This window comes from Canis lupus, chromosome 38 (genome assembly GCF_011100685.1).
Source record: "Canis lupus familiaris isolate Mischka breed German Shepherd chromosome 38, alternate assembly UU_Cfam_GSD_1.0, whole genome shotgun sequence".
NCBI classification, from domain to species: Eukaryota; Metazoa; Chordata; class Mammalia; order Carnivora; family Canidae; genus Canis; species Canis lupus.
In genome coordinates this window covers 2,778,429-2,901,099 of record NC_049259.1, presented here as the reverse complement: position 1 = coordinate 2,901,099, position 122,671 = coordinate 2,778,429, and the positions used below count along the sequence as shown (strand labels likewise).

Below are 122,671 nucleotides of genomic sequence, written 5' to 3'. Positions count from 1 at the left end.
TTTCACAGAAAGAAAAAAAGAATACACAAGGAAAGAGTATTCTCTGTATGATGGAACTTTAAGAAGCATGGTGTTGGGGGAGCATGAAATTGGAGGGGGAATTGCAGGGAGTCCCCGGGGCCTGGAGAAGCAGTAAGTCTGACTCAGCCCCCTGGCAGTGGCTGGAGTGCTCGTTAATTGGGCCAGTCCTTTCCCTGGGATGCCCCAGGGCAGCCCGGGGGGATGTCCATCAGCTTGAGCTGATGTATTCCAGGGAGCAAGCAGACCCTACGGTGAGACTGGGACCAGGCCAAGAGGAGGTTGCAGGCTCCTAACTGGGGTGTTTCTCTTGAGCCCTGTCTCTGGTCTATCACCTCACTCCCCAGCCTGAACCTGGGCTAGACCAGTGAAGGGCAAAATGCCTGAAGCTCTTTGAAGGTCGTTTATAAAAAAAAAAAAAAATTTTTTTTGATCTTATTGACCTTTCAAAGGAATTTTCTACAGATATCACTTTTTTTTTTAACACCCTCAGTATTAGTGGGAGCTTCCCTCTATTTGTCCTTTGCCAGAGAAGGAGGAAGCAACTTGCAAGCTATGATTCAGGTGAATCAATCAAACACACACACATTTACGGTTTCTCCATCCCTTCACCAGGGACTGTAGCAAGTAGTTGTGATTTGAGGGACCTCAACAATGTCCCAATCTAGAAGGACTTCTTCACTGGTGTTCGGAATTTTATTTTAGGGCTAGGCATTTCTCACCCTCTTCCTACAGAATTTTTTCTTCCCCCTCCCCCCACCCGCCCTAACTACAAATGCCCTGGAAAGGAAAGGTTAGGAGGGGTTAGATCTCCATAACTTAATGCAAGTTTGTTGGTGCATATTTTCCTCTGTGGGGATCACGGACCAAGATGGTATTATCCCCAGGTATTACCTGTTCCCCTGCTGAAAGAGCTCCAAGAGGGCAGGAGGCCACCTGGGGACAGGGGGTGGTGGGGAGGGGCCCAGTCCCCTTAACACCCCCTCCAACAACCAACTCCTGAAAAAAGGACCCACTTGGGCTTCCCTTCAGGTCTAACAGGATGGACTTAGAGTGATTTTCTAGGTCCTGTGGACTCCGGACCCATTTCCCATCTCCCACCAACAAGGAAGTATGTGCCTCTCAGCCCAGGGTGTGCTGCGGGGCGAGAGGAGTCAGAGGACCCCCAGCCAAGGGAAATCTTGGTACAACCCTGGAGCCTGCTTCTACTCAGAGATTTGGCAGGGTTTTGGGGGTGGGTGCTCTCCTACTATGAATAAACCTGAACGTAGTATATAGTGGGATGGCTCACTCACATGCACTTTTGAGGAAATACACCATTCTTCAATGACACTTTTGAAACTATTACCATCTAGTCTATTCACTTCCCAAATTTTTGGTTTTTGGGGTTTTCTGGCAGCTGCCTTTGGGTCTTTCAGAAACATGTCATTCCACCCCTCCTCCCAGTTTCTGCCAGCACAGTTTCTGCTCAAACTTTTATATCATCAAAGTTTTAAGCCTTCAGTGCTCTATCTCTGGGTTGATCCTAATCATGACTAAAAATTTATGATATCTTTTTCAAGGAACATGGCACTGCTGGAACCCCCTGAGCACTGCTGGGTTAGGCCTTCGGGCCCCTGTGGGGACATGGTCAGGGCTCCCTGTCCTAGGGAGCCTCCGTGGAAGTCGGAGAGGCACAGGGTTGGGAAGCCTATCGGGGCCCCGTTGGGAGATAAAAGTGGGAACAAGTCAATACCCAGTGGAAGCAATGGTTAGGTGGAAGGCGGCCCAGTTACAGTGTAACCGGCTATCAGTTATCAAGTGTAAATGACCGGTTATCAGATCCTTCTGGTTGGGGGAGAAGACAGGGGGAAAGGGCGAAGAAGGCAGAGGGTAAGTGCACTGAGTGGGAAGAAGATAGGAAACGGGGCCAGGGGTGCCTGAAAGGGCAGTTCACAACAGAGAGGAGGGGGTGCTAAGAAACCTCGAACACCCCACAGATCTCCCTGGGGCCTGAGCCCTGTTTACCTTTAGCTAGTCAAGGACAAACAGAAAGGGTGTGCTGAGGTGTTGACCATGCCCTTGTAAACACAGCTTCCCTGCATTTAATAAAGATTAGATCTGGGGACATGGCTTTTGATGGTTAAAAAAAAAAATTCCTGACTTTGTATAAAGTAGACTCTTTCCCAAAAAATGTGGACTTATTATGCTGAGGGAGAGAAACCTTCCCAAGTGTACTTATTGTATAATTTCAATTATACAAATGAACTTAGAGAACAGACAAAACGAATCTGGGCAGAAATATATCAGGACAGTTGTTGGACAGGGGTGGGGTGAGGATTATAGGGAAGGGGCATGAGGAAACTTTCTGGAGTCATCACCAAGTTCTGTGTCTTGATAGGGGTTTGAACTTTATGGCTGTAGGTGTTTGTCAGAACTCATACATGTTGCTCTTGAGATCCATGTATGGTCACCTGTAAAACTTAAATAACTGCAAAGAATATCGAACTCCTATTAATGCTATGATGCTGAAGCATTGGCCGAATGGGTTCTAATGTCGGCACCTTACTTTAAAATGCATCCCCAGGGGCGTCTGGGTGGCTCAGAGGTTGAGCATCTGCCTTTGGCCCAGGGTGTGATCCTGGGGTCCCGGGATCTAGTGCCACATCAGGCTCCCTGCACAGAGCCTGCTTCTCCCTCTGCCTGTGTCTCTGCCTCTCTCTCTCTCTCTCTCTCTCTCTGTGAGACTATCATAAATAAATAAAAATTAAAAAAATTAAAAAAATAAATATAAAAAGAATCCAGTCATGAGGGAATCATCCTAGTTCCCAAGGACCTTCTCAGCCCCTCTGCCAAGGCCTAGTTCACTCCACTTTGTGGATTCCAGCTGAGTGGAGAGGCGAGTCACCCTCCTTGACACTCTTCACCAAGTTCCCTCATGCTCTAGTGCCTGAGTTCACATTGGGGGGCAGACCCGATGACCTGATGACCAGCCCAGATGTTGCTGGCCCACTGGACACAGGGAAATGCTGCATCTCACAGACTCCTTACCATCTACCTGTTCTAAGAACTGAAGAATCCTCCTTCCTTGATAACTTTTTGGCCAGTGGGCAAGTAGCCCCTCACTGCTGTACCCCAAGCCCAGAATCCCTCTTTCTCTGCCATGCCCAGGCACAGAAAAAAGTAAGGGATGTAATTCCTCTGCATCTCTGACTTTGCTCTTTTACTGCTTTTCATTCTGCCTGGGCTTGAAGAGGCTCACTAATGGGGACTGCAGTGCCTTATTTAGCCAGCTGCCTCTGGGCAAGTCCAGTTTAAGCGTCTTCCCCAACCCCACCCTCACCACCATGACCAGAGGGACAAGCATTTCGTCCACATTTATAAAGACTACTATACTTTTTTTGGAAGATTCCCCACTGTTCAGTCTCTGATCTAATATTCTCACCCCCAAAATTTCTCTTCTGTGTCTAACTTAAATCCTGCATGCTGCTTTCCTATAGAAGCTCAAGGGTCGTGGTGCCAAGGGTCTGTGGCTCTCAGCATATGGGTGTTCTCATGTCGGGTGCACAGGGCTGTGTTTGTATAATTGGTGGAGCAGCAAAATCAGGGGCACAGAGGTTAAACCAACCTTTCTTCCCCACTGGCTCTTTATCCTGCACTCCACCCAAGCACCAGGTCTGGTTGAGCCACTCAAGGTGAAAGAGCAAGTCTCCTTCCCCCTCTCCCTCCCCCCAAGTCTCCCTAGACTGAGGACTTCTTTCAAATGTTGCTTCTCAGGGGCAGCCTAGTCTGTCCTAGGCGGGCCCATCTGGGGACAGCAGCCCTAGGATGCCTCTTCTTCCCTTAACCCCAACTTCCTCGGACAAGACTGGGCCCACAGACCAATCCACTTTGCAGTCCTGGAGTCAGGGCAGGAATCAGATGAGGAAAGGCATGTGGGAAGAACAACAAACCCTCTGCTTGGTCTGGGAATGACAGGGACCTCCCTCCCATTTGCAGAAGAAGAAACTAAGGCCTGGGTTGGTGAAGGGGCTCACCCAAGTCTACACAATGCCTTCTTTCCAACATCACCTTCAGTGGCCAACGCTTCCTGAGCATAAGTCAAAACACACTGGTTTTTGGCCTGGCAGGGTCTAGAAGGGAGAACATGAGGCTAGAAAGCAGGAACCTTGAGGTCTAGTGCCAGACTGGGCATTTCCTAGCTGTGAATGGGAATGTGAGACCCTCAGTTTCCCCAAGTGTAAGATACGAATGAGTAGCGTCCACATCACAGGATGTGGCCAGCAATTAGAAAACCCATGTGAAAGTATCCCATAAACTATAAGTATTCTGCAAATGCAAGGAGCCATTAAAGCACTATGTTTTCTTCACCTCTGTTAGTAGCACAACTTTCTGCATCACCTGCTTGCTCTTCCCAGGAAGACTATCAAGGACAGCCTAGCAGTTATCATCCCACAGGGTGCTTTCCTGACCCTAAAGCCCCCTAAGCCTTGCCTCGTCTTCTCGAGCAGAAGGGCTGAGCCCTCACCCAGGGAGGCTCACCTTCAATGGGGCATCCATCCCGAAGATTCTGCTGTGAGAGGCACACAGAGCTGGGCACCCAGCTGATGCAGAATGAGGATCGAGTCTGGATGTGTCTGATGAACCAGTGAGTAAGAGGCCCTCCAGACCTCAATTTAAAGGAGAGGAAGAAGCCCTGTGGTCAAGTCTTTGGGACAGAGAAGGAGAACCCAAGAAATGGGTCTCTATTGCCCCTTTGCAAAGCTAAGTCCTAGGAATGGGTCCAGCCCTTAGAGTGCTAGGTGCAGGACTACAAACAGAGGCTGGAGGGGCTGTGTTCTCATCACACTCAGGCCCATGTTGTGTTAAAGATGAAACTCCAACACAGGGCAGACCACCCCAATACCACGGGTAGCAGAGTATAGGACTCTTTCTCTCACGGCAGTCTCAAGGTGAGTTGTCCAGACTGGGGGAGCCCTCAGTTTTCTGAGGTCATTCATGGGCTCCGATCCCTTCCACCTATTGCTTTCCGTCTGCCAGGCCATTGTCATCATGCACAGTGGAAGCTGGGTCGCCAGCTTGGCTAGAGGAAGAAAGAGCATGGCAGAGACAAGGCCAACACTTTAAGGCCGGGTCTGGAAGTGGCTCGCCTCATTCTGCATTCCACCAGTGAGCGCTTGGGCATATGGCCACACCTCATGGTGAGGAGAGCTGGGAAACAGAGTCCAGCTTGCCTCCATGCGCCTCACGGTAATACTGTCCCCGATGGTAGAGAGCTGGCCACCTACCACAGCCCCCCTGGGCTGGGCCAACACAGTGTGACACAGATTGGAGAGAAGCCACCCCTCACACTTCTGTGTGACACATGATGAGGATGCCGGCGACAGTATGCCCAGAGACACTGGGCTCTCAAGGATTGGAGCCTCAAGAGGGAGCCATGTGGAATTCTCCAAGAGGGACCCTCTCTCCGTGGCTGCTGGACAATGGGTAGGAAGAATGTGTTCGGAGCAGAAAAACCTTCCCAGTGACCCCCGGAGCTTCCCAAGCCCAACGGGGGAAAGTACAGCCAAGGGGAATGCTCAGGCTGTGAGTCAGAGGGAGGGGGCACACGCCAGCAGGTTGCAGGTAAATCATAAGAAGAGCTCAGCAGCTGATGGGCTGGCCCCCCCTGAAGCCCTCTTTGGAACCCTTGGACCTCCCCAGAGCATGGCTGAAACCACAATAAATGACGGCTCTTCTAATTGGGACGGGACCCAGGGAGGGTGCATTCAGTCGTGGCAGGCACCTGTTAGTATGCAGAGTACATTTTGGTCTAAGAAGGACACAACAGAAGCAAAACACCCAAATCCTCTGCTGCAGGAAGGAAGCTTTTTATAAACCGTTACAGCCAAATCCCTAACAGCACACGGTCGAGCGCCTAGCTTGGTACCACCTGAGAGTACTGCAGGGGTGTAGGTACAATCAGAGCAAACAAGGTGGGCTTCATGGAGGAGGTGTGGCTTGAACTGAAGGACTGGGACAGCTGAGAAAGGAAAGAACATTTCAAGCTGGATGGGGAGAGGGCAGAGGAGGAAGGACAGTGTTGGGGGGACTCTGGAACGTGTGGGTGCTTTTCACATTTTACCTTGTTGGGTCTGTCCTGTGTCACTCTGAGGTGGGTGCTGTTATTATCCACGTTTTGCAGATGAGGAGAGTGAGAGCTCAGAAAAGTTCAGAAACTTGCCCATGAACCCACAGCTGGTCCCTGGGGAGTCTGAGCCAACCCCCTGTCGCTCTGGGGGATGAGTCTGCTCTGAGCCCCCTGGCCCGGGACCAGCAGCGGCGTCACAAGTCCCAGGCCAGCTTGCCGTGGCCCTTGGCCAAGGGCCCTGATGGTCACACCCCAGACCGGTGAGCCCCTGCTGCTCCTGAGCTCCCTGCTCAGTGGAACAGTCTGAGTCCTGCCCACAGGCCTGGCGCCCTGCCCGCCCCCTGAAGATGTCTTCAGTGGGAATCACAGCCAACGAATGTACCAGCAGGACGAGACAAGCTAAATGCTCAAGAGGCTCCTGGGGAACAATGCAGCTCTGTGAGCAGCCCGGGCTGGAGCACAGCCCTGGAGGGCTGACAGGAACTGGCCCCAGCCAACCCAAGGCGTCCCCAGGACTCCCAGAACCTACTCACACTGTGGCCTGTTCCCTGCACTCTGGGAGAGGGGGCGCAGTTAGGAAACACACTTCTCGGACCTCGGCCCCCAGAGCCACCCGGCCAGCCCCTTGGCCTGCTGTGCTGGGAAACCCAGAAAAGTGGCCCCAGCTGAAGTCCCAGCAGGCCACCCCCCAACTCCCTCCTGGACCCTCACACTGGGGCCACCTGCTCAGGGAATTCCACGCACATCCTATATGCCCTGACCCCTAGGCGGACAGTCGGGCTCAGCCTAAGGAACTCTGAGCGTGTCCCAGACTGCAGCCCTGGCTCCATCCCAGTCCCCACCAGAGTGGACAAGCCCCTGCTGGGGGCTGAAAATCTATCCCTGACCGTGTTCCCACCTCTGCCTTAGAGGGGAAGGAAGGAGAGGGAGGAAGCAGGGTGCTAAGGGCCCTGGCCTTGGAAGGTTAAAAAACAACAAAAAAACAGCAATAGGAGGTTTATTTGGGGGAGGAGACTGGAGCTCCAAAACCTGGGCAGAGGTGACGCTCTGATGGTTTTGCTCTACCGTGGCAGATTGGGAGAAGAGCCTTCCCGAATCCATTCTGCCATTGGGCTGCATCCTCAGAGGCTGAGGGCAAGACCTGGGAGCAGAGCTCAATACTCCTGGTTCCCTGGTTCCCCGAGACGAGGGTGCAAAGGGGCATTCACTGTGCAGAGTGACGAAGTGTGTCCACTGGCTGGGGTGTGGCTGAAGCCGTGAGGTATCAGAGCTGATGGAGAGAAACACGGGTCGTGCAAGTACACAGTCGTGGGGGGGCGGTGCTCAATGAAATGGACCTTGCCTCGTGAAAGCACTTCATTTCTGCAGGATGACCCCTTCTACAGATGGACAAACTGAGCCTCCGAGTGGTTCATACGTGGCCCAAGGTCACATGAGTAGCAAACCCAGCATCAGGATTTCACCGTGACGTCTTCGTCCTTCTCAATGTGTCTCGATGCCTCCCAAGGGCATGCGATATAGTCCCTGACACAGAGCTATGAGGGACACCCGCCCAGCAAGACCTAGAACACCCCCTCTTCTGCCAGCAGCGGGGTTCAGAGAGCACAGCTGTGACCCTCGGGGAAGAGAAGCCAGTGTGCTCAGGGTTATTTGGGAGGAAGAGTGGAATGCACTGGGCTGGGTGGTGGGGGACAGGTCCCTTCCCTTCTTAACTCTTCCCTGGAGAATGTCAACTAGGAAAGGGGACATGGGAAGGCTTCGTGTTCTTACGACTCTCCCAAGGTCACAAAGCAACACCTTCGGACCCAGTTCTCTCGCTGCCCAAGCGAGGCCCCAGAGGTAGACGCTTAGCAATGCCATGCTGCTCCAGCTCCCTCAGTGCTCCCTGAACTGGGGGGCCTTGGCCCTCTGCGCCCACCCTTAGAGGCAGCCCCTACCCGCAGGCTAATGTGTGCCTGGCTGAAGGCACCAAAGCAGAATTACAGCCAGGAGCTGTGAGTCACCGTGGACAGCTGGAACTCACCCCCTCCCCACCTTCAGCCCTCTTCTCCCTACGCTCAGGGCTCAGGGCGGCGCGAACTGCCTCCAACACCCTCGCGCAGCTGCCACTTTCTGGTTCTGAGCAGAACCTTTCCCTCTGTCTGGAAGCTGCAGGACTGGCCCACCCAGGAACCGCATCCCCTGGGCTCTCTGGCCCCAACACACAGCCCTGCTTCCCCCAAGCCCCTCCTGTAACACCTGCGCCTCCCAAACTCCAACCTTAACCAAACTGACCGGCACTCAGTGAGCAGGATAAGAACCTCAGAAGAATAGCACGTCCCTGGGTAACAAGTGAGTGACCCTGAGCACGGGGACTGGGAGGGGGTCCCCAAGTAATCCCCACTCCCTCCGCGGGCAGAGAGCCTGGTTTGTGCCTCAGGGCCAGGCCGGGGTCCTGGGGTGAGCACTGACCTCAGCTCTGCCACTGCCTCTCTGGGTGACCTTGGGCAGGTCCCTCCCCCATCTGGGGCCTCGAGCTTCTCATCTGTGACACAGGGAGATGACTCAGATGAACCCTAAGGCCTGTTCTCTCCTCCCCATTCTATGGGTCTATGATATTGCCTTTCTTCTGACCTCAGATGCCTGGGGGTCTTGGCAACTGCAATCACACTCTCCCCAGAGAGCCCATACCCTCCACACTCCAGAGCCCCCAGCTAGGTTCCTCCGGACATACTGTCCCCCAGCTGCCACTAGATGTACCCTGAGAAGCCCTCTGTCTGCTCCCTTCAGACTCTTGACCTCCCAAGGCCTGGCTCTCCTGGGTCCCATGTCCCCAGCCCCCAGCACAGGACTAGGCACGGGGGCAGGAGCTCAGGTTCCCTGGGCTGAGAGACCAGACACAGACTGGCTTCACCCCACTCACCCTACTTCGCCATCTCCTAACCAGCCTGAGATGCTCACAGCTGGGGTCCTAAGCCCCTGGCTTCCCTGGGGGGAGACGTGAGAAGTAGCTTTCTGTTGGGGTTTCTCCGCAGCCTGACCAGTTCCCATGCACTCATGAAACTGGCCAAGTCAGACCTCGCCACTGCAGGGCAGGGTGGTAAAGACTTTTCTATCCCCGGCCTTGAGGTGTTTGCTTAAGTCACTGCCCAAAACACGATCCTGCCCACATCTTTGGCACGGGTCCTGCACAGAGCACACATGCATGAAGCCAGCAGGTGCAGCTAAGGCCAGAGGCCCAGGGATGGACAGAGGTAGCAGAATTAGCCTCTTTCTTGAGGGTTAGCCTCAGTGTGCTCATCGGAAAACTTAACTAGACCAGCTCAAAAGCGAGGTGTGCCAAGAGGGTAATTTGTGAATACTTTGGCTTTATCTGTATAACTCAGCAAATCTCCAAAACCTGTTTGGTGTGAGTGTGTGCGTGCATGCATGTGTTGAGAGGTGTTGAACAATAGGGGGTTGGAGGGGGATGACCAAGTTCTGGGTCAGAAGGAAACACAGGCATGGGCCTATAGCAGAGAACCTTTTTTTTTAAGATTTGATTTATTTATGAGAGATGGGGGGGGGCGGGTAGAGACATAAGCAGAGAGAGAAGCAGGCTCCCTGAGGGGAGCCTGATGTGGCATTCGATCCCAGGACCCCGGGATCACGACCTAAGCCAAAGGCAGACGCTCAACCATTGAGCCACCCTATAGCAGAGACCTTGAATGGGCTCAGAAGTCAGAGGGCTTGGAGACAAGCTGGAAACCTCTTCTAAAAGCAGTGCTTCCGGGGGCAGCCCCCATCCTACCTCCTCATGGAAGTAGCCACCCTGGGTTTAGAGCTCAGGTGTCCAGGCTCCAGCCACCGCAGGCCCTCTGTGCCCCCTCCCACCTCCTCCAGCAAAAGACGTCCGCCCCAACCTCTTTTCCTCCTCCCTTCAAGGGCTGAGCCTGGTGCCTCTGCCCTGCTCTCCCATAGCACTCCATGTTCTCCTCGTCTCCTTGTCTTCCCCCCAACAGTGAGACATTTTCAGGGAAGAGATTGTGTCTTCCTTATCTCAGTATTCCCAGAACAGGATCTGGGCACTGGATAAGGGTCATAAGTGAATGAATGAATGAATGAATGAATGAATGAATGAATGAATATATGAACTAGCACAGCTTTCAATCCTAGAGGTGGAGGTAAAGGAGCTTGCTAGCCAAGGACAATTTATTCTGCTCCAGAGAAAAGTATAGGGTAGATGCTCACCTACTTTTACTGTGAAAACGATGATTCAACAAACCTCAAGACTGAGCTGCTTTGGGAGCAAAATGGTAGGTGTTTTTTTGCTCCTCTCTCTGTTTCTGAGTCTGTCTCTTTGTCTCTGTACCTGTGCTGCTGCCATCTGCCTGTCTCTGCATGCCTTTGATCTCTCCCCACCAGCCCTAACTCTGTCCCATGGTTCAACTCTACCCAAGATACCCCTACCATGCCCTTCTGAGCCATCGGAGCTGCTCCCCCTCCTGCCCTCTGGTCTTCTGACCTCTAGTCTGGCTTCTGCCTTCCTGGATCTCCACCCACGACCAGTCCCCAGATTCTGAGGCCTCTAGCCAGCTCTCTTGGTGACTTTGTAGAAACCTTTGGGTTCATCTATCCTTCCTGTCCTAATTATGCAAGATCTCCCTACCCTAAATCATGCTAAAACAGCAGGAGAAGTGTTGGAGAGGAAAGCCAACAAGTTCTCAGCCCCAGAACCTGGCCCCAGAGGCACCAGCCATCTTTATCCACGTTACATTCAGAGATGGACCTGAAAGGGAGACTGAATGTGTCTAAAAGGTGAGGTCTTACATAAGGTTATTCCTAGCTTTGCAGGTTCAAACATAAAAGTGATATAGTGGACTCAGTATAAGATTTGAAACTATAATATCCAGGTTTGATTCCTTCTCTTCCTTCTAGATCTTTGTGACCTAATGGCAAGTTATTTCACTTGAGTCATTATTTCACTTAGATTCCTCATTTGAAAAATGAGAGCAACATGCCTACATTACATGAGAATTAAACCAGATCACCTGTGTGAAAGCCGAGTGTTACAATGGAAAGTCAATCAGACTCAGGGGAGACTGACTCACATTAACAAAACTCACACTAGACCAGCTGATAGACCAGAACGAGCAGGGATCATTTAAAAGAAACAAATGTACCTGCAGGCTGCCCCAGAAGCTCCAGTCAGTTGGGCAATGCATGCTCTGCTCTGAAGGAACCAAATTATAACCAGGAGTTGCCCTGTCGGGCATGGTATCCCAGGAAGGGGACTTAGTTGTTTAATCTTGATAGCCACTGTCACTCACCCTGGCTATAGGAAGAGCCTGATGACTCACTGTTTTCTAGGAATTGCCTGCCCAAAATTTAGAACACGTCAAGCTACTCATGCCACTGGACAATGCTGGAGGTGCACGGACAAATCCCTGCCCTCTGGCTCCATGACCAAGTCTTTCACTTATTCTGTAAATCTACTCTGACCTCTTAGTGCAGGCACTGGGCGAGGGGGTAGGGATACCAAAGTGAACAAAACAGGCACTGCCTCGCCCTTCTTATAGAGTTCCAAATCTTTGGAGAAACACTGATGGTTGAGTGCATAATTACCATCCGTTGTGATCAGTGTATTGCTACCACGGTGAAGCAAAGGGAATCACGGGAACCCAGCAGTCACCAATGGGGGGCCCAGGAAAGGCTTCTGGAGGAAGCGTCCACACACACATCCTGCCTTCTGCCGGTGGTGGGGCATGTGCCCTGCCGGGTACTAGGGTGGCTTGCGTTCTAGCTCCCTGCAGCCCTGTTCAGGCCCCCGGCGACACCCTGACAACTCCCTGCAGCCTCTGGTGTCTCTCTAGTCCCCACAGGCAATGCATCTATAAAGCCTCTTTTGGGTTGGGCTTGCACACGATTCATGCTTTGCTTCATTCAACAAATACTCATCGGTCCCTATTATGTGCTGAAACGAGCTCATTTTGCCTTTCCAGGGGCTGACTTTCACCCTGACTTCCAGGGAGGCCTTACTGAAGCTGCTGTACTGGTTCCAGCCCACCTGAGACCTCTTGTTTTCTTCTGGGGGGATGAGAGGACAATCCAGGACCAGAGCTGCCCCGGCTGTCCCAAGGAAAGGAGCTCTTGGCCTCAGGTGGGGACTCTCCCTCCCAGGAGATACGGGAAGAAATCCCCCCAACCCTCCTATCTACCCTCTCTGAGGCTCTCCCACAGTGCTCGTGGGCAGGGGATGGGCAGGCAGCTCTAGTCCAGAAGGCAGGCGGCAGCCTGAGCGGAGCCATGACCAGGCAGACATTAATTCCTGGAAGGGACAGAGGCCCGTGATATGGACACACACCAGCCTCCCAGTCACCTTACGTGTAATTGTGGTCAATCTTGTTTCTTGAGCTCCTTTACCTGATCCCAAACCCCGATGTTCCCCTGCACTCCCCCTGGGAAGTTAGGAGGGTGAGGAATACTTGCCGCCGTGGCATGGGCGGATGCAGAGCAAGGTGCAGAGCTTACGGGTAGCTTCAGGTTGGAGACAGAACTGGGAACCAGGTCTCCTCTGCAGCCCCAAACGTCCCAAGGGCCCTCAGGGCCTCCCAGCCAGGGCTGGATCCCTCACTCAGGGGTGCTCCGAGGTCCGCTGTCCCCCCCAACACACGCCCAGCTCTCCATTCTTCAAAGCAAGCGGCCCCAGGACCCCACCCTTCGGGTGGCCTCAATGGGTTCCATTGTCCAAGAGGCTCTTTGGCTTGACCCCAGCCCTACAAGCAGCAGGACAGCAAGCTCTGAGAGGGGTCTCCCTTGTCCCCTCCTCAGCTCGGCTGGCTGCCTTGGGGGAGCCTGTGGGGCAGGGGCCCGCTCAATGTGACCTATTGTCTTCAGGGTGGATTTAGGAAGTGCCAAGCTCCCATCAAACAGTTCTGCTCCTCAGGTAAAACAAAAAAAGGGCTGTTCATTTAGGAACTTTTTCCCCTTATCTCCTTTTCCTATCTCCCCAGGCTTAGCTATGGTGTAGTGTTCAGAACCACTTCCCCTCAGAGCCAATCAGAAGCCGGGGCTCACCCCGTGGCCCTGAGGTAAAGTTATTTATAAACGCCTCCCTGGATTATTTGAGCAGAGCCCTTTTGCACACCTCGGAACACCTTTCGGCTACCTGCTCCCCAGACACACCTGCAGCCCTGCCCAGCCGGCTCCGCTCACCCACTGGTAAGCCCCACCCGGCCCACCCCACCGGGCTGGGGGTCACCCCTTGAAGAGGGTGGGCGCTGGGGACACTCAGAGGAGGGGTGACAGGGGCCAACCGGTCACGGGGGTGGGCAGCTTACCAACCTGAGCCCAAGTGGGAAAGGTGCCGTGGCCCTAAGGCTGAGGGCAGCCCCCACCCTCCACCTCTGAGGAGTCCACTGGGTCCTTGCTTTCATGGAAGGATCTGGACTCCAAGGCGAGAGGCTGGGCGCAGCTTGTGGGATGGAAGCTCCAGTGGAGGAGGTCTCCCAGACCCCCAGACACAGTGAGGGGCAACAGCTAGCTCCTTTGCAAGGGCTGCTTTCCTTGGAAAGGAAAGGACAGAAAAACTGGACGTTCCTCGGGCACCAGCCTTTGAAGCTGCTGGCTGCACCTCTGCCCCCTGTTCAAGTCTTGGAAGCAAAAGGCTTTTCATGCTTTCTCATGCTGGATCACCAGCCTGCTCTGTGTGGCTGTCTCCCCCTCCTTGAGCCCCCCAGATACTCTCTTTCACCTGTTCACCTCCCCACCAGCCCAGGGCACCCGCTTGGAATCCCATTTGTCCACATTAACCCTGAGAGGTTGACGGAAGTAGAAGGAAGCGAGGGCACAGCTCCATCAGTCTGGGGTACAGGACCCGGGGGACCTGGTCCCCCAGGCGAATGCTTCAACAAAGAGGGTTGGGTCAGGACAGTGGTTTGGGCCGGCTCCACCAGCCCCAGCTTCCTAACTTCTCATCCTGAGGCTGAGGGGTCCCAAGTCACCCTGAGACAGTACCCCCATTCCTCAAAATCAGCCGGTGAGGTCCCCAGCCTAGGTCAAACAAATCTTTTCCCTTTCTTTTTTTAAAAATAATTTTATTTATTTATTTGACAGAAAGAGAGAGAGAGAGCAGGAGCAGGGGGACAGGCAGAGGGAGAGGGAGAAGAAGTCTCCCTGCTCAGCAGGGACTTGACCCCAGGACCCTGGGATCATAACCTGAGTGGAAGACAGATGCTTAGCCAACTAAGCCACCCAGGTGCCCCATCTTTTCTCTTTCTAGCATAAACTCCATGCTTATACTTGGCCCCATTGGATCTGAGCCACCAGGAGAAAAAGCCACCTTAAGAGTGAGCCCCTTTGTGGTGGCAGAGTGCCCCAGGCAGGGCCCACTAGGAGAGGGCCAACCCCCCGTGCCCCAGATGGCTCCACTCACTTAGACAACTGTCTCCGGAGCCTCACAGCCTCCTACCCCCTCCACACACACACACACACACACACACACACACACACACACCCCTCCAGAGGCCCACAGTCCTCCTCGGGCAGCATGGAGACCAACACACACTCCTTCTCCGTCACCACGATGGCCTTCCCGGGCCCTTCCCAGGCCTGGACGACGGTCCTAAATGCTCATCTGTGTAAACCCCTGGGGGCAGAAATAGACTCTTTTTATCTTTTAATGTCCAGAGTCTTCCCAGAGATCGGTACACAGCAGGCGCTTAGAGAGTGTGTATTGAACTGAACCAAACAACCAGCGTCTGATGCCCGCGGGCCCCCGTGGGAAGGAGGCCAGTCGAGCGCCGACCAATCTCTGGATTCCTTGAGCCGGACCAGCAGGGTCCTTCACTAGTCTCCTGGTCCACTTGCCCGCTTCCAAGGAACACTAACCCCAGTCTCCTTGCAGACGTCGCAGAGTCTATTTTAAGTGACTGTTTCAGGGATCCCGTGACCTTGGTCAGGTCTCCCTGCTGGAAAGTGCTTTTCAAAGCCTGACTTCAATCCTTTTTGCTGGAGCTTATTTCCTCTGCCCTGTCCCCATCCCCGTCCCCAGCAGGGAGAGCAGAGAAGGAGGGGAGAGAAGAGGAGGGGGGTTTAGGGGTGGCGGCAGCAAATCTCTCCCCTGCAAGGGCAGCAGTCCTGGACTAGCCAGAGAGCAGGAGGGCAACTCAGAGATACCCCATTGTCCCCGTCACGTGGCTGATGAGGACCTAAATGCCGGGGTGTCAGGGAGGTGAGAAATGTGCCCAAGAAACATGGGGCCATGGGAATGAAGGGGTATTAGTAAAACGCCTTGGAGACCTCTAGCCTGCGTACCCTCACTCCTCGGCCAGGGCCGCGTCCCAGCTGAGAGCCAACCCTTCCAGCCCCTCCCCAGCCCCCACCCCAGCCCCTTTCAGGGGCTCCCACCCTGGCTGAGGCGGGAAGGAGCCAGCAGCCTGAGCAGAGGGGAACCCTCCAAGTGACCTTTCCTTCTCCCAGAACACAGCGACCGCCCAGGTGGGGACAAGTGATAAGAACGCCAGGGTGAGCTGGCCACGCGGGGCTGCTCCCGTGCCTGGCACATGTGCCCGTCAGAGAACCACCGCCACTCCCTCCCCCACCACACGCGCACACGCACACGCACACGCACACGCACACAGCCTGGCTCCCTGTGACAGGATGGCCTCCCTGCTCCCTAGATGTTCTCCCCTCATCTAAAGAGATGCTCTGCTCTTCTTCTCGCCAGTTCTGGGAGTTTCTGGAGGGACCAGGGCATGAAGAGGGGAAGGGTGCACTGGGTGGGCGTGCAGGGCCAGGAGGGGGAGAAAGGGCAAGAGAGGCAGTGCCGTGCCCCAGGCTGCAGGGAAAGGAAGGGAATCCTCCAGAGTAATCAAAGTAATAAGAATAATAACACGGTCAGAATCTGCTGCACGCTCCCCACGGCCAGGCATCGTTCCAAGCCTTTCTATGCATTAAGTCGGGCACCATGCCCAAGCCCATCTCTGCCCACAGTTTTCTGCTGATGTAGACAGACCTAGCCAGAAATTCGCCAGGGAGGAGATACCTGTGGGCTTTCTTTTGTATGAATTCACCGCCGGGGTGGGGGTGGGAATTAGGATCTTGATGAGGGCCCCCCCCCCCCGGAGGAACCAGGGGGAGGTCTGTTCAGCCCATACCCCCCCAGACAGAGTCTCTTTCCCCTTTGTTCCCCACCAGCTCCTTAGCTCCTGAATCCCCCTTGCCCCAGATGTGACCCCATTTCCCTGCCAAGCCTTGGAAATTGTCCACACACCCACCTCTCCTACCCTCTGCACGCTCTTTCCTTCTGGCCCTCTATTTCCCTTAAGCCCCACAGCCACACACACCCTCACCAGGTCTCTCCAGTAAATCGGGACCGCCCCTCCTTCCCTCCACAGAGGGGAGGTGGCAGGGCACCCTTTTGTTCCTCAATATTGTCACATGGCACCTGCTATTTATCCCTGATCCGGTGGGGGATGGGAGGCGGAGGGGGCTGACACTGTTTGATGAGAGGCAGGGCTCCTTGATACACACCTTTGGCAATAGAGCACTCGACTTTTTTTCAGCGATGCTGACATCACTCAGCAGGGCTGTGTGTGTTTAACTAGGGATCAAATCTTCACGTCCCCTACACCTCTCCCTTTCTTGCTCCCTCTTTCACCTTCCCACCCAGAACCTAGCATTGTAAGAGCCCTCTCCGGGGGTCCCTGGGAGCCCTTAATCCTCTGAGAACCCCAGAGTCTTCTAGAAGAGGTGATGCCTCCTGCCACCTGGCCTCTCCCATCCCCCTCTCCTCCTCAGCCTACGCAACTGGCCCAGGATGAAGTAACCCCCCTCCTAAGCCCCACCCCACCTCAACCCTATTCTTGGAATTAGGAAGTGTGACCAGGGCACCTCCTCACCAGAAGCTGGGGCAGCTCCCATGGCTGCAGATTTGCCGCTCTGTCTGTCATTGATTCCTGGGAAAGCCAAGGCCAGAAGAGGAGTCAGAGCCACTGCAGAGATCTAGAGAGGAGATGCAGCACCCAGAAGTCCTGTCTCATCAGTTGGGGCAGAAGGTCACCAGGGTGATCCAAAAGATCACCAGAGAGCAAGAGCAAGATGATCCCTAGAAGGTCTGGGACCCAACAGGAGCATTTAAAGTGGAGTCAAAGGCCCCGTTCGAATCCCCATACCACCTCTCTCTAAGACTCAGTTTCCTTATCCACAAAATGAGAGGATTAGACCCGCCCAGTATGTGAGTTCCCTCCTACACAAAACTTCCTGAGTCTAGCTGGCTGCTGGATTCACCTTCTTTTGTGTAGTCCAAGTGCAGGATTGGGAAAGTTCTTAGAGTCTTCTCTCCTTCAACACCCTATTTCTAGAATGAAACGGGCAGGGCATATGGGATTGGATAGATTTTGCATTCCAGGAAAGCAAGGGAGCCTTTTCTCCTCAGTTAGTCTGTGTAAGCAGGAACTTCCCTAGCACCTGGTCCCCATCTGTAGGAAGCCTGCCACCAGGCAGAAAGAGTCCTGAGTCATCCCCCCTCCCAGAAGGATTTCCACCACCACCACCCCCTTGCCTCCCTCCCTTCCCTGGAAGTGACATCCGGGAATAACCAAAGCCACCACTGGTGTGCAGGCTGGAGAGGCCCAAATAAAGGGAGGTCAGAGGAGAAAAAGAGATCCTAGGTCAGGGTGGTCAGGAAAGTCTTCATAGTAGAGGGAGAGGAGGAGGAGGAGGAGGAGGAGGAGGAGGAGGATGGGAAGGAGGAGGAAGAGGGCAAGACAAAGAGGAAGGGAGAGGAGGGAAGGAGGAGGAACTTAAGCCGGTCTTATGGATGGGCAGGTCTAGGAAGGCAGAATGAGTCAGGGCATCGCAGGTAAGGGAGGAAAGTGGAGAGAGCCCAGGGGTAACACTGCGCCCAGCCTGTCTGGCGGTGCTGGATGGTGCCAGGGGCCCCAGCCAATGATTTTCCCAAGTTTACCCAAACAGGGCCCGATGGTGAAAGGACACACATGCCGAAATAAGGGGTTGGGGTTCGATCCTCCTGGAAATGAGGAGGCTGAAGGTTTCTGGTCAGGGGGTGTAGGCTGGAGACAGCATATCAACCAGAAGACTAATGCAATAGTCCAGGTGTGAGATAAGAGCTGAGGGGGTGAGGGACAGGAGGGACACTGGAAAGAAATAGCAATGAGACTTGATGAACAGCTGAAGGTGGAGGCCAGGGTGGGGAGAGAAAGGGCAGGGACAAATGTGGGGGTGGGTGGCCTGGGTGATGGAGAGGAAGATCCCACTGAGGAAATGGGGAGATGAGGGGGAGTCAGGTTAGCAGGCTTCTGTGGAACCAGACATTTACCCCGTCCCCACAGACACACAATTAGAAACTTAGAGTCTTTGAAAGCAGCCTGGGAACAGGATTTCAGGGGCCATCTGCCACCTGCCAGGGCACAGAAGCAAGATTTCCATCGCCCCATCTTCCAAGGGGCTCTTCCAAGGGGCTCCCTTTTCAGGCTCAGCTTCCCTGGAACATCTTGGCTATTCCTTTGCAGGTATTCTGTTCGGTAGCCAGGGACAGATCCCTTCCTCCAAACCACAAATCTTTCTCTGAAGCTAGGCCAGAGCTCTGGTCCCTCTGGATTGTCATGCTCCCCACTTGTTGCTCCCAAAGGGCCATCCAGGGAAGCCACCTGGAAAGCTAGACCCTTGTAGCCCCTGGAGAGGGTGGGGAGGAGAAGAAAACGCAAGGGCACCCACCTCACAAGAGGATGAAGGGCTACAAGCCTCTGAATAGCCTCTCCTAAGAGGAAGGAAGCACCCACCCATCTTAATAATAGTAATCATCACCGTTACCATTTACTGGGTGCCTGGGGAGCCCAGCCACTTCACACATACACATAGTCTAGTTTCATCCTCATGGCAACCATCCAGGACTGTCACTATCCCCATTCACAGATGAAGAAACTGAAATCTTTTTTTTTTTTTTTTTAAGATTTTATTCATTTATTCATGGGAGACACACAGAGAGGCAGAGACACAGGCAGAGGGAGAAGCAGGCTCCCTGTGGGGAGCCCGATGCAGGACTCGATCCCAGGATCCCGGGATCACACCCTGAGCCAAAGGCAGATGCTTAACCACTGAGCCACCTCGGCGCCCCCCAAGAAACTGAAATCTTTGAACCCAGGTCACTCTGGGTCTAAAGCGTGTGCTGGTTTTCCTTACGCCGCTCTGTCTCTCACTTCTCCCACTGAAATGGCTCCCATGCCATTGCTCTTACTCACTTCTGCCCGTGTCTTCTCTGAAACACCATTTATCGATTCATTCCGCAAGCGCTTGTTGAGTATGTACTAAGCACCAGGCAAGGGGCTGGGCGCAGGCACTGAGGGCAGGTTCATCCCCCCACTCAGTTGGATATCACACTGGGGGTTAGCTAGGCATCCAGCCGTTGCTTATAGGTTCTTCTTCTTCTTCTTCTTTTTTTTGTAAGATCTTATTTATTCATTTATTTATTTATTTATTTATTTATTTATTTAAGAAAGAGAGAGAGGGTGCGGGCACAAGCAAGGAGGAAGGGCAGAGGGAGAAGGAGAAGCAGGCTCCCCGAGAGCTGGGAGCTCCACATGGGGCTTCATCTCAGGACCCCAGGATCCTGACCTGAGCTGAAGGCAGATGCTTAACCAAGTGAGCCCCCCAGTTGTCCCTGCTTACAGGTTCTGAGGGACCTTGGGTTCCCGCGACCAAATGAATGGAATGCACCAGCCCAACCTTCATCAGCTTGGGTACCATCTTACTGATAATAGCAACTCACACTTGCCTCACTTTTTGTACATTTTCAATGTCCCTTTCTTGCTCATAACTCCTCTGATGCTCACAACAACCCTGTGAGATAGATACGTTATTCCCATTTTACTGACAAGGAATCTGAGACTCAGACAGGTGATGCTGTCGTTCCGTCTCACCAGTCAAGCCAGGACTGGCAGCCAGGCTTCTGGTCCCTTAGTTAATGTACTTTCCATCTCCCTGCCATGTTCTCTTCCACAAAAGGCATCGACCAGCCTGCTTCCCCCTGATCACCCCTAACACCCAAGTTCTCCCACAGGAAGCCAAGGGACATCCCTAGCCCCCTGAGTGGTTTCTCACTTCCTACCCCATCTCAAATCTCTTGCCAGACTGGCCATAGCCGCCCCACACTCCTCATCTGCGTCCTTCAAACTCACTCCACCTCTTCCCTCTCCTAGCGTTCCCCAAGGTCCTCCTTGGGGGTCCTCCCAGCTGCCAGGGGCAGGGGATAGGGGGAGGGGCTGGTAGCTTAGGAGGGAGGGGGAATGGTTCTCCCAGGGAGCTCCTCTGGGCCTCAGGGGACCTGGCGCTCACTCAGCTCTGCCCTGCTCAGCTCCTGGAACATCAGCGAGGTTGCGCAAAGAGCAAGGAGGAGAGAAACGCCAGTACACAAGGGTGGGGGAAAGGTTAGGCACAGGAAGCCGTGGGAGAGCCAGCCGGTGCAGACCATCCTCATTTCCCCAAATGCACCATTATCCCCCTGGGAAAACCTGTTGGTGAAGTCCTAGGTGGCTCTTTCAACAGGGGTCCTCCTGAGGTCACCTCAGCCATCCCCCTGCCTCCGGGCAGACAGTTTTCTCTATTCCTTCCAAGCTGGCTGGCTGAATGGTATGAGCCTTCCTGCCAGGGAAACCGAGGTCTGGGGAGGGCGAGCGGCTTGTGGGGGCAACAGGGGCCAGGGCAGAGGGGCAGGGGACAGAACCAACGTGCTGATCCCCAGCTGTGACTCCAGCCCTTGCACTCCCACCTCCTTTTTGCCTGGTGTTCGGCGGGGGTGACAGTGATGTCACAGGTATGGCGTGTCAGCCACGTGCTGGGCGCCAAGCAAAACAGCCAGGGCAAGTGTGTGCATCATCAGACCCTGGGAAGGAAGGCCACCAGAAGAAGTGAGTCTGGTGGAAAGACCTGCAAGCGGGAAGGGAGGCACCTTGCTGGGTGGGGGCGGGGAAGACCAGAATAAAACCCTGCTGTGGCCAGAGCTAGAGAGAGAAGGCCCGAGCTGGCGCTGGCGAGAGATGCCCCTCATCTTCCCCTCCTCTGCCTCTCCCAAAGCTTGTCAATGCCCCAGACATGAGCCAGCCCAGGCCCCGCTACGTGGTAGACAGAGCTGCATACTCTCTCACCCTCTTTGATGATGAGTTTGAGAAGAAGGAGCGGACGTACCCACTGGGAGAGAAACTTCGCAATGCCTTCAGGTAACATGGCCCAGAGCCCAGACATCTCTTTCCTCTGCTTCCCACCAAAATCCTTTCTGCACCAGGGTATGGTTCCTGTACTAGTACCACTAAGGCAGGGCTGGGGGAAGCCCTGGGGAGGGGAGGCTCAGAACCCCCTGACTTTAAGATCCTACAACCTCTCCTGCACTGACAAGTACCCCATGGAGTGTGGGGAGAGGCAGCAGGGACCAGCCACAGCTTCACAAGAGTTGTAGGGCATCCCCAATCCCCTGCAGGAGGTCTTGCCATAGTCTCGGTCCACTCAAGTCTCTCTTAGGTTCTTAAGCGAACGCTAGATGGGCATGCCACCACATGGGCAGGTGGGAACGTCAGAGCTCCTACTGTAATGCCCTGTTCCCTCTTGATCAAGAAAAATCTGAAGCCACCACCGCTCCATGTACTTTGTCCTCTTTCCCTCCTAGATGTTCCTTTCTTCTCCTGATCCAGAGACTGATCAAAGGCAGCCCCTAAATTCCTGGGCTCTCCTAAAGGGTACCTACCAAGATATGGTCCTGTCAGGCCCCCGGGATCTTTCCACTCTCAGATCTCTGGGACTGTGCTGGTGGCTAGTGAAGCCTCAGCTCCAACGAGGGGGCTTCATGAGGTGATCTGTATCCATACTCCAGAAACCTGAGGCTATGAGCTTCCCCTTGCCCCTTCCTACACTTCTGGCAGACCTTGCTCAGTCCTGGCTGTGGGCTGGCCTGCTCTTCCTCACTCCCCTGGGGAAACAGCTGATTCAGTTACCTGGATTGAGGTCACTGGCAATGGTTGAAGTGGAGCTGCAGGTGGAACTGGTTTAGGCTGGGGGAATCACCCACTTGAGTCTTCACCAAAAGCCCTGGTCCAACCCTACTCCTCCTGGGAGGCTCCATTTCTGCCAGGTTACAGCAAAGCCTTGGGTACTTGGTGTCCAGATGCTGTACCCACAGCTGTGCTCCTTGGACCGTGAGCCCTGCCAGCCTTAGTTTCCAAGCAGTTTAAGTTTGGATTGTTTCTGTACTGGAGGGATGAGGGTATCTGCTATCATCCTAAAAGATTACATATTAAAACTGTAAAGAGATGGAGGGACCTAACAATTCCCATGAGGCTGGCATTGAGCCTTAAACGGTGCCTGACACACAGAAGGTGCCTCAATAAATATTTGTTCAACAAATGAATGAATGGCTAGAAAGCTAATCCCTCTGTCCACTTCCCTCTTGGGTTCTGGAGCCTCTGTATAGGTGTTTGGCATCTGTTTCCAGCTCTTCTCTCAGGCTTCAGATTGCCTTGCCCAACACAGGGCAGGCTTGCAGGTAAGGCTGGTATGAGCCCTCGGGAGGATTGTTAGTCTTCCCCTAGTCAGCTCTCTGTTCTCGAGCCCCTGACACAGACAAACCTGAGCAAGTTCCTGCAGGGCTGGCTCTCCCTTAGGACAAAGCTTTTGAGATGCTTTAAGCTTTTTCTCACCAGTCCAATGCCCTGTCCACCATCCCAAGGATGGGAGAGGCACCCCTCCACCCCCAAGAATGGTGATGATAATACCCTTCCCCAGAGTGGTGGTTAGGACAGAAAAATCTGTCCAGGCTCTACAGGGTACAAAGCATTGTCTGTGTTAGTTTTACTCTTGGGTGACATCCAGGGGACCCAGTATCAGGGAAACTATTGTTGAACAACAGCAAAGAGCAGGAATTGGTGCCGGCAAGGAAAGGAGGCCTAATCAGAACAGGCCAGTGAGTCACCAAATGGGCCCCAGAGTATTTGAATTCCCTCAACTGGGAGAAGAAAAGCAAATGCCCCCCACCCCCTCCCAGTCATTAATCCATGAGCTGTCACCCTAGAGTTTGTAGGCCCTTGTTCCTACCACTCCTGAGTTTCTATGAAAAGACCTCCAGGTGTTCAACAATCAGAGAAGGAACCAACTTTCCCCACCCTACATTGACAAACAAACAGCTCCCCCATTCTTTCCATCCTGATGAATTAACAGTAGGAAGAACTCCAGCATTGGAGTCATCACACATGAAGGCCAGTGGGTCATCAGAGGCAGGGACAATCGAGCCTTCTTTGGGGGTAAGTGCTAAGAAAGATGGCAGCAGCCTCTACTCTGACTGGGTTTCAATACCAGCCCACTCTTGCACTCATTCATTCATTCGTTTATTCAGCAAATATTTACTAAGCACCCCAGTGCAATGTACAAGGTATACAAGATGAACAGGAGAGCCAGACTTTTGGCCATGGTGGGGTTTGCTGTGCAGTGAGAGCAATAAAGAGCAACTAATTGCAACCCAGTGTGTACACCAAGCTGCAGGAGCCCAGACCTGGGTTCCCAGGCCTGCTTGCCATCAGACGGGAGGAAGGTCATCTGAGATGGGGGATGGACCTGGCAGCTTGGAAGGCTAAGCCACCACAAAATCCATGCCTTTATGCCAGGTCCTGTGGACATCCCAGATGAGCAACCAACTCCAGAAGACCCCAGTTAAAGCCCAGAGCATGAGGAAGGCTCTCTAAAGAAAGCCCTTGCCTTTTCTTCTGTGTCCCCCACATACTGCACCATGTGGGAGCTCACTGAATTCTGAATGAATGAGTGAGTGAGTGAATGAATAAGTGAATGAATGAATGACCAAGAACAAGATATTATAATTCCTCCCCAACTCGGAGTCTCCAAGTCATGTAGTGCCAGCTGGAAGCCTGTCCTCTTCCCCTCCAGATGTTCTTCAGCCAAGATCAAAGCTGCAGTGTTTGGGCTGCTTCCCGTGCTCTCCTGGCTCCCCAAGTATAAGATCAAAAACTACATTATCCCCGATCTGCTGGGTGGACTCAGTGGTGGATCCATCCAGGTCCCACAAGGTGAGGGGGTCAGTGTCCTCGGTCGGCTTGGCCTTCTGCTCTCCCCCCTTCCTCTCCTGGTCCCCTATGACCTCCGTAACCCAGCCAGGCCCCTGAGCCTACAATCCCTTTGTCATCTGCAGGCATGGCATTTGCTCTGCTGGCCAACCTTCCTGCCGTCAACGGTCTCTACTCCTCTTTCTTCCCCCTCCTCACCTACTTCTTCCTGGGGGGTATCCACCAGATGGTGCCAGGTAAGGCCTCTCCCTTCTCAGCAGGCAAGGTGACCTGCACCACAGGGACAGGTGGTGTGGCAAGAGGGGATTCGGGTGTTTTCCATCTACATTCTCCTGGAGTTGGTGCCAGTTGGTCCCAGAGGGACTGTCACCATGAGTATCTGCCCCAGGTCCTCTGCGGCCTTAGAGAAACCACTTAGCAGCCGTGAGCCGGGTTAGCCTTTCCCGATCTGCCTCCCTCCTTGGAATGTGGGGAGGATCCTGTGGAATGGAATGTGCTATGTGCCAGAAAGTGCTGAACAGATGTGAGGAATTACCGAGTCACTCTCAGGCTGGTCCCTGCAGGGACACTTGGAGCTCTCTGGTGCTAAGTGATGTGGAGAGAAGGGGCCTGGTCACAAGGCCTGTTTCTGGGCCTGGCACTGCTTGCATTTCCAAGCTCATTTCCTGATGCGTCCAATGAAATAATATTAACAGCTGATATGAAAACACCTCGAGAGGCCAGGTCATAGTTACACATGAGTGGTTGTTGTTTTGCAGAAGAAGAACGTTGGGGGTGTAGGGACCCATCCCTCTGGGGGCAGGGAGGCTCTCCTGGGCCCCTCTCTGTTGTCCATAGGTGTGGTCCAAACTTCTGACTCTTGCTGACTGGGTGGGCACCACAGGTACCTTTGCCGTTATCAGCATCCTGGTGGGTAACATCTGTCTGCAGCTGGCCCCAGAGTCCAAATTCTCGATCTTCAACAATGCCACCAACGAGAGCTACGTGGACACAGCGGCCATGGAGGCCGAAAGGCTGCATGTGTCAGCAACACTGGCCTGCCTGACCGCCATCATCCAGGTGAGGGAGGGCTGCGTCCCTGTCAAGGGCCCCGCCTCGGGAGAGCATCTTTCCATCCTGCCCCCACGTCAAAACCCCAGTTCTGACATAAAAGCTGATGGAAACCTCTACCTCCTCCCACTTCCCCACTTTCGGGGCCACAAAAGACCTGATTTTTCAAAATCAGCATCTCTCCTCACCTACTTCCAGCAGGGTCATTAGACCTGGTAAACTGTCCTGAGTTCAAGACTGTCTGGAAGGCTCACGGTGTCTGTCTACCACCCTCTCCAATGCCCATCCCTCTGTCGGCACAGTCCTCCTATTTCTCCAACATCCCTTTTCCCCTCCAGCCTCCTCTGCTCCAAGCCACAGCATTGCATCACTTGCACAAATTGCAAAGGACTCTGCTGGCGTTTTTTTTGGGGGGGTTGATTTTTGTTTTAAGATTTTATTTATTTGAGAAAGAGAGAGAGCACGAGCAGAAGGTAGGAGCAGAGGGAGAGGGAAGAGCAGACTCCGCGCTGAGCAGAGACCCTGATGCAGAACTTGATCCCAGGACCCTGGGATCATGACCCGAGCTGAAGGCAGACGCTCAACCATTGAGCCACCCAGGTCCTCCTCCACTAGGTTGATGAAGGAAAACACTGCATAGGGGAACACAAGAGAGGGATTTCTTTTTTTAAGATTTTATTTATTTATTCATGAGAGACATGGGGGGAGCGGGGGGAAGAGATAGAGGCACAGGCAGAGGGAGAGGCAGGCTCCACGCAGGGAGCCCAATGTGGGGGACTCGATCCTGGGACTCCAGGATCTCTCCCCAGGCCGCCTGGGGCGGAAGGCAGGCGCTAAACTGCTGAGCCACCCAGGGATCCCCCAGAGGACACCTTTAATTCGTTCATTCATTCAGTTAATGTTTTTCATTGCTTCACTATGCCAGGAACTGGGGTAGGCCTTAGGGGAAAGATAAGTAGAGAAGAGGCCTAGTTCCCGGGAGCTCCCAGCCCAGCAGAGGAAGTAACCATGTCAACAGATAAACTTGTAGGCTCTGAGATAAGCAGCATAATAGAGCTATGTTCACCTGGCTGTGGGAACACCGGAGAGTCAGGGAAGGCCTCGCCTCACAGAGGAGGTGACATTTGACCTGAGTCTTAAAGGATGAGTAGAGGTTGGCCAGGAACCAAACAAATGAGGCACAGAAGGACAGTCCAGGTGAAGGGGATGAGCCCCCAAAGCACTGAGGCCCAAGAGTGGGACTTCACCAGGGAATGATAAGACAAGAAGTTTGGTGTGGCTGGATAGCAGGAGGCTTTGGGGGGAATGAGCCACAGAAGGGGCTGGAAAGGCAGGCAGAGGCTAGACAATGAAGTCTCAGGTCTGTCCCATATACAGCAGCTTTGGGTGTGATTGGAAGTTTATAAGGACCACTCAGTCCAGAGAGAAGAGAGGTGGGAGGCAGATTGGAATCAAAGCAGGGGGTCTGTCAGGAGACTATGCAGAGGCCCAGGCAAGACTCACGAGGGCCGCCACCAGGGTGGTGCACCGAGATGGGGTAGACTGACGGAACATTGGTCAGGAGCTCAAAGCGTTGGTGGTAGACTGGATGTATGGGTGAGGGAGGGTGACTCCCAAGTTTTTGGTTAGGCAGTTGGGTGGACGGTGGTGTCATCTGCTGAGAGAGGAAAGACTGGGGGAGAGGACCAGGTTTATTTTTCAGATAAGAAAACTGAAGCCAAGAGAGGAAGTGACAAAGAGGCCCATGCCCCAAAGTCAGCCCAGTAGAGGGCCAGACAAGGTCACACAGGGCTCCCCTCCCCAGGGAGCCAAACTGCATGAAGCTCCAGCCCATTGTAGGTCAGGCAGATGGGGAAGCCGCTGACCCTTCTTGGTCCCCCTCCCACCTCTCTCCTTTCAGATGGGCCTGGGCTTCATGCAGTTTGGCTTTGTGGCCATCTACCTCTCGGAGTCCTTCATCCGGGGCTTCATGACAGCAGCCGGCCTGCAGATCCTGATCTCAGTGCTCAAGTACATCTTTGGTCTGACCATCCCTTCCTACGCAGGCCCGGGGTCCATCGTCTTTGTGAGTCTAGGAACACACCCCTGCAAATGGGGAGGGGCTCAGGCAGACAGCCAGTGGGGTTACTGTAGTAAGAAGTCATGAGCTCCTCCTTCCAAGATGCTCATAAACAAGGGCTGCTTGACCTTTTGTTCAGAGAGGATTCCCAGGAGCTCCCCACTCTGGGAGGGAGGGTGAAACACATGGCCCTGAGGCCTCACTGAGGTTCTCTACGCTTAATCCCTGCAGGAAAGGAGATGTACAGTCTCCATCAGTTTCCTGATGTAGCGCCTCAACCCCTCCCTGCCTGGGAAGTCCTTTCTTATGTCCAATCTCCCTCCCTCCTCCTGGAACTTAAATTCTTTCTAGAGCAAGAGAAAGAGAATCAGCATTTCTATCCGGGCACGAGCTCTCAGCATGCCCTTTGGGAGAGGGAGGTGGAAGAAGGGGTGCTGTTCGTGACCAGGGCCTGAATTCTGCTTTGGTGTCCCTCCATTCCCATTGATGACATCCTTCCACTGTGTTAGACAACCAAGGGTGGGGAGAGTATGGGAAGAAGAGGTGGGAGCCACAAGCATGATGCTCTCTCCCCCAGACCTTCATTGACATTTGCAAAAACCTTCCCCAAACCAACATCGCCTCGCTCATCTTTGCCATCATCAGTGGCATCTTACTGGTGCTGGTGAAGGAACTCAACGCTCGCTACATGCACAAGATCCGCTTTCCCATCCCTACAGAGATGATTGTGGTAAGGACCCTGCCCGGGGCTGGGGTGTTGGGGGCCAGGATGGAGAGATCATGAGAAATAGAATTCGGCTCCAGCCAAAGCCAAGGGAACCCCTACCTACCTTCACCTCCCCCTCCACTGGCAGCCAGTAGAACAAGAAGTTGGGTGAATCCATTCCATCTCCCTGTACATGGCTCCTAGTCTTCTTGCTCCTTGGGTTGCTCCCCTTCAAGGAGGCAGGGGAGTGGGATTTGGGATCCCCAGAGAAAAGGGAGTCTTGGGAGAGACTGCTGCCCTGCTGATCCACATTCTCCATTTGGGGATTTGCAGGTGGTGGTGGCAACAGCTATCTCTGGGGGCTGTAAGATGCCTCAAAAGTATCACATGCAGATCGTGGGAGAGATCCAACATGGGTGAGTCCAGGTGGTCAAGAAACCTGCCGCCCCTACTACCATCCCCCCATGAAGGCCTGGGCTCAGAGACCCAGATAAGCCAACCTCTATGAAAGAGCATTGTAGACTCTGTGACACTGACTGAATGTGAATGATTCCTATTACTCATTATGGAAGAGAGCCATGCAATCAGCCAATGCTAGCTGTGTCAGGAACAGTGAGTCTGAAGTGCCACACGCGCCCCCCAAAGTCTCATTTACTGGATGCTGCTAAAGCAAACCCTCTCTGACCAGCCTCTTTCCAGCTCTTTCCCTTGCTCTGATGTGTTGGCTCTTTTCATCCCTGTGGAAAGGAAGCTATTAGCATCCACAACATGTATGGAGCATCCACTCTGTACCAGGCACCACACTGGGCCCTGGGAGGGGTTGGGCGGTGCAGGGTTGGAGTGGAGTGGCGGGGGGGAGGTCAGGGAGCGGTGGTGGCTGTGGATCTGTAGTGACCACAGAGTCCAGAACCTGAACCTGAACAAACGAGGCCCTACCACTTACCCTGTGACCCCGGACAGTGAGATTCTATATCTTGGCTTCTGCTTTGTCAATGGGAGTGACAGCAGCTGCCCCACAGTGCTGTACCAAGGGCTCAGATGATGAGGGGTAGTTCCTGTAGACCCTGGCACACAGTGGGGCCTTGTTGGTCCCTGCGCATTGAGGAAGGACTTGCCCTGCCTCTTCTCACACTTTTGGGCCCTGCCTCCTCCCTGGCTCCCTGGCAGGTTCCCCACTCCGGTGTCGCCTGTGGTTTCACAGTGGAAGGACATGATAGGCACTGCCTTCTCACTGGCCATCGTGGGCTATGTCATCAACCTGGCTGTAGGCCGGACCCTGGCCAGCAAGCACGGCTATGATGTGGATTCTAACCAGGTAGGTCCAGCCACGGCTGGTAGGGCCAAGCAGAATGGGCCAGGTCCCACAGAGGCCTGGCAAGAACTATCGTGGGGCACTTCAGGCTGTGGTGAGGAAGGTGCCTGCCAGTGAAGAGGAGGGGCTCTGACCACAGAAGGGTGAATTCTGCTGGGTTGGGAGTGTTTGGCTTGCTAGCAAACACTAGGGTCATTCTCAAGTCCTAGGCCCAATCAAGATCCAGTTTGCATGGAGGACGAGGTTTGATCTATACCTGCTGCCCTTCCCCCAGTGCTCCAGCCTCCCATCCCACCCCTGTCCCCACAGGAGATGATTGCCCTGGGCTGCAGCAACTTCTTTGGCTCCTTCTTTAAAATCCACGTCATTTGCTGTGCTCTCTCTGTCACTCTGGCTGTAGATGGAGCTGGAGGCAAGTCCCAGGTAAGTGCTATACCAGGGGGATGGGGGAGGAGGGCAGAGGGTGCCCAGCGAAGCCCGGGCACCTGCAAGCCAGGCCAGCTGCTTCTCCAACCTTCCTCTCCCCTCATCAGTCTCCATTCCACCAAAGGCATCTATTGGAAACCAATCAAGAGCGAGAATTTCTTACCTGTGCCCTGTTCCCAATTCTTTCTCTGAATAGGTGGCAAGCCTGTGTGTGTCGCTGGTAGTGATGATCACCATGCTGGTCCTGGGGTCCTATCTGTACCCTCTCCCCAAGGTAAGATTGCAGTGGCAGACTCCAGTAAGAAAAGTCCCTAAGGGATGCCTGGTAGCTCAGTGGTCCAGCATCTGCCTTTGGCTCCGGTTGTGATCCTGGGGTCCTGCAGGGAACCTGCTTCTTGAGTCCTGCGGGGAACCTGCTTCTCCCTCTACCTATGTCTGTGCCTCTCTCTGTGTGTCTCATGAATAAATGATTGAAATCATAAAAAAAAAAAAGACAAGAAAATCCCTCACTGCTGTGTAACCCTCTACAGATAACAAAGCACTGACATTGTCGCACTTTGTCCTAATCACAACCTGTGAAGTAGACAACACAGGTTTTACTTTCCTCAGTTTACAGGTGAGGGAAACTGAGGCTGAGAACGTCTGAGTGATCTGTGGCAATACAGCTCATCAGTGCAGGGCTGGTCACAGACTCCAGCCTTCTGACCTCAGGGTCAATCCCCCCATCATCAGCATTGACAAGTGCTTGTGAGGGCCTGACTTGGAAGGCTCTGGGCACCGTGGTTTGAGGGAAGAGGGGAGGGCCAGAGAAGGGCCAGGAGGGGCATCATGGCCTCGTGCCTGCACTCTCCAGCCCTAAGATGGAGTGCTGAGATCTGGGGACTCTGCCAGCAGAGATGTTCTGGAACTGCAGCTCTGTCCTGCTGGACACCAGGGTCAGGGGTGTGTAGGAAGGGGAGGGAGAAAGAGACACTGCAGGTGAGAAAGAACAATGTTCTGCTTCCCCAGTCTGTGCTAGGAGCCCTGATAGCCGTCAACCTCAAGAACTCTCTCAAGCAACTCGCTGACCCCTACTACCTGTGGAAGAAGAGCAAGCTGGACTGTGTAGGTATTGAGTGGCCTCTGGGGACCCCTTCCTGCCCCTGCCCTGTCCTCCAACCCCACAGCCCTGTCAGTTCTTCTGTTGGTGATGCCTCTGCTCTGCGGCTCCCCAATTAGCACAAGCAGCTGTTAAGAGCCCAGGTTTTAGAGAGAGACATCCTATGTTCACATCCTAAGCCAACTGCTCACTGGCTGTGTGGCTTGGCCCCCAACTAGCAAGTCCCTTAACTTCTCTGGGTCTCGGCTTTCTCCGCTGAGAGCTAGGTCTCTTATACTCCTTACCCCCCTAGGGTTGTTTATGAGGAAGACATGGGATAGATAATACAAGGAAGGAGCGTGTTGTCTGAATTGTATCCTAGGTTCAGTAAAACTTAGTGATGATTGTTTTCATGATTTATAGTTCAAAAAAAAAAGCAAAAAGAAATCACTTTAAAAACAACAACAACAAACCCTTAACACATAAAGCCAGCGTACCAGGATTTTGAGTAAGTTACCAGATTTCTCTGGAGTTCTATTTCCTCCTCTGTAATGGGGATGACAGTCATGGCTTCATCACACACTGGTTCTGAGGATTAAATGAGATCATTTGGGAAAGCACCGTGCAACCATACAACACTCAGCAACATGACTGATTGTTATGATTAGTCACAGTCCCAACACATCTTGCATCGGACAATAGTATTAAGGCTACCAGGCACTGATGACTCTGACAACAATGCCGTGTTGTCAGAGTCCATTTAAGCTCCACCGTGACCTATGAGAGAGGATTTACTGATCTTCTTTCAAGGTGTTGAAACCAAGGAGCTCTGGGCTTGGGAAGAGCAAGCAACTCTTGATCTCTGGGTCGTGAGTTCAAGCCGCACGTTGGGTATAGAGATGACTTGGATAAATAAAACTTAAAAAAAAAAAAAAAAGATAATGAAATCAAGGATCAGAGAGGTTAAGTAACTTGTCAAAGGCCACAAAGGTAGCAAGTGATTAGAGCCGGGATTAGAACCCAAACCCTAGACTGCAAACCTCTGGGTGGTACTGTCTCCTGGGGCTGCCTGCATGGTACACGAGTGAAATCCTTAGAGCCAGAGATCTGGGGTCCCCCCAGTGAGTGATGAGGATAGGGAAAAATAACAATGTTCCAATTCCCACCCCAATGATCTGCTTTTACCACATCCCAATAATCCCCCCACCATGACAATAGTTCCTGATATTTACATCGTGCTTTGGGCTCCCCTCTGATCTTCACAGTTCTCTACGGGAACGTGGGCAGATTTGTTTCCTTTAGAGGAACTGGGGGGGGACTGTAAAGGACAATCAAGGGGGAAACTATGAAAACTGCATCCAGTCCTGCCTCGACCCACACAACCAGACCCTAGGCTGTCAGGCTGGGAAGACCACTGAGCATGCATCTGGAACACACAGCCTCCCATTAGGTGGAGAAGGGAGCTCATGTTTGTTGAGTGACCACTGGATGCCCATCAGTAGGCTAAGTAGGACCTTTAGGTGCCTTAGCTCTTTAATCCTTTCATGAAACAGGTGTCATTCCTCCCCTTTTATGGATCAGGCAACCTGGCTCACTTAACTAGTAAGTGGAAGAATGAAAGTCTGAACCTGGGCATATCCGACCCCTCATGCTCTCAGCGTGCGCCATGCTGTCTCCCTGTGTGGGTTGGGTTGCCTACTAAAAACCAAGCACGATCACTACCCACACTCAATCTAAGGGAAATATGCAAGCATAACCAGAGCATCAATATGTAAGACAGTGCAAAAATGCCACGGAAAGGGGGAGGGGGAGTCTGAGGTTGTGGAAACAGAGAATGGCCTTGGCTATTCCAGGAAGTCCTCCCCAAAGAGGCAGCCTTCTCCCCAGGCCTGCCCTGACATCTCTTTCTCCTCACAGTGTGTCTGGGTGGTGAGCTTCCTCTCCTCGTTCTTCCTGAGCCTGCCATATGGGGTGGCCGTGGGCGTTGCCTTCTCCGCCCTTGGTTGTGGTCTTCCAGACTCAGTTGTAAGTAGCAGTCTCCCACAAGGCACAGCAGTGGGGCCCCTCACCCAGGCTGGGCCGACAGACCGCCATATCCTGAAGTCCCCAGAAGAAGCCCTCATGGGCTCAGAGGGCTGGGGGCCAAAGTAGGAGGAAAAGAGGAGGGTAAGACCCCGAGTCTGTCCAAAGGCATTGCCAGTCCCCAGACCAAGGGGGACCCTCCCAGGGGAATACCAAACCAGAGACAGATGCCACGTCCTTCCTATAAGGTTAAGGAATACAGGCCAGGGGCACCAGAGGAAGAGGGTTCAGCCCAGGGCAGGGAGGATGATCTATGTTAGGGAAGCCCTGTCTTCTCTTCTTGAGAATTCATAACCAGGAAGTGGTGACTTCAGGGCTACCTAAGCTTGCTGCCTTGTGTATCGCACCTCTTCTCTGTGCTGAGGCCCAGGCTGGGAGCTATGTCAAGGGCCTGCCTGTCGTCCTTCTAGTTCGAGCCCAGCCACAGGCCACCAGACATGTGTGTCCAGTGCAGAACGACCAACACAACATGAAGAGACCCCATTCCACTCTGCTTCTGCCCCAGCTCCCACCCTGTCATCCTCCTAGGCCCATTTGCTATTAGCATGCTCTTATTTTTTTTCTTTTCTTTTTTCATCCAGTCGAAATGGCTATGCTTTGGCCCAGGTCATGGACACTGACATTTATGTTAACCCCAAGACCTATAATATGGTAAGTAATCCAAACTTACAATCACTCTCTTTTGCCCTGTTCCCACCCCCAAATAAAAGAAGGTTGAAAAAGGACAAGGCCATTGGGGCACCTGGGTGGCTCAGCGGTTGAGCATCTGCCTTTGGCTCAGGGCATGATCCTGGGGTCCCAGGATCGAGTCCCGCATCAGGTTCCCCGTAGGGAGCCTGCTTCTCCCTCTGCCTGTGTCTCTGTCTCTCTCTGTGTCTCTCATGAATAAATAAATAAATAAATAAGATCTTTTTTAAAAATAAAGACATTGCTGCCACCTGAGTTCTGTCTCCCTGCCACAGGTCCGGGAAATCGAGGGGGTTAAGATTGTCACTTACTGCTCCCCTCTCTACTTTGCCAACTCAGAGATCTTCAGGCAAAAGATCATTGCCAAGGTAGGGTTCAGATCTTTGGTGACCAGAGGGGCTGAGCAGAGAGTCACCAGAAGATGGGAGAAAGGGGGCTGGGAGGCAGGCCACCTCCAAAGAGTATGGAGGTCCGAACTGCTATTGGTTCTCTCCCTACAGACAGGCGTAGACCCTCAGAAAGTACTGCTGGCCAAGCAAAAATACCTCAGGAAGCAGGAGAAGGGGAAGCTGCCCACACAACAGAGGAAGTCTCTGTTTATGAAAACCAAGGTGAAGTGATGCTAGGAACAGCCTACCCTCTCGGTTCCTGCCCCCTGGTGCCCCACTTTCCAGCACCCTTTGAGGCAAAGACATAAAGTCTCTGCAGCCCTTGCCTGGTGGCCACTGGGCGTTCTTCTCCTTGGGTGAGGGGATGCCAGCTGCTGCGGGTAACCAATGAGCCCCCATGGCCCCCTCTCATTTTCTGGCTAATATAGGTTATGGCCCATTTCCACCTGCACATTCCCTGCACCTGCCTCAACTATAGCAAAGTTTGATTCAGCCTGACAATTCCCTGCCACCCCCCTCCAGACTGTCTCCCTCCAGGAGCTCCAGCAGGACTTTGAGAACGCCTCCCCGACTGACCCCAACAACAACCAGACTCCTGCTAATGGCGCCAGCGTGTCCTACATCACCTTCAGCCCTGACAGCTCCCCAGCTGCGCATTGTGAGGCACCAGCCTCTGCGGAGACCCCCAATGAGCCCAGTGAGATGCTGGCCAGCGTCCCACCCTTTGTCACCTTCCACACCATCATCCTTGATATGAGTGGGGTCAGTTTTGTGGACTTGATGGGCATCAAAGCCCTAGGCAAGGTGAGGCCCCAGGCAGAGGGAGTGGTGGCCCGCCCTCCACCCCAACACCCTCACCCCTGCTCTCCCACACTCCCTTTCCTTGGAGCCCTCGTTTTGACAAGATGAGGGAGAAAGCTCACCAAGGAGCATTCCCCAAGATGTGACCAGGATAGGCTACTCTCTGCAAAGCAGGCCCAGACAGCCCAAGATGATGGGTGGCCAGACAGGGATACCAGAGGGATAGTCGCTGTCCCACCCTCCCTTAGTACCCCTCTCTGGCGGAGGCCATCCCAAGTTCCCTCTCAGGCCACCAGGAACCCATCCAGGGTCCTCTGAGTAGAGTCCAGCTTGGCCCTGGTTCGTGCTCCTTCCCACACTCACCCAGACACTCCACCATCAGCCAATACCAGCCAAGTGAGAAGAGAAGAAGAAATAATATCAAGGCAGTCCACTTATACCTTGAATAAAGGTATCCGCCCATCTGAGAACTTTTCAGCACCGCCTCCACTGGTAGGGAGTCAGCAAACTTCAGAGCTGGCTCAGATAGAGGCAGTCCAGGAAAACCGAGAGGTACAGAGAGCATATAGGCTGGGTATCATCCAGGGAGCATCAGCCAGGTACCCGGAGGCCGCATCCCCAGCCCCGGGCTCAGCCTGCTTCCCTGGCCTCGACCCCGAGTCCATGTGGGCCTCTATCCCCCCCTACTGCTTCGGCCTGACGCCACAAAGTCAGGAAGGAGGTGGAATCTGGGAATCTAAGCTACTGAGAGGAAAGATCTGACCCCATAAGAAGGGGCCACAGTGTCTTTAAGTGCCCGTCTCACTGGCATAGCCCCATTTCTGTCCCGCTTTCCAGAAAAGCCAACAGCCAACACTCCAGGGAGAAGTGGTGTGCTTTGCTGCTATTTTTATCTTTGGCTGCCAGGGCTCTTGGGGTTGCTTATTTGTTTGGCTTCCCCTCTGAAGTGCGTTTTGTGAATCACTTTTGAGACCCAGTCAGAACATTCCTTTCCTTTTGTCTCCCTGTCCCAATACCCTTCCCTCCACACTTCCAGCTGAGCTCCACCTACGGGAAGATCGGTGTGAACGTCTTCTTGGTGAACATCCACGGTGAGAGGAGGACCTGTAGGGGACCATGAGACTGGGGCGGGGGGAGGGGAGGAACAGGTTGGCAGAATGGGAAGGTGGAAACGAGGGCACCCATAACTGCCCCTGCCGCTGCCTGCTCATAAGTGCTTCAAGCACAAGTCAGAGGAGACCATGGCCAGATTGTGTAACCGCCCTAGCGGCCTCGGTTACAGGGTGGGGTGAGGGGCTGGCATCTAAAAAGGCCAGTGGGATTCCACTTGCCCCACTACTGATTTGCCTGTATCCTTGGCCAAGTCACTTCATGTATAGGGGTCAAGTTGCACTTCTGTCAAATTAGGAGGTTGACTAGGTGAATTTGGGGATTTCCTCCAAATCCGCAAGCCCCCAAACGAGCATAAAGCACACACGCACTATAACCGTCTGGGGAACACACAGGCACCCAGTTTCATGTACACATGACCCCCACGGGGTGCACATACCCACCGTGCAGGCATGTCCACAGGGCACATCATGGACACATATGCAGAGTCCGGGGACACGGACACACAGACATATGACAGAATGTGAAGGCGTCCATATACCCCACTTCCCTGCAGAAAGACAGGGCCCTCCCAGGGGCCTGCCCAGCTTCAGCGTGAGCCTGAACAGGCCCCGAGCTCTGTAGAATCTGCAGGCAGAGGCGGTGGGCTCCTCCCGCTCCCGGACAGTCCTCAGGAAGTCACCTCTAGCATTTGGTAAAAGTAAGGCTGGAGGCTGAGGGAAAGGTCTAGAGAAACAAGAGGAAGAATGAACCATCGGGGATAGAACTGACAGCAGCCTCCTCGCGGATGGTTTAGCTTCACCCTCTCAATCCCCACAAGCTACCGCCCCGGAGTCGCGCTGCTTCCTTCTGCCCTGGGCTGGGGGTTTAGCATCCTCGAGCTCACGTCGCCCTCTGCTGCCCAGAATGGATATTGCAGGGCCCAAGGCTGGGTCTGCCCTGTGGATGCCCCAAGGGCCCACCCCTCAGGCTCTCCCTCCTTCCCTCCCTTCCCTCTCACCATCCCCTCTCCCCCAGCTCCAGGCCTCAGGGCTGTTGGCTTTCTGAAAGGCTTTTCTCCCTCCAGCCCAGGTGTACAACGACATCAGCCACGGTGGTGTCTTTGAAGAAGGGTGTCTAGAGCGCAATCACGTCTTTCCCAGCATACACGATGCTGTCCTCTTTGCCCAGGCAAATGCCAGAGAAGTGGCCCCAGGACGTGACTTCCAAGGGGTAAGTAAGGTCCCTGCACCTTAGGAATCCTAGGTCCCCGGGGCACTGAAATAGCAGGACCAGAGGCATTAGAAAGAACACTGGGGAAGGTGTAGGTTCTAAGACCAATTCTGTCACTTAATTTTTCTGAAACTGTCATTACAGAGTCCGTCGTCTGTAGAACGAGCACCCTAAGTTAACATCTCCTACTTCACGGCATTTTTCTTTTACTTCTGTTTTCAGAGTGACTGATAATTATGCCTTTTATGTCACTTGAAAGCTCTTTGCATACTGTAAAATCTTTAATCTTAATTTCCAAGTCACACCAGCCCTCAAAGCGTATTAGAGAATGCCCTGTACTCTGGCATGGTTTACCTGCCCTCCTCCTTCACACTTTCTACAAGAGGCTTGGAGCAAGGGAGAGGAGTAGGCCTGCCTGTTTTAATTTAGCAGATCTCAGAGATTTCAGACTGGTAATGGATGAAGAGGGCTGGATCCAAGTTTTGTCTCAGTTTCTTGACATTTAATTTGCTAGCGTTAAGTGTATGCAAATGAGCTACAAATAGAGAAAGCTGGAGAGGCAGAAAATCTACCCCCCACCAGGGTCCCCGCCTAGGCCTCTCCTGATGCCCCCCCTCCACTCCCAGGGCCCCTCTTAGCTCAGCCCCTGCCTTTGGCCTCCTAAGACTTTGTGCCCCAGCCCTCCTCATATATAAAACCTCCCCTGCCCTGGGTCATGAGAGAGGCTTCTCTGGCCCTGGAGCAACCATTTGCTCTTTGCTATAAGAGGCTGATGAAGGTGAAGCCATCTGTTCTAAGTGCTGAAAGACTGCCCAGGAAAACACAGGGCCCTGGCGCCTGCCCTTCACACTTAGAGAGAACAACTGTGCAGAAGCAACAGGCATTCTGGCTTTACAAGCCTTGTCCACAGAGCAAAAAGAAGGAGGTTCTGGAAGAATCCTTGCTATTTGTTATTGCACAAATAATGCCTAGGTATTATGGTTACATATTTAAAGTAATTTGTATACATAGAATATATTTATATTTACATATTACAAAATACATTCCTATATATAAAAGTACACACACACACACACACACACACCCCTTTTCAACAGCATGGTGAGTTAGAAAACCTGCAAAGTGAGTTTGATTATCCTACTTTTACAGATGAGGACACAGATTCCCAGAGAAGGGAAGTGGATTCCCCAAGGTCAGGCAGCCAGTCAATCATCCTTGTTGGCTAGGCCGACCTCCCCTGCCTCTAAGATGCCCGCAAAGGAGGGCAGACCCTAAGGCACCCCTCTGCTGTAAGGGGCAGGCCACCCCATGCTACATTTTGTGAGGTAGACGAGGGAGGGGAGGGAAGAAGCAAGATGGTGAGTCACGCAGCAGAAAACACAGTGCCCACCCAGAGCTGCCAATAGCACCAGACTGAGTCACTCAGTTATGGAGCTCCTTCTGCACCCTTTCCAGGCTCCATCGGACCCCGAGCTGTCCTTATACGATTTGGAGGAGGACAGCCCCAGCTACTGGGACTTAGAGCAGGTGAGTTGAAGGGTGGGGGTACAGGTGGGGGGCCAGGAGCGGGAAGAGACCCTCCCAAACCCAAGGTGCTCCCTGGGCTCTCTCCCCACCAAGCCAGAGTCCTCACCTTGAAGGCAACAACGTTTCTCTCTCATCCCCTTGTAATAGCAGATCCTAATTCTTCTCACTCTCTGAAAGGCATCATGGGGGGACGACACTGGACGAGGTTCTTGAGAACTAACATTTATTCTTAACTCCGAGCCACATCCACACATGGTCTAGAACAGACACAGAACAGAACACATAGGGCCCCAGTCTCTCTCATTGTAAAATAGGGGACGTCTGGGTGATACCTGCCCCATCTACCTCGCAGGAGAGGTGAGGGATTCATTTGTTCCTTCATCAATTCAACAGATAGGTAATGATGGCTTACCTGGCACGGTTCCAGGTTGGGCATACAACATATTCCAGTACTACATATACTGCATATGAATACTACATATGAACACTACATATTCAGGCAGGGTCGGATGAATTCCAAGGGTACAAATATTATCGCACCGAGACAGCTCTTAAGCACTAATGGATGTGCTACTAACCCCATAGGGCCCTGTCGTCCTGAAAGGAAAACTCACACTACCCCAATGCCCTGAATTACAAGAAACCCAGATGACTAAGTGGAGGGGAGTCTGGCTTCGGGCCTAGAAATCACATCTCACTTTGTACCTCGTCTCATTCCTTCTGGGCTTGAGTTCCATGTCCTCTGAGCATGTCTCTGGGAGTGCTGATGGTGTGTGGGAGACATTAGGAAAGAGAGCTGGAGCTACGAAGATTTGGCAGATGGGTTTCTGTGCTCCTGTGGCATCTCCAGCACACTCCAAAAAACTGGAGTAGGCTCAGAATAGCTTATCAGAGCAAGCAAGGCCTTGTCCGATCTCTACCTTCATTTCACCTAACAAAGAGAATGAAGCCAAAAAGGAGGACGGACATGTGCTCACGTGCCTAGCAGAGGTGATTTGGAGTAGATTCCAAGCAACTTCTCTTGTCACCTCGGTACCAGTTCACCTCTTAGGCTGACCCCACCTCTCCCCTGTTCGTGCACACACTCCACTCACACACACTCTTAAAACTCCCTCTGGCCAGGGGCTCACAGGGTCACCTCATGGATACAGCCACCAGCAACTCGACAAGTCTAACTCTCTCCCTTAACCTCCCCTGTCCTCCCATGGCCCTGCAGGAGATGTTCGGGAGTATGTTTCACGCAGAGACCCTGACTGCCCTGTGAGGGCCCAGCCAGCCCCCACGCTGCCTTCAGAGTACATGGCCTCTGGGACTCCCAAGAAGAATGAGCCTGGGGTCATGAGGAGTGGCACGTAGAGGAGACCACATGTCCACCAAGACCTCAGCTCCTCCTTCCCCTCCCTCCCCTACCCTCCTCTCCTTCCTCTGCCTCCCTCCTGGCATCTCTAGAGCCAGCCAATCTCAGCAGCAAGGAAAGCCACCTCTTCACCCTCCTGCTGACCCTCAGGGCCCTGGCCAGAACGAGAAAGCCTACTGCTCACCCCACTGCTCCCACCCAGGCCCTGCCCAAGGCAGCTGATGGGACCCCACAGCCCCGACCACTGACTTGAAGAGCGAGCCAAGAACAAGGGAAAAGTATGCCCCTGCTGACCTAGCATGCCTAGGCCCTTGGGCCTGCACAGCTTGGTGTCAGATGGTGTCAAGCCATCACAGGACACAGGGATGAACTTGCTTAGGACTCTGTGGCTTGCCCCCTCCAGCTGTCCCAACTCTGTCCCTGGCAGCTGTGCACTCCTTGGACCATGTGCTCCTGACAACCCAGGAGTCTCGGTCTTGATGACTGTGACTCCTTCCTCCTCATCTCAAGGCTGCTGGGACCTCCACTGCTATTCGGCACTTGAGACTCTAGCCTAGGGGTGGCCAAGGCCCTCAAGGCCACCAGAGCTACCTCTCAGGGGCAGCCCACCAACGCAGCTGCCCCAGCCTCTGAAACATGATCTCTCCCCCTGCTTCAGGAGCTGCTCCCTCCTACTTGAGACCTGATAGGAATCCAAAAAGGACAGGGTGGGTAGGTACCAGAATCCTCTGGCAACCAAGTAACAGATGCCAGTTATTCTGCATAAAAGCTTTTGGGAATCCTTCCTTGTACTAGAGACTTGGAAGGGGAGGGGGTGCTAGTGCCAACCAAGGGCCAACAGGGGGGATCTGAGCCCTGCCGATCCCCTGACTTCAGAAATGCCTCCCCCACCTAGGAAGACTGCCTTGTGCTTTTTCACTTGGTAAAGAGCCAATGATTTTAACTCTCCCTCATCAGCTTGGGGCCTGAATCCCTCAGCCAGGCAGGGGAAGAAGCCCCCCGAGGGCCAGCCACATCTCCTGACTGGTTGCAGAACGTGGCAGAGGGCTGATTCAGACTGGGGCTTCCTCCATGAGCTTCCTTAACAAACTCAGGACCTGAAGTCATCTTCTCCTAGGACAGATGAGATGAGGGGTATATTCTTCATGTACATGAGGGGGTAATAGAGGAACTCTACTGTTGACTTGAAAATAAATAGGTTGTATGTGCAAGCATTTGGGGAAATTTCCATGGAAGTACACAGAAAACCTTTTGGTCTTCCCCCACTGCTCCTCCCAAGCTCCTTCAATTCAATGACCCTGCCCAACAGGTTGGGCTGGCCCAGCCTGAAGAAAAACCATTCCAAATCCTAACTTCAGCCTGACCTGTGTTGTGTGTCTGTGTGTTGAGTGAGCCCATCAGCTAGCAAGTCTTCTTAGAGTTAAAGGAGAGAGTGCTGGCAAAGAGCCAACAGATTCTTGGCCTACAAGCATTGCTTCTCTGTGATTTCATTATGCCATCTGGCTGCCAATGGAACTCAAAACTTGGAAGGCAGAAGACAATGTTATCTGGGATTCACTGTGCCCAGCACTCAAAGTGCCAAATTCCAGGAGGACAAGAACTTTAGCCAATGACAACTCATCCTCTCCTACTCCACCTCCTCCAAAGTCCAACTCAGGCCCAGGAGGTAGGGCAAGGTCACGGAGCCTCAGACATCCCAAGCAGAAGTGTCCTTTGAACCAAGTGTCCAGACAGTGGAGGTAAAATTGGAAACACACGGGGTAGAGGGAGACATTGAAGAAAACCTCGCTGTTGGAATATGTTGAAAAGAACACAAGCAAATTTAAACAGACCACTCTCTGGACATGACTGAGGCAGGAAAGGAAGGCAAGGTAGTGAAATAATCCAGAATTTCAATGCTTTTGAATGTTCTTAGTGATACTGACCTGTGACGATGGGATCCCCGGGGAAGCCCGGGACTTGAGATATTTGTGTAATTTATTTAATTTAAACAGCATTCTCCTTTTGTTCATTTTGGTAATAAAGTGATTTTGAAATGTGAACAAATGCATGTGTTTGGGTGGGTTTTTTTTTTTTTTTTTTAAGATTTCATTTATTTATTCATGAGAGACACAGAGAGAGAGAGGCAGAGACACAGGCAGAGGGAGAAGCAGGCTCCGTGCAGGGAGCCCGACATGGGACTTGATCCAGGCATTCCAGGATCATGCACTGAGCTGAAGGCAGTTGCCCAACCACTGAGCCACCCAGGCATCCCGTGTTTGGGTGGTTTTACAGCAAGGCAAAGCAAGTCACCTCCAGAGTAAGCTGGCCTTGCTATGCACTGTCCTAGAAGGAAACAACAGGCAGCTAAGACCAATTCACCGACACGGTGGAAGATTTCAGGACACTTCTCTCATGGTGGATAAATCATATGGATTAAAAAAAAATAGTATGGTATGAAAGAGTTAAATAACACAGCAAACAATCCTGATCTGGCAGACGTGTTAAACTGTGCACATGCCATTAAAATTTATACTTCTTGAGTACACATGAAATGTTTACAGAAGTTGATCACCTTATAGGCTCTAAATCATTTACCTCTCAACAAATTTCGGAGAATAGGTATCCTTCCACAGTCTCTGGCCACAATGCATTGAAGCTACAAGTCAATAACAAAAAGATAACTTGCACAAAAAATAATGCCTTTAGAATTTTTTATTTTTTTTTAATTTTTATTTATTTATGATAGTCACACACAGAGAGGCAGAGACATAGGCACACACAGAGAGGCAGAGACATAGGCAGAGGGAGAGGGAGAAGCAGGCTCCATGCACCGGGAGCCCGACGTGGGATTCGATCCCAGGTCTCCAGGATCATGCCCTGGGTCAAAGGCAGGCGATAAACCACTGCGCCACCCAGGGTTCCCGCCTTTAGAATTTTTTAAAAGATATTTCTAAATAACTCAGAGTCAAAAAAGAGATCATATGGAAAATTGAAAACAGACTGAAACAAGAATGAAAATGCTGTGTATTAAAACTGTGCAGGGAGAGGTACCTGGCTGGCTCAGACAGTAGAGCATGCAACTCTTGATCCGCCCCCCCCCCCAATTGGGTGCAGAAATTACTTAAAATATTCAAAAAAAAGAAAAGAAAACAGTTGAAAATTAATAAACCAGATGTTCAATCATGTAGTTAGGAAAAGAAAACAAATAAACTCAAAAAAAGCAAAGGAAAAAAGATAGTAATGATAGTATAGCTATCAATGTTTATTGAATGGTTACTATAAGCTATGCACTCTTCTAAGTGTTTTATGTGTCTTAGCTCTATTAATCTTCCCAACAACGCCAAGAGGTACGTACTATTATTATCCCCATTTTATGGATGGGAAACTGAGACTCAGAAAAGTTTTAATTAAGTTTCACACTCAACATGAACATGAAGGAGCTTAAGATTTCAAGCCAGGGAATCTGGCTACAGAGCTTAAGCTCTTAACTACTACAAAGTTGAAATCTTAAGTGAAATGAATAAATTGCTGATAAAATATAATTTACTAAAATAGAATTAAAAAAAACAGAGGGTGCCTGAGTGGCTCAGTCAGTCAAGCATCTGCCTTCTGCTCAGGTCATGATCCCAGGGTCCTGAAACCCAGTCCCTCAGTGAGGAGTCTGCTTCTCCCTCTCCTTCTGCCCCTTGCCCCTGCTCATGCATATGCACACACACACACACTCTCTCTCTCTCTCAAATAAGTAAATAAAATCTTAAGAAAAAACAAAACAAAACAGTAGAAAGTCTGTTAACTATTAAGTAAGAGAAAACACCAGGCCCAAATTACTTCATTTTTTTAGAATTGTTAAAAAAAAATTAGATTTCTGGTCCAATTGTGTGTGTGTATAACATATATATAATGTACAATATATAATATAATATATATAAGTATATATATAATATATTATATTATATATATATCTGGTTCCCCAAGGACTCAGGCTATTTCCAGCTCAGCTCTCTGCCCTCCCCTGGTACAGAATGCACCATCATGGTCCAACATGGTTGCTAGGGCTCCAGCCATGAAAGTCTGAGCAGGAGGGAGGGATTTAAGAAGAGCATGTCCATAAAACACTGCCTTGAATCAAACACGTGCAACACTTCTTATCCTCCATTCATTAAATGTAGTTATACTGAAAAACCTAGCTGCCAGGGTCTGGGAAATGTGGTCTTGCAGCTAGATAGCCATATGTTGAGCTAAAATTCAGGATTCTTGTTACTTAGAAAGGAGAATGGGTACTGGGGTCAGCTAGAAATTTCTACCATATTGTCTAATGAGATTTCTGAGGCTGCTATACATTTGATACCAAATCCAAAAAGGACATTATTAAAAAGAAGAGCTACAGGCCACAATCAAATTCATAAACAGAATTGCAAAAATCCTAAAAGAAAACCCAGCAGTGGGCTTATCCAAGTAATGGTTTTTCCCAGGGTGGTTTACATTTTTTAAATTTATCAATGTGATTCACTACATTAACAGCCTAAGGGAGAACCGTGTTCTGCCTGACATGGAGGCATTTTTTAAAGGTCTAATAACTTTAAAATAAAAATATAAATAAATAAATAAATAAATAAATAAATAAATAAATAAAGATATAATAATTAAGACAGTCATATTAGCATAGAAATAAACAAAGAAACCAATACAAAAAAGTAGTCCCATAACAGGCCCGTTCACGTCTGAAAACCTAGTAAATGACACAGCTGGCACTGCAGATAGCTCAGGAAAGGACAGAATATTTAAGGAATGGTGTTGGGGAAATCAGTTATCTAACTGGAAAAAAAATAAAATTTGACCCTGACCTTATATCATTTACAAAAAGTCAATTCCAGATGGAGTAAGAACTTTTCTGTAAGAGTTTAAACGTTTTATTTATTTTTTTTAAGATTTTATTTATTTATTCATGAGAGACACAGAGAGAGAGAGAGGCAGGGACACAGGCAGAGGGAGAAGCAGGCTCCACGCAGGGAGCCTGACATGGGACTCAATCCCGGGTCTCCAGGATCACATTTTGGACTGAAGGTGGCACTAAACCGCTGAGCCACCCGGGCTGCCAAGTTTATGTCTTTTAAAAGACAACATATTAAGGGACGCCTGGGTGGCTCAGCGGTGGAGCATGTCTTTGGCTCAAGTCATGATCCCATGGTCCCGGGTTTGAGTCCCACATCGGGCTCCCTGAATGGAGCTGGCTTCTCCCTCTGCCTCTCTCTCTGTGTCTCTCATGAATAAATAAATAAAATCTTTTTCAAAAAATTATACATGGAGTTTTGTGTGTATGAAATTAAAGACTTTATTAACCTTGTAAAAATAAAAAATAAAAATAAAACAGACATACACCTTATATGTGAGTATTGGAGGGCATGAAAAAACCGTGAATAACCCATCAAAATACTATGAGTGAATGTCTCTGGATAGTGATTTTTTTATTTTTCATATAAAAGGCAAAAGTTTAAAACTTTTAAAAGATGACACATCAAAATTTATTTATGACCTTGAAATAGAGAAAGATTTACTAAGCAAGGAAACAAGAAGGACTAACAATGTAAGAAGTATGAGTTGTTTTCTTTATACTTTCTGGTATTCTCCAAATAATTCACAAGGGCCTAAGTGCTATATTAATTGTACAATCATAACAGTTTTTAAAAGTATAAACATTGGGGATGTGGCTGAGTTAGCTGAGAAATCAAGCATCTGATCTTGATTTCTGCTTGGGTTATGATTTCAGGATGGCAGGATCAAGCCCTAAACTTCTCAGGGAATCTGCTTGGGATTCTCTCTCACCCTTTCTCTCTGTCCTTCCACCACTCCTAAAATAAATAAATAAAATTTTTGAACAGTATTGACATCAGCAGAATTTTTAGTACAAAGTGGCTTAATGTCTATCAAACTTTAAAAACTCATTTCAACTCTAATGTTCTATACCTTAGGCTGAGTGGTGAATACAAAAATGTTCGTTATATTATTCTTTACACCTTTCTGTATGTATGAAATGTTTCATAATAGTGTTTTTTGATTGCTATTGAAAAGTAAATATATGATTGTAGTTTTTTGTTTGAGGCAATTATTTTTAGTAGGAGGAGGAGGAGGACTACTGAAAGGGAGCAAAGTACTCCCTCTCTGAGTTTTGGCAAACACCAGGAATATGAATTTGCAGCTTTGGTCATGAGTAGCTATGCAGCCCTACTATTGTTTTTTTTTTCTAGAGAATTCTAAAATATGTGACTGGTGGCCTATTAAACTGCATCAAGGGATCTAAAAGCTATTTTTTTTCCTGGTTCCAATAAACCTCATTTCATTCTCTGCGTCCTAAGGTTTTATTTTTCCAAAATGATCCTTTACTCCGAACAGCTATGAAATTTCAGTTTATGAAATACATCAAAATCATTAAAACAATCTTTCTCAAAATCCTTCAAGTATTTACCCCCTAAAACTCTGGTATCTGCAGAGCGTTGCAAAAAAATGCAGCGTTTACATTAATATCAGAAACACTTCCAGCGAATTCCTAAGGAGGAGCAAGCCCTCCGAACTGATCATTCAAAGTAGCGTCTATAGATAAAGTAATACTGTCTCAATTTCAGGTTCAATAAAGCCAGGGACCCAGAAGGCTCCGCCCCCCACCCCCACCCCCACCCCCACCCCCGGACCTGGGGGACTGGTCATCAAGCCCTGAACTTCAGAAGTGAGAAGCAGATTAAAGACTGATACGCTTTGCTGATTTTATTTAGCCTTTCCCCCCTTTTATGAGACGAGTCCTAGAGCAAGGGATCCTGAGAACCTCAGAGCAGCAGGTGAGGCCCGACGTGCACCCGCAGCGCTCACCTTTGCTCCGCTTCTGCCTGCCCCGCGGGGAGAAACAACAACTCCCAAGAGGCCCTGCGGCCCTGGGCGGGGCCGTCCCCTCATTGGCTGCTCCGCAGCTCCCGGCAAGCGGCGATTGGCCAGGCCTGGGGAGGGGGCGGGACTAAGGCAGGGGCGGGAATTGGAGCGCGGACAGGACCACCGGCGCGGGCTGGCGGGGCAGGTGCAGACCCCGCTGCAGACCGAGACGAGCGTATGGCTCCGCAGTGCGTCTGCGTGCTGGCTCTGGCGGCTGTGCTGCTGCCAGGCGTCTCCACCATGTCCACAGGGAAGGGCCGGGAGCGGCACATCCCTTCTCAGTTCAACCAAGGCGAGCGCTTCGCCATGAAGGAAGCGCTGAAAGGTGAGCCGGGTCCCTTGGCCCAGCGATGCTCGGGTATAGGTCGGTCCCTCTGCCGCCCACTCCCACCGCAGAGGGTCCACTACGGGACCTGCGGCTGCACCGCACTCCCCAGCCCGAGCCCCAGCACCTCGCGCCCGGGCGTGGGGACGCCACTCTTGTCCCAGTGCTGGCTTCTGGGCCCTCCGGTGTTCCCTGCCTCGCCAGGATCCTGCCCGAGCTCCACCATCTCCCCGTTGCCTTGGCCTTCGCCAGCCCAACCCCGGCTTTGCAGTAGCTTTTTTTTTTTTTTTTTTTATGATAGTCACACAGAGAGAAAGAGAGAGAGGCAGAGACACAGGCAGAGGGAGAAGCAGGCTCCATGCACCGGGAGCCCGATGTGGGATTCGATCCCGGGTCTCCAGGATCGCGCCCTGGGCCAAAGGCCCGCGCCAAACCACTGCGCCACCCAGGGATCCCTGCAGTAGCTTTTATTTGTACCCTTAACCGTCCAAAGTGTTGACTTCTGTTAAATCAACGCGATATCTTAAGCCTGAATTATCTTTTTTTTTTTTTAATTTTATTTATTCATGAGAGACACACACACACAGAGAGGGGCAGAGACACAGGCAGAGGGAGAGGCAGAGGGAGAAGCAGGCTCCGTGGGATTCGATCCTGGGACTCCAGGATCACCCCTGGGCCCAAGGCGGCACCCAACCGCTAAGCCACCCAAGCTGCCCGAGACTAAATTATCTTAATCTTACCTACAGTGGAGGGAAATTGAAGCTTAGGTCAATTGAATGACCTTCCCTAGGGACCTCACAAGCAAGGAGTGAGCACTGGGTGATAACATCTATCACCTGTAGGATCCACCCAGCTCCAGGGAACTCCACCAGGAGATGCGTGAGATGTTCCAAATTTCCTCTTCTAATTAAAAGACATCTCTCCCCTAGACCTCAAACCAAGGTTAAAAACTCATTTGCCTTCTCAGTCTGCATTTTCCAGGAGAAAAGAGGAAAGGTTCTGTTGCGTACTAGGTCCTATGGGATAATGAGATCCTCCTCACCATTGGGCTTAGCTCCAGTCTTTTCCCCTTTCATTAAATAATGAATTAAAAGAAACTGCCTACATAAACATGTGCTGCCAGAGGCAGGGATCAAAAGCTAGCCCTCGTGATTGAATATAAATTGTGCATGTGCCTGAGGGATTGATTGGTCTGGAGGCAGAGCAGAGCTTTCCCAAAGCATAGAACAATAGTGAGTTCTCTGAAAGCCAGTAGGCAGCTGCTCACCAGTGTCTTTTCACCCAGGAGAAAGCAAAAGCTTTCTTAATTAAAGAACCCAAAGTAGGGACCTTATAACCATATGGCTATATGGCCTATATATGCTGTACGGCCTATATATATACCTATATAGCCACATGCCTCCTGCTCCAACTGTGAGCAGGAGGCAAAACATTTGAGTTCAGATTTTGAGTTTGTCTCCTATAGATTCATCTTTCTGAACCTTGACTTCCCCATCTATGTGGTGGGCTGTGATGTAGGGTTGATCCTGAGCAAAACTGATTACAGAGCTAAGTTCGTCTTTCAGCAGCCCACCCTTGACAAATGCACTGCCTAGATGCATTTGTTCTTCCTAGTGTGTTTTGGAATATCTAATCAAACATTCTCATAATTTATTGCATTTCCTCTCCCATTGGTGTTTGCATTTAATAATGAATCTCTTTAAAGTGTAAAGCCAGGACTCCTGGGTGGCTCAGTGGTTGAGCATCTGCCTTTGGCTCAGGGCCTGGTCCCGGAGTCCCGGGATCGAGTCCCACATCGGGCTTCCTGTAGGGAGCCTGCTTCTCCCTCTACCTATGTCTCTGCCTCTTTCTCTCTCTGTGTCTCTAATGGAAAAAATAAATAAAATCTTTAAAAAAAAAAAGTGTAAAGCCTTCATGGCTCAAAGGGATAAACCTAATAGCAATTCAGGAACTGAGGCATCTGGGTAAAGTGGAGAAGATTATTGAGGACTGAGGAGTTGGTTTGGGAACTCCTATATCCACCCCTTCCCAGGCATCATGTGCCCAAAAAGCTGGCATTGGCTGAGAAATCAGCGAGACTCTGGATGAGCCAGTCCATGAGGAATAAGCCTACTCTCTGCACATAAAGCCTCATTCATGTAGGGACCCAGAATGGTGGGCTCCTCTGGTTCATTGAAAGGATAATGGTTTCAGAGGCAGAATGAGGCTTAGAAACAATTTATAGCAGCTCCCCACTTAGGGTCAAAGTCCAAAATTTACTCCTGTCCACCTCCCCCCACCCACATCCATCTTGGACTTTAAGACCCATATTAGTCTAACCAAACCTGAAAGACCTGGGTTTATAGATCCCATTTCTGCTGCTTATTTCAGGACAGCCCTGAGCAGCTCCCCTCACCCCTCTAGGCTTGTTTTCCTCCCTTCAAATTAGAGAAAATAGCAGTGCCTACCTCCTAGGATTGTTCTGCCTCCCACAATAAGATCATGAACGCAAGAGAACTCTATGCACAGAGGGCTGTGGTGAAACCAGTGGTTGTTATCAACTGTACTCTCCCATGGCTCTCTGTCTCTGACAGGTGCCATCCAGATTCCAACAGTGTCTTTCAGTCCTGACGACATTAACACTACAGCCCTGGCCGAGTTTGGAGAATTCATTCGTACAGGTCAGCCACAATCTGTGGAAAGGGGTGGGAGCACAGTTCTCTTACAAAGTGATAAAGAAGCTTCTTTTGTTACTGACCAGAGGACAGTAAAAATTTCTGTGGGCGTATTTTGAGTTTATACACAGTGGGGAGGAATACAAGCTCTCTAAGAGTCAGAATGGAGGCAGGGTAGAGACTATAGATTTATTTGGCCCTTGAAACACTAAGGCACACTGTTGGGTTGGAGTTTGAACTCTCCCGATCTTTGCCCTAAATATATAACAGTCAATAAATATATAATCAAAAGTTAGGACTAAGAAAGGAATTAAAAGGCACAGCATAAAGAATAGGGTCAGTGATATTCTAATAGCCATGTATAGGGACAGATGGTAGCTATACTTGTGGTGAACAGCATAGTAGATAAACCTGTCAAATCAGTAAGTTGTGTACCTAAAACTAAGGTAACATTGTGTGTCAACTATACTCAAATTAAAAAAGAAAAAAAAAAAAAAGATAGGACTAGGAATTCCTTCTTCCCGTGCAAGCTTCTGGAACTATACTCCATGCTCCTCCCACCCCTACCTCCATACACACACCTACACACCTATGTACACACTCCACCCATGCAGGCCCTTCCCCTGATTCTTTACAGGCCCGTTTCTGCGTTTCGAGGCAGTCAGCGACTTTGAGCTGTCATATCAGCTCCTCACCCCCATGTGAGTCCAAGAAGGGATGGGTCAAGAAGAAAAAGGAGACTTGCAACTCCCCACTCCCTGCATGGAAAGCTCCTGGAGAGTAGTGAGGCCCTCCTCCTAAATAAAAGAAAAAAACAGCCCCTCCAAAGTTATCTGGGGTTGGAGGAGCTGGCCTGGGCACATCAAGTGGCCCCCTCGCTAACACTGTCTGTAACCTGAGTAATTGACCCTGAGAGAATCCACACCCACACATGTAAGTGTGGCCTTGTGCTAGACAGAACAATCTTCCCTCTGTATGACACACACAGGAGTATTTTTTTAATCTCTCTCTCTCTCTCTCTTTGTAATATAAGGGTCATGTTTGGTTCCAAGTAATTTGGATATTGGGGACTAGTATATTTAAAATTTAACACACACTCGTCATCTGTATAGTCCTGCAGCAGATACTTGTGATGTGCATGTTACAGATCAGACCAAGCCAGATCTTGATCTATTAGCTGTTACCATGATGGAATCTTGATATGCACATTGTCACGTAGTAGTAGCACATTTAAATATGAGGAAGAGGAATTTTAGAGATTGTCCGTGCAAATCAGGAATCAGACTGGCTTTGTTCCAGAAGGCTTCCTATAGGACACTACACCTTTTTAAAAAGGGGTGGGGGGACAGGTGGACATTTTCTATCAAATCGTAAGAAAACCAAAGGAAATTGTTAAATCTGACTTTCTCTCTCCTCTTTCATCCCTTTGTCTCCAGTCTTTCCTACAATTTTCAAAACTAGGTTTATCCAACATGAAGTCATAGGAGAGTACAGCCACCTGTTCACTGTCCAAGGCTCGGACCCCAGCTTGCAGCCCTACATGCTGATGGCTCACAGTGATGTGGTGCCTGCCCCTGATGAAGGCTGGGAGGTGCCTCCGTTCTCTGGGTTGGAGCATGATGGCTTCATCCATGGCCGAGGCACACTGGACAACAAGAACTCTTTGATGGTGTGCAATGCCTTGTTTTCTCTGCTTTGGGGCACTAAGGATTCACCCAGGATGGGGATGTTCTGCTGACCCCTGGGAGGCGGGAGGTTATGGTAGAAAGAACCTTGGCTTCAGGAGATGTTCCAGCTATCACTTGGTTACTATCCTTTTCTGGGTCTCGATTTCTCAACTATGAAATAAGGACTAGAGTACGTGATATCCAGGGACCCTTTCAGCTCTGACACTGATACATTTATGCTTTTCTCCAGGTGGTAAAGGAGCTTATGCTTCCTCACATCCCATCCCCCAGGGGCCACTTGAATTTGTTCTCTTTAAAGAGAGCCTGATGCTAGCTAGCCCCACCAGCCCTGATGCAGGCAGCTGAATGTTACTGATGCCTTGATATTCCCTCTTCCCTTGTGCTTCTACCCCCAGGCAATTCTGCAGGCCCTGGAGCTCCTGCTGATCAGAAACTACATCCCCCGAAGATCTTTCTTTATTGCTCTGGGCCATGATGAGGAGGTACAACCTCTTCACCCCATAAACCATCTCTAAAACCCCTCTTTAGGGTGGGAGTGGAGGGGTGCAGTCTAGTCCAGTTTGCTCCCCAGCTGTAGGGCCTCCAGAATATGGTGTGGTGGTTTGCCAATTCCTATGGGTATCCACACGCCGGAACTATCTAAGGCCCTTGACCAAAATGCAGATTCCCAGACCCGGTGCCACAAATTTGAATTTGTTTTTAAAGGTTTTTTTATTTTTATTTTTTAGAGCAATTTTAGGTTCACAGTGAAACTGAGAAGGTAGAGAGACTTCCCTTATGCCCCTACCATACATGCACAGCCTCCCCATTGTCAGCATCCCCACCAGAGGGGTATTTGTTACAACTGAAGAACCTACATTGATACATCATAACTCCCCACAGCCCTAGTTTACATTAGGGCTTACTCTGGGCATCCATTCTGTGGACTTGGTCAATTGTATAGTGACATGGATCCACCATTATAGTTTCATAAAGAGGAGTTTCACTGCCCTAAACATCCTCTGTGCTCTGCCTATTCATCCCCCTCTCCCTTTCCCAATCCCTGGAAACCACGGATTTTTTTACTATGTCCCTAGTTTTGCCTTTTCCAGAAAGTCATCCAGTATATAGCCTTTTTCAGATTGGCTTCTTTCATTTAGTGATAGGCATAGATCTGAATTTTTAACAAACTCTCTGGTATTATCTGAGGCAGCAGTGACACTCTGAGAAACATGGGTGTGATAGTAAGAGAACCAACAGGGAGCAAGGAATCAATGTTTTATTTCCAGTGATGTCACTTACTTTGACCCTGGGCCTGTCACTTCATCTGTGAAATGAGGGCAGTTTGGCCCTTCCAGCTGTGACTCTCCAGGGTTCTGTGAAGCAAGACTGTCTAGGCCCCTTCCTCTCCCTCCCTCACCCCGCAGGATGGAGACAGGGCAGGGAGATTCTGGAGCTCCTAGCTATGTTCAAGTGGGTCTCCATTAGCTATTGGAGGTCTGTCTGAGAAGGACAATGGCCATGGGTTCAATGTCTGCAGGTGTCAGGACAGAATGGGGCTCAGAAGATCTCAGCCCTGCTACAGGCAAGGGGTGTCAAGCTAGCCTTCATTGTGGACGAGGGTAACTTCATCTTGGATGGTTTCATTCCCTACCTCAAGAAGCCCTTTGCCATGTGAGTACAGTACCCTATCCCCCACCTTAGAAGGTGTTCTCACCACACTTCAGATGACCGCAGCCTGGCATCTGTAAGCCATACTGAGACAACTCTTTATTTTACTCCTCTGGCCCTGAACTCGGACCAGTTTTGGGCTCCCCCTTCCCTTTCTCTTCAAGTGTAGATTTTTTAAAGCATTATGAAGCCAAGCTGCTAGACCAGCAGACCACTGTGCAGGTGGGCTCATGGGCTCATGGGATAATTCAAGGTGGGAGGAAGTCAGGAGGACCCTCTCTGATCTCTGCTGCAGGATCGCAGTCTCAGAGAAGGGTGGGATTAACCTCAGGCTGCAAGTAAACATGACTCCAGGCCACTCCTCAGCTCCCCCCAAGGAGACAAGCATTGGCATCCTCGCAGCTGCTATCAGCCGGTAAGCAACATGGGCCCTGCTCCCTTGCCAGACTCGGGATGGAGGACCTGGCCCTTTCCCACTTTGGGTTTGAAGAGGCTAAGCTTCCTGCCCTGAAGCTGGGCTGAGAAACCACAATGGGGGCTGCAGGAAGGACAGAGCCACCAGTACCCAGGCAGGGGTCAGGGGTCAGAAAAGGATCTACCCATATTGTAAGCAAGAGCTGGCCCATAAAAGCTAGGTCAGGATGTAAGGGCTGCAGGCTGTGGGTGAGCACAGCAAGGTCTGTAACAGCAAAGCTTACCTCCAGCTGGGTTTTCTTAGCAAAGTGGGAAGAAGAACTATATTAATTCAGTTAAATATGGGTATTCTCTACCAATGTTTAAGGCTTTGTGCCCAGTGATGGGCATATAGCAGTAGAAAGAAACAGACAGCCCCTTTCCTCAAGGAACTCACAGTTACAGCAGAGACTGATAATTCTGCTACAGTGTGGTAGGTGACAAGGAGTGGTGCCAACTTGGCCTTGGTAGATAGGGACAGCATCTAGAAGTAATCCTGCTTGTGTTTTGAGATCTCCAAACAGGTGGATCGGTGGTAATAGAAGGTAAATGGCAGACCTCCTGGCCAGACCTGCTGAAAAACCCTGTCTCCCTTCTTCTTCCCTTCAGATTGCTGATCTTTAACTGGGGTTGGGGAAAGTCCTGAGAATTCCCTTTCTCTTCCAGCCTGGAGCAGACACCACTGCCGAACATGTTTGGAAGTGGGCCATTGAAAACGACATTGCAGGAACTGGCAAATGAGGTAGGGAAAGGAGCCTCACTACCCCTGGTCAGCTGTGGAAGAGAAAGAAAGAAGGGCAGAAAAGTAGTTTCCAGAACAGAAGAAGAGCCCACTGCTGACCCGTGCTATGCACATGCTCACCTATTTTCAGCTAGAGGCTGAGCCGAGACATAGGATCTGACTTCTTCCCGGGGGTGTTGGTGCTTCTCTGAGACCCTAAGACCTGACACATCCAGGCACCCTTCGGGAGCCGGTTCTCAATCATCCTTGAGGCTGCCACTGAGGGCCCTCGAGGCAGATCTAAAGCAGGGAAAGACTTGAGCCTCAGGTACAGTGACCCTGTTATGCTGACCCCTCAGAAATCCTGATGACCTGGTTTTTTGCTTTTCAGTTCCCTTTTCCTGCCAATATTGTCTTGAGAAACCTATGGCTGTTTGGGCCCCTTGTAAGCAGGTAAAGTTTTATCTTTTCTTCTCTCTCATCCTCCAAACCAAACCTACTCAGTCCCCTCTCCCTGGCTTAGCTAATCATCCCTTAGCCACCAAATGCTACATCTAATCCATATATAGGATGTCCCTCCTAGTCTTAAAGGTCTTCAAGATTCAGGAAAGTGGGTGATCTTCCAACCCATTCTTTCTCCACATTGGAAAGTTGTTCCTAATGTCTGACCTTAGTCTTTTGGCTTTAGGTTAATGGAGAGGAATTACATAACCAATGCACTGGTCAGGACCACGATGGCACTCACCATGTTCAATGCAGGAGTCAAGGTAACATCTCCTAGATCATCCCCTACACCTTTCCCTCCCTACACCCGCCCCTCCATCCTTTGGCTTTATTTCCTGGCCCCTTCTTCCTTCTCTGATTATAGTTTGAATAATAGGAAGGCCCAGGGCTGAACTGTACAGTGCTATCAGGTGGGTAATCCTCAAGAGCAAGTGTACCAACCGAGGTCTACAAACCCTCTGAAATTGCTGGCCAGATTTTGTACATGTGCCTTTTAGGGAGTGTCCATGGCCCCTCTCAGCTGCCTTGTGTCTGTACTCCTTAAAAAAAAACCATTAAAGAAAATTATACTAGTATGAAGGGGAGTTATTTGGAAGTTAATTTTTGTGAACTATACTCATTCAACTTGTTACATATTTACCTAGCATTTTGGTCATGTAGCCTAAGGTTCTAACTTTCCTACCTATCAAGGATCTTTTGATTACTCTTTATCACACTTTGGAAGATTTATTCATCTAACAAATTTAATGACTGATTAATGTATTTTCCCTTCATGCTTCCCTGAGTCAAAAGAGAGAAACTCACTCACAATTTATAAAATCTACATATACAACATCTAAAGGCAGATATTAGTCATTTCCCAAAGCACACTAAATACTGGGTAGTCTTAACAAACATGAAGTTCACTCGTAGAAATAAATTTTGAGTGAATTATTACTTTGATAGATTTTTCTTTTCCAAGAACTACTTTTTGGCAAATTGGTCTACTTCCAGTTGGATTGGCCACTAAGGGGCATCTCTGTTTAAAGGAACAAACCACAGCCACAGCCACACTGGTTAGCTTGGGCCTACGACTTTCTGAAATCTTGAGAGAAGTGAGACTGTTCCCAATGACTACCAGCACTACTTTAAGGAATGCCACCTTTACCTAGCATACAGGATGGCCTTGTGGAGGTCTGGTCATCTGGAGCCCAGGTTGAGTACAATGAATGGCACCTCAATTCCTGCCATAACTTAACTGGACAGAGTGTCAGCCAGACCTGAGCTGTCTTCACCAGCTGTCTAGAGTGTTCACTGAAATAATAATAATACTGTGTCCTTGCATGTGAATGTCATTTTATCTGTCCATAAAATTTTTATCTGTCCATTGTCACATTTGTTATTCCATTTGATCCTGTTCACAGCCCTCCTGGTACCATCATCCCCATTGCCAGTCGGGAAACAGAGACACAAACAGGTCATAATTATTCAAAATCACATGGCTAATTTGTAATAGCCCAGCTCTCCTGCTCCTGGTCTAGTGCTTTTTTGCACCAAACCAGTTCAAAGAAAGATTCAGAGTTGGAGTCCGTTCTATTATGGCCTCTGAGGAAAAAAATCCACTCAGAGTCTAATTCTCTTCTCTGATTAGTCTTGGGTTCTTCCTGATCAAGCAGAGAACAGAATCAAATTTTGCAATTAGAAGTGGGAAATCACTATCATCATCCCCTTCGGGGTTCAAACACACCGTGACGGGGGCCTGCAGAGGCTCTGGGTGCCCTGGCCTGAGTAAGCAGTAAAGTGCAAGAGGCATATCCAGAGCACACAGTGCCAGTGGTGCTGCATGGGGCCAGAAGAGAGAGGTCTGTGTGGTCTTGGAGAAAACAGTCTTGCTCTGAGAAGTTCTCAGTGAAACCCTACCGGGACCAAGAAGCATGGAGATCTGGCCTAATGCACAGACACACCTCTAGTTCTGAACATAACCACTTGTCAAGGGCCCAGAGGAGACAAGGGCCAACTGAAAATGAAGCCCTGGACCTTTCAATCAAATTGGCTTCCTCTTTCTCTACTGGTGGTAGTTGGCCTTTGGGGGGGCGGGGCGGGGGCAGAGGTTGGAGCTTATGTGGCTCAGGCCAGGGTTTGTGATTCTCTCTCCAGATGAATGTCATCCCCCCGATGGCCCAGGCCATAATCAACCTCCGGATTCACCCTGCACAGACAGTCCAAGAGGTAGGTGACATCTGTTCCCAACCAGTGGTTTGGTATCAGGGATGTGTGTGATCCCCAGGATCTGGGTATAGCTGCATTCCCAGGGCTGGCCAACCACCATTTTTCAACCAACATTGGTTGGTTTATTCAATAACATTTGTTCAACCTTCTTCAGAGGCTTCCAGGAATCTGGCTAGGATAGGAGATCTCTGGTTTGGGGGAACTTGGAGTCTGACAAATGATAACAATAGTAGCAGACATGTCCCACAGGCTTGCTTGGTGTGTGGCACTGTTCTAAGATATATGCATGCTCATTTAAAGCCCACAACCATCCTATTATCATCCTTATTTAACAGGGAAACTGAGGCACAGATCAAAAAAGCAGGTAAGTGACATGCCCAAGATTACGCATGTAACAGTCTAGATCCAGAACCACCACACCAGACCACAATCAAATTGATTAGGGATGAACAAATTGCTAAAGGACCAGTGCAGAGAAAGGGACTGTCACTACCTCTGAGGGTCAAGAAAATCTTTTCTGACCACTAGAAATCTAAGCGGGGATGTAAAGGACAGATAGGACTTTGCTAGAAGCCAGGTATTCAGAGTCAGGCTAAGGTCAAATCAGGCTAAATAAAGAGGACGACAGACCAGGCAGATATGGCAATGGTGAAAATGGAGTAGTAGCGTGGGGTTCAGAGCCTTGTGAACCATGCTGAGGAGTTTGGGCTCTAATCTGTGGACAGAGGGAACTTCAAACGGGGCCATGATGTCCTTAGATGTGTTCTTAGGGAGATGGTGCTGATGGCAATGCAGAGGAAATGCCAGAGTAGGAAGAGACGGTTGTGAAACTGTTAGAGCTTCTCAGGCAGTGGACTGAGTGGTGGTGATGGGGTGAGGAAAGGCACCTGCCACGGTGGGAGACTTGGGTTCAGCAGAATGTAATGTGTCATGGGTAAGGGGAGAGAGAAAGGCAGGATGACTCCAAGGTTTTTAACCTGGGTAGTTGGCCAGGTGCTGATGCCTTTAGCCAAGATGGAGCATTCAGAAAGTAGAGCAAGTTCAGAGAAATATAATGGTTTAGGAGTTTGAGAAGCTTATAAATTATAAATAGGCAATTATAAATACATCAGGTCTGGAGAGAGAATGAACTAGAGATACAGGCTGGGGTGTTAACATAAATGAAACCTCTAGAGTCAATAAAATCCCACAGGAAGAATGTGTAAAATTAGAAAGAAAGAGGATCGAGGACAGAGCCTGGCAGTGGCCTGCTACAAACATCAATTTAAAAATGATTAAAATCAGTGCGTAATTGCAAACTGTGATGAGTGCTATGACGAAGAGGGACCGGGTTCTAGTGGAGAATGTAAGGGGGAACCAGACCTCGGATAGGGTCAGATAAGGCTTCCCCGGGGAAGTGACACGTGAGCTGAAAGGTACAGGATTGAGCAGACACGGTGCAGAATGTTTGGCATCTGCAGGAAAGGCTAGCTACTTAAACAGCAGGTTGAGCTAAATAGGAGTTCAGGAGACAAATGTAATCCTTCAAAAAAATGATCTCAAGAGGCAACCCAACAACTATCGAATGACTAATAACATTCCAGAATTAAGCAGGGTTAAGGGCAGGTGGTATTCCCTGAGTCTCTGATGCAGATCCTCGAGGGTCAGCCACACTTAGACTTCTGTGGTCTTTTCTCCCTAAATTCTTCCCCCTGGAGGGTTTTGTTTGTTCTCACATAGGGTGGGAGGCACACCCCTCACTGCAGGGGGGCCGGCGGGGGATGGATTGATGGCCTGCCCAGCATCACCCAGCATTCTGGGGAAGCTGGGACCGGTGTGAGCCCTGGGCTCCACTGCTTTTCATCGAGTGCCAACCTTTGTCCTCTCCCTAGAGGATCATGGGGCCAGGAAATCACTGAATTCCCCCCATTGAACTTCTTTCTACCAGTTTTTTTCCAGCCTCATTCCAACTCCATGCCCTTTCCAAGGGCTGTTTTCCACCAGCTGGGGCTTTCATCTCCCCAGCTTCTGGCACTCTTCCCTCCTGTCTATTCCCCACCAGAGTGGCCTTCCTTCCCAGTCTATCTCATGAAATCCCTGAAAGCCCCGGGCCCATCCTGCCCACCTGTCCAGCATCCAAAAGCATGCAGCATCCTTTGGTTCTGATCCCTCCCTTGCCTCGTGCCCAGTTCCATCATCAAGTTCCATGGGCTGGAACTGCTGGGCTGGATCCTGTGGGAGCATGAACAGTTCCCAGAACTGTCTTCCTCCAACTCTAAGTGGTCTCTCCCATGTTGTGGGTGTAGAGAGGTCTCCATCACCTATGTGTGAGCAACAGTCTTCAGAAATGTCATAGACTACCCTGTAGAAGGTTCGTCCTGAATGGGCCTCAAGGAGTAAAAATCAGGCCACTAGAAGATGTTTCAGGAAGCCCCCACTAGAAGGAGAGTTGGGGAATATGGCACCTTGGATGGTCATGAGCTTCTCAGAGGGTGGATGACGTCCACCTCTCTATAGAGTATTGTACCAAAGATTCCTTCCTTTCTTCATTCATTGCTTCACCAAGTGTTTACTGAGTGGCTGCTATGGGCTAGGCATTCTTCTAAGTGCTTGGGAAAATGGTGAACAAGACAGACAAGATTCCTATCCTGATGGCACTTATGTTCTAATGGGTAAGGGACAGCAATAAGCAAGTGATCAAATACAGGAACAAGTTGATTTTTTCAAGAGGTAAGTACCATAAAGAAAATCATAGGATGGGGATCCCTGGGTGGCGCAGCGGTTTGGCGCCTGCCTTTGGCCCAGGGCGCAATCCTGGAGACCCGGGATCGAATCCCACGTCGGGCTCCCGGTGCATGGAGCCTGCTTCTCCCTCTGCCTATGTCTCTGCCTCTCTCTCTCTCTCTCTGTGACTATCATAAATAAATAAGAATTAAAAAATAAAATCTTTAAAAAAAAAAAAAAAAAAAAAAAAGAAAATCATAGGATGATGTGTCACAAAGTGATTGTGGGGTAGGCATGGAACAGCGAGTCAGTCCTCTGAGGCGACATTTACCCTGCAACCCGACATAGAACAAAGATCTGGGAATGGCAGTAAGGGCACTGGCCTCTAGTCTCAACAGAGGTGAAATGGTATGTCTCATATATACCATAGCCTGTGGAGGATATAAAAATATATCAAATTAAAAGGGGAGGGGGAGATGCCTGGGTGGCTCAGCGGTTGAGTATCTGCCTTTGGCTCAAGGTGTGATCCCGGAGTCCCAGGATCGAGTACCACATCAGGCTTCCTGCATGGAGCCTGCTTCTCTCTCTCTGCTTGTGTCTCTGCCTCTCTCTGTATCTTTCATGAATAAATAAATAAAATCTTTTTTTAAAAAAAAGGAAGGGGGAGAGGGGTGAGATACTACAGGAAGCCATACATCAGGTCATTATAGACATTCATAGCCAAGTTGCTCAAAAGCAGAATGGATTGTAACTTAGCATGGTGGTGAGCCTTCTGCCATGGAAGTATTCAAGCCCAGGCTGGATGACAGTCTGTCCTGGGCATTAGTGAGAGGCCTTGCCTTACCACAGGATGGAGGCTGGACTTGCTAACTCTAACTCTAAAGACCTTGCCAATTTTTTTGGTATCCCTTATCCTGGCCTTCAACACATTTATCATTCACTTGAGGGAAAAACATATTTACACATAAAACAGAGGAAAAATCGTAACATTATGGTAATGTGCTGTAAGGGCTGTAGAAGCTCAGAGTGATGAGACTGATGTGCTCTAAAGTAACCTTTGAGGTCCCTCTTACCATTCATGAATCCCATCCTTGTGCCCCTGATTATTGCCCAGGGTGGCTCCTCTATTCTAAGCAATAACTAGCATATGTTGAGTGTTTACTATGTGCCAGGAACCAGCCTAAGTACGTGACATATGCTAATTCCAGTAGTGGTCACAACCACCTTCCCAAGCAGGTGCTACTGTTATCCTTATGTTAACATATGAGCATGCTGAGACACAGAGGTTAAGGAGCCTGCTCAAGGTCACACAACTATAAGTGGCTGTCCACGGCACGAAGTGTGCTGTCACTCCTCGATTCTTGTGCCTGCCCGCCCCCCTGATCAGATCTTGCCTCTTCTCCATCTGTTTCATGTCCTTCCTTTGAATTTCTGCTCAAAGTCCACCACCACCAAGGTGATGGAAGGAATCCAAGGAGTCCATCTTAATGAACACCATCCTCTTTCAGGCCCTACTCCACCCCACCTCAACCTGCATGTGCTTTGGTGGTAGTGAAGCATCATCCTTGTGAGAAACCAGGTTCAGGTACTCAGCCCAGCGACATTAACTGTACAATCCTATTATACAGTTACTTCATGAGATAACTCCCACTGTTTTTATTAGTTCATATCTTTTAAATTTCTTGCATCCAACATTCATTGCATGCCTTTTATGTTCCTGGGGCGGAAAACACAGAAGTGAGGTAGCCCTCCTCTTGCATCAGAACCTGGCCTGTGAGTTAGCAGGAAACCTGAGCTCTTGTGGCTTCCAACTGAGGGGGGATCCTATCTGTGTGCCCTCTTCAGTTTCTGAGGGCAGGAGTATTCAAGTAATTTGGGATAACAAAAAAAAAAAAAAAAAATTGGGATAGCAGGCCCAGTCCCAACCCCCACCTTCTATGGTGATGACTAGGAATCTGCCAGTTGTTTGAAGATATAGCAAGACTATGTACTAATTCTTGAATTAGAGGGTTTAGGGCAAACATGCTGGAATGAAAATAAGCTCCGATAAGTGAGTTATGCACCACCACCACCACCCCCAACTAATCCAAAAGCAAGGAATTTGGTTTGGCTCAATGGTGGTTTTTAAGCCAGAAATAGGCCTCGTTTCCTTTCCAGTCTCCACTCCTAGCATGTTTCTAGGTGACACTGCCATAAAAAGAGGTACTCTTGAGTTAATGCCCCCCATAGGAGTGGTCCTCAGCTATGGGACACCCCCCTTTCTAAGGCAGAGGCAGTTCTAAAGCACCTGCTGATCAGATGGGTTGAGACCAGTGCTGGGGCTTTCCCTGGGTGGCAGGGTAGGCTTGGGGGCCACTCTAAGCCAGCCTCCCAGTCCATTTCCACATGTCTCCATGGGACCTGATCCTCAGGGTCTGGTCTACGTCCTGCCTGGGACCAGGACTTGTGCTGGATCCAGCTCTAGTGGTTTCCGACTGAATTTTCTAGGAGCTTCCTCAGGTTCCTTCCTGAGGAAAAGAGGCAAAGAGAAAACTTGAACACCAGTCCCCCCAACTCCTGACTTTTTGCCTGTGTTGAGCTCATCTTCCTGGCTCCAGGGCAGTTGGTTACAAACAGGAAGCAGGGATGCCCAGAGAGGAGAAAGAGGAGTGCGTGACCCTTTCCTCAACTGTCTGAAACTCCCAGGTTGATGTGAGGTCATCACATCGATCAGCCTGCCTCAAGATGTCTGTGTTCCCCGCTTCCTGTGGTGTCTTCTGCATTCCACCTAGCCCATGACTCAGCCCAAGAGGAAGGACACACAATTTCCTGATTTCTCCAATTCCCCACCTGCCTCAAGGCCATAAGGCAAGCCTCCTGAATGTTTAACCTAAACCTACTATGCTGTAGATCCCTTGCCAGAAAGACCCACCTCTTCTCTCTACTACAGCCAGTCAACTGAAGTTGAGGTCCCAGGGCAAAAATGAGCTCCCCTGTAAACCCCCAAGGCTCTGCCTTCCTGGAGAGAAATCAGGACTGTTTCAATTCATATAGTACTTGGACAGCAGATAGTTAAGAACTCAAACTCCCTTTGTTTGCTCCCTCAAGGTCCTAGAACTCGTTAAGAACATTGTGGCTGACGACCGGGTCCAGTTCCACGTGTTGACTGCCTTTGACCCCCTGCCTGTCAGCCCCTCTGATCATCAGGCCTTGGGCTACCAGCTGCTCCGCCAGACCATACAGTCCATCTTCCCGGAAGTCAACACTATTGCCCCAGGTAATGACTTCATCAGCTGTGGCTGGAGGGAGGTGGGGGCTGGAACTGTTTCCTATCTAATGTCTACTGCCCCACCTCCACCCCAGCTGTTCAGCCTGGAAACATCTGGCTGCTTCCCCTCGTGATGAAACTGGAACTGTATTTTCCCCTTGGAGTGGAAGTCAGAAAGCAAACAGGAAAAGAGCAGAAACAATAAATTAGGTCAGTCATGCCTGGGTCCTAGCTTAACCTAGACCAGCCTTTCTGGCATGGAGGACAGGGTCAGCCCAGACCCCCACCCCCAGCTCCTCTGGAGGAGCCACAGAAGGGGCCAAGTTTCTCCTAGGCTGGTTCTGATCCTTCCTGGGACAACAGCTCAGCAACAGAGCTCAGAAATGCCTCCCCCCCTGTACCATTTGCATGAACCCCCTTCGTCTCTCCCAGCCCAAACCAGTTCCAGCAGCAGTGCCTCTGTGCCCCTTCCTTAATCTTCCAGCATGCCTTCCAAACCTATGTTGGGTAGACAGTGATTCTCCAACTTGAAAGTGGAAGAGGATTACCTAAGGAATTCACTAAAGTGCAGATTATCTGAACCTACTCCTAAAGATTCAAGCTAACCAGATCTGGAGAGCACCCTGGAATCTGCCTCTTTAACAAATTCCCCCAGAGGATTCTGAGACTAGTTGATGGCTAACTGCAGTTTGAGGATCTCTGGTCCATGATGTAAGGAGAAAATGCTCTAATGCTAAGCCTTGTGTCCAGGTTTTTTTAAATCTAGATTTAATCATGGATTCCTTCATTTAAGATTTTATTTATGTATTTGAGAGAGTGAGAGCAATAGCAAGTGTGGGGAGGGAGAGGGAGAAGCAGACTCTGCACTGAGCATAGAGCCCGATGTGGGACAATCCCAGGACCCTGAGATCATGACCTGAGCAGAAATCCAGAGTTGAGCATCAGAAACTTAACTGGCTGAGCCAGCCAGGTGCCCTGGATTCCCTCATGTTCTAGGTGCATACTTCAGCCCTGCCTCTGTGCTGGGCATGGGCCTGTAGGAGCGCATACAGTGAAGCTCTGCATCCATAAACTCAGATGTGAAAATGGCAGCCTTGGTTTTTAATCAACTTAAATCTGGCTTTAAGCCCCACTCCTCAGGAAATTCAACCTCCGGAGCTATTGAGGCCTCCAAGCACCACCCCACCACCCTCCTTCTGTATCGGGCCCTCGAGATCTTAGGTGGCAGCATAGCACGGGAGCCCCTCGGCCAGTGGTCATCGGTCCTTGCAGTTACCTCAGACATCCATTGCCTAGCTAGAAGGTCACTTCAAGTTGGAGATTTCCTCTGATTCCCTGGCCTGTTTGGAGAGTGGGATCTTTAACTCTAGACCTAAGACCCACCTCCCTGAACATACCAGGCAGCCATCCCCTCTGAGGCCTGCCACCTCTTCAGACTCCTGCCACAGAGCAGGGCCTGGGTCTCCACCATCCAGGGACCCTGGCCCTCTAGGTCCCTGATTCTTCTTTCTTGGCCCTCAAAAGCTTTCTGCACTACTCTCTCCCTTCTGGGGCACCCACCATAATCTCATTAACAGAGTTAGATCTTTACAGAAAAAAGATAGGCAGATATCAACTAGTAGAAACCCCCAAAGCAAGGGCATAGTTACCCATTGGAAACCAGGAGTGGAAAATGGAACAAAACACAAATTAACATCTCAGATCATCCCACCATTCTTTAATTGGTGCTTGAGGGGGTCTTTTCTCAGAGAACACTCCCAGTGAGGACAAGTCCTAGCCCTAGCTGGTGAGTGGGGTGAGTGGCTACTACCTTCAAGAGAGCATGATACTGGAGAATATCCTGGGACTTCCTTAACCTGAAGCTTGATTTTTAGAAGACAAAGTCAGCCTTCAGAGGATGAAAATAATAGGAAATTGTGTTCTGCTTTAAGAGGACTGCATTTTATAGCAGTAAAGCTCCCTGGAAGGTGTTTATTTCTGATCTAGGGTGATATAAAGAGAACCAAGGCAATAAAAAACTGATATCTAGATTTCTGGAGAGCTAGATTTCTGAAATAGCCCAGCTAAGGGTATAAAATGAAGGTATTGGCCTCCCTGGTCATCATGGAGAGAGGACACTTCAGTCTGGATCATTCAAGGGATAACTCACTAATACACTTGGGAGGAGGTTTCATGCTTCTGGCTGAAATGGTGTTTTATTAAGGTTTTGAGAATGGGTAGCCTGAAGGACAAAAATTCATAGCTGCAGGCTCCCAGGAGGGGCCAGGTGACGTTCTTATGATTTTCCAGTCAACCCACCTCCAATCACTACCTTGGCTTGATGGCTCACATAAAGCCCCATTCCTCTTGATTTTCCCTGTGTAGGTATTTGTATTGGCAACACAGACAGCAGACACTATACGAACCTCACCACTAGCATCTACCGGTTCAACCCCGTCTACCTGCATCCTCAGGACTTCCGTAGGTGAGTGGAACAAGTTTGAACAGGAAGGGTGAAGGAGGAGATACATCTGACCTATCCCCACCCCATTCTCCTACCAGTCCACAGAATGGGGGGAAGCCAGGGTTTGCACAAACAAAAATGAAGACATTATTGAACCCACTGGCCAACTTTCATCATTGCCAGAGTCTTGCCACTCCAGAATGTATGGGAATTGGCCACTGTTTCTCTGGGATGTAAATAATCAGATGATTGGAAAGAACCTGATGCAAGTAGGACCTTTGGGTATGATCCCTCCCTTTGGAAGAATACTTACCCTCTGGACTTCATTTTCTCCCCTAAAAAAGGAGACTCCAGATTTCTCAATTACCACTCAGTGAAATGCAGACCCATATAGGTCAAAGGTGGACACATGCTTTGAATTCTCAGAAAAAAATATACTATAGGAATCTAAGACATGATCACCAATTTTAACTGCTATGTATGAATTACTACTTTGTGGGTTCTTCAGCATATTTGATAGATCTTAATAACAGCTTTTACGGATTTTGCTTGTTTTTTTTTAACTGAGGTAGCAGGTTGCTACTCTTCATTTCTTTTATCTTTGAGGTTACTTACATGTGTGGTGTGTGGAGGCACATTGTGAGCACAAGATCTGATGGGAAGTTTCTAGATGAAGTAGAGGCCCCACAGGGACCCTGAGCAGTCACCTCCCTTTCCTTTTATGTCCCTAGTAATGTAGGGGCCAGGGACTCTGGCCTAAGAGAAATAGAATTAAAAAGATAATTTCCCCTCTGAGGGGAAAGTATCACATAGATTTCAGAGCAGGAAACAAATGTGAACTCCCCAGGATTTTATTATTATATTCCTGCACTTTTTCTTTGCCATGGGCCGGGACCCTGGAGAAATGACCTACATGTCATCTTCTTACAAAAGGCCTCCCCCACTTGCCCACTTCTTACCCCCTAGAGACTCAAAGGCCAGTGGCTTCAGGGGATGTGAGGTAGGGGGTACTCAGTAGTAGCACTTGTTCTACAGCAATTGGCTCTCTCCTCTCTTTCCCAAAATCTCTCACTCAGCATCCATGGAATCAATGAGAAAATCTCAGTCCAAGCCTATGAGACCCAGGTGAAATTCATCTTTGAGTTTATCCAGAATGCTGACACATACCAGGAGCCAATTCCTCACCTGCACGAACTATGAGGTCGAGGAGCCAGCTGGACTAACCGTGCCTACCCGGGGCAAAGCTAATGTCGATGAAACTTTGGGTCAAAACCACATTGTGATCCATCACCCACTTGCCTTACTCACTCCTGAAATCACCAAAGAACAAGGCCAAGGGTAGAGAAGGGCTGGCAGGAACCTCTTTTCTTCCTTCCTCCAAACATCTGCATCCCTTGGCTGACCAACATTTACTGCCTTGTCAGTATCCTAGAAGTTACTGGGCTTGTTTGTCTTATACGGGTTATTTAACTGCTCCTTGTTAAGGCCTGACTTGACAAACAAAGAATTAGAAAATCTCAACTGTTTTTACCTTCTAGAAGTGTTTAATTTAGAGCATGCTTGCCAGGCTGCCCTCTCCATCACTTACAAATTTCTTTTTGCTGTAACTTCCTTTCTCTTCCTCCCCCTTCCCTTGGATTATTTAGCTGGCCCTTCATCTCTCCTCTCCTGCCCCTGCATCCCTCGCCCTGCCCTCCCGTTTATTCTAATCTAGAGCAGAACTTAGTTATATTGTGATACTACTGTAATTACCACAACACCTGGCCAAATAAAGCGGGCTATGTGGCATCAAGTGGTCACTGAGAAGTGAAACTGAGGCAGGGGGCTTTTCACTGAGAAGTGAAACTGAGGCAGCCTCCTGGTTCTGGAGGCTGGAGCCTAGAGAAGAAAACTATCCTTGGGCTTCTCCCAAGGACTCCCTGGTCTTTGCTCCCTCCCCTGTCCTGTTCCTGCCACCTGCTGCTGCTGACCCACCCCTGGAGGCACTAATCTGTGGAAACATTTCCCTGGCATATCCTATGGGCTGAGCTCCCAAGAGAAGGGCACTCATGATCCTGGCTTTCAGTGAAGCCCAGGACCAGCGGGGTTCTGGCCTTCGCCTCAGGTCCTGGTTCTGACCTATCAAAGGGAAGTGGCAGGTATGGTATGGGGGAGCAAGGAGGAGCCTGACTTGAGGGGCTGTGTCCCAGGTGGTGAGCAGAGGAGGGGCAAGCTTTGCCTCCTTAGAGGACAGCAGAGCTCCTGTTCTTTTCCTCTGGAATCCAACCCTGAGCATATTCAAGTCTGCTTAGTAGCTGCCAGGTAGGGGGCATTGGAAGGCAGCCTTTCTTGGCTCAAGGCTGGGAGCTGCGAGCTTTGTGGGTCACAAGGGAGTTGGAATCAGAGAGGGAGACACAGAGGGCGCTGGGACTTGAGAGACTCCCTCTTTTTTGCCTCATCAAAGACTTTTCATGCCTTCCTTGGGATATGTCAGCAATAGGCTCCTTTTCGCACCCCACAACCCCCATGCCCCCAATTCCTTACCTCCCTCCCATGCCCAGGCCCGTGGCTGTGAGCTATTCCTTGGAGCTTATGCTTAATGGAAAGTGGTAGAAACACAGTGTGGGGATTATTTGAGCCTTTTTGCTACTCCCCCTAAGATTCACATTCCTTCCCTCACCCTCCCTTTTTTGGCCAACTCAGAACTTATTCAGCCTTTGTTAGAGAGTGAGCTGAAGAACAAAAATAATCCTTCACATTCATGCAGAGCTGGACAAAGTGCTTTCCTACACCTTATTTCATAAAAGCCCCATGAAGAAAGTACTATTACCCCTTCTTACAGGAGAGAAATTGGTTCTCAGAGAGGTTATACACCTAGCTGGGAGCAGATTCAAACCATGTCACCTGGCCCCAAATGCACCATCATTCCATGGTCCTAAATTAATAATGGAATCTACTTCCCATCCATTATCTTACTTAATCCTCACAATAGCTCCAAGGGGTTATTGCTCCTGTTTTATAGATTAGGCAACTAAAATTCAGAAATTAAGTAATTTGCCCAAGGTCATGCAGGTGTTGGGAGCAAAGTCTCCCTGAGTTCAAAGCCTGTGCTAACAGTACTGAAGAGGAAGGAAACAGACTCAGAGAAGTCATTGGCCCAAGATCACAAAGCTCTCAAGGGGCAGCCCCAAAATGTAAATGTCAGTCAAAAATCCCCAAGTCCAGTGCTTTTTCAGTTGTACCACACTGCCCACCCCAAGAACCTGTGCTGTGTAGCTTATTCATTCCGATCCAAGGAGATCCCAAGGACAAAGGCTGTTGTACCGTTGGCTTTGGTTCTTAGCTCAAGCTCTCTCTGTTCCCCTGGCTGACCTCTCTCTAGTCACACCTCTTCCTCTGTCTGCCAGCATTCCTTATCACACCAACCCCAGCTTCTGGGTTCAGAGTTTGGGGACAGCTGGGTCTCTAATAAACCATGGGATAACTTGGGGAAGAATGAGCAGGGGACCTTGTCCCTATTGGGTCTCACCACTCTCTTGTACTGGCAGACAAGATAGTCTTTCCAGCCTCTGGAGTGGGAAGGAAGGCCCTTGAAAGGGAACTGCTCCAAATCTCAGTTCCAAGAACACAGACCTTTCAATCCTGTGGCCCCTAAATGCTTCTGGAAAGAATGGCCAAAAGTGCTGACCAGACCAGGACAACATGAGCCCTGGGACTCTGGGCAGAAAGGGGCAATAAATCTGGAACTTCCCTCCACCCCCACCTACATCAATCTACCACTCCCCAAATCTACCTTGAAAGAGCTCTGGCAATAATCACAAGTATGCCCTATATCCCCATTGAGGACTTCGCTCAAGCTTCTTACTCACACCTTGCTCCCTGAAGACAAAGTAGTCATAAGCAAAGAGGCTGGGAAAGGAGTAAAGTCTAGCTGGAGTCCCTTGATGCTGAACCCAGGTTGCTAAAAACTTGGCCATTTTAGGTCCAATATCCTTCTCCCCGAGAGGAGATAACATAGAGACCCAAAGGTCCTACTGAAGAGCTGGACTCTTCATTTTTTTTTCTTTGAATATTGAAATCTAAATAATTCTATAAAAATGAAACTATTTGCAGTTTTACTGTTCAGTGTCCATGTAGCTTGTCAATAAAAAGGTATCACACTTCATGTATATTACATTTAGACCTACAAATATAAAAATGTAATATAAAGTGTTTAATACCAAAAAATATCCCTCAGCCACCATGTGCAATGTTGTAAATACTACACTAGCTCATGATTACCTCCAGAACCAGAAATTGGAACTCAAAGAGGAGCGAGAAAATGGACACTCAGCACTACTGAGAAATAACATTTCATGCAGGAATCTATTGCAGTCATGGTATCTGAGAGGAAAGGTTTGACAATTTTCTTTTCTCTTAGCTAAGCACTTTGACAGCTCAGTTCCTCCTTGTACTCCAAAGCCATGTGTGTCTCCAAAGTTTACAGTGACAAAACCTACAAATCTTCAGAGCATCACATTTAATTTTTTTTTTCTTAAGACATAGGATGAGCTATGTAGAGAAGGATTTATCTGCAGCCTGAACTGTGTTAGTCTCAGGAATATGTGTGTAGGGTGACAGATTGCTCTGTGCCAACACTGAATCCTAAATGACAGAAACATCCTTATTGTTATTTTTTTTTAATGTATGTATTTGAGAGAGAGCACGAGTGGGATGGGGTAGACAGAGAGGGAGATAGAATCTCAAGCAGACTCCATGCAGACTGCATGGAGCCCAAAGCAGGGCTCCATCTCACCACCTGAGATCACCACCTGAGCCAAAACTAAGAGTCTCATTCAACCAACTATGCCACCCAGGCACCCCAGGTTGTTTTTTTGTTTTGTTTTGTTTAACTTTATTTTTGAGTAATCTCTACACCCAACATGGGGCTTAAACTCAAAACGCCAAGATCAAGAGTAGCATGCTCTGTCAGCTGAGCCAGTCAGGAGCCCCCGACCCCTAGGTTTTTAATAGATTTCATTATTTTGTTGTTTCCTCAAAAAGTGAAATGTAGAGTCACCATATGACCCAGAAATTCCACTCTTACATACCCAAAAGAACTGAAAAGGAGTACTCAAATAAAAGTTTGTACAAAATAGGTTATAGCATCACTGTTCATAATACTCAAAAGGTAGGAACAACCCAGATGTCCATTAACAAATGAATGGATCGACAAAATATGTTATATCCATACTATGAACTATTTTTCAGCAATAAAAAGGAATAAAATACTGACACATGCTATGACATGGATGAACCTTGTAAACATTATGCTAAATGAAAGGAGCCAGACACAAAAGGTCACCTATGGAGTGGTGAAATGTATTTTATATGAAATGTCCACATATAAATATATAAAATATGAAATATATATATAAAATAAATATATAAATATATATATTTATATATATTTTATATAAATATATATATATTTCATATATAAAAATATATGAAATGTCCACAATAGAGAAATCCATAGAGACAGCAGACTAGTAGAGCTGGGAGAGGGAAGTAAATACTTAATGAGTAAAAGGTTTCCTTTTAGGGTGCTGAAAATGTCTTGGAGCTAAAGAAAGCTGATGGTTGCACAGCACTGTGAGTGTACTAAATAAATGCCAATGGATTGTATGGTTTAAAATGGTTCATTTTTGGGATCCCTGGGTGGCTCAGTGGTTTAGCACCTGCCTTTGGCCCAGGGAGTGATCCTGGAGACCCGGGATCGAGTCTCGCCTTGGGCTCCCTGCATGGAGCCTGCTTCTTCCTTTGCCTATGTCTCTGCCTCTCTCTCTGTCTCTCATGAATAAATAAATAAAAACTTTTTTAAAAATTAAAAAAATAAAAATAAAATGGTTCATTTTTTTAATGTGGATTTTACCTCAATAAAAAAAAATTTTTTTGAAGTATTTAAGAGGTGGAGTCAACGGATGGCACTTGGTGATTGGTGGATACTGGGGAGGTAGGGTACAGGAAAGCATCAAGAATGACTTCCAGGGATCCCTGGGTGGCGCAGCGGTTTAGCGCCTGCCTTTGACCCAGGGCGCGATCCTGGAGACCCGGGATCGAATCCCACGTCGGGCTCCTGGTGCAGGGAGCCTGCTTCTCCCTCTGCCTATGTCTCTGTCTCTCTCTCTCACTGTGTGCCTATCATAAATAAATAATAAAATAAAAAAAAAAAAAAAAAAGAATGACTTCCAGGTGGCTGACATGAGCAAATGGGAGGTGACTTCATTTACTGAGACAGGGGAAACTGAAGAAGGAGCAGATCTCTAGGAGATGACAAGCTCCATTTTGGATATGAGGAGCTGGAAGTGCTGAGACATCCAAGCCTGGAGCTCAGAAGAAAAGTCTAAGACCAGGATATTTAGGATTCATCAACCTGTCACTATAAATTGACACTACGAGAGTGGATGAGATTCACTATCTGAGGGTCTGATTGAGGAAGGAGAACTCAATTTGTAAGTTTAAATTAAAACGTCAAAAGACGGGGTAGCCCTGGTGGCTCAGCGGGTTTAGCGCCACCTTCAGCCCAGGGCCTGATCCTGGAGTCCTGGGACTGAGTCCCAAATCGGGCTCCCACAATCCAGGATCCCACAATCTGGGATCGAGTCCCCACATCGGGCTCCTTGCAAGAGGCCTGCTTCTCCCTCTGCCTGTGTCTCTCATGGATAAATAAATAAATTAAAAATTTTAAAACGTCTTTTAAAAAATTAGAACATGTCTGCAAATAGCACAGAAATTTTAAAATATAAGGCATTAAAAATTAGTCTAAATTTAAAAATATAAAGTATCTATGCTCAAGGACCTTGCTATCTACTTGGAAAAACAAAACCAGCACATCAAACAAAAAGTCCATGTAAAATAAGTGTTAAGCTGTGTAACCGATATCATCAGAAAGTACCACGTTGTCTTTTCCCGCTGTTCTCCCCAACATGCGACCAGCTATGTATTTAAAAACCTGTGACCGGGGGATCCCTGGATGGCTCAGCGGTTGGGCATCTGCCTTTGGCCCAGGGTGTGGTCCTAGAGACCTGGGATCGAGTCCCACATCAGGCTCCCTGCATGAAGCTTGCTTCTCCCTCTGCCTCTGCCTCTGCCTCTCTCTTTCTGTGTCTCTCATGAATAACTAAAGAAAATCTTTAAAAATAAATAAATAAAAAATAAAAACCTGTGACGGGATGCCTGGGTGGCTCGGGGGCGGTTGAGTCTGCCTTCAGCCTGGGTAGTGATCCCGGGATCCTGCCCGCAGGGGGGCTGCTTCTTCCTCTGCCTGTGTTGTGTCTCCGCCTCTCCATGTCTCTCACGAATAAATAAGTAAAATCTTTTTAAAAAATAAAAACCTGCTGTTCCCCCAAAATGCCACATTCTCCCTGGCCTGCCTGCCACTCCGCTGTTTTCCTCCAACTAGAATGCTTTTCTCTGTTCTGGATTCCTTTGGGCATTCACTTAGGAGTGGAATTTCTGGGGATGTGGTAACTCTATGCTTAACTTTTTGATGAAACAACGAACTGTTTCTACAGCGGTTGCACCCTTTTCCATTCTTACCAGCAAATGTGCAAGGGTTTCGATTTCTCCACGTCCTCGCAAACCTAGGCTTATTTTCTGGGGTTTGCCTTTTTTTTTTTTTTTTTTTAATGGCCAACCTAGTGAGTGTGACGTGGTGTTGCATTGTGATTTTCATTTTCATTTCCCTAATGACTAACCTACATAGCTTTTAAATATACCTACCTTTCTCCAATCCACGGACTTGTTTTTCACCTATTGTGTTGCAACAGCCTACTTCATAGGATAATCATTATGATTAAATGAGTTAATAAATCTACACAGGAAGATTCAACGGAAGCATCTTCATGTCTTTGAAGACTTCCAGACCCTTCCCAGACAAAGTTCAGCGTTTCCTCCTATGACAAATGTACATTTTTGTTAAAGCTTCCCAGGAGGTTCTAATATGCAGCTGCAGTTGAAAACCACCCGGCTGGGGCATCGTTCCCCAAACTGGTCAGATCATGGGAATCATCTGGGGCACCAATTAAAAGGGTGGATTTCCTGGCCTGGCACCAGATTCCGGAAACAGAATTTCTAGAAGAGAGGCCTGGAAATCCATATTGTAAAAGAAGTGCCCACAGGTGATTCCTATGACCAGGCCCATTTAGGAAACCCTGGGCTATTGGATAATCAAAGAGCAGTAAACACGAAGGGCAGTTGATTTGCAGATTAGTATCCTCTTGAATCCTGGCTCTGGAAAGATAAAGATTATCCATATCTGGCTGATGACCTACTGTAGGGATGCTGCCCTGAGACTAGCTCCCCACTGGCATCCACGGTGCTGAAGACTGTCCATCTTTAACCCTTCACAATTAGGAGTGCCCTCACAGGCTAAAAAGGCTAGACTTGAGTATGTGTCCCAAAGAGAGCCTGACCTGCCCCTTCCATATGCCTAGTCCTTGATGGTGCCTCTTCCTTTTTGGTGGAATCATAATATTCCTAATGTGCAGGAAGTGTTCCAATTGCTATGTTATCACTAATCCTCACAGCATCTCTGAAAAAGAGAGTAGTGTCTCCATTTTCTAGATATGCCTCAGAGACATAAAGCTTATCCCAGATCACATGCCTAATATGGCTGAACATGAATTCAAACCCATGTGATTACAAAACTGGGGCACATGCCACTCTGCAACACTTCCTCTCAAAGATTACTACTGTATCCCCAGTTACGGTTCACCAGGCGGTTTTGCTTGCCGCTGGGGCTTCCCAGTGATACCCAGTGATTTCAGAACTGAAGCTTTGAAATAGTTGGAATCTTCCTGCCCAGAGGAATCCAGAGAGGTATCCAGGGGACTTTGGAAAAGGGGAGCTCAGTTATAGAGAAGCAAAGGCAGTGGTAAGAGCAGCTAGCCCTGAGCACAGATGGCCACACTTCCCTATCCACAACCCCCCCCCCCCCATCACTACATCCTCCTAGAACTGAATGAAGCCGGAAGGGGATATCACCTCAGCTCTGGGCAGCAGGAAAGAAGTTGACCTCTGGAAGAGAGATAGCAGGGGAGGGGTTATGGTGAGGGGAAAAATGGGAGGGGGCACACCTTCCCCAGCAGAAACAAAAGATAGAAAAGTTTCCAGCCATGTCCGGCTAGTCTTGTGACTCTACCATGCTGGTTAGAGGATCCAGGATGTACAGGGCTCTGGAATTTTATGATGTTTCAGGATAAGTATCCAGGTAGTCCATGGAGAAGCCATTGGTAGACTTCAGCTGTCCCTGAAGGAAGGCCTTAGGAAGACCTGAGGGTCTTGGAACATGGAATACCTAAGGATTGAGGCTAAATGAACCCCATATTAGGAAAATTCCCAAACAAGGCTGAAGCAATCTGCCCCACAGAGATGTTTCCCTCACAGGCTCCTCCACAGTACTCTGTCAGTGAACAACACCTCCTCCTTCCCCCCAGATCCTTCCCCCACCACCAAAAATCTCATACTCTAAGTGAAAATAACTGTGGTTGCTCTACGAACACCATTTCATGACACACCATCTAGCTCCTCTCCAGCCAGTCTTCTAACCCAAAATCATTCTATGTAGAAAATTCTGAGGCCACCACTAGCCTCATTGTCTTCTAGGAACCTAAGAAAGGGGTGCTGCAAGTGTGTTAGGGTGTTCCAAGGGAGAAATCCTCCTCCTATAGGGACTTCTGACCTGACCTGGTGCCTGCTGTGGCTAAGGGAAGAAAGGAGAGGACACTGGGGAGAAACACAGTGACAGAAGTGCTAGAGACAGCAACAGGCCTGGGGGAAAGACTTCCTGGAGAAGGGACTGGCGGTGATGTAATCATCTTCCATCTTCAGGATGGACATTATAAGCCATGAGGAAGTCAAGGCCAGATCTGAAAAAAAGAGTTCCCCTTGGAGAGGTGGGAATGAGACTTGGCAGCCAAAGTCCCAAGGCAGCTCCTTCAGAGAGGGAAAAGTATGTCTAAGTATAGGAGCACCTCTCGGCTAACAAGCTCTAGAAGTGGACATGTCTCGAGGCAGTAAGAGGCCCATGTGAACTTCGGGGGTTCTTGCCTGCTGTGATGCTCACCATCTTCCTGAGTGTCTCTGAGCATGCACCCCCCAACTGAGTCCCTCCTTCTGAAGCATCTGGCTGGCTTGCTACCTGCTGGTAGTTCCTGTCTTTTCATCTATGACCTCTGCTCCCTACATCCGTGGTTCTTTCTTCACAGATTGTAGCTATTTCTGCTCTTTGGGTAGGGAAGGCCTGGGTGTCTTCCCCTTCCCAAGGTCACATCTGGCTGGGATGGAAGGAAATCTGCTCCCTCCAGCCCCTTTCCATGTCTGACCCTAGGGATCAGTACAGTGCAGGGCAAACTACCTGGATGAGTCTTAATTATCTCATCCATTATTCATTCAAATTCTGAGTCCTACTAAGGCCCAGGAACTGAGAATTCACTAGTGAACGAATGGACATAGAGCTCACAGTCTTGTCCCAGCAGCCCTGGGGCTTCAGAAGACCCCAAAACCAAAGCCTTCTGTATTTACATACTCATAGAAATACTTGCAATACCTAAAACCAACAAAGGACTCATATTTGAAATATTTAAAGAACTACAAAGCAGTAAGACAGAAAGCCAAATACAAAATGGACCCCCCCAAAATGGACAAAATACTTGAACAGATATCCAAATGACAAAAGATATGAAAGGGTGCTTAACCTCATTGGTTATCAGGGAAATTAAAATTTGAACCACAATGAGATGCCACTACACATGACCAGAATGGCTAAAATTTTTAAATCTTTTTAGACTGACAACACAAAGCGATGATGAAAATCTGAAGCAACTGGAACTCTAACACACTGCTGGCAGGTATATAACTAACATGAGCACTTCAAAAAAGTATTTAGGAGCATTTGCTACCACTAAACATATGATTACTCTATGGCCTAGTAATTCTGTTCCTAGGTTTATAACCAACAGAAATATGAACATGAGTGTACCAAAGGACACAAACAAAATTGTTATAGCAGCATTATTCTTAATAACCACAAACTGCGAACAACTCAAATGTCCACCAGTGGAATAACAGATGGGCATCTGAGTGGCTCAGTCGGTTGAACATCTGACTACTGATCTCAGCTCAGGTCTTGAACTCAGGGTCATGAGTTCAAGCCCTGCGTTGGGTTCCATGAGCATGGAGCCTACTTAAAAGAACAAAAAAAAAGCACAGAATAACAGATAAACAAATTATAGTATGTTCATTTAATACCATACAGTAATGCAATGAAAATGAGCCGCTACTACCACGTGTGCGTGAATTTCACAAACACAATATTGAGGGAGAAAAACCAGATGCAAAATGATACCTAATGATACCTACACAAGTGGTTTCAAAACCAGGCAAAACTATTCTGTGGTGTTAGAGGTTACCTTTGGTAAGGAGAGTGGGGTAGTGGCTGGGAGGGAAAATGGGGAGGGCTTCTGAGATGCCAGTTAGGACTTAATTCTTGATTTGGGTGTCAGTTATATGGGTATGTTCACTGCGTCATAAATTGTTGACCTGTACACTTAGGCTTTGTGCGTTTTCACACATGTATGGTATACTTTGATTAAAAACAACAACCAAGCCCACAGGAGAGGCGAACTGTTTTCAGGTGGCTAAAAAACGGAAGGTGGAGAGGGAATATGGGGAGGTCAAGATTTCATACACAGCTGGCTGAGCTGTGGCACGATTTAAAGCAGCAGGGAAGACTGTTGCATGGAGCAGGACAGGAATTGTCTCCGGCCGTTGACTGAAAAGTCTCCAGACACACCACCCTTAACTTCCCACCTAATCCTACACCCCCTATTCAATAAAGGATCCTTCTGGATGGAGCCCACTGTTTCCTAGTCTAGCAGCTACCACTGTCTCCAGGCAAAGAGACCCAGTATTTAAAGCCAAATTGGGATTCTAAGACACTGACATTTCCTCTAAGACTGCAGGCCCTTGATGCAAATGTCCCGGCCCCTAAACCAGAATCATCCTAAGTACTAGAGTGGGAAGTTCCGGTGGCCAGGCTGCACGTTTGTCACCCCCTGTCCAAAGGAACTGCCTGCTCAGGTTGCTGTGTGTGTTCGCGTGTGTCGGAAAGCGCAAAGGGCAGCCACACAGCTTCAACCCCAAGGCTGTGTTCTCCACTCTCCGGGGACATCTCTACTCCAAAGCCCCATCCAGGGGTCTGGAGTCACGCTCCAAGCTACAACGGCCCCTGAGCCACTTTCCCAGTGGGAAAGGGCAGGAAGGAACCACTGGTCACAGGTTCCACTGGCAAGAGGGGAAAACTTGGGGGTGGGTGGCAGTTCCTTTCTGGGGCGAGGTCACACCCCCTGCACAAAAACATCCCAGAGAGCGCTGGTCCTGAGTTGGCGTTGGAGGTGGAGATACCCCAGGGAGGAAGTGGCAGAGGGCGAGATGGGAACACCCCTCTGCGATCCCACAAGGTGCGTCAGGGAAAGTTTCGTTTAGCCCGCGATGGGGACCTGTCTCCCCTGTGCTGCCCCCGGGACCAGTGGGGCAGAGGAAGCCGGGTTCCCCCCCGCCCCTCCCTCAGGGGGTGCCTGCGGGACCCTAGGCGCGCGTCTGACCTCGTTTCCCTCCCGCCCGCCCATCCCCACCCCTTCCAAAACTGGGACGTTATTAAGGCCGGTGGCGTCAGGGCTGGGCCATTGGCTTGCAGGAGCGCGGGGTCCGGAGGCAGCGCGAGGGGCCGAGCCCACAGGAGCGGGCTGTGTCCAAGAGCGAGGTGGGCACGCCGTGTCCGGGCGCCGAGCGGGGGCGGGGGCGGGGGCGGGGGCGGGGACGGATGCTCGAGCCCCCGAGCCCCGCGCCCGGGTCTTCCCGAGGGCCAGGCTGGAGGAAACGCTCAAGACGCGCGAGGAGACGCGCCCAGGCGCGCTCGCCTGCAAAGGGCAAGGGGGGGCTCGGGGCGCGGAGCAGGCGGCCCCCCGCGAGCGCCCGGCGGCGGGAACCCGGGGCGGCGGCCGCCCGGGAGGGCCCCGCGAGCCCCCGCCCCCGCCCGCAGCTCCCGTCGCCCCGCGCTCGCCGCGGCCCCCGCGCCCCGCCCCCCGGCCCCGAGCGAGGGAAAGAGGCGGGGCCGAGGCTGAGCCCGCCCCCTCCCCGGCCGCGGATTGGCTGCTGCGCCTGCCCGTCCCGGACCTATTTTGGATGCGGGGGGGCTGCCACCCAGCCTGCCCCAGATCACGTTTGCCACCAGCAGCCAACCAGCCGGGCCCGAGTCCGCGGGCAAGAAGCGATTGGGGCGAGCGAGGGCGGCCCCGCGGCCCCCGCCCGGGTCCCCCCGCCCGGCCGAGGCCGTATATCCTGCCTCCGCGGCCACCTACCCTCGCGGGCGGAGCGGCGGCCTCGCTGTACCGCAGGGGCGAGATGTAGCGAGCGGGGCGCCGCGGCTGGACGCTCGCCTTGGCCGGGGGTGCGGGGGGCGCGCCGGGGCCGAGGAGGATTGCGGAGGAGGAGTGATGAGAAGAGGGGGAGCCCTGCACCCCCCGAGACCACGGGTCCCTGCTGCCACTCGCCAGGCGCCCCCTTTCCTCCCGAGCGAGAGGCAGGTCAGTCCTGCTGGGGCTGGGGCGGTGGGAGGCGGAGGGCGGGAGCCCTGGCGCGCAGCGCATTTGCTGAGTCCGAATGCGGGAGAGGCGGGGGGAGGCCACCCAGCTACTCCCCCCCCAGCTACTCCCCACCCCCCCCCCCCACCGGGTCTGCAGATACTGAAACGGGTCTGTTTTGTTCCCTCCTCAGGGCATCCTGGTTCACTTTTGCTTCTTTCATCCCAGGGCCTTAGGCCCGTCCGAAGTCTCTTTGCTGGAAGGAGTGGGGTGAGGGACTGACCGGCCTCCCTTTCGGGTGAGGTGGCCTGCCAGGAAGACAGGAGGAGGGAGGGAGCGTCAAATTCTAGCAGACGCTGCTGGCATAGGGGCCGTGCACTCTCTCCTGCCCCACCCCCCCATCTCGTTCTGGATCTCGAGGGAGGGTCTTTGAGAGAACCGCAGGACTGTGTTTAAGGAGACTCCAAAAGGGAAAATCTGGATGTATGACCTGAGCCTATAGAAAGAGAAAACAGTTCCCATGGGTCAGTTACTGGAGTTTGAATCACCCTTTCCCAAACTGCAGTTGACTAATTGTGTTTGGAATACCTAAGTACTTGTTCATCCTACCTAAGGAAATTCTCTTTTTAAGAAAACGTATTATTTTTTTTTCTTTTCCTTGTAAGAACTGTTTTGGTGAAATGGGATAGAGTGGGATCAGGGGCCTGGGGATTCCTTAAACAAGAGAAGTGGGGCCATTGCAGCTAGACGCTTGCATTTGGGAGCAAGTGTGTTTTGGCTTATGCTGCTTTGTTTTGGTTTTACTTTTTTTTTTTTTTTTTTTTTAGTTGCTGCTTTTGTTTTTTGTTTTTGTTTTTTAGAATTCCACCATATCCAACTCTCAGTAACCCTGGGGAACGGGGCGAACCTAGGAAACTGAAATGTGTGCATAATAACCAAAAGTTCTACCCTCTTCCCTTTCAAACTGAGATAACTCCCCTGTCCTATCTGACAAATCCACAGGGCCAAGAGCAGGGGGAGAGAAGTAGAGACAGAAGCCTGGATCCCAGTCAGCGCCTGAGCTTTTTGTAACACTGCTGACTCTCAAGGGCAGGAGTGGGTAGGCCTCTGGCTCTTGGCCTTGGTCTGGCAGCCCTGCCCCATTGCCCAGGGAGTCCTCCTAGTTTTGTTGTATTTCCCCCTCCCCCATGGGCTAGGGCATTTGGGGGTCTGGAGTCGTTCACTTAATGATCAGATTCTCCCTGTTTATTTGCCTCGCACAGCTGTCTTGTGACTGTAAACAATCACTATCCACAGTGGAGTATCTTTGCTGTGTGGCAGGGAGCTTGTGACTGAATTCGTAACTGACCCCACTGGGAGACCACACTGAAATCATCCTGGGTTTTTAATGATCATTCAAGAAGGGGTCTCCCCAGGACATCCCTGTCCACACCTGGTCACCAAGAAGACAATGTCAAGGTCTCCCAGGCTGGCCCTGTCTCGCTGCTGTTGACAACAGCGGTGATCCCTGCCAGGCTGTGGGCTGCCAGTTGGGAGGACCACAGGGCTAGTGCCTACTGGGCCTCCAGATGTCACAATGCAGGCATGGGTAGTTTTAGTGAAAAGGAGCAAGAGAAAAACAAACTCCTTATGCCTGTCTTGTGGGAAAGTTGTCTTGGTATGAGCTGTCCTTTGCCATGTCATAGCATTCTTTCTTGTCTCCTTCCTTCCCACATCAGGTGTTACCACACAGATTCTCGTAACTTGAAGGACCAGGGATTTAGGACAGGACAAGGTCTTCCCAGGAAGGAAGGAAATCTCTGGAGGAAAGTGGAAGGACAGCAGACACTGCCCTGGGACCAGCAGAGCCCGAGGAGCTGTGGGAGGCCAAAGGAGCCGCAGCCCTAGGCCGGGGCTTACCTTCCAAAGGATTTGAACTCAAGCTACTTTTCATGAAAGAAGGGCCACCTCAGAGGGCACCCCAGACTTGGCTGGGCTCTTCTACTCTGGATGCCCCCTGCTCTGAGGAGCCTGCTGCTCACTCAGAACCAAAGAAGAGAAGAGGCCAAATAAGCTTCTTCCCCCAGCACAGTGTTGGCCGGCCAGAGTCAGGCATCTGGACCCCCGGTGGCTGGCTGCGGAGTCTGGTGGGGAGTTTCTTGCTTCCCTCCGGCTCGTAGCTTCAGTGCTTGATGGGGCTGCCTGTCGGTGGACCAGTTTTTGCAGCACCTGGTAGGAGCAGAGAGCCGTGGGAAGAGGTCCCGCGGCGCCCAAGCCTGGGCTCACCCCAAGACTAAATTCTTTTCCCGACTTAGAGAGGGAGAGAGAAAGCAAAAAGAAACAAAAAAAGAGAGAGAGAAAGGAAAGCTCCCCCTTCCCCTCCTCCCTTCCCGTCATGTCCTCTAAGCCAGAGCCGAAGGACGCCCACCAGCTCAACGGGACTGGCCCTGCTCCCTCGCCCTGCTCTTCAGATGGCCCCGGGCGAGAGCCCTTGGCCGGGACCTCAGAGTTCCTGGGGCCTGACGGGGCCGGCGTGGAGGTGGTGGTGATCGAGTCCCGGGCCAACGCCAAGGGGGTCCGGGAGGAGGACGCCCTGCTGGAGAACGGGAGCCAGAGCAATGAGAGTGATGACGTCAGCACCGACCATGGCCCCGCGCCGCCCTCTCCACTCAAGGAGACCTCCTTTTCCATCGGGCTGCAAGTGCTGTTCCCCTTCCTCCTGGCAGGCTTTGGGACTGTGGCTGCTGGCATGGTGCTGGACATCGTGCAGGTAGGACCTGGGTAGGGCGGCTCTTGACCTTGAGCCCGGGGCTACCTTTTCCTCCTGGGCAACCGACTCTGGGAGCGTTCTCTCCACCTCCCTGTGAGAAGCAGCTGCCGCTTCCTAGAACCATTTCCCTTTGGATCACGTCCTCAAATTCTGCTTGGTCTAGTTACTTTCTACAGAAGCCTCGAGGAACCCCAGTAGCCCTGAGGAGGCGGTCAGGGCAGCACTGCTGAACAGAAGCAGAATTCCAGAGCTGAGGCTTGGAAGGGGAGAGCTGGAACAAGGTTGTTGCCTGCCATCCGTCCCGGGGCACTCCTCCTGAGCCCGTGTCAGTAGGAGGGACGCTTAGATGGGACTCCTCTTTATGCTTTCTTTTCCCTTCACTTGGGGTTTCAAGGATGCCCACAGTAAAAAGCTCAGTTTCAAGCCTCCCCTGCATCCCCCTGCTGGGCAGGAATTTGTTTGGCTGCCAAGAGGGTCTCAAATTAAGTGGGAAGGTTCTTAAAGGCGTTTTGTGTTGCTTATCTGCCTGTAACCTTGGCACAGTCTCCTTGGGGCCTGGGGGTGGGCACATGCTATCTGATGCATGATTTGGGCAGGAAGTGGCACGGGGTGGGCAACCTGGTAAGACCCAGAAGTGCTAATTGTGTGGAGTAAATGGGGACAAAAGGCAACCAGGCCTGGGCAGAACTCTCTCTCCTCTCTGCTTCTTACCTGTCTTTCATGAACCTGCCCGGGGCAAAGAGGGCTCTTTGTGAGGCTCTTGAGTAGAGTTAAGGATGTGCTCACTTCGGCAGCACATATACTAAAATTGGGTAGAGTTAAGGATGGGAATTGGCAGGATCCGGAAGCTGAGAGTCTGGGGCGTGCTATGTCGCAAGCATACTGTAGGTTTGGACTCAGAACCTTCAGGTCCAAGAGATCATTCAAGTCTTGTTTCCAGGTAAAAGGTTTTGAAGTGCAGTAAGGCACGCTGAGTGTTTTACCCGCAGGCACTGGGTTTATCAAAGTTCATCATTAGCAGGTATCAAATTCCTACTGAGTGCTGAGCTCTGTCCTAGGTACTTGGGGGAAATACAAAGATGGGAAGAGATTGGGCCTTGGCCCTTGGGACCTCCCAGTTGGTCTCTAACCATGATATCTCCCAGAAGGACATGGAACTCAGGATCATGCCAAGCCAACCCTACAAATGATGCATGTGGTGATGCAGAGTCCTGTTGGTGGATGGATGTCTCCATGCCGGTGTCCGGGGAACTGAGTGTGTTGCTTGTAGCTGGTTCTGTCAACGGTGTCCACCTGGACCACTTTGATTTGAGCCCTTAGAAGCCTGTTGATAATGAGGATGGTGTTTACGTCCTGCCAAAGTGCCTCATACTGCATTCCCTTCCCCCGGCCTACTGTCTTCAGGGTTGTTCTTCATGGTAGTTGGGAAGCCAATCTGCAGCTGGGAAGGCAGACTTTGAATTCCTCCCCAGTGGCTGTTTCACTTTCTAGGGCAGTGAGTGGCGGTAGTGGCCGGAAGAGAAATGAGACTGAAGTAGCAGTTTCTCCACCTCTTCCATCCCTTTACTGTGGCTTTGGTTCTCATTCTTAGGAGTGTTTAAGTTCTGGTTTGGTACTTACAAAGGGGTGTAGAACCAGGTTCCAGTTGTTCTGTTTTCTGGATAATAATAATGGGGTTGGGGAGCATTTGTTGAAGCATGGGTCTTCTGTAGACCCATGAGGTAAGAACCATAATCTTCTCCATTTTGTAGATAGGAAACCTACAGCTTAGACGGATTAGGTAAATTGTCCATGGTCATCTGGACTCAGAGCCTTAACCTCTTGGCCTATACCATGCCCGTGGTCGCCAGTTGGTTAAAGACTCAGGGAGGAGTCTGCTCTCCATCTTCCCTCAAAGAAAAGGGTGGATCAGAATCTGGAACAATTGGCGTTATATTCTAAAGTGAACAAGAACAAAGATTCTTAGCAGGCCCCAACCCCCACCCCATTCCCATATACTCAGAGAATTCCAGAGCTGGAAAAGGCTTCTGAGTCTTGCCCCACCCTCATCGCACACCCATGAGCCTGAGACATCGGTAGGTACACTTGGAGCCTGCCCAGCATGCCCACAGAGGGCCAGCAGTTGCCCTCGGTGTGGCACTTAGGCTCACCCCAGAGCTAGGGTCCATTTGATGTGAATGACAATGGTTTGTTTGTCCTGGTCCCCCTCCCCCAGCCTTCCTGCCACAGCTGGGTTGAAGCAGGCCTTGCAGATGGCTACAGTGATATCAGGGCAGGAGGAGGATGCAGAAAGACCAGGACATAGGACCACAGGGAGAGTCTGATTCCACAGCCAGGGAAGGCAAAGGTTGTTGGGTGGGGGTGGCTGACAATCTCAGATTCAGGAAGAACAGGATGATTTCTAGGGATTCACACTTTCATCCCCCTTCATAAGGTGCAATGGCCTTCCATGGGACAGAGCCGGAGTGGCCTAAGACTAGGGCCATCTGGAGCAGATGGCTGTAGAGTGTCCCTAGCATCTCAGAGCAAATGAGCAGAAGTCCGAGTTGGTGCCAATGTCTCTTTGGTCCAGGGCTCCCCATCTTTCCCTACTACTGCAGAAGACTCAGTCTCTTTCTGGAAGGTCATTTTTGTTGCCTCTTATCTGCTCTCCCTCCCTGCTCCACCCCAGTCAACGTGCACAGCCAGCCTCTGCAGTGAGATAAGGGCCTGGTGTACTGACCAAAATTAGAAAAAGGATACATGGACTACCATCAGCTCCAATGTCCCACCATGTCAACGTTCCTATGACTTCTAGGAAGGAAAGCAGGATTGGGCCCCACATTGGGACTGGAAGGGGTTGACTGTGGTTGGGTATGGATTTGCCACAGGTGCTCTGTGCCCTGCATCAGTGGTGTCCAAGTCTGGTCCTAGGCCATTGCAGGGCATCTCACTCCTCTTTGCCGTCAGCCTTTTTTTTTTTTTTAAGTTTTTAAAATTGTATTTATTTATTCATGAGAGACACAGAGAAAGAGGCAGAGACATAGGCAGAGGGAGAAGCAGGCTCCCTGTGAGGAGCCCGATGCAAGACTCGATCCCAGGACCCTGGGATCACGCCCTGAACCGAAGGCAGATACTCAACCACGGAGCCACTCAGGCACCCCTGCTGTCAACTTTTTGAGGGGTAGGGTTGGCAAGAGGTGGTGGAGCAATCTTCCCTGGAATTCCCAGCTGTGTTAAGATAAGCAGGACCCATAGGTCCTTATTTTAACTCACTACTACTTGCTGAGGATCTCGAGGAAAGGAGACCCCTTCCCCCAAATACCTCCTCCTCCTGCTCTCAGCTCTGCTGTGTATATGGAAGAGTCCACCACAATGAAAGTGGAGTGGAGGGCAAAGAAGCATTCCTCCTGGCTGGCCTGCTCCCAGGGCCGCTGGCACTCCTGGGCAGGATGCTCAGATCCCATCTTCCTTGACCACCTCCTTTCTCACACTTTGTGCAGCCCTGGATACCCAGGTACTGCCCTGAGGCCCTTGTCCTTGGACACCTGGGACACCTGCAGAGGGGGAAAGCCTCAGACAGGTGATCTGACTCAGTCCTCACCCTGAAAGATCAACTCCAGCCCAGCTTCCAAGGTCTTCCCACATCCTGGTGCTCAGGGGTTTTTTGTCTTCTTAATGTCTTGACTCCAGCTCTTCCTGGCTGTGCCTCTCCTCCCTGCTTCTACCCCCTGGAAGGGAGGAGAGCTCAGAGCAGAACACTCAGAAGCAGGAAAGAGTGAGTATATGAGGCTGGAGAAGGTAAGGGACAGAAAAGGCAGGATGGAAAGATAAGGAAGAGGTAATGGTTGAGCCACTGAGGTACAAGATTTCGGGTGATCACTCTGAATCAGGATTATTTTGGAGTGTGGAGGGAGCAGTCTCACTTCTAACCCCCAGAGAGCAGGGACCAATGAGCAGCCCCACTCCCTGGGAGGGACAGAGAAAGATAGGGAAGAGGCACTGCATGTCTGAAAAGCAATGCTGTCTGTAGATGCCCTCCCCCTGCCAAGTGGGGCAGCGCTTCCTGGAACATGGCCTTTTCTGTCCCCAGCAGAGCAGGAAGGCGTGGGTGAAGGCTTGGCTGACAGGTTTGACTTCAGGGGCAGGCACTCCCAGCCAGGATGAACAGGATGGGCCTGAACTAGGCCAGAGGAAGAAAAAGAGACACTCACTGCCTGCCCCTGCCACACTCTACCCGTTCAGGGGCTGCCCGGCCCCCCAAGGTGGTTCCACAGCTGTGAGGCCACCCCCCACCCCTGCCCCTGCCTGAGCTGCCTCTTTGAGAAGGTTCTGTGGGTGAAGAAAGTATGTGTGTAGGAATTGGCTACTCTGACCCAAGTGCCAGCTCAGGGCTTTGCTAGGCTGGTGGTCAGGGGGTGTGAGATCCCAGGCTGGATTCTGTGTGGGCTGGGAAGACTTCTGCAGAGGGGCTGTTACCGTGGCTGCTCGGTTCCCTTGCCTGTCTGTCTCTCAGCTCATCACAACTGAAACCCCGTACCTTCTAGGTCCTTCTAACGTGTGTACTGGAAGGCGGAGTGCTTTGGAGTGCCAATAGGGGCAGCCAGAGGGGTTTAGCTGAGCTTCCTACATTTGTTTCTCGAATAATCACAAAGACAAACAATATCCCTTACAAACAATTTAGACTGTATTCCACGCATACACTTGAAGTATTTCTTGCCCGCCTTCCTTACCGCCAGCACATACACGTCACGTACGCCGGGCAGGAGAGCCAAGCTCCGCAGAGAACTGGCAGCTTGGATGCTGGGAGGGGCGGGTGGTTTGGGGGGAGGAGGGGATATGAGGCTGGGCTCCCAGAGAAGCTCCGAGAGCCCCCCAGTCAGCCACCTCATGAGGGGAGGGGAGCAGAGGGGCCTTCTTCCCCTCTCCGGAGATGTTTGTCCAGGTTAGGTGAGAAAGGAGAGGCAGAACCGAGCGTGGCTGGCCCCCGGGGATCTGGAACCCCAGGGGTAGTAGCAGCCATGTCCAAGAGTAGCAGTGCCTGAGTTTGAGTTCCTCCAGGGTGGCTGGGGCTCACTGGGGCTGCCTTCTCTCTGGGGACCCCGCGAGTGAGAAGGGACTCAGGCATCCCTCCGGCATCTGCAAGGGGCTGGCTCTTCCTTTGGGTACCTCAGAGCTCGGCAACTGTTGCTGGGGGAGAAGGAGCAGGGAGACAGGGTTCTTTCCCATCCTTAGTCTTAGAGAGGGGCTCCCCTAAAGAGAGTCCTAGGCCCTCCCCCTGTCTGGGGCCAGACCAGGAGCTAAGGTCACGATGTGCTCTAGGCCTGGAGAGATATGCCCTCCCCTGAGATCCTGGCACTGACTTCTCCACACCACACATGCACACACCCCCACAAAGAGCACTCTGACAAGAAAAGAGAAATCCAGGGGCGCCTCGGTGGCTCAGCTCATGATCCTGGGGTCCTGGGATGGGGCCCCCTGTTGGGCTCCCTGCTGAGTGGGGAGCTTGCTTCTCCATCTTCTCCCACTTGTGCTATCTCAGTTGCTATCTCTGTCTCTCTGAAATAAATAAAATTTTTTAGAAAGAAAAGGAAAAAGAAAAATCCTTATCTTATAGGCCTTCCTGGTGTCCAGTCTCCCCGGGTCTCTGGCCCTAGCCCCAGCCCTCTCTGATACTTCTTGCTCATCTTTATTATTATTTTTTTTATTGTGATTAAAAAAAAAAAACACACATAACAAAGTGTATCAGCTTAACCATTTTTAAACGTGCAGTTCAGTAGTTGTTAAGTATATTCACACTGTTGTGACGCAGATCTCCAGAACTTTTCATCTTGCAAAACTGAAACCCTATAACCATGAAACACTAAATTCCCTTCCAGCTCCTGGCAACTGACCATTCTACTTTTTTTTTTTAATTTTAATTTTATTTTATTTATGATAGGCACACAGTGAGAGAGAGAGAGAGAGGCAGAGACACAGGCAGAGGGAGAAGCAGGCTCCATGCACCGGGAGCCCGACATGGGATTCGATCTCCGGTCTCCAGGATCGCGCCCTGGGCCAAAGGCAGGCGCTAAACCGCTGCACCACCCAGGGATCCCTCTACTTTTTATTTCTATGAGTTTCACTACTTTGGATACCTTATATAAGTGGAATCCTACAGCATTTGTCTTCCTGTGGCTGGCTTGTTTCACTTTAGTGTAATGTCCTTCAGGCTTATGTATGTGGTAGCACAGGTCGGAATGTCCTTCCTTTCGAAGGATAAGTAGTATTCCATGGTACGTTTATACCACTTGTACGTGTCCATTCATCTATCAGTGGACACTCGGTTGCCTATACCTCTTGGCCATTGTGGATCATGCTGCTATGAACATGGGTGAGCAAATATCTCTTCAAGACTCTGCTTTCACTTCTTTGGGATCTCTACCTAGCAGTGAGATTGCTGGATCATATGGCAGTTCTATTTTAATTTCAGGGGGCCCCTCTGTACTGTTGTCCATAGATGTTGCAAGCATTCTCCATCCTCACCAACGGTGCCCAAGGATTTCCGTTTCTCCACACCCTTGTTGACACTTGTTATTTTCTGGGGTTTTCTCATAGTTCGCCATCCCGATGGGTATAAGGTGATCTGTCTCATTGTGGGTTTGATTTGCAGCTGTGGGTGCTATCCTCCTTTGACTGTGGAGTGTCAATGCTGGAACGGCCTTCAGAGACCATCCGACTTGGCTTCTGAATCGTCCATTTTACAGTCAGGAGCTTGATGCCCTCATAGTGTGTCTGAGGTCCCCACGCTGGTCCAGGTGGAGGAACATTGGGGAGGTAGCATGAGGCCCATCCCTGTGGTCTCCCTGTACAGACCTGAGGCTCCCAGGCCAGTGTCCTCACACCTGCAGCACTCTGCCTCCTGACCACGACACCCTCGTCACCCTACACACACCCGCCCGGCCGTCTGCCCCCTCCTCCCTCTATTCCTAAAACAAATGAAGAACAAAGAAAGAAGTCCATGTGGCAGTCAGCACCAGAGAGGGAGATGCAATCCCAAGCTTCTTTGCGAGTCTTCAGTTTCACTTGCAACTAAAGTAGCTTTCAAATAGCCAACCCTGGCTCCTTTGGATTTGCCCCTCAGCACTCACTAGCATGGTGCCCTCTGACACTCCTTTTCCTCATTCACAGAATGGGGAAAAAAATATCCCCCATCTGAGTGGATTGTTGGACAAAATGAGAAACTATGTGTAGAGCACTTAACCTAGCACATGGTTGGCACTTACTAGCTCTTACCTGAAGGAGCTGGTGGGAGAGCCAGGCCTGATGTCCCAGGACTAGAACTCATGTCACCTGACTCCTAATCCAGTGCTCATCCTGCAGGACACTCACCTCTCCTAACCGAGAGCTTGGGGGAGAAATGTGGGGTGAGAGATGGCAGAGGAGGCCTAGAAAGCCTCTTACAGGCCAGCACGCAGAGGTTTGGGGGGCCTGGTGTTAATTCAGAGCCTATTGAGGAGGAGAGTTGCTGTGGCTGAGGCCCAAAGCCCTTGGACACAGAAACCAAACAAACTCTAATCTCCTCAGCCCCAGCCCCAGCCCCATGGAGCCCAGCTCTCAACAGCTGAGACAACACCACCCAAGGTTGAGGCCACAGAGAAACTGGGCTGAAGGCAAAGAGGTTGGAGATTGCTATTTGAGGGGGGATCACAAAGGAGTTCTGGGGTGTAAGCCAGCCCCGGGTGGCTGCTGTGTGGGCCCTCACCTCCTGTCCCCTGGCTGCAGAAAGCAGGCAGAGGGAGTGGGGCCAGGCAGGGGGCTCCCTCCACGTCTCCCCATTTCTGGGTGGCGGAAAGGGGGAGCTTTGCTATTGGAGCACCATGGTCTTGGTTTGGGTCCAGGGTTCTTGGAGAAAAGGCGGCTTGTGTGCTCATGCCCTGCTGATTCCATTTCCTCCTCAAGCCCCTGATCCCAGACTATCTGTTCAATGTGATGCCAGCCGTTTGGGGCACTGAAATTCCTGGGTTCTGTTTTCACCTTGTAGCACTGGGAAGTCTTCCAGAAGGTGACAGAGGTCTTCATCCTGGTGCCTGCACTGCTGGGGCTTAAGGGGAACCTGGAAATGACCCTGGCATCGAGGCTGTCCACTGCAGTGAGTGTCCTGGCAGGGAAGCACGGGGCACACAGAAGCCTCGGGGCAGCACAGAACCAGACTGGGAGATCATTCTGGGCCTTTCCCAAGCGCCCAGGCCTGGAGTGTGGGGCTGGGGTGGGAAGGTGGAGGGAGATCCCAGGCTGGGTGTCCTGCTCCTGGGCAGGGGCTCCCTGCCTAGAGTGGTTCCCAGGCTCGGTTTCTGGATGTCCCAGCCGTTCCTGGACTCTTGCCTCACCCCCTGCTCTGCAACCCGCCTCGTGACTGTTTGTGCAGCTTTGACAGGCGAGCATCACGCTGGTCCCTCCACCTGCACAGATGGGGGCCTCCTCTGATCTCCAGCCCTACTCTGCAGCTGGGCAGGAGCAGAGCCAGGCCTTCCCAGCCCCCCATCCATCCCATTCCCTCATGGCAGCTTGCTCTTCATTAAGGGAATAGACAGAGAGAGGGCTGCTTATCACTCCCCCTTCCCACAGCCACGATGGTCGAGAGACTGAATCAGATACAGGGGCCTGGGGTGGGAAGTGGGAAGCAATAAAACTTGGGAGGCCAGGGGAGCCGGGTGGCAGGGATGTCCCACGTGGCTGCAAGTCTAGAGAAGGCAACAGAGAGAGTGGCAGCCTGTCCAGCCCACCCCAGCTTGCCCTCGCACCACCTCGCTTCTCCCCACACCGTCTTGCAGGCCCGGTCCCGCACCAGCAGCTGACCTTCCCTGACCTAGAATGGCAAGCTGGCTTCCCGGTCAGGGACCAGGTCATTCTGACCCGTGCGGGAACGGGCTTCCCAGATGAGCAGTGCCCAGGGTGGAATCTGCCTCTGCTCGCAGCTGTCCTGAGAGGAGGAGGAGGAGAGAGGGGCCTGCCCTGGGAGCCCTCTCCGCGCCCACCAGCTGGAGGAGCTCGGGCTCCTTAGCTCCTTCCTTCTCCTGGCCTCCCCGATGCCACTTGACTTTCCCTGGTGGTTATGTCCCGGTCCAGACCTCCTGATCCAGGCAGGGTCCTAACAGCCTTCTCCAGCCCGGAGCTTCAGGCCCTTGCTCTCCCTCTCTCAGGCCAACATTGGGCACATGGACACGCCCAAGGAGCTCTGGCGGATGATCACCGGGAACATGGCCCTCATCCAGGTAAGAAAGCGGAGACCCGAGAGGGTGGGCTAAGCTTCCCTCTTCGTCAGGAACCTTAAAGACTGAGTACAGCCCCAGCCGGCTTGCCTTGCAAGCGAGGCGCCAGCGTCCTGCCGAGCTGGCTTCTCCCGCAGCAGCTCTAGGAGGTAACCAAGTTTCCCAGGAAAGCAGCCAAGAAGGGGAGGGCCCCAGAAGGCCCCATGTCAGCTCTCGGCTCGCAGGGGTCCACTGGGCTCGAGTTCCCACAATTCAGACTCAGGAGTGCTGGAGTGTCCTTGTCCGCTGTTGTTCCATCTCCGTGTGAGGTTCCGCAGGTTCCAGACTGGGAGTCTTCCCCCTTGAGGCCCAGGCCTTGTCTCCTGACTGAAGGCTCGGGCTCTGCTGATTTTCACCCCAATCCCCAGAGGAACGCTCGTTCAGCCAGTACCACGTCCTGGGCTCCCGCGGGGTGCGCTGCCCAGTACTAGTGTCTGGTGTGAAACTAAATAAAGACATCATTCCTGAAAGACCACACAGTTCAGCCCAGCCTGCCTCCTGGGACTGCTAAGAGCCAGGAAGAGAGCTGGCCGAGTGCTCGGCAGCCTGCACTAGGGAACCCTCTGCCGCCGAGGCTCTCTGAGTTACCACTCCCACTGCAGGTGCAAGCCACGGTCGTGGGCTTCCTGGCATCCATCGCAGCCGTCGTCTTCGGCTGGATCCCTGACGGCCACTTCAGTATCCCGCACGCCTTCCTGCTCTGTGCCAGCAGCGTGGCCACGGCCTTCATTGCCTCCCTGGTCCTGGGTAAAGAAGGAAGGGAGGGGCAACGGAGTAGGGAGGGCCACCCTAGGGGTGTCAGCTGTGCCTGGCACCTTCAGTCTCTCCTTTTGTTTGTTGATACCCTTTTATCTCTTCTCGCCCTGCCCGGCCCCTCCCCTTCCTCCCCAGGTATGATCATGATTGGAGTCATCATTGGCTCGAGAAAGATTGGAATCAACCCGGACAATGTAGCCACGCCCATTGCTGCCAGCCTGGGTGACCTCATCACCTTGGCACTGCTCTCAGGCATCAGCTGGGGACTCTACCTGGAGCAGGGTGAGACTGAGGCCACCGAGGGTGTGACCAGGGTGGACTCCTGGGTGGGATTAGGAAAGATGGCAGTGAGTTTGCAAATGTGTAAGGATTTCCTCGATGTTCTCAACTATCTGGTTGGAGCAGTTTGGTTCTAACACCCCCCCCTCCATCCCCTCCCCACCCCCACCCCCACCCCTACCCCGAGCTTCAAGACATGAGGCTGAGGGGCAGGCCGCGGGGGCACCGGGGAAAGTATCTGAGAAATACATTCCTGCCTGGTCCTGCAACTCCCACTTGCCTTAGAGGAGTCAAGGTGAAAGGGTGACAGAGAGGAGCTGAAGCCTGGAATCTGCTCGCAACAGGGAGAAGGAGGGGGGGGGAGAAAGTGATTTCTGGGGATCAGAGCAAGGAACGTGGAGGCTGGCCTCTGCCCCTACTAAGCCCGGTGCCTGGGGAGCTCGCAGGTGGGTTTCCTCATCTACACAATGGACAAGGCTGGCCCCACCTCTCTCCCGGGCTTACGGGAGGATCAATGAGGTTATGTATTTACAGGCACCTAGTGTGGCGTTCCTGTGGATCTGCCGGCATGTTGGCGGGCCGAGCCGGGGGAGGCCTGAGCAGGGAGCCGCAGTGCTTACCTCCCTCTGATCTCTGCCTCTCTCAGATGACTGGCAATACATCTATCCCCTGGTGTGTGCCTTCTTCGTGGCCCTGCTGCCTGTCTGGGTGGTGCTGGCCCGACGGAGCCCAGCCACAAGGGAGGTGTTGTACTCGGGCTGGGAGCCTGTCATCATTGCCATGGCCATCAGCAGGTAGGCTCGGGTCCTTGCTACACACCCTCCCTCACGCCCCTCCCTGCCACAGACTCCCCGTGGAGCCCCAGGGAGAGGAAATGTGGTACAGACCCTAGAAATGCCTTCAAGAGTGTTGGCTCCATGTCCTTCTGTTACATGTGACAGAAGCCATCCGAAATGGGTCTCCTTGAAAAGCAGAATGTGCTGGCTTAGATAGTTAAAAAGGCAAAGCTGGATTCAGGGACACAGATGATCCATCCCATCAGGGCTCTGGCATTCTGTATGTCTCGGCTCTGCTTTTCCCCATGATGGCCCGCGGCTCCAGGTGCATACTTATTTCCCTTACTCTTACTGACTGTGGTGAGAAGAAGTCTCTCCGCAATTCCACAAAGTCCCACTCCAGAGTTTCACTGGCTCTTAGCCAGTCACAAGGCTGTGCCTGCATCACTGCGGCCTCGGGGAGGCAATGCTGTGATTGGATGGGGCTGAGGCCTAGCCATCACCGGGGCATTGTCGTCCGAACCATAGTGACTGAATTTGAGATAGGCAGTTCCTGAGGAGGAGCCGGTGCCGTTACCACAAGGGGAAGTCAATGGACTGCCTCATGGGGTGCTCACCCTGTGCTCCTCATACCAGCCTGCAGGGGCAGGTACAGGAGGCAGGGGCCTGACTCTGTGCCAGCATCTTGCTCTGGGGACACCGTGCCAAGTCTGAATGTTATAAGCAACAGCTGGTCTGGAATAGGAGGCCAGGACAAGGAGTCAAGGGGCCCTCCCCTCCCCACCCTAGGAACACTTTGCTTCCCTTCTTCCCCACGGCCAGATGGGCCCGTCATCCCTGGAACCGAGTCACAACCCTTTATTGATCTTTGTGTCACTTTGTTTTTGTCTGTGTAGTGTGGGAGGCCTCATCCTGGACAAGACGGTCTCAGACCCCAACTTTGCAGGGATGGCTGTCTTCACACCTGTGATTAATGGTGAGGTCTTGGCATCAGCTGCCGGGGAAGGGGAAGAGGACAGGAGAAGAGGTTATAGGGGCCTTTGTATCAGTCAGGATTCCGGCAGCAAGAGTATCCAGCTCAGGTAGTTCAAGACTTTACCCAGGGGGCTGCTCACGGAGCGGGCAATAGAGGAAGGATCCAGAAATTAGCAACAACCGGAAGCCACTGTCCTCAAAGGTCAGGGGGCGAGAAAGTAACGTTATAGGAGCCTAGAGAGAACACTCCTCTGCCCCCAACAGGGGTAAGATAAAAAATACCTGAGCGCCCTCTCCTTCCACCCTCTCTGACTGTGTACTAGCACCTCCTGATGAACAAACCCGATTAAAAGCAGCCAGCAAGGGAGCCTGGGTGATGCAGTCTGTAAGTCAGCCTCTCTGAGCTCAAAGAAAGGCTGAGAAGAGCAGGGAATAGGTCAGGGAGGGAGTGCGGAGAGGGCAAACAACTACAAGCACGGTTCCTAGAAGTACCAGAGTCCAGAGCCCAACCTGATACTTGAACTTGCTTCCTGGAACCAGCACAGGAGCAGGGGGTGCCCAGGTCTGCTCAGAGCTGCGGAGAGGGGCTGGGCAAGGCCAGGTCTTGTTGCCTCGGCTGTGTGGGATGGCAGGTGGCCTGAGTCGGTGCTGCTTCCTGCATCCTCAGCACCCTAGGGGCACGTGGGACTGCCACGTCTCAGTACAGGGGAGGATGGAAGCAACCTGGAAGACTCTGGAAGTGGGGGGGTGTTTGTGTTCCTTCTTAGAGTCTCGCTCTTCTCTTGGGGACTGGCAAACGTGTCATGCCCTCCCCACTCCTCACTCCCTTCACGTCTGAATGCTTATGTCTCTCTACAGGTGTTGGGGGCAATCTGGTGGCAGTGCAGGCCAGCCGCATCTCCACCTTCCTGCACATGAATGGGATGCCAGGCGAGAACTCTGAGCAAGTCCCTCGCCGCTGCCCCAGTCCTTGTACTACCTTCTTCAGTCCCGGTAATGGCAGAGTCCCAGCCTCCTAGTCCATTCCAGGCCTGGAGGGAGGGGGCCGACCATTAGTGAACTTCCCTTAAAAAACAGCTGGGACCCAGATAGGCAGCATCGCCCTCTCTGCTGGGTACCAGCAGTCTGGAGAGCAGATCCCAGGCAGGAAGACTATCCTTCCTGGGGACGCCATGGGAGCTGGGGATCTTGGGGTGCCGAGGTACAGACTGTCCGCTGCCTGCTGTTCTGAAGTGCAGGGTGGCACCTCCTGCCCGAAAGGCCTTCTGGGGCCAGGGCTCCTCCTCCTCACTCCTCATCCCCTCTCTCTCCTGGTACCAGATGTGAATTCTCGCTCGGCCCGAGTCCTCTTCCTTCTTGTGGTTCCAGGACACCTGGTGTTCCTCTACACCATCAGCTGTATGCAGGGCGGGCACACCACTCTCACGCTCATCTTCATCATCTTCTACATGACAGCCGCACTGCTCCAGGTACAGAGTGGCAGGAGTGTGGGGAGGGCCTGCCACCCACTCCACCACCGCTTCCTCTGTTGAGTAGGTGGCCAGTAAACACCGGACAGGGGCTCAGGAGAACACAGGCCGTAGTTCAGCAAAGTCACTGACACGCCGTGTGACTTTGCCCCAGTTGCTCTATTTCGCTGAGCCTCAGTGACACATTTACAAATTGAGAGGAAAGGACCCAAGTTGTTGGTTTTTAGGCAGGAGGTGTAGGGTGCTGAGCAGGTGGGCCTGGGGTGCCACCCCCACTGGCCTTGCCACAGAACTCCACTTGGCTGTTTTGCATGCTGGGCTTCCTTAGAAGATGTCTTTTATTTTTATTTTTTTTTCACCCCTCCCCTAGAAAATGTCTTTTAAATGAAGGGTTTCACAGCTTGAAAAAGTGTCAAAACCACCCCACTAGATAATCTGTAGGATCCTGTCCAGCCTTGCCATTCTGTAATATGATACACTCTCTCCCTTGTACCATTATCCCATTTTTTCCCACTTCTTATTTTGAAATAATGATATATTCACAAGAAGTTGCAAAAAATATATACAAAGAGATGCCATGTACTCTTCACCCAGTTTCTCCCAGTGGTAACATCTCACATAAGTCAGTACGGTAACAAAACCAGGAAATCACCATTAGAACAATCCACAGGGCTTGCCCTGATTGCACACACACCCGTGTGTTTGCATGTATGTTTCGTTCTCTGCAGTTGTCACATGTGTAGATCCGTCTGTCCACCACCACAGTCAAGATATGGAACTGTTCTACCATCATGAAAACCCCCACTTATGCTCTCCCCTTGGAGCCACACTTACCCTATGATACATTTTCAATTTCTCTAGACTTGACTTTTGAGTGGTAAGAACAGTCCCATAGCTCAAAACTTTTTAAAGGTTGACAAAGTGAAAGCTCCTCTTTCCTGCCTTCTTTCTGCCACCCAGCCGCCTCCTCTTGGCCATCCATGTGGTCCGCTTCTTGTATATCCTTCAAGCTTATTCTATATTTATACAAGGAAACATATAATTTTTCTTACTTTCCTCCCTTTTTTTTTTTTTAAAGATTTTATTTATTCATGAGACACAGAGAGAAAGGCAGAGACACAGGCAGAGGGAGAAGCAGGCTCCCCACAGGGAGCCCGATGCAGGACTCGAGCCCAGGACCCTGGATCACACTGAGCTAAATGCAGAGGCTCAACCACTGAGCCACCCAGGCGTCCCTCTTTTTTCTTACACGCATGAAGTGTACTCTACACACTGTCCACACCCTGTTTTTTCACCTAAGAGTTTATCTTAGAGATCACTCCACATCAATACATAAAGAGAAGAGCACCCTGATTTTCTTATGGCTGCATTCTTCTATCCTGTAGATATATATAATTTCATTTAACCAGTCCCCTACTGGTAACCACTTGTCCCCCAAGCCCCTCCCCCCAAACCTTAAAGGTTGTGTGTTGGGACATCTTAGCCAAGGCCAGACTAAGAATCAGCCAGCCATATGCTCTTTGCCCTGCAGCCACACTCCCCTTTCAAGTTGGAGTGAAGTGCACTTGGTGGGAAAGCAGGGCGGGGATGCCAAGGGTCTGTGGCTGGGGCATAGCCCTTGCCCTCTGCTGAGGAGGAGAAACTTTGGCTTCACTACCCATTACAGACACGCTGGATGTACTCTTGCCTCTGCAGTCTTCTCTAGGCCTGGGGAGGGCCAGAGCAGGGCACTTGGTCCCCTGGGTAGATCCTTCCTCATCCCTTTGCCCCCTCCTCTCAGCCATGTGTCCCTGGAATGAGGCTGGAATGAGGGCACAGCTGCTGTCAGGCCCTTCCTGAAGCATGTCCTGAAATCCTGCTGGCCACGCTCTTTATTCAGGACTCTTCTGCAGCTGCTGGGAAGGGCGCAGCGTTATGGGGGCTGGCCCTCACCCAGGGCCAGGGGCAGGCCACGGGAGCATGAGACAGCTGTGTGCAAAGCAGGGGCAGCATGAAGGATGCTAGAACCATAACCTCTGGCTGCCTTGAAGACAGGAGAATAAACAAGTTCGCTTAAAATTAGGTCTCAGTTCTGGCTTCAGGATCCCCCATGCGTGTGCTTTTCCTGCATCTGAGCCCCTCAGAGCGGAATTTACATACCACAGTTTTTGCAAAGTACAGTTAAGAGTAAAACCTCCCTCCCAAATGACTGTGTTGGAGATTTACCGGTAGAAAGGGTTTCATTCTCATGCAGATACAGTCATTTAGGGAGCCCAGATGTCAGGAATGGTGCTGAGGGTAGAGAAGATGCAAGCCTGCCTACCCCACTGTCCCCTGGTATTCCAGATCAGGTGCTTTGCCAACTTCAAAGTGTATGTGAATCTTGTGAAAATGCAGATTCTGTTTGAGATCAAGAGCCAGACCCGAGATCCTGCATTTCTAACCGGCTTCCAGCTGCTGTTGATATACTACTGGTCCTGGGCCCACTAGCAAAGGTCTAATCGAGATCATTCTCCATCTGTAGAAATAGAAGGGAAGCAAGGGCACAGATAAATCAAAGCAGCAGATAAATCCAAAATGTCTTTTGAATTGAGATGCACTCTCTGCTTTATATTTAGCTGGCTTACCCGTAGTTCTATCTGGCTAGAGCTGTTAAACTAGACTTGCATTGTTTGAGCCCACAACAGGAGAATAGAAAGGGTCAGGAGGAAGCTAGCTTGGGATAATCGACTGTTACTTGGACAGCTGTGGGGACAGCAGCCTCACACTCTGTCCTTGTTCCGCTCTGCTCCGAGGAGAAATCCCTATGTGAAAAGCAAGCTCCAGTCCCCAGCCCCCTGCCAGGCTCCTGGGGAGGCCCACATAGCAGGTGCTAGGGTGACCCAAGAATAGGATGACCCAGAATCAGAGGCAAGAGGGCTGAGTTTCTGCAATAAGTAGGATTTAGATTAGGAAGTCCCTCTTTGGTCAATTTGGGAGCAGAATGTAATGTTGATGGCGGAGGTCCTGGGGAGTGATGCAGATCGTCTGCTCCAGGCATGTGATTGCGCAGCAGAGGAGCATAAAGGGGATGCTGGGGTGGGAAGATGAACTGTCCCAGCGTATGGACTGTGGCTAGCTGAGCCACGTGATGCAATGAATGTCTTCTATCGTGTGGCCTCTGGCTCCCCCTGGAGAGGGGATGGTTACAGGCCGGGCCCTTGTGTCTTCCCCAGGTGCTAATTCTCCTGTACATCGCAGACTGGATGGTGCACTGGATGTGGGGCCGGGGCCTGGACCCGGACAACTTCTCCATCCCGTACTTGACAGCTCTGGGGGACCTGCTTGGCACTGGGCTCCTAGCACTCAGCTTCCACGTCCTCTGGCTCATTGGGGACCGAGACACGGATGTTGGGGACTAGCCTGGTCACTCAACCTTTCCCACCCCCCCGCCCCGCCCCCTGCACTTTCTGTTTGAATTGTTTCTTTTGTTCCCCTTCCCCCACCCCACTCCACACCCCCACCTCTTTCTAGGACTTCACTTTGATACCGAATTCTCATTATTTTCAATGGGAATTTTTTTATACATTGAGCCAAGTTTGTACAGCAAAAATTCAGACAGGACAGATGGACTGAGATAAGCCGTGCAAGTAGATTTTTGAGACAATCACCAAGTGCAATTTCATGGTGGGTGCCTCCAGGTGAGGTGGATGGGGGCAGGGGTTTCCATCTGGGATCTGGGGACGTTTGGTTTAGCTTTAGCAAACTCGGTCATGGCCCTAATGAGAAACTTTTTGTGAATGGGCTCTGGTGTTTGGGGTTTGTTTTTATTTCTTCTCTTTTTCTTTTCTTTTTGATTGAACAGAGAGATAAATATCATTTCCCCCCCCCCCACCCCGCAAAATACACATTTTTCTAGAAATGGACCAACTTCAAAGCACTGGTAAGGAGATAGCTGCTCCTGGCCCCATGTAATCCTAGCCCTATCCTCAGCCCTCCATCCCAAAAAGAGTGAGGTGGACTAATTGTTCAAATTGTATACACACTCCTTACCCAGCTGCCTGATAAACACCACCAACCCCTCCCTTTGATCTTTTTCTAATTGATTGTCACATCTGAGAAGAAATGAGCAGTAGCCTGGTCTCTCTGTTGACCCATGTCCACCAATAGATTTACCAAGATCTATATCCTCTTTGGGACCAGAGGACAAACTGTTTATCTCTGTTTAGTCTTCATGTCTAATTGTCTCTCAATACTGTCTTTCCCAGAGCTTGCCAGGTTGGGTTCTGAGGTTAGGGACAGAGAGTGAGCACTTGGAGGATCGTTGGGAGGTGGAGGGCAATCAGGTGTGTTTCATTGCTAACGAGGACCTTTCATGTGGTCACTTTAGACTCTGGCACTTCCTGAAATCACTCCTGCTGTCATGCTGTGGAGGTCAGTTTTCCTCTCTCTTGGCTTCTGCCCTCATCCATCATTGACTTGTTCACCCATTCAGCAAATACACAGCCTCCCCAAGAGGAGCTCTTGTGCAGGCATGGTCTGAAGCATTCACTGAGCAGTAGTGATTGGGTGCCTACCGTGTGTTAGGTACAAAGCCAGTGGTCGGGGAAGCAGCTTTAAGCTCACCTCATTCCCCACATACAAAGGCCTTGTGCCCCTTCCAATCTGACAGAGAAGGTTTCCTTGCTAGAAGTGTTTGCATCCGTGTCCTCAAGCCAGGCTCTGCCTCTCAGTCTCCCCTCTGTGCAGTGCCGATCCCAGCAAGAGCCCCCAGCCCCATCGCTCAACCAGCAGCTCATTTCCTGGAACTACCCATCCTCACCTTTTCTTCCCTCCACCTCTCCTCCCCAGACACTCGAGAGAGGATTCAGACCCAGCAGGCTGGACAGCACCAGCTGCTGCTACTCGTCTCTGCCTAGTACAAGATTCAGGGAACACTGGAGCCTCTGCATCTGCCCCACCCACTGCTCTGACCAGATCAGAAGTCTGTCCACACTTGCATGTGTGCAAATCTGAGCATTTGGATGCGGGTTTTTTCCAGCCTCTCCAGCCACAGTCTCCCCGTAAACCCTCCTCTTTGTAGCCGCAGGCTAGGCAGTGACCTGAAACCATGCCTCATCCCAAGAACTTGGCCTGTATGTAGCTCCAGAGGCTATCTTTGCTTTCCCTCCATTTCCACCCACACCACCTTCTGGAATCTTCAAATTGGAAGGAATCGTAGAGGTTATCTGGTTGGGCTGCGTCTGGCAGAGCTCGTTAACACCAGCCCCGGCTTGTTTCTGCTCTTCCCTTGGGCCCTCTTTCAGCTTGCCTGCCACCTCCAGACACATTTGCACACACATTCTTCTTGTACAGGCACCAAAACCAAGGCCTCTGCCCTGGAGGCTGTGCCCCTGTGTTCTGTTGCCCCTGCCCCAGTCACCTCTTCCTCACCCCTGGAGTTCAGCCAGGCCACCCTGGAGACTCTGGAGCCTCCTTTGCTGAAAAAGCAGGAAAAGGTGGGCGTGCCCCAAGCCCTGAGTATGTGAGCAGAGGGAGGACCACGGGGTGGAGAGGAAAAGAAAATGAAGTGGACTTTCGTGGAAGATTCATTTCTTTTCCCCTGATTGCACAAACTGCATGTACTTTTGGCCTGGCTGCAAGGAGCAACATTGGTTTACTCTTGTATCCTTAAAAAGTTACAGAACTGTGTCTTAAGAGAATTATTTATAGTTACTATAACTGAATTGACAAATGTCAACGTAACTGATAAATTATATTTGGTAAAATAAAGAGGACGTTTATTTAGGTGGTTGCTAGTTCCTGTGTGTCTCACCCGAAAGAAAGCAGTTTGGTGGTTCTGTTTCCCCTCCTTACTCAGATGTGCAAAGGGGCCAGAGCATGACCAGAAATGAAACAGCTCTTAGATACAGAGATGTGTGATTAAACACCATACACCACACACACACGCACACGCATCAGTCATTTATCAAGAAACAGTGAGTGGTGCTCTGGGACACATTTCAGAAGCCACTGCGGTGTCCTTCCACACAGAGCCGGCCTCAGGGTACCGTGCTAAGGGGCACAAGCATCTGTGGTTCCCTGCAGAGGCTGACAATCTGGTTGGGTGAAAATTATAACCGCTCTGATTTGTCAGGTACTTACCACACGCCTCCACTGTGCTCAACCCTGTAAGCCCTTAGAAATTCATAATAGACTACAAAAGGTTTGGAGTCAGACCAGCCTGGGTCCAGATCCCAGGACTTCCGTTTGCCCCTTGTGTGATGTGAGGGAATCCGGTACCCTCTCTGAGCCTCTTCCCTTATCTGTACCGATACCTCTTCCCTACGATTGCTAGGAGACTTCAGTGACATAATGCACATAAAGCACCGCGCAATGTGCCTAGCACCCACTAAACCACCAAACACCAGTCAATATTTAAAGGGTGGGGGATCGGTCAATGACCAGGGAATATCAATATGGTGACCCTAAGGGTACATGGAGGGTAGCTATGGGAGCTGGCAGGTGGAAAAGATACCTAACCCAGTCTCGACAGTCAGGAAGTCTGGGAGGAAGCCAAAGGGAATAGGATTTAGCAGAAAGTGGGAAGAGAAAGAGCCATCCTGCAGAAGGAACAATATGCTAAGGCAGGGAAGCGAGCCTGGAGCTTAGGAGAACCACAGATAGTTCCAAGTGGCTGGAGTCTGGAAGGCAGAGGGTGCTAACGTGGCCTTCTGAGACACACACAGACACACGTTCATGACAAAGCAGTGTTTCTGAGGTGGCAGATAGGGGAGAGCAGAGCCCTCATGTCTGACTCCAAAGCCTCTGCTGGGAACCCCTACCCACCCGGGGTCCCTTTTCCCCACAGGATGCATGATGGCCTTATAGAGCATATACTAAGTGCTGAGCATTAGTCATCTCAGTTGCTTTTTTTTCCTCAGGTTTATGGAGGTATAATTGACAAACTTGTAAAATATTTAAAATAGAACATGATGATTTGATGTATGTATATGTTGTGAAAGGATCCCCCCATGAGCATATCTATCACTTCACATATTTACCCCTTTTTTTTTTTGAAAGAACATTTACAAAATCAGTGTTTTATAACAGGCCTGGGCTCTCAGACTAACTCTTCAAAGACCAATATGTTAATAAGGTTATTAAGGATTAACAGAAAGAGGATAATCACTTGTTAATTATTATTTGTATAATGTTTTAATGCACAGTATCTTATACTATACAGTACACTTTTAAATAATGGCCTCATTTGTAACTTAAATATCATTTCTAATAACTCTGCAAAATCGATGTTATCACCATTTTACAAGAGAGAAACTGAGTCTCAGAGGAGTTAGGTGTCTGGCCCAAGGTCACATATTCACACCCAGGTTTCTCTCAGCCCAGTGCCTTTCCTCTAGGCCTGGAGCCAGGTGAAACATCTGGCCAAGGTGCCCTATATAGAGAACACAAAAGCATTGCTGAAATGATCAGAAATATGGTGCCCGTTATCTCAATTTTGCCCATGAGACACTTTACATTACTGTACAATGTTAATTGTCTACTGAAATAGATAATATCTTCCAGTGGACATTTAAAAACATGCCTCCCAGGCGCCAGTCTAGCCCTGATGGTATCTTTGCAACATAATTACAGGCAACATCACCAACCCTGAGATCTGGCAGCACCAGCAGACAGTCTCTTGAAATCAGCTCTCCTTCAGCTAAAATCCAGAAACTGAATAATGGACAGTATACTGCTGTTTACTGCACTATACTGTATTTTATTACATTATCTAGCTACAGAATCTTTTAATGTGGCTCCTGAGAAAATGAATACCTCAGGAAATTAAAAATGAACATACAAATTGAAAGAAAACAGAAATTGCAGAAAAGTGAGAACAGTTTGGCCAGCCAGAAAAGACTTTTTAAACATAGTTTAAAAGACTTTATGGCAATATTCATGTTTAGTTAAGTGTGGGTGACAAATGCTGCCTGGCTATTGGTGATTGTTTTTAAAGTTAAAATAATTCCAAATAAGTTTAAATGTTATGTCATATTTGGTGCATGGCAAAAATTTCATATTTTGAATATTATAGAAATGATTTTCTCTTAGCCCCTATCAAAGGAATGTTGAACAAGTAGATAGAGAACATGGCTTTAAGGGAGCTCCAGACTGTGGTCAGCCTGGAACAACCACATGTTTTTCTGTCCTTGACTCTGCCATGGACTGTCACATGTGTGAGTTTCAAGTACGTTACCTAAGTTGTTGACTATCTCAAAAATTATTCAGAAGTGAAGTGTTTGGTTTTTAGGAGTTAGAAATCTGGAAAGAAGCAAAATAAGTCCGTCAGAGAAAGACAAGTATCACATGATTTCACTTATATGTGGAATTTAAGAAACAAAACAGAGAAACTTAGGGGAAGGGAAGGAAAAATAAAATAAGATAAAAACAGAGAGGGAGGGATGCCTGGGTGGCTCAGCGGTTTAGTGCCTGCCTTCGGCCCAGGGCAGGATCCCGGAGTCCCAGGATCAAGTCGCACATTAGGCTCCCTGCATGGAGCCTGCTTCTCCCTCTGCCTGTCTCTGCCTCTCTCTCTCTCTCTCTCTCTCTCTCTGACTCTCATGAATAAATAAATAAAATCTTAAAAAAAAAAAAAAGAAACAGAGAGGGAGGCAAACCGTAAGAGACTTTTAACGATAGAGAACAAACTGAGGGTGGCTGTTGGGGAGGTGAGCGGGTAGAAATTGGCTAAATGGGTGATGGGCATTAAGGAGGGCACTTGTTGGGATGAGCAGGAGGTACTGCATGTAAGTGATGAATCACTAAATTCTACTCCTGAAACCAATGCTACACTATATGTTATCTCAAATTTAAATCTTAAAAACATTATAAAATGAAAGAAAGAGAAAGAGAAAGAAAGAAAGAAAGAAAGAAAGAAAGAAAGAAAGAAAGAAAGAAAGAAAGAAAGAGAGAGAGAGAGAGGAAGGAAGGAAGGAAGGAAGGAAGGAAGGAAGGAAGGAAGGAAGGAAGGGAGAAGAAAGAAAGAAAAAGAAAGAAAGAAAGAAAGAAAGAAAGAAAGAAAGAAAGAAAGAAAGAAAGAAAGAAAGAAGAAAGAAATCTGTGAAAGAGAAACTAAACCTTCAAGGGAATGAATGACATGGGGTACCCAGGTGGCTCAGTCAGTTAAGCGTCTGTCTTTGGTTCAGGTCATGATCCTGGAGTCCTGGGATCCAGCCCTGCATCCAGCTCCTGGCTCCCTCTGTTGCTCCCCCCTCATTGCTCACTCGCTCTATCTTTCAAATAAATAAATAAATAAATAAATAAATAAATAAATAAATAAATAAATAAACAAATAAAATCTTTTTTAAAAAGAATAAATGACCTGTCAAATATGAAATATTTACTAAGATCTCTTGATTGCCAAGCTAAAGTCAGAGATGTCCTTCTGTCTAGGTTCAAGAAGGCTTGGGTGGAGGAATGTCCCCAGTGCCTGCGGTACTCTTGGGGGAACCCCTCCCAAGCTGGGAGCGCAGCCACTGATCCTTCTCCGTGCTAACTCCCATGCTATGGAGGACAGAACAATGCATCGTGTGCCCACCCATGCTTCTACATTCCATATGTCTTGCTCTGCTTAGTATCTGGGTTATCTCCTTCCTGTATCAGTCAATGATGGCAGTCAGAGTCCTCTGAGACACCCTAGGGCATCACTGAAATTCTGCTCCAACCAAGCACAATCGCCAGGGTGCTTCTCCAATCAAGGCAGATTCTTACTCTTTGACCTCAATAAGTAAGATTCCCCGTGTCCACTTTCAGAATGAGGAAACTTAGAAAACTCTCCTTCTGGGAAGTCCCCCTAGTCTCGTCATGTAGCTTAATTGTTATTATTTTAACAATTAACCACAAGCTTAATTAAGGTAAAGGTAGACAGACACAGATTTGAATCCCACTTCTCTGAGCTGGTGGTCATAAGCAGCCTCCTTTGATCCCCTAATTGTCCCATTTATAGAATAGGACAATAATGCCTTCTTTGTGGGGCTTTTGGGCACACAGAAGATTCAATAAACAGATGCTTTTATTATTATGATATAATGTTGATTGAATGGATGGTATAGCAAAATGAGAAGAAAAATACCCAGAATACAAAGTTTGGGATGATAGAAGGAAACTAGTGAATCAAGAAGTTAATAGACCCTAGGGGCACCTGGGTGGCTCAGTGGTAGACGGTCTGTCTTCAGCTCAGGGCGTGATCCCAAGGTCCTGGGATTGAGTCCCACTTCAGGCTCCCTGCAGGGAGCCTGCTTCTCCCTCTGCCCATGTCTCTGCCTCTCTCTGTGTGTCTCTCATGAATAAATAAAATCTTTAAAAAAAAAAGAAGAAGATGTTAGCAGACCCAGACCTATCATGGATATTAGGACCAGCTGTCTTCACAGCTTGGTCTCCACTAGAGGAACACACCATGCCCCTGGGCCTGGATTCATCCTTAGAGGCTCAGAAACTCAGTTCCATCCAGAAATCATCTCACGGAGGCCAGTTTGGACCCACAAATTCGTGGAGGCCTGTGCATCAGACCAAACAGTCCCTGGATCCAACGGACGTGTCAGTGCACCCAGCACAATCGCTCCCTGGAGCAGGCTACATGGGAAGGCAGGTGATCAGAAGGTAGCCAGAGAGTTTAGCATCCTAATGAAGTTAGTTTTATTACCTGAAGATAAAATGACACCAGGTCTTGTTATTCAAGCTGCATGAGTCTCCACAATAGGGATATCTGACAAACAGCCAGATAGATATTCCCTTAAGACTCTGGTGTCTACCAGATAGAGCCCAGAGACACCTGAGGTGTCCTCTCTCTCTACCTTTGAGATTGACCAGCTCCCCTGCAGATCGACACCTTCCTTCTTTAGATGTGTGTATACCTTCAGCCAGTCTCCTGTCTGCGGGCTTCTCATGAATGTTCTCGTTAGAGGTTAACTCTGAGGGAGCTAGGGAGACAAGGGTATGCCAAGTCTTGGTGGAGGGGCAAGGGGTTGTTGGTGGGCGGCCTTTAGGTACGATGATCTCTGCCTTCCTCTCCTCTCATAGAGTTAAAAGGTCATAGAAAATTAGAACTGAATCTTCTGTGTTGGAAGGGAACCCTTTCATTGTACAGATTCGACTTCCGCAGAGCCACGTGGACAGTTGGGACCACGCACTCAGTTCTTTAAATCAAAATTTCCCTGTCTAGCTTCTGCCCTTTTCTGGTCCTTATTTGGAGTGGAGGGGAGAGGACCCTTCCAAGGAGACAAACATGGCAATGAAACTGTAAAAACTAGAGTGTGATGTGTCTCTAGATTCTTCCAGATGCAAAGTTCACCCCAGACTTGGAGCACAAGCCTGCGGAGAAGTAAGCAGCACATCGCTCTTGGAGCCTGCCAGCCTCTCTCTAGAGGGTTCCCTAGGGGGCCCTGGTGTGAAGCCTTCTGGCTGAATGCTTAGCTGGGTCACAGACATCTCACCAAGCTGCTTCCTGTGCCCAAAGCAATCACCAAAAAGTGATGATTGTTTATTTATAAGATTTATTTATTTATTTGAGAGAGCACTCGTGCAGGAGCAGGGGGAGGGCCAGAGGGAGAGAGAGAGGGAAAGAATCTTCAACCCGACTTCCCGCTGAGCATGGAGCCCTACTCCGGGCTCCATCCAAGGACCAGGAGAGATCAGGACCTGAGCCGAAATCAGGCACGGGCTGCCCCAGAAGTTATGATTATTTAAATAAGCATGGAGTCTGCGGCGGAAGGACAGCCAGAGCCCCATGGCCTCACCCTTCCCTGGGTCAGTCCCTCTTCTCCTGTGTTGCTGGGCCGCTTTGCTGCGTCACTTCGGTCTGTGTTTCAGGTCACAAAGCTGAATTTTTTTTTCCTCTTGATCCTGGCATAGTGGTAGATGCTCTGGAGACCATATAAACCCTTTTCTCTTCCATCCTTAGGCAATTGCCTGGTGCTGGGTCACCTCTTTCATAAGCAGTTATTGATTCATACTGTAGGTGTCACCAGCAGGCCCCTGCAATTAGTGATGGAATACATCCTCTCTGTAGGGTTCTTGCCAAAAAAAATGTTTTTCCAGAATCTCACCTTGAAAAAACAGATAACCCATATTGTGCGACTGTCTATAAGACAATGACCCAGACTCTTTAAAAAGAAAGTCAATGTTATGAAAAGCAAAATAGATTACCGACTGATGCTGTTGACAGAACTGTCTGTGATGGTGGACGTCACAGCTGGGCTGTTCCCTGGCCATCTGTGTCAACTCAGCACCTTGAAATGTGGCAGATATGACTAATGAGCTGATTTTTAAATTTATTTAATTTTAATTAATTAAAATGTAAATAACCACACAAGGCTACTGGGTCCTATAATGGACACAGCATAGTTCTACATTAAAAAAAAAAAAAAAAGATGAAAGAAATAAAACAGCCGAACACAACACATGAACTTTGCACTCTAGATCACAGGCAGGAAAAAATGAGGAAAAAATATTTCAATGGCCACAGATAAATGTAAATGTACACTGCATATGACATTCTTGAGTTAAGGTGAATTTTCTTAGGTGTGACCACAGTATTTTGGTTTTGTAAGAAAATCTTATTATTAGGAGCTGCGTGCTGAAGTCCTTAGGGATGAAGTGTGTACTACTTACTTCCAAATGGTTCAATACACACAAAGAGAGCAGCTCTGACACAACGTTGCTAATGGAAACCCAGCTGCAGGACTTACTGGTATGCACTGTATTCCTCTTTTAACGCTTCTATGCATTTGAACATTTTCAAAATAAAAAGTGAGAAGTAAAAAGTAAAGAGGAGAGAGGCACACAGCCATAGGAAGGGTGATAGTAACAAAGCAAGGCTTATCACTTTCCCCAGCTTCCAAAATCCTGCGTTCCAAATACGTCTATGCAAATCAGTTGCGTGGCTCTCCAAATACGCTTTCCCTCCCTCTTAGGGGAAACTGGGAAACTGCAACTTACTGTCGAAGAAATACACCCCAACCCCAACAAAGGAAGTGATGCTTCTTTGACAGAAACTCTGTAATTTGGGGGATACCAGGAACTTGCTAATCTTGCCTCTTAAATCTTTGCTTCTCACACCTGTTTTGCTTTGTTTTCAATAGGAAAGAGGGTGGATGGGGAGGAGAGAGAATCTTAAGCATGTTCCTTGCCCAGTGTGGAGCCCAGCCCAGGGCCCAATCTCACAACCCTGCAATCATGACCAGAGCAGAAATCAAGAGTCTGACGCTTAACTGCTTGAGCCACCCAGGCACCCCACACTCCTCACACTTCTGATTTGGGAAACTTTGGGGAGTTCCTCTCACAGACAACAGGCCCCAAAACCAAAATTTTGAATTTGAAGTCCTTGTTTACTTGGCAACACGCTGGTTGCTTATAAGTTGGATAATTATAAATTGGTCATATATATAAGTGTCTACAGGTCAGGCTGATTGTAAATGCTACAGGAGATGCATAAGGGCTGCAGTAATAAAAAAAAATGTTCACGAATGAGTTGACACTTAAGTCAGGCCTTAACAGCATTTCTCAAAGTGGAATCTGATCTAGGAATCACGTTAGTACTAAAGAAAAAGACAGATTCCCCTGGATCAGAATCCATATTGAACAGGTGCCCCAGGTGATTCTTACACACACAGAAGTTTGAGAACTTGAAGTGAGGGAAGAGTTAGGTATGTGAAGAGAAACCTGAAGAGGTTTCTTACCTCTGAGAGGCAAGATACCCCAGGGAAAAGGTGCAAAGTCAGAAATGAAATAGGGCTTTTGGGGATCCCTGGGTGGCTCAGCGGTTTGGCGCCTGCCTTTGGCCCAGGACCTGATTGTGGAGTCCTGGGATCGAGTCCCACGTCGGGCTCCGGGCATGGAGCCTGCTTCTCCCTCTGCCTGTGTTTCTGCCTCTCTCTATCTATGTCTATCATGAATAAATAAATTATAAAAATCTTTAAAAAAAAAAAAAAGGAAATAGGGCTTTTAAAGAGTGTAAGTCACCTGATCTTGTTGAAGGGGGAAATTCTCATTTGAGATCAGATGAGATGAAGGTGGTTAGGGAGGGTGGGGCCAGTGCACAGAGGATTTTGGATACTAGCTCAGGGAGGTTGCCAAGTGTTTGGATAGTTGCTAGACAGTTGAAGGAACAAACAATGATGTTTTAAGGAAATCACCCTGGCCAGCATGTAGGATGAATTGAAGATAAAAGAAACTCAAATCAGGGAGACCAATAAGCAGGTTATTGAAGATGATCCAGTTGTGAGATAATGAAAGCCTAAACCAGGAAAGGAACATTGAATATGAAGCAGAAAGTGTGGGTGAAGAAATATTTTTGAAAAAAGAATCAGAAAATGTGGTGATTGACTTTTTTAAAAGGAAGGGGCCGTAAAGTGATGTGTGTAAAAGGAAGTGTTCATAATGCTCAAGGCCTGCAATAGCAAAAAACCAAAAATAACACTAATAATGTGATTTAAACATTGGCTAAGGATTTGACGGTCAATAGGTACACAAGAATGTTCAGTGTCACTCACCATCCGGAAAATACAAATCAAAACCACAATATAATATCATTTCACATCTGTCAAGATGGCTATTATCCAAAAAAGAAAAGAAAAGAAAAAAAAAAGACAACTGTTGGATGTGGAGAAAGCAGAACCTTTGCACACTGTTAGTAGAAATGCAAAATGATGCAGCCACTCTAGAAAATAGTATGGAAGTTCCTCAAAAAACTAAAAATAGAACTATCCTATGATCCAGCAATCCCACTTCTGAGTATTTATGCAAAAGAACTGAAATCAGGATCTCGAAGAGGTATCAGCACTCCTATGCTCATTACAACTCTATTCACAAATAACCAAGATATGGAAGCAACCTAAATGTCCACCAACAGACAGATGAAGAAACGTGGTTTATGCATTTAGTCTTTTATAAAAATGGAAATTTTGCAGTAAGCAATCACATTGAATGAACCTTAAGAACATTATGCTAGGGCAGCCCCGGGTGGCTCAGTGGCTTAGCGCCGCCTTCGGCCCAGGGCCTGATCCTGAGACCCGGAATCGAGTCCTGCGTCAGGCTCCCTGCACGGAGCCTGCTTCTGCCTCTGCCTGTGTCTCTGCCTCTGTGTCTCTCATGAATAAATAAATAAAATTTTAAAAAAAGAACATTATGCTTAGTAAAATGACCAAATCACAGAAAGACAACTACTGCATTGATTCCATTTATATGATATCTAAAATAGACAAATTTAGGAGCACCTGGGCATCTGACTCTTGGTTTTGGGTCATGATCTCAGGTCGTGGGATGGAGGCCTCAGCTGGTCTCGGAGAGCTCAGCAGGGAGTCTGCTTGGGGATTCTCTCTCTCCCTCTGCCCAACCACCACCCTGTGTACGTGCACATGCACTCATGCTCTCTTTATAGATAAATACATCTTTAAAAAAATAAAAATAAAATAGACAAATTTATAGAATCAAAGAGTAGAATAATGGTTGCCAAAAAATGGGGGGAGAAAGGAATTGGGAGTTACTAATCAATGGGCCTAAGTTTCAGTTACACAGGATGAGGAAGTTCTAGAGATCTGCTATACAACATGGTACCTCTACTGCACACTTAAACATTTGTACTTTTTGTATTGCATTACACATTTAAAAATTTGTTAAGAGAGTAGATCTTGGGGAGGGCCCGAGTAGCTCAGTTGGTTAAGAATCTGCCTATGATCTTGGGGCCCTGAGACCAAACCCCATGTTGGACTCCCTGCTCAACTGGGAGTCTGTTCCTCCCTCTCCCTCTTCCCCTCCCCCAACTCATGAGCTCGCTCGCTCTCTCAAAAAATAAACAAAATCTTTTCTTAAAAAAGAGAGAGTAGGCCTTACGTTCCTGCCACAGTAAAATAAAAAGTTTTTAAATCTCAAGGTTCAAAGCCTGAGTGGAAGGAAGAAACAATGAGACTAGTGACAAAAATAGAGAACCTGAGAAAAGGAGCTGTTTCTGTGATGATGCAGTAAGAGGGAAGCTGTGAAAGGACCTCCAAGTGGAAGCACCTTCATGGCAGTTGAACATAATTGATTGGTGGTAAAAATATAATAAAGTCAAGACTAAGAGATATATGAAGCCAAGGGCAATTCACTAAAGAGGTTGAAGAATGAGGGGCACCTGGGTGGCTCAGTTGGTTGAGTGTCCAACTCTTGATTTCAGCTCAGGTCCTGATCTCAGGGTCGTGAGGTCAAGTCCCACATTGGGCCCCATGCTCAGCACAGAGTCTCCGTGAGATTCTCTCTCCCTTGTCCCCAGTCCCTCTCACTGGTGTGTGAGCTCATGAGCTCTTCCTCTCTCTCTCAAATAAATAAATAAATCTTAAGGAAAAAAAAAAGAATTTAAAGAATGATCAGCTCAGGGATCAAGAATCAAGCCTTAAAAAATAGCTCCTTTTGGGGGCGATGAGATGGAAAGATACCATAAAAGAAAAAGGTGATTATCATCAGAGATAGGAGGATGAACAAGAAAGCCATGCAAGAAATAAATGTCAAGGAGTAGTCAACTATGTCAAAGCCAATGGGAACTGAGAAGAGACCACTGGAAAGGATTCTCAGACATTTGGGATGACAGGTAGCCAGCCTGACCTCCCATACCTGGGTAACAAACATTTTGGGCTATATACCTTAGAAACCATGCTGATGTTCTTTCCTCGCAGGATATAAGTTATAGCCTCTCTATCAAGAGACCTGGCTGAGCTATGTTTCCCATGGCCTTGCTGTTTTCTCTTCTATTCCTGGCAAAAGCCCAGAAAATGGAGCCATTTTGCTTGCCATGGAACTCATGTCCCCTTGACCCTTTAAAGATGGGACAGGTCAGAAAAGCTGTAGGCTGAAAAATTTAAGTCATTGCAAACCTGTAGTTTAATGATTACTTATGAGCAACAGCAGCAAAAGATGAAGGAAGACTCCCAGTTATTCCAGTTGATTTCCAGCTCAAATAATAGACTGGGAACTGTGGAAGTGAGAATGAGGAACTATCTACTGTTTTCCACGTTTACTGCTGTGGCCAGTTATCAGATGATACTAATTGACATTTAATGGCACGAGTTTTTCTAAGGGTCAGTCTCTTGATCAAGTGTTCCTGAACCCGACTGATGCTGGGCCATGTGGCAAATAAAAGATCTGTCATATTCATAAGATCCCGGGTTTGTCTATCTAATGAAGAAATAGCAAATGAGCTTCGCCTGGAGCATGAAGGATGAGGCCTGAGCTTCCATTAGTAAAATAATTTATAATCTATGGAATAATTTTTAATCGTAGTTTCCTAAAACCTTTAAAGACAGTGAGACATCTACCTGGGAAAGGATTTCGGCAGGTGACCTCGCGTGGAACAAATAGCCTCCGAAAGATCTTTCTATTTCAGAATTACTTGAAGCTTCAGAACCGCTGAAAGAGGGATCCCTGGGGGGCGCAGCGGTTTGGTGCCTGCCTTTGGCCCAGGGCGCGATCCTGGAGAGCTGGGATCGAATCCCATGTCAGGCTCCCTGCATGGAGCCTGCTTCTCCCTCTGCCTGTGTCTCTACGCCTCTCTCTCTCAGTCTGTGACTATGATGAATAAATAAATAAAATAAAAAAAAAAAAAAGAACCGCTGAAGGAGTTTGAAAAGCCTGGACACTTGGCGTAGACTTTTAAAAAGCAGAGTGCATAAACTACATTTCCCAGGAGGCCCGCGGGCGAGTTTCTGCGCTCCGCCGGGTCTGCTCGCCGCGGGGTACGCTAGGAAATGTAGTGCACCGAGCCGCTCCGCACGTGATGCGCGCGGAGGAACCGGGGCCGCGCAGCCCTGGGGTCCGAGTGTGAGCCGCTCTTTCTCCTGGTGTGGTGTGTGCCGGGCGGGCAAGGCGCCCATCATCTGGCCCCTGTGAAATGAGCCGGCCCGGGGTTCGGTGTCCCGCTGGCGCCGCTCCGGGGAAGTCCCCGTGGGCGAGGCACCGCCGCGTCTGGTCCCGTTTCTCGGCAGCACGGGGCGGGGCGGGAGAAGGTGCGCGGAGCCCAGGGGCTCGGAGCTCGCGCCGGGCGCCCCACCCTGGCTGCGGCCGCGCGCGGGGAGGAAGCGCGTAGAGGTTAGAAGCACAGTTTCCCTTTCTGCTTTCCCGTCAGAGCAGCCCCAGCCGGCGGGGGGCTGCAATGCCCGACTTCGGTTGGTAGGGGCCCGGAGCCGAAGAGGTTAAAACGGGCGGCCGCCGCCTCCCCGCGAGGCCCTCCCGCCAGCCATGGGCGGCCGCGATCACCTGTTCAAAGTGCTGGTGGTGGGGGACGCCGCGGTGGGCAAGACGTCGCTCGTGCAGCGGTACTCCCAGGACAGCTTCAGCAAACACTACAAGTCCACGGTGGGAGGTGAGACGTCGCCGCTGGGCCGGGGGACCCCGGCAGGTGGGCAGCCGGGGGCTCCGCGCCCGCGGGTCGCTCCGGGTCAGGAAGCGGGGCCCGGGTCTTGCAGGCAGTGCCCGCCGGTGTGCGATGGGCGCGTTCCCCGCGGGTGTCCCCGGGCGGCTCGCCCAGCCCGCGCTGACCGCCTGCAGGGGGACGGGGCGCAGGTGTGAAGGCGAGGAGCGGGGAAGGGGGCTGAGAAAGTGCGCGATTGTTGTTTCTCCCGGCGGGGGGGGGACGTGAACTCGGGTCTCCTCCTGCAACCTGCCCCAGCGGCCGCCGGAAAATCTCTGCGGCCAGCCCAGCACCCGCCGGGGAGGCCTGGTTAGGTGCCGGCCGGGGTTCCTGGTAGCCGGTGTAGGAAGGGAAAGGTGCTTCGTCTGGCTCTAAGGACCCCACCTTTGTTTTGGGGATACCTGAGTGGGAGAGCCCCGGAGCCACACAGCCTGATGCTCACCAAGGCTGATGAGCTGTATTTCTGTCCACGGATTGCTTGAATAAACGCAAGCTAGACATTATTCAGGGAATCAGTCCTATCTTCCCACCCCCCTTTTCTCTCAAGCTGGGGAGGGGGAAAAAGGAAGGAAGCACCAAGGAGTTCATTCATTTCTTCCTAGGGATGGCCTTGGGCTCAACTTTTTTTTTACCCCCCCTCCCCCAAAGGTAGGGATCCTTTTGTTAAGTAGAAGGGCTTTGGCTGGGAAGAGCTGATGAAAGGGGAGAGGTAATAAACATGAAGAGAACTTTAAAAAAAAAAAGAAAAAGATTTTATTTATTTATTCATGAGAGACACACAGAGAGAAGCAGAGACACAGGCAGAGGGAGAAGCAGGCTCCCTGCAGGAGCCCCATGCAGAACTCCATCTCAGGATCGTGGGATCAAGACCTGAACCAAAGGCAGACACCCAACCACTAACCACGGAGCTACCCAGACATCCCGAAGAGAACTTTTTTTTAAGGAAAAAAAAGCCCTGCATTACTGTAAATTTTGAAGATGGGTGCTGGTGTTCGGTATGGAATTAAAAAAAAAAAAATTAACAAGCATTAACAGGGAAGCTTGGGTGGCTCAGCAGTTGAGCATCTGCTTTGGCTCAGGGTGTGATCCTGGAGTCCCAGAATCGAGGCTGAGTCAGGTTCTCTACTTGGAGCCAGCTTCTCCTCCTTCTTCCTATGTCTCCACCTCTCTCTATGTCTCTCAGGAATAAATAAATAAAATCTTTAAAAAAAGAAAAACCAAAACAAGCATTAACAATGAAAACATCCTCCTTGAGAATATCCAGCAACATTTAGGGTTTGAAATTTCTAAGACTATTTCCCTACCATTCTGCCTCCCACTCCTAAATAATATGAGGACTCTTATTTCATGGATTGAGTTTTTAAAAGTGTTTCACTAACTAGTTTTTAGCAATTGCTCTGGTTTTCCTGTAATAAAGAATAATTAGGGATCCCTGGGTGGCGCAGCGGTTTAGCGCCTGCCTTTGGCCCAGGGCGCGATCCTGGAGACCCGGGATCGAATCCCACGTCAGGCTCCCGGTGCATGGAGCCTGCTTCTCCCTCTGCCTGTGTCTCTGCCTCTCTCTCTCTCTCTCTCTCTCTCTCTCTGTGACTATCATAAATAAATAAAAATTTAAAAAAAAAAGAATAATTGACTCTGGCTAATTTTTTTTTCAATGTTTTTTCTAAATTACCCCTTCCTTTCATTTCTGTCACAGATATGGAAAAATGTATTTCCAGATCTGGGAAATTACTCTATTTCTGTTCCTCTCAGAAGGTTTTTTCCTCCTAGTATACTCTTTCAGACTTAACTCCTGGAGTCTCTGCATCTACAGATTTCAGCAAAACTCTCAAGCACCCTCCATGCCATGTCTTCTTCCTTGAATCCTTGGCTGTCTTCACTTTACCCTATTCCCACCCAGAATAATTCCTGCAGCCTTGTGGAGAGTAGAATTCCATCAGGGCATGTTTTTCTCATAATACATTTGGATTAGAAACCAACAGTGAAATTGAATGTGGAAGATGCAGAAGCCACCACACTTACCTCATTTCCCTTTTGCCCTATCATCCCTTCCTCTAGAAAGGAACCCCCCTAGACCCTCCAGAAACTGTTTAACCTGAGATAAGGAGTTGTTTTCCTAATTGCTCCCACCCTCCTATCCCTAGCCTTAGAGATAAGTAGTATCAAATAAATTAGTGTGTGGAGAGATGAAAAGCTGAAGACCCCTTCAGGAAGTGGTTGTAAATTGTCTGTGCCAGGGGCACCTAGCTGCCCCATTCAGAAGACCATGCAGTTCTTGATCTTGGGGTGGTGCCTTCGAGCTCCACGTTGGGGGTAGAGTACACTTAAAAAAAAAATAATAACGATGATAAAATTTTAAATGTTTATTTTATTTTTTTTTAATTTTTTTATTTATTTATGATAGTCACAGAGAGAGAAAGAGAGAGAGGCAGAGACACAGGCAGAGGGAGAAGCAGGCTCCATGCACCGGAAGCCCGATGTGGGATTCGATCCCGGGTCTCCAGGATCGCGCCCTGGGCCAAAGGCAGGCGCCAAACCGCTGCGCCACCCAGGGATCCCAAAATTTTAAATGTTTAAAAAAGAATTGTCTATTCCACACTTAATGCGTATGCGGGGGCTCATCTCGGCCCACTGAGAGCTTAAAAATAAATAGATACATAGGATTAGAGTTATGTGTCTCTAGGGTTATAACTGCATATTTGATCTGAGCTTATTCATGGATTTATTTTTAAAGGTAAATTTTATTCAATTGTATATGTATTTTCAGTGGATTTTGCTCTGAAGGTTCTCCAGTGGTCTGACTCAGAGATGGTGCGGCTCCAGCTGTGGGATATTGCAGGTAGGCTGAGAAGATGGGATAGGAACAAGGGGAGAAATTTTGATTTGATCAGAAAAAGTGGGGTAGCAAAACCAGAAAGTTTTGTTTTGTTTTAAGATTTTATGTATTTATTTGAGAGAGAAAGAGAGTAGGAGTGGGGAGAAGGGCAGAGGGGCAGAGAGAGGCCGACTCCCCACTGGGCTCCTTACCCAGTGGGGGCTCAGTCCTGGGATCATGACCCCAGGACTGAACCCAAGACAGACACTTAGCTGACTGAGCCACCCAGAAGCCCCCAAACCAGGTTTGTTTCTGGAGCTGGAATGATTGAGTTGTTCGGAGGATACATAAGCTGAGATGTAGAGTATGTGTTGATATTGTCTGTAGATGCTTTGCTCTGGATGAATTTAGGGCTGTTTCTCTGTGGGTGGAGTGGCTGGCAAGGTAGTAGATTGTGGAAACCATAGATGAGTGCTCTCACAGCAGAGGGAGGGTGCTTTTTTCCAGCATTTCAGTGGATCTTAGGGAAAAACAAGATCCCCAGAAAATAGAGACAATAATAGATGACTTTTACTACATGCCAAATACTTTCCTGAGCATAGGAGATTCAATGACTCCTTAATCCTCATCACAACCTTGTGAGAAGAGCTATGGCTTTTATTCTCTCCCTATAGATAAGAAGTCTGAAGCACTGGAAGCTTCACCTACCCAAAGTCATAGAGATAATAAATGACAGAGCAGGGACTTGGACTTAGGTGGTCTGGGTGCAAAATCTGGACTCAGCCACAGTGCGTACTGCCCTCCCCCACAACAAAGATAGAAAGGGCAGGGTGTTGGAGGCGGTTCTGAGGCTGGTTCTCGGTATCACCTTCTCAAGGGCTCCTTCCTCTCTTCCCAGGGCAAGAGCGCTTCACCTCCATGACACGACTGTACTATCGGGATGCCTCGGCCTGCATTATTATGTTTGATGTTACCAACGCCACAACCTTCAGCAATAGCCAGAGATGGAAACAGGACTTGGACAGCAAGCTCACACTGCCTAATGGAGAGCCTGTGCCCTGCCTGCTCTTGGCCAACAAAGTATGTGGTCAGTCTAGGAAAATGGCCCCTGGCCTCTCTTTGGGATCAGAGAGCAAGCATATATCTAAAATGCTCTCTGATTCTGGGCCTCCATGTCCCCTTCTCAGGTTGGCAGAATCATCTCTGCCTTCTTTCAAGGGATGCTAGGACTTTTTTTGTGAAGAAGGTTGGCCAGATTTTAGACACTGGTGTTCTTAGCCATTGGTAGAAGGGGGTTTTTTTTGTTTTAATTTTTATTTTTATTTATTTTTATTTGTATCTATTAATGACAGACACAGAGAGAGAAAGAGAGAGGCAGGCTCCATGCAGGGAACCTGATGTAGGACTCGATCCCGGGTCTCCAGGATCAGGCCCTGGGCTGAAGGCGGTGCTAAACTGCTGAGCCACCCGGACTGCCCGAATTTTTATTTATTTATTTTTACATTTTTATTTATTCATGAAAGACACAGAGAGAGAGAGAGAGAGGCAGAGACACAGGAAGAGGGAGAAGCAGGCCCCATGCAGGGAGCCCGACGTGGGACTCTATCCTGGGTCTCCAGGACCAGGCCCTGGACTGAAGGCAGCGCTAAACCGCTGAGCCACCCGGGCTGCCCCTAATTTTTATTTTTTTTTAATTTTATTTATTTTAGAGAGAGAGAATGCCCAGTGGGGAGGGGCAGAGAGAGAGAGAGAGAGAGAGAGAGAGAGAGAAGCAGACTCCCTGCTGAGCAGGAAGCCTCATGCAGGGCTCCATCCCAGGACTGGGAGAGCATGACCTGAACTGAAGGCAGACACTTAAGGGACTGAGCACCCCCCTCCCCCGGCGCCCCCAGTGGAAAGGTTTTAAATCCACAAGTATCTGAGTAGTTGTGTTCCTATTCTCAGGAAGTTCATGGTGTTGCTTTCTATGTACTCTCTTTGCCAGTGTGACTTGTCCCCTTGGGCGGTAAGCAGAGACCAAGTTGACCGGTTTAGTAAAGAGAATGGTTTCACAGGTTGGACAGAAACATCAGTCAAGGAGAACAAAAATATTAATGAGGCCATGAGGTGAGTCACGCATATTGTTCTGGGGTTAGGCACACAGTTTACCCATCTTCTGCTGCCACTGCTCCCCACCAAATCCACCTTGGACCTTCTTTTCTTGTTTCTGAGCAAACCGGAACAGACCAAGCCACTGGAATGCCAGCTTCTGAAGGTCAGGGATGCCATCCTTTCTCCTGAGATAACGGGACGAAGGGGCATTTAAACCTCATGGCTTAACTGAATGGCATCTGGTGAAAACAGTCTGCCCTTTCTCCTTTTGTTCCATCCAGTTTATCAGGCTTTTTTGTTTGTTTGTTTGTTTGTTTGTTTGTTTGTTTGTTTTTTAGAGTCCTCATTGAAAAGATGATGAGCAATTCCAGAGAAGATATGTCTTTGTCCACCCAAGGGGACTATATCAATCTACAGACCAAGCCCTCCTCCAACTGGGCCTGCTGCTAATAGAATCTGGCTGGTATTCCCTCCCACTTTTAGGAGGTCTTTTCATCTCTTCCCTTCAGTTGCCCACCCAGCAATTTTACTAAGTACATGTGAACTGCCTCCTTCCAGCTGCCCAGTAAGGAGGACCCATCATTACTAAGGAAGGACCTGGGACGTGTGTGCATTTCTGCAGCTCTCACAAGTGGGCTCCTACTTGCTGCCGGCACCTGTGGCTCAGTTAGTACCTTCTTGTAAGAAAGATCATCTGATCCCTCATTTTGTGATCTGGGATTTTGTGGGAAGCATTAGAAATCAGCACCTGTGTTTTATGAAACATAATTCCTACCTATTTCTGTGTTTTTTCTTTTTTTTCCATTTGATGTTTGTGGATATCTCCATCTGATCTGAGTTCAGATTGGAGGAAAATGAGAGCAAAGGGCATCTGCCAAATTCATCATAGGTTATTGCTTTCAGATTCTTTCTGTCTTGGACTTTGAAGTTTAAACCTCTGATTTGGAGATGCACAAGAAGTAGGGCTGGATATCCCTGGGTTTGGGGTCACAGGAGGTAACCCAGAAACCACTGTCTTTTTGAAGCTTCTGAAGTCATAATTGGCTTTCTATTGTCTCAAGAATAGTCAAGCTTTTAAACTACCTGTTGTTTAAATGATAACATTTCTTTCCCCAAAGAAAAAATTGTACTATTAGGGTTTTCTAGTATCTCCCTACCGGTGGGGTGGGAGCAGGGTTTGTGAGGTTTCTGGGTTGATGTCTTGACGCATAGTGGTGCTGGTGACATCAGTTGGCTGTGATGCCCTGAAATAGGTCTGTTCCGTGCAGCTCTGGGAGTCTGAATGGAAGAGGGAAAGGTTAACAGAACAAAATCCTGTGGGGCAACTTGCTCCTGAGCACTTTGGGTACCTAGTACTTAATAGCCATAGGAACCAAATTTTATGTACAGACCTTTGTGTGAATGGGGAGAGTAAACAGAAAATCATTAAGTAATTTAAGTGCTGAATTGGGTAGGGTTTTTAGTATTAAATCACTTCTGGACAGCTTCATTTGTTAAATTCTCACAGGATGGTGATTTTTAACCAACCCGAAGTTATGAATAGTGTTTGTGAACTCAGAGACCTAGTGTTCTTTGAAAGATACTTACTTAAATAAGTGCCCTAAGTCAGTGGTTCCCAAATCTGACTTATGAAAACCACCTGGGAAGTTTGTTAATTTTTTTTTAAATAAAATGTTTACACTTTAAGATTTCTGGGTCCCAAACACAAACCTATGAATCAAAATTTCCAGGGGTGTAGCATGAGAATGTGTTGTTGTTTTTCAAAGCTACCCAGGTAATTTGACTAACCTGATTTGGAAAGCATTGCTAGAGAATTTGGTAATGATGCAGAGACCCAGGCATTCCCTGTGTACATGATCCCGGGCTTCCTTATGCTCTGTTTGCTCTTCCGGAGATTCTGACTTTGGAAACTACTATCCTAAGAGAATGATCACAGGCCAAATATCAGAAAGAGAATGAGAGCCAGGCCATCAGTTGTTGGTTGGCTGGTCTGTTTTTAATATCAGTTATTAACATTTGCACAATCTTTTAAGACCTTGAAGTTCTCTTTTGTATTACTCTTTTCATATAGGTTTTTATTACAATGGTTCTGAAGATAAGAGTGGGATAGCAAATTCCCTCTATGTGAAAAGAAAATTGATTTTTATTTACTGGTTTAAACCTCTTCAAAGTCACAAATAAAGGCAAAATAAGTCTCATACTCATGGTAGTAATTGGCTTTTTTTATAAAGATTTTATTAAAAAAAGATTTTATTCATGAAGTTATTGGCTTTTAATGTGAGTTTATTAAAATGCAATTTTATACAGATAATCCAAGAGTATTAGGAAATGGCGACTGTATTTTTTAAATGCCTTCTTTAAAAATGAAGGTAAATGTTATTCTATCTATTAATTTACTAGTATCGATTGCCTAATAGTCAGTACTTGATACGACATTCCAAATACTGCTTGGAAATGTGACTGTTGTGAAAATTGAATATGCTTTCTTTTCCTGTGTGCTGACTCAGGATTTACCTGCCTTTTCAAGTATTGCTGAAGGCTGGCCGTTCTGAATTTTTTTTTTTAAGATTTATTTATTTATTCATTCATTCATTCATTCATTCATTCATTCATGAGAGACAAGAGAGAGAGGCAGAGAGACAGGCAGAGGGAGAAGCAGGCTCCATGCAGGGAGCCCGACGTGGGACTCGATCCCGGGATTCCAGGATCATGCCCTGGGCCGAAGGCGGCGCTAAACCGCTGAGCCACCCGGGCTGCCCCATTCTGAATTTTCTCTCAAGTGGTGAGCATTATAGGATTAAAACTAATTAAAGAAGAAATTGAAATATAACTAATTTCTCTTTGTGTCCCTATCCGTAAAGAAAAAGGAAAAAAATTGAAGATTTTTTAAAAAGGGGGAAATAGTTACATGATTAGAAATATACAATTGTATCCTATCATTTGGATGCTATGTCCTGGTACAATTGTTTGGAACATGAATATTGTCGTAGCCCTTGCCTAGAAAAGTTTTTTTTTTTTTTTTTTTTTTTTTTTTATTTATGATAGTCACACAGAGAGAGAGAGGCAGAGACATAGGCAGAGGGAGAAGCAGGCTCCATGTACCGGGAGCCCGATGTGGGATTCGATCCCAGGTCTCCAGGATCGCGCCCTGGGCCAAAGGCAGGCGCTAAACCTCTGCGCCACCCAGGGATCCCTTCATATTTGAGACAAGATGCCCCTCCAACCTCTCAGCTGGTCTATGGACAAGAAGAAGACATAAGCATTTCCTGAAGAGTGTTTTTAAGAGACCTGAGGAAGGGCTGAGAGCAGAGCTGTGTGACTGTGATTGCCCTGGCTTTGGACTTTTTTTTTCTTTAACATTTATTTACTTATCTGAGAGAGAGCATGGAAGGTGGGGGCAGGGAGAGGGGGAGAAAGAATCCTCAAACAGACTCCTTGCCCAGCATAGAGCCCTGTGCAGGGGGGCTCAATCCCAGGACCCTGAGGTCATGACCTGAGCTGAGATCAAGAGTCAGATGTTCAACTGACTAAACCCCCCAGGCATCCCTTCCCTGGCTTTGGAGTTTGAACAGAAGAGCTGAGTGATCAAACAGGCAGAGAAAAAGAGACCACAGGTTAAGTAAGACCCCTCTGCAGTAAGTGATGGTTTGATCTTTTGTTACTACTAATGAGCCAGAATTACTACCAAGATGATTTCCCTGATTCATTTGCCCTAGCTATTGCTAAGGTATGTTTGGGTTCCTTATTTTGTCCTGTCATGTCCAGATTTAACTCTTGAAATAGTCCGTCTTCTGTCCTCAGGACATTGTCCCATCTAACATGAGGCTTTTCCTGTCTGTTGCTGTCCTTTTGTAAGCAATAGTCTGCTTTTGACATGATCTAAGGCTATGATTAGATGATGGAAAAATTTCTAGGGTATTCTATAAGATCCATTGACAGATTGCCCATGGAAACCTCAGTGCCCTTTTTCCCCTCTACTCTCTTGGTTCACTATATAGGAAGAAGCTTCAGCTATGTAAGTGACTCATTTATCAAAGCCAAGTAATCCTCCAAGA

At 49.7% G+C, this 122,671-nt stretch overlaps 4 protein-coding genes and 1 long non-coding RNA gene across 10 annotated transcripts; 4 read left to right on the top strand and 1 right to left on the bottom strand.

Annotated features, from left to right (window-relative positions):
* The first annotated feature begins 13,218 nt into the window (after positions 1 to 13,218).
* Positions 13,219 to 42,007, top strand: SLC26A9 (solute carrier family 26 member 9). Its single transcript, XM_038586058.1, is given in 22 exon segments — positions 13,219 to 13,306; positions 21,179 to 21,321; positions 24,029 to 24,168; positions 24,291 to 24,401; positions 25,049 to 25,224; positions 27,116 to 27,280; positions 27,852 to 28,004; positions 28,314 to 28,396; positions 29,148 to 29,295; positions 29,602 to 29,715; positions 29,915 to 29,992; positions 30,727 to 30,822; positions 32,714 to 32,794; positions 32,796 to 32,821; positions 33,460 to 33,529; positions 33,841 to 33,933; positions 34,066 to 34,176; positions 34,477 to 34,758; positions 35,792 to 35,846; positions 36,932 to 37,077; positions 38,533 to 38,604; positions 39,821 to 42,007. Coding segments are annotated over 21 exon segments (2,373 nt in total). The 5' UTR covers positions 13,219 to 13,306; positions 21,179 to 21,196; the 3' UTR covers positions 39,869 to 42,007.
* Positions 42,008 to 46,957: 4,950 nt separating this feature from the next.
* Positions 46,958 to 66,992, top strand: PM20D1 (peptidase M20 domain containing 1). The gene is made up of 13 exons (XM_038586057.1): positions 46,958 to 47,186; positions 49,760 to 49,846; positions 51,277 to 51,509; positions 51,924 to 52,010; positions 53,048 to 53,181; positions 53,474 to 53,593; positions 54,298 to 54,373; positions 54,744 to 54,805; positions 55,041 to 55,119; positions 56,993 to 57,064; positions 62,855 to 63,023; positions 65,379 to 65,478; positions 66,534 to 66,992. Exons 1-13 carry the CDS (start codon positions 47,039 to 47,041, stop codon positions 66,655 to 66,657), a joined length of 1,491 nt encoding a protein of 496 aa, XP_038441985.1. The 5' UTR covers positions 46,958 to 47,038; the 3' UTR covers positions 66,658 to 66,992.
* Positions 66,993 to 78,138: 11,146 nt separating this feature from the next.
* On the top strand, positions 78,139 to 101,079 carry SLC41A1 (solute carrier family 41 member 1). 6 transcript variants are annotated; one of them, XR_005385600.1, is made up of 13 exons: positions 78,807 to 79,064; positions 80,780 to 81,810; positions 89,813 to 89,920; positions 90,972 to 91,043; positions 91,682 to 91,826; positions 91,971 to 92,117; positions 92,761 to 92,908; positions 93,787 to 93,866; positions 94,724 to 94,858; positions 95,186 to 95,334; positions 98,529 to 98,979; positions 99,683 to 99,726; positions 100,144 to 100,281. XR_005385600.1 is itself a non-coding variant. In XM_038586054.1 (12 exons), the coding sequence occupies exons 3-12, from the start codon at positions 81,436 to 81,438 to the stop codon at positions 98,712 to 98,714; spliced, it is 1,545 nt and encodes a 514-aa protein (XP_038441982.1). In that variant the 5' UTR covers positions 78,807 to 79,064; positions 79,255 to 79,359; positions 80,780 to 81,435; the 3' UTR covers positions 98,715 to 99,421. The 6 variants fall into 6 exon arrangements, 4 of the variants coding, with proteins under 4 accessions (XP_038441983.1, XP_038441982.1, XP_038441984.1 ...); XR_005385599.1 differs by having other exon boundaries at positions 99,683 to 100,287; XM_038586054.1 differs by lacking the exons at positions 99,683 to 99,726; positions 100,144 to 100,281 and adding an exon at positions 79,255 to 79,359 and having other exon boundaries at positions 98,529 to 99,421.
* A 4,302-nt stretch (positions 101,080 to 105,381) lies between these two features.
* Positions 105,382 to 112,815, bottom strand: LOC111094575. Its single transcript, XR_005385598.1, has 3 exons — positions 112,620 to 112,815; positions 107,479 to 107,561; positions 105,382 to 107,378 (listed from the first exon to the last, which is right to left on the bottom strand). It is a non-coding gene; the product is annotated as an uncharacterized LOC111094575 (long non-coding RNA).
* Positions 112,816 to 113,286: 471 nt separating this feature from the next.
* Positions 113,287 to 120,816, top strand: RAB29 (RAB29, member RAS oncogene family). The gene is made up of 5 exons (XM_038586052.1): positions 113,287 to 113,662; positions 116,478 to 116,549; positions 117,424 to 117,605; positions 118,510 to 118,631; positions 118,955 to 120,816. Exons 1-5 carry the CDS (start codon positions 113,539 to 113,541, stop codon positions 119,064 to 119,066), a joined length of 612 nt encoding a protein of 203 aa, XP_038441980.1. The 5' UTR covers positions 113,287 to 113,538; the 3' UTR covers positions 119,067 to 120,816.
* The last annotated feature ends 1,855 nt before the right edge of the window (positions 120,817 to 122,671 follow it).

Bases quoted from the DNA above. Each gene is read 5' to 3' on its own strand.
- SLC41A1 (XM_038586055.1), top strand. From the start codon at position 81,436: ATGTCCTCTAAGCCAGAGCCGAAGGACGCCCACCAGCTCAACGGGACT. The intron at 91,827-91,970 runs GTAAAGAAGGAA...CTTCCTCCCCAG, and splicing joins CATTGCCTCCCTGGTCCTGG to GTATGATCATGATTGGAGTC. The intron at 93,867-94,723 runs GTGAGGTCTTGG...GTCTCTCTACAG, and splicing joins CTTCACACCTGTGATTAATG to GTGTTGGGGGCAATCTGGTG.
- PM20D1 (XM_038586057.1), top strand. From the start codon at position 47,039: ATGGCTCCGCAGTGCGTCTGCGTGCTGGCTCTGGCGGCTGTGCTGCTG. The intron at 53,182-53,473 runs GTGAGTACAGTA...TCTCTGCTGCAG, and splicing joins CTCAAGAAGCCCTTTGCCAT to GATCGCAGTCTCAGAGAAGG. The intron at 57,065-62,854 runs GTAGGTGACATC...TGCTCCCTCAAG, and splicing joins CTGCACAGACAGTCCAAGAG to GTCCTAGAACTCGTTAAGAA.
- RAB29 (XM_038586052.1), top strand. From the start codon at position 113,539: ATGGGCGGCCGCGATCACCTGTTCAAAGTGCTGGTGGTGGGGGACGCC. The intron at 113,663-116,477 runs GTGAGACGTCGC...ATGTATTTTCAG, and splicing joins CTACAAGTCCACGGTGGGAG to TGGATTTTGCTCTGAAGGTT. The intron at 117,606-118,509 runs GTATGTGGTCAG...TCTCTTTGCCAG, and splicing joins GCCTGCTCTTGGCCAACAAA to TGTGACTTGTCCCCTTGGGC.